The following is a 137,265-nucleotide window of genomic DNA, read 5'->3' on the forward strand; positions in this document are numbered from 1 at the left end:
AAAGTTTTAAAAAAGTTGAGATAAAATACCTTTCAAATCACGAAAGTTTAGGATAACGAGAACGGCTTGCAGTTCATCGCCAATCAGAGCGTTTGGTGTGGCCCACTTAAAATTCGAGAAGAATGGAGAATTTGGTGGATTTGGGCTTTTTTAATTGAGCCATCAGCAACTGTTTTTCTTAATGACGGTATGGGCCATTTCGGATATTACTGAGTTCTTGAATGGTGAAATTGGGTCACAATGATTTTTGCAATGGGATACATCAAAGAAATAAATTTTGGGTAAATTTTGGGTCACAATCATATTTTGCTTGCTCTGATTCAAGCCTCTTTAAAAAAAATGGTGATGATTAAATAAGGCATTCAAATGAGGAAAAATTAAATTGCATCGGTATTTGCCTTTTCTTTTTCTTGTGTTATTATGGAATTGTTATTATTATATTGTGTGAATTGTCCATAAATTTAGTTTTTCTTCTAATCATTTGTGCATGCCATAATGAAATCTTTTTACTTAAACAATAAATTTTGGAATTTTTGATTGTGTTCCTTCCTTTCCAAATTACTTAAAAAAATATTAGCCATCGTTTGAAGACAATGATTAAAAAGTTAACTTAAAATTTTACTTTAAAAAATAAAAAAAAAATTCATTTATTGTAATTTCTAATAATTGAAATAGAGTGACAGGTCATGCACGAACGTTAAAACGTACCCTCTCAAGTCTCTTATTCTAATCCAAAGTTTGTATGATCGTGCAGTAGTTGATTGCCGAGTTTCCAATTTGCATTGACGACGAGAACTTTACTCTTCTATGCATTCTTCTTCCAATCCATCTTTTCAATTCTATGGCTTCCTCTCGCTAAAAGTACGATGTTTTTATTATCTTCAGTGGTAGATATATAGAATAAAAAATAATAGATATAGTATAAGAGTTGGATACAAATAGGATAGAATAAAATTGATTGTACCAAAGTTTGGAACCAAATTGACCGACTGTGGCTAAAGTCAATTATTAGATTTCTTTTCAAAAACTAAATTGAGCGATGGTTCTAATTTCAAGACTAACATGTACAAGTTTTAATCTTTAATATGTCTATCTTAAAAATGGAAATATGGTAATGTAGAAAAAAATGCAGGTTAGTACATATTTCACAGTTTATTTACTTGATTTTCATTTTCATTCCTCATACATTCTTTATCTGTTCATTTGCTAAGAATGAATCTCAAGTAATAGAGAAAATTGTCGAAGATGAACTTAAGGTCCCCTATTGAATTAAAAGTAAAGACCGTGTTGAAATTGACAAAATCTGTTGAAGAAGATAAATTGTTGCTTTCAAAGAAGAAAAAAAATCAGCTACTGGGGTATGAGTGGGATTTGACAAGACAACCATTGTTGAAGTCTTGTTTTATCAACTCTTTTAAAAAAGACTTTGGACAAATATCTTTACGTGATAAGCTTCTATCTGCGCTACTTAAAGATGAACACCGTAGATCTGATGTCACAGAATCCACACTCATTACAAGGAAACTTAGCAATTAAAAAGTTTTGATGTACTTGATGATTTTAGATCAATTAGATGTGTTGTGTAGAGAATGTAGCTATGTAGGTCCAGATAGTAAAATCATTATAACAAATGGAGAGAGGCATTTACTACTGATTACTGCAAATGTTGATGAGATATATGATGTAAAGACGTTGGGCTTTGTTGAATCTCTAAAGCTTTTTAGTTTACATGCCTTCAAGGAGAGACATGAAGGAGAAGAGGTCCTTGAATATTGAACGTTTAGAAGAATGAATATTACTAGCTTTTTAAACAATACAAATCACAAGTATATATATATTTAACGGAACTAATAGAACTAACAACTAACACAACGTAATTAACGACTAACTAATTAAATATATTACTTTTTAACTAACTCTAATGAATACATAATGTTTAATACTTTTTTTAAGATGGATGATAGATATCAAGAATTCTCATCTTGAACATTAAATTTTAAAAACTGAGTAATAGTTACTGATTTTGTTAAGATGTCAACTAATTAGTATTGAGTTTTAACATAAATCAATCGTATCAAATTTGAATTGAACTCTTTTGAATGAAATGATAATTTATCTCTACATATTTAAATCTTTCATGAAATGTAGGATTTGTAGAGAGATGTATGATAGATTGATTATTATAAAATACTAATGTTGAGTTTATAAAAATATCAAAGTCTTTAAATAAGGTAATCATTCAAGTTATTTCACTTGCAACTACTGTCAAGGACTTGTATTCAGCTTTGTTAAGGATCTAGATACTATTGCTTGCCTTTTAGATTTTCAAGATATTAGAAAAGTGTTAAAAAAAAACACAAAAATCTATGATTGATCACCTTGTATCGATGCAGTATTAGCATATCCTTTTATATTATATTCATAATTATGTATATCAAATTTTATATATTTTAAACATTGTAAATATTTTATTCAAAATTTGATATTTACATATATTTTAAAAAAATATTACGCATTGAAATAAAATAATAGGATGAAATACCCAATTATTTTATTTTTGCATAATATTTTATAAATTTAGTCTACCTTATAAAAAAACATTCAAACCAATTATTAGATTTATTAATTTCTCATTTTATGAAATATTATTATATAAGAGATATAAGCATTTAAATTTAACATATATCAATGGATCTTCACTCAAATTTATAATAAATATATAATATTAAATTAATTTCTTTATTATCTGTTTTATTGTAAACCTAAAGTATATGTATAGTAATTTTAAATATTTGTCTTTAATAGCATTATAATTATTTTCTTTTTTTATTTTAAATAAAAAATATTATAATTTATAATATTTAACTTTAATAGTTTAACTATTATGTAGTTCTACCCGATATTTGTTGTGTTGTTAGGTAATGTTTCTATTAATCTATAAAAAAAATTATATTTTATTTAATTAAACTTAAAGTAACATGAAGTGACAAAAAATTAAAATTGTTATTCAATAAATACACAAATATATATATATATATATATATATATATATATATATATACAAGTTAGTAATATAATACCATATCCAAACTTTACGGTCACATCTCTGATCATAATTGCAAATATGAAAAACTTCATAAGTAGAATTTGAGTTACCAAAAAAAAAAGGTAGAGTTTAACACAATACAGTTTAGACAAAGATACAAATATGTATATTATTGTGTTTGAGCAACTGTATAATTAACGTTATTCTTTCCTTATAAATGAATACTGTTGTAGATGATCATAACATTAATTGTTTTTCTTGTGCAATCAATCGCATACACTGTAATATTCATGAAGATTGAGAAACGCATGCTTGCAGGTTTGCTGTGTGTATATGTGTGTGAATTAAAATTAGAATAGAAGAAAGAAAATGTTATATATATGGATTTTTTGAACTACGTAAGTTACTCAATTTGTTCATTCTGAACATAAGAGAAAGAAGTAGATAGTATGCATATCCAAGTAATATCAAGAGATATCATCTTTTCATCTTTCCATGGGCCTTTCAACAATTCTTCTACATATAGATCAACTTTCTGCAAAATGTATAGTGTGCACGGATACATTGTCAATGCTTAAAATAATAAAACACCCATTTAAACTATCCTTATTATAGCTTGTATGGTATCAAAGATTCAAAATTACTGTTTTGCCCTATATTTTTAATTTTTTACCCACTCCCTTACTGATTTGTCTTTATAATTTTTCCACAAAATTTTAGGTAACAAGACAATGAAGCCCACGTGATACCGATCTCGTTTTGATTTACTGAGTTTTATTTACCAATTTACCTTTGTCCTATATACTCCCTTTAGTTTTCCCTTTTGCCGAAAAAACAAATTCTGGTCTACGGTGCCTCCTATATAGTAAAAAGAAGTTATGAATAAGTATTTATACAATCATTGTTTTGAAGTTTATTTTTATAACAGTGAAACTCTCCAACAAAATCTCATAGCAACAAGTTTTTTTTATTTTGTACCCTCGTGGAAATTCTAGATTTAAAGAACAATAGGGATTTATAAGCATTATATATTCCCGTTATTACATATACCCAATAATTGCCTCAAACGGAATTTCTTAAAACTAATAGCAATTTAAAATGACATTTCATTTTTTCTTACCAAAAAGTTTTTTTTTCAGTGATTAATTAATCCATTACCAACTTTAAAAGCATTCTTACGTAAACAGATCATAAACTTTACCCTAAAGAAAACACATGAGTAGGGCGGATGGGACTGGTTTGGTTCAGCTAGCTAAGGTTGCTTCACCGGGGCTGATGTCTATCCTTCTCTGATCATAATATGTAAATGGGTTGAAATAATCGTTATACTTGAATTCAATTTATTTGCTTATAAATAAAAACATATACCCTGAAGAGTCTGAAACCTAAATAGAAAACTTGACACAGATGATTGGAGGGTGAGTAGGATGGATTATAATGCGTATATGGGCTATGAATGTCTGTATTCTTAGCCTTCCTTATTATATGAATTTTTAAATCGGAAAATTGAAATTCTTGAGGTACTTTAATCTACCCTGATAAATTCAACCCTAGTCAATGACAGCCGAAGCATGTACAATATGATTCTTATACTAAATTACAATGTTTGACAAGAAAGCAGCTGGGACAATATCTTATCAACGAATAAAAATCTTGAGAGAAACATTAATCAGTATGAATAAATCATGATTTCGAAGGATAATAAATGAAAAAACAAGAATGACATGCCTCATTGCAGACTTCAAAGCTAACAGCATGTATATTTGAAAGTTATCGCCTTCTATATATTGCATTTATGCGTGAAAAGAAACAAAGGAAGGCGAGACAAGTGCAAGATCATAAATTGCATATAACACTGTTAATTGTGTCTTATAATAAGAATCCAGAAACATATATATATATATACGAAATACAAGCAAAAGAAGGAAAACCTAGGTTATAATTACTGCTCCAACTATATATTCACATATTCAACTTCTAAATATGCTTGTGCATACACGAAGGTTAAGCATAAAGCTGGCATTTTCTTTACTCCGATTTCTTACACACACTCAGAGTAATTAAACTAGAATAATAAAATTTATGTACATCAGCGTTAGTTCTGATACTTCATACACCTTTATTTCTGGGCATCCAACCTGTTATGTGGACAATCTGTGGTCAGCTTTCAATTTTTATACATGTCTTAAGAAAAGAACCTTGCCCTAAATATTCATCTGAGAATTCGATATGCGCTTCAAGTAATTTTCTCAATTTTATGTATAAAGAACCATCTAAATAATCACATGAAAAGAAATGAATACATTACCTTAAAAATATGAAATACCCATTTTAATATGGATCATACCCAAGTCTGAGCTCCAAGTCCACTTCACTATCTTTCTGATTTCCTCTCCTAACTTGATGAATATCATCAACATGACTTGGACCAATTTGGAGACTCAAATTGGCACCCCGAAGCTCTTGGTTCAAACTCATAGGCCGAGACCTTGGGTTATAAAACTCATATTGAAAGGTATGCGAAGGTGGCGGGGGATGAAAATACACGTCACAGTTCCTCTGAGACTCCAAAATGGAATAAAGCCTTGTGGGTTGGTTTGGAATTTCAGAAGCAAAAGGAAAGGTCATGGATTCATCATTGTTGAATTTGTTTATTAATGGGAGTGAAGAGTTTGGAACAACTTGTTTGGCTTTGGCTCTGTCTCTCCTATGGATATTCATATGACCCCCTAAAGCCTGAGCGTTTGTGAAGCCTCGCTTGCAGAATGTGCACTCATAAGAGCGTTTGGTTCCTTCATTGTCATATTGTGCTTCTTCTTGTTGATCCGTTTCTTCACTTAAAATCTCAGAACTGAGTGGCTTTTCTGAATTCATAGCGAATTAATTAAGAGTAAGCAGTCTCTCTCAGAAACAAATAAAATCAATTAGCGATCTCTCAGTTTATACGTTGATAAAGAGATGTGCAAGATGGAAGGGCTTTATATTGAGCAAAGAATATGTAAGAAAGGTGTCAAATAGGAACAAGAAGAAAATGCTGGGTAAGTCTATGTGGCACAGTAGCGGTTTTCTATCAAGAGAGAGTGTCATTTTGGCGTTTTCTCATGGTATTTTCCATTTAGCCGGCTCTATGATGGGTCTAAACCTTGGGTATATTTTTATTACTTCCACCTCTCTCTCATCCATTTGATTTTATTACAGTTTCTGCTCATGTTGCTTTCATGACGTGGTGGTGGTTTTCTTTTGGCATCTCTTGTAATTTCTTTGCCGCGTCAATGTGACTGATTCTCGTGTACTCACAACAATTAATGGCAATATTAAGCATAATATTGTGGAGAAATGGAGCATTTTTTAGTGTTTTCACACTTTATTCTCGTGTCCTAGCTGTCAATTAACTTGCTATATTTGACTATATAATGGCAAATAGAATGCGCAAGAGATGGTACAAAATATGGTATACTTTTTCCTTGTTTAACAAATGGCACGATTTTCACATCACCCCAAGTAAAAAAATATAAAGATTTACTGTTATGCATGATCCCATACACATGCTTTACGGCGTAATTCTGCAAACAAGAGATATTCCTCAAATATAAATATTCGCCTCTTACATGTGAAATCAGATTATAGCAAATGAAAGAAGCTCCGATGATATGATACGCAATGTGAACATGTAAACAGAAAACGCGTTGCATCTCCAAATGTCTTTATCATATTCCTAATAGAAATTAATATTCTCGATATGCTGAATTTAGGTTAGCGCTAGTAATTCACTTGCTTTTAACTGGCTTCCTAGCCTTTCTTCAAAAGGAAGAGACATGTGAACTATTAGCATCATCCATCTAGTGTAGTAGGGTGTACCCTAATTTGATCCCAAGCCAATTATATTTGCATTATACGATGGTGCATATATACTCAATTTATTATGTCACTAATTTTCATTCATTCAAACTGAATAACTCCAACTAAACAGATGAGTGTAACGTATATGTATCAAATTAATGACCAAAAGGAGGGGAATGGAGCCAGTTTAAAAGGAATAATGTTGAGGATAACCTATAGGTTATTTTAAAGAGAAATAAATCTCTACATGAACAAATGTCTCCTTGTATAACAAATCCTTAGCTGGTGCGTGATGATCTTAATTACAGACGGCAAAAGCGAGTTAATAATCAATTTTGGTGGTTTCTTATAATATTTTTGGTTGATACGTCTTAATTTGAAACGATCACTGCTTTATTAGCTTCCTCGTAGAAACTAATTAACTAAATCGCTATTATACCAAGTTTTAATTAATTAGTGACGCTATCCTAGATATGATAAAGACTAACCATTAAATTCTGACGAGAATAATAATCATAATTGGGTGATGGGATGAAAAAGGGGGTTTGTCACTGACAACAACATGAGTGCTGAACTACAGCTTGCATTGCGCATTATATTTCACTCTAATATATATGTCTTGTTGAGATTGTCTTGGACCAAGTTATCCTCAATGCTTGTATGCCTGCATTTCCGAAGAAATGGTCATAAATTCAAAATAGATCGTACGTGTCTAATCCAATCGTTTCAAATTAACCCTGAACACGGGTTAAGGAATACAAAAATTAATTAATCGGCATAGGTTGGCTTTACGTTTTATACAATATCAGTTATAATGCGATCCGTAAGACATTTATAGACACAATTAACCCTACCATTATATACTGTATATGATTCCTGCAGTCAATTTTCTGCCATCAATCTCTATCTTTCATTTTATTTTTAAAATTTAAAAAAGTTAATTATATATTAAAAGAAACATAGATAAGTCATTGGATGATATGAATGTAAGAAAAATGGCTGCAGAGGAACCTAGTCCCTCTTCCTCACCTCACGCACATCATGGAACAGTTATGATTCTGTGTGATTAAAAACTTTTAGTCAGCGTCGGAGTATAATTCACTCTTATATTTTAAATTAAATTCTTACTCTTAAGAATAAGAAGTTTTATTTTAAAAGAATATATTATCCTTTTAAGTGAAACACGTGACTTTTTAATATTAAATTTTCATTTTTTTTAGAATTTAATTAAAATGCATGAACATTTAATCATGCATAAATTGTCATATGATAATTATTTTAAAATATATTTGTTTCATCTTTCACTTAATTAATATTATAAATTTTTATACTAATCATACATTAAAATAAAGTCTTATGTTTATATATTTTTGTTTACTTCAAATGATATTAGTTAACTTTAATATTGTTGTATAGTATAGTAGGTTCTCAAGTAATAGAGTGAAATACGAGTTACTTGTACCTATAAAGAATAATTTAAATATTAATTTTAATTAATTAAATAATAAGTTTAATAATTAAAAAATATAACTTTTAAAGAAATAAAGACTAAAGTGTTAAAATAATTTAAAAGTAATATAAAAATTGATTGAATTAAAGGTTAAGATGATTTACTTCAACTATGTGTTAATAAAATACAATATAAATATTAATATGCCTTGTCCAAATTTAAATAAGTGATAGTAGAGATATTATATCATTAAAGTTTTGTCCAAATTTAAATAAGTGATAGTAGAGTTATTATATCATTAAAGTTTTTATCAAAATCATCTAATGTCATATAAATAAAGTCAAGTACCTAAGGTCTTAACATACTTTATCTTAGAAATAATTTTCAAATCTTTTAAATACTACATGAATCATGTTTACCTATCTTTATATGTTATTCAACTCATAGTAAAGCATTCATAGGCATGATTCTTTCTCTTTCTCTCAAATTTGTAAAAATTCCTATAATCCTAAATTGATAATCAAGCAATTCAAGATAATTAAATTTAAATATAATGCTTACCATCAAATATGAATAAACTATTAATCCATTCACATTAACATAACATCGAACATATGGTCTTCATAATTTGCCCTAAATAAATAGTTTAGTTACAAGTCATAAAAAAATAACTTAAAATGAATAACAATGAAAGAAAAACAAAAAAAATCCATGAATAAGAAGAAGTACACAAAGAAACGAAGAATTAATCCTTAAAAGAAGTCTTGTATTTCAGCTCCAAACTTTTCTTGTCCTAATTTTTGTATTTTGCTCTCTTTTGAATACTCCTCACGTTTCCAAGAGTTTTGTACCAAATATGAGCTATCTAAATTAGTATAGAGGTTCGACCCAAACATCCTATTTAAACATTAACGCTATAGCATAACTATATGATTATGTTATAGTATACTACACTAATAACTTTTTTTTTTATACCAAAAACTACAAAACTCACATAAAACACAATTAAAATATAAAATAAAATGTACGTAAAATTAATCAAGATTGTAAACCAAAATATATAAAGAGAGCAATTAAGAAAACTAAAATTAATTGACAAACTAAAAGTTCTAAAAAAAATTAAAAATATATATAACTCCAAAAAGAGTTGTCAAATATATTATAATTTGATTTTGAATTTTAAAACAAAGATGGTATAAGAATCAAAATTTAATATCATATATTTTTAAAATTTTATAATAATTTTTTATATTGTTTCATCTAATATAATAAAAAAATTCTATTTATATTTTATTCTTCCTTTTAATATATTATTTCACCATTATCAACAATAATGCTGGTGATAAATTTTTATCTTTTACTTTTTAGTTTTATATAAATTTCAATATATTTTTATAATGTATGCCATAATAATGATCTAAGGAATTTTTAGCTTTAATGTAAAGATTTAAATATATTAAAATATCAAAATGAAGTCATATTTATTAAAAAATATTTATTAATATATAAAAATTGTGAAATATTAAGATGATTTTTGTTAGTATACTTTTTGTTTGATAAAAAAAAAAATTACTAGTATTGTCTTTAAAAAGACTTATTCTAACAAATAACACATTATTCTAACATTTAATGTATTCAAAGTGTATATTAATAATTTTATTAATAAAATTATTTGTTAGTATAATATTATTAATACAAACTCATAATTATAGGTTGACAATTTAATTTTTGTAAAAAAATTATTAATAATAGTTAATTCAGCATTAAATTATTCATAAATGATATTTTTTTAGCTTTTTTATTTTAATATTGTAAATTAAAAAATAAATCTTGCCAAAACGATTGGCAAAACATATTAATTTTTAAATTTTTTTATTTCGTGAATCACCACTAAAAGTGCGAAATAATAAAGATGAAACCACATGTCATACAACAAATTATTTTGCTATTTGACTGGCAAAATATTGACCTAATTTTACCACCAACAGAGCGAAAATAATAGGAAAGTGACACGTGGCGAAAGAATTATATAGTTTTGCAATAGGAATCGCAAAAGTCACTACGGAATAAATAAAAAATAAAAAATATTCAAAATGAATCGTTGGAGATTTTTGAGGACACGTGGCAACATCCTAGTTATTTCGCCACTGTCCTGGCGAAAAGTTGTTTTGCCACACCTTTGGCGAAACCATTGAAGTAGTGACACGTGTCCGACCACACAGTAACTGTCTCCTACCCTTCTTCTTCCTTTTCTTCTGCATTCCGATTTTCATTTCGGGTTCTTCCTCCGTCATGCTGCATTTTTTTCAAAATCACTCCAAATATTTTGTTTGTTATTTGTAATTTTTGGCCTCAAAATTTTCAAATTTTACACGTGTTAAAGTATAATTTATATATTGAAATGTTATTTTTAAATTGATTGTTATTAAAAAAAATCTGACAAATGATAAAAAATTTATTTTAATTTTTTTTCAAATTAATGCAAATGATTATGTAGTCAGTGAGTAGTAAAATATTTGGCCTGAGGTTTATTAAGGTTAATAAATTTTTTTTATAATTTTAAATATTTTTATATTAATTTGTATATAGATTAACATGTTTTTAATAAAGTTAAGTTGTAGTTTAGTAAATTAAAATATAATATAATAATTAGCTGTTAAAAAAATAGTTTAAATTTCATTTCATATAATATATGAGCATAATATTATTAATGTGATGTATTTGATACTTGTTATCTATTTGTAAAAATAAAGAAAAAAGAATAATAGGTAATTAAAATAATTCAATTATGATAATAATGATTTATATTTAGTTTCATTGTAATAAATAATTTTTACACCTATATATTAAATTAAGTATAATTTAAAAATTATAAAATTTGATAGTCACTTATAATATAAAATATTATGACATTTTTAATTAAGATATAATTATAATTTGTATGAAGCATGTGTATATATAAATTAAAAAATTATAAATTAAAAAATTATTTGTATGTAAATAATTAGAATTTTTTAATGTAAAAAACGTAATAATATTTATAAAAATTTTAGTTAGTACATTCTTATATATAGTTTAATTTTAATAATAAAATTTTACACCATGAATTAATTTGAGTATGATTTAGAAATATAAAATTTTGCAATATAGTAATAATGTAAAGATTACCGAATTGAATTAAGAGTTTTATATGTTAGTAATTTAGTATATTATTTATATAAATTTTAGTAATTTCATTATGATATAAAATAATTTAGTATATTTTTGTTATTTAGATGGCATCATCTTCTCGACAGAGTAGGGTTATTAATCTCAGACTAGAAGATCCATCACTTCTTCGTTTTTAGAGTATTCATATTTCTAAACATATTTGGGATGGACGTGATCACCCTGATATTGAGGGTCAGGAAGAGTCAAAATAATCCTGGTAAATTAGAGGGTGTTCCTAAAGAAATTATTCTGCATCTTAAGTTAGCAGATTTTATTGGAGTGACTAACTTGTCTCAGTTTCCTCTAGACGTGAGGTTGATTATTGCATTAGTAGAGAGGTGAAGGCCTGAGACGCACACCTTCCACATGCCTCCTGGAGAGTGTACTATTACTCTTCAGGATATTGCTATCTTCATAGGATTAAGCATACACTACGATGTTATGTAAGTTGCTAATGTTACTATGCTTTTACACATTTGCCAGCTTTATATGGAGAATATTGTTTGACTGTATAGTTTGGATGGTCAAAATTACTTGCAAATGGTTATCCCAGGGTTTAAGAAAGGAGAAGAAAGATGTCCAATACTACAGATATATTTTTGATCGTCTAGGACGTTATGAGGTATTATAGCATACTTTTATACTAAGTTTACTTATTTAAATTACATGTTATTAATCCTTATTTTATGTCCTAATACAGATTGTATGGGTGCCATACAATATGGAACTCATCAACATGCTTCCACCTATCTGTAGAGACGGTATGAACTTATGGACGGCAGCGGTGCCACTGATATGTTTTTAGGTATGTTAGTGACATCAATCTGATTGAGTAATGCATTAGTTTGGTATGATTCAACACATATCAAAGGCTCCTTACCAGTCTGACCAACTACATGACCTTACCCTTAGAGGAAAGATTGGAGAGGATTGGTCAAGCAAGTTTAGTGTGATGTTAGAAATTTGGGAGAGTAGACAACTTTGGGTGATGACTAATGAGCCTCAGTATGGTTTACTGAGCTCAAATTCAGAATACGTGCTATGATATGTTAGTCACACTCGTCATTGGATGACCTGGGATACAACATTATCAACTTTTTGGTACGTATGTTAATATTTGATTTTACTCTGTTCACTATTATTATTTTTTATATACAAAGTTACACTACTGGTTAAATTTTTATCATTTTAGGATGATGCGATGGAGAGATTATACTACTATTGCTTTACCTTTCATGAATTAAAGGAATTGTCTGAGACTCTTCTATCACTGAAGAGGGAGCAAGATCGCATATTAGGTCCTTTTTCATCTTCATATCCTCATGTACAAAGTGGTAATCCCGTCGATCTAGACTTACACATAGACCAGTCGCGTCAACAAAGAGAAGGAAGGGGTTTGGGACATCAACGAAGACAAGTTCAGGCAGCAGAGTGGGCTGTCTCAACTATGCCAGAGCGACCTGATGGTGCCTTTCCTGTACTGTCACAGTTTCCTTTTCAGGCATCTCATTTGCTGACTGACCCTACTTATTTTCATTCATCACAGGGTACCCACCATCCATCACAACCCCCTTCTTCACCATTTACAGGATCAGAAGAATACAACCTATGACCTGATTTCTTTATGACACCTCCTTACGAGCACCAAACCCTATTGACTCAAGGTGCCCTATACGCCCAAGTTGAATTTATACCATCATTCATGCATCCTATTGAGTTAGGTATTGATCTTAATGCCGAGTTTGGTGTGGCTGCGGCATTAGGAGAGATTCGTCGAAACCTCCATCAAGGAGCTCGAGATAGACAATGGCTGTGCATCTTGACTCCAAAGGATCATGATCATCAGGCACATAGGGGGGAGTAGCTAGGACAATGCTGAGTTTATATGTAGTAATTATTTTAGACTGCATATTAGATGTTCATGACTTGTATGGTTTTTGTAGTTAATACTTAATTCCATATTGCATTGATATTTTATTTACAGAGTCATCACATATTATTCATAACTAGGATAATGGACATTAAAATGTTTGAAACGAATACATTAAATATGCATTTAAAAAAATATTTGTTAACCAACATTGTTTTGTTGAGGACAATGGCATCGATTATGACCTACTTTGTTTCATTTGGAACACTTTTGTCTGGTTTGTGACTCAACCTAGTCCATTTCATTCCTAATATAAGTTGACTTTGGTCGGGCCTTACCTCTTGCTCTCTCGACATCAGGCACCAACTTCCATTCACTATTTGTAAGGATGTTGCATTTAGTTCCAAGAGGGAACCATTGTGGGGAGTACGCATTTACAACATATTGAATTGAATATACTGGGTCAATATATTGCCAAAAATCAATACTCATAGCTATACAAGCTGCTATGACATGCGAACAAGGAATTCGATAAGATTGAAATCTTCTACATTCGCAAAACCTCTTATTCAATATAATTGTCCATTTGTGTCCACCTTTTTGTGTTATTGGATTAAATGCTTCTTCAATCTCAAAATTTTTTCTTTATATGTCACACCGACGAACTTGGTGTGACGAAGCTTCTTGTTGATTTTTTTGAATTTGCAACATGACTTTACAATAAAACATGCTTCCATTGTGAAGGTCAGACATGATCTCTTCTCCATGTTTCACAAAATATTCAACCAATCGTCCATACGTGGCCTTAACAAGTGCAGTTATAGGCAGGTTTCTAGCACCTTTAAACACCTTATTCACTACTTCTGAAATATTTGTGGTCATGTGTCCATAACACCGTTGTTCATCATTATAAGAAAATGCCCATTTATCTTTTGATATGCAGTCAGTCCACCTTTGTATATCTTCAGATTCATTATGAAATCTAGTTAACTTTTGCTGAAATATGACCTTCAATGGTGTATAACCTACATATACAACATTCAAAATATTAAAAGAATGCGCGTAAGAATTCATAATTAGGTAAAACAATACAATACATACCCAATTTGATGAGATATTTCTTCAATGCTATATTTTTAAATAGGTGATTAAATTTGCTAGCAATATGACGAATGCAATATACATGATACACATTTGGAGGTTGCCACCCAATGTGTGGATTTGATACAGCCTCTTTTATACTTTGATGCCTATCTGATATCAAACAAATTCTGGATCTATCAGTAACATGCAAATGAATCAATGCCAAAAACCATTCCCATGTTGACAATGTTTCTCCTTCAACAATTGCAAAAGCTATTGGAAGAACATAATTATTTCTATCTTGAGTTGTTGCAATAAGCAATATATGATGATACTTACCATATAAAAACGTCCCATCCACTTGCAATATCGGTTTGCAGAATTTAAAAGCTTCATGACATTGTTTGAATGACCAAAATAATCATTCAAATACTCTAAACCTATTATCCACTTGATGACCAACCACATAATCTTTTGTTTCAATTTTATAAATAGATCCAAGAGCATGTAATTGTATGTATTCTAACTAATATGGCAAGGTAGCGTATGATTCATCCCAATAACCAAATACTTTAACAATGGTTTTTTACTTCGCCTTCCAATCTTTTTTATATGAAATTTTGTATCCAAACTGAAAACAAATTCGCTCTTGTATCAATGAAATATGTACCGATGGTTCTTCATTCACCATTCCTATATAAAATATAATTGGTTTAGTTAATAAGAATGTCATTGTAAAAAAATAAAAATGCAATTAATATATGTTTTACCAAGAATGTATGAACAAATTAAATCAGAATCTAACTTTTGATGATCTTGAGAAATTCTCAGATTGACACATGTATGTGAACTATCCTATCTAGTAATTCTTCACTTGTTTGTATTCTTCAACAATGAAGCCCTCACTCTCCATGGACAACCACTGCTATGGTTTAAGCATTTAACATACAAACATGTTGGTTTAGATTCAGGCACAAAATAACTTTGATGAATCCTCATTACGTAATGTTTTAATGCATTCTTCACATCTTTTTTACTATCAAATAACAACCCAACGAATAAAGGTTCTCCTTCAACCCATGAAGTGACTTCTTCAGAATGTTCTTCATTGATTTCTTGATCAAGATATTCCAATTTAATATACTTATACTGTGGAGTAACATTCCAAAAAGGAATTATATTTCCTGCATTATATTTTGCCAAAATCTTCACCATTAATATTTAAATAAATAACTAAAAACAACAAATTTTTAAATTTATTCCACATTACCTCCTACATTTTCTATTACTTCTATATTTAAGTTAGAATGAAACTCGACTTCAACATCAATAGAAAAAGAACTGCCTAACGAAATTTCTACTTTATCATCTCCATCAGTATAACTCTCTGCATATGAGTCTTCATTATCTTCATCAACATCATTCCTAACTCCTTTATTGCAACAAATTTATCAGTTTTAATTCTAACAATTACATATATTACTTAAAAGATATTACAATGTAATTAATTTTACCTCTACTATCATTATGACTCACAAGAGTCCCATCGTTTTGATGAAAAAGTGATAAATTTAAATTTATCATCTGCAACGGCACTGATGAACTTCTACCAACAACAATATCTACATATAACTCAATAACATTTCTACTACATTGTTGTTGAAATGCACTTATTATGCAGTCAATATCCTCATCATCACATATATTCAAAGCTGTATACTGTCTAATATTTTCATCAATAAAAAAATGAGAAATTAATCTAGAAATGGCTTGATTATGATTAAGATTAAGTTTCAAATGAATTTTTCTTTTCAATGCTTCAAAACTTATTCAACGCTTTATCTGAATCATTTTCTTACTTCCTTCAAAACTTACTCCTTCATCTCCTTCATAGATTCTACCATTCCAATATAGAATAATAACAATCCCATTCATCCTGCATTTTTACAATTAAACTTTATTTAATATTTAATTTTTACAAAAATTAACATAAAAAATTAAACAATACTCATTCATTAATTTAATAATTTATTTAATTAAAAATAACTAATTTAATAATTTAAAATTTAAATAATAAATTTATTAAATTAAACATACCTGGTTTTCTTCAAACTTGCTATTCTTCGATGAAAATGAGAGGTGCACAAAGTGGGTATATATAATGTTCAAATTTTGCCACATTATTTGCAAAAATTTTTAAAAAGGAGAACATGGCAGGTAGCATGTGTTTCGCAGAATGATTGGCAAAATAACTGATACATTTTCGCCATTGAATTTGTGAATTTAAAAGATGTTGACATATGTCATGATCTTAATTATTTCACCAGTCCTATGGCAAAATTCAAAAATATTTTTGCCACCAAATGTGCGAAACTACTCAAGACACGACACGTGTTGCTATACTTAAATTTTGCACTCTTATGGCGAAATTTAATTAAAAAAAATAAAATTATGAAATGTTTAGCCAGCTACTTTGGTGAAATCTTTTGCCATGTGGTCAAAAAATTCCAGACAAAAAAATAGTTTAAAGTTAACCCTAAATTGATAATTTATTTTTTAATTTACAATATTAAAATAAAAAAGCCATATTCTTTTAGAGTAAATTTTTCTTACACTACACAAGTGTTTCACTTTAAAATAAGCAAACACACATGTTATAAATTAATAACAATATATTAAAAGGATAAAGCTATTAAATTCAGAAAAATATCATAAAAAATCAATAAAATCAATACATATAATCTAAATTGATGTTATATTAAATTTAAATTGAGATAATAATAATTTTAAATTTTAAAGTAAATTTTCAGTTTTTTATATATTATATAGATATTAAATAATTAAAATATATTTTAAAGTAAAAAATAAATATATATTATATTATTACTTTTCAATTTAATAATTTTTAAAAAATAATTATTTAATTAATAATAGTCAATATTTTTTATATTAAATATAAATAAATTAAAGAGATAAAAATTTTAAAATTTTAAATAAATTATAAAAAAAATTTAAAATTTAAGTGCCAATATATTTCATAAGACATAATGAGAAAGATAATTAATTTTTAAAATTACATTTATTTAATATTTCTTCTCTGAAAAAAAATCTTATCTAAAATGAGGATTTTATATAGGGAAGTATGTTATATAAGTGTTTAAGAAAAATATTTAAAAATGATTCTTTGATGAAAATGAAAACAACTTAATAGATCAGTTATTAATATGTGATGTTACATAAGACTAATTTAGCACTCGTTTCGGGCAATTAACGATTAGGGAAAGGAAAAACTCCCCCTTTCTCTCGACATCAAATAGCATCTTAATTTTATGTTCTCTTTAGATTTCTGATATTTTTCCATTTTATCTTCAATTTTAATTTTCTTTAGATCGACGAGCTACACATTATTTTTTTTACTAAATTTTTTGTATTAGTTTTCCCTCTTTTCTTTTCTTTTTTTCTTAATTATGTAACAATCTTAGTCCTTTTAACTAATATAATATTTTCATTTGACGTCTAACTAATAAATAAATAAAAATTATTGTATTTAGAGAATAAAAGAATATACTTGTAATATTTAGAGATATTAAAAAGAAAGTGAAAACTAAAATTTAATAATAAAAAAAAAAGAAAACAGAAGATTAGTAAAAAAATATTTTATGAGCGATCACTTGTTTCAAAAATTAAAAAATAAATAAGAAAAATGCAAAAATTGATAGGAAAAAGCTTAATTGAAATCTTTGGTTGCACATTAATTAAACGCAAATATGAGGAAGTTGATAACTTTTCAAATTTCCCAGTTTTAATATCCTTTACGACTTTAGTTTACATCAGCTTTGCAAGTGATTTCCATATTTCCACGTGGTTTCAACCATTTTTCTCATTCCTCCAATGCCTTTAATGGTGAAGCATGAGGACGTGGCATGCACTTGCCCAGGTTCATGCCTTGAATCATTTTTTCATTCTTTTCCTATGATAATGTTCTGATTATTAACTAGCTTATTATTATTATTATTATTATTATTATTACTTTATTTATTTTTAATTAAATATTATATACAAATTTTTAAAACTCTATCAATTTAAGGTAACTCTGATTTTAAAAGTTATCAATTATGGATACCATTTATTAACTTATAATTAATTTGCATAAAAATATAAAATAATAAACTATATTTGAAATTACGACTTTAAAAGCAATCACGCTTCTGATCAAATTCATCCTAAATCAGTAAATTTTTTAAAACTTACGCTATTGTAATAATTTTAAAATTAAATTCTACTAGAATGACAGAAAGAAAAGTTTCCATGTCATGACCAACATATTTCATTTTCATAAAAGATTGTTACCATTTTTTTTCTTAATTTTTTCCTTCAATTTTAGAGCTGTTTTGTGTTTATTTTCAGACGGTGTAGTTCTCGAGAGGTAATTTTATATTATAATTTATGAATGACAATATTCAACGTATAGCAAATGGCCACTTAATCGGCTTTTTATTTTCTAGGTTTTCTAATCTAACAAATTACTTTTCAAGTTTCAGGATATGAAAGCTCTTTCTACCAAAAGAAATTGAATTATGAAGTTTATGTAGTTTTAACGAACTTGCAATTAGTCGAATTGGTGATTGAAATATTTCTTTCTAATATTATAGTGAATATTTTGGTTTATCACTTTTATGTTTTGGTCAAGTGGTTGAATGATTTTTGCAATGTAACAGATATTTACAATGGAGGTTTTCGGGGTTAATTTATCCTTATCTTTTTCGTTAAGGCTCCAATATTTTTAAAACAAAATAAAGGGAAGAGTTTGGTCCTTTGAATTAAGTTATTTGAGTTAGTAAGTTGTTTTTAACAAGCACATTAAAAAAAAGATAAATGCAATAAAAAACTAAAAAAACACAATATTTGCAATAAAGGGTAGTGTATTGTGTTCTTTTGACCTCCCTTTCACTTTATTTTGAGTGAAATAAAATGTAAATGGAACGAAACTCCTTATTTTACATTATATTAATGAGTTGGAGCATATGTAACTAAACACTTTTTATCCAATTATTGGAACTTGTTTAACAATGCCATCTTTATTTACCCAAACCCAAACCCTATCACATCGGAAGTCAAAGATGACCGATGATCCTTCTGGCACAATCATAGCATTCACCAAAGGATTCTCCCTCTCAATTGTAGCCTCCGCCACCGTTCCTTCCACTCCAACCAGCTCAGGCCATGAGCTCTTACCTGCGCACAATTTAAGCCTCTAATTATGAAACTCAGAGACAATCATCACAGTATATTTCATATAACCCATTTTTACGTCATAAGAGAGAGAAAAAAAAGGAAACAAAAGAAAAATAAAAGTATTATACAAGTATAAGAATATTATTATTTCATTTATTAATCATAACTCATGTCATGCATTAACGTGAACGATCACTCTATATGTATACCTTTGCATTCAGACATACTTTTCTCCTTTCTTATAATTTTGTGTGTGTTATATAGATGCATTGCAATATGAGGGGGTATTTATAGTTGTATTTGGGTGGCAACGTTGTGAATTGCTGAACCGTGCATGTTTTACTAGTCTTATATTTGACGCTGGAGTTTGTAGTTAATCATACCGTCAAAATTTGTACAAATAAGAAATTGTCAAACTTTACAATATCACGCTATCAGTGTTTTTGTTTGGAACCCTTTGCTGCTGAACTGTGTTCAAATCTTTGCATGAATATTTAGTTTCTAATATGAGCTAAAATATTTATGTACGGCAACGGCATAAGTTTGACAAACAATTTGTGAGTACAAAATACGAAGACACTTTTTAAACTAATCTTCAAAGCCCCATTTTTCTTCTGTGCATGTCTACGAACAATTATTGAATAAAAATTTTCTTCGTAGTTACGGGTCAACTTTAAAGTTTTCCTTATAGTAAGAATCTCAGATTCTTATCTTTCTTATACTTATTTCATTGTTTGTACATGTACAAGTATATATGTTAATTATTTTTAATGAAATTTTAATATAATCTTAATTTTACAGATAATAACTTCTAATCAAATTTGAATAAATCTTAATTAAATTTCATAATAAAATTAATAAAATCTTAATATTTATAAATAAATATGAGATCCTCTTAAAACTCAATATTTTCTTGATCTTCTTAACTTAACTCGTGCTCTTATACTCGAACCGATATTAATCATTTGTTAAAACTTTTAAAAATAAAGTGTGTTGATTATTTTCTAATCCAGTATATTTCTCCTCTTTTAAAAGTTGTTTTTTCTGAAAATACTTGGATGATTCAATCCCAAGTTCGAAATCCCTACCAACATGTACGGACCGCAGAAGTTTGATAATCAACAACAAGGGCTTTATAAGTGTAATTAATGAACAAATGGAAAATATTGATTGCGGATTTGAATATTCTTCATTGACTCTGGATTTTCTTCCCTTCGATTTTAGTGTTTCTTTTGCCGTACGTATGACCAGTACGATAAATATTTATTCTTTAAATAATTTTTTCCATTCGATTTTTTAAAAAAATTTGTAATTAACTATTATTAATTATTGTTGTAAGATAAAGTGAAGCTATGCCATTGAAAGATTAACTATTTCTATAATTGGTTAAATTGGAAATCGAACTAAAATAAAGTTTGTTGATACTTGATAGATTATAAAAATATTATGTTAATATTATATAACAATTATTTTAATTTTAATTTTTTCAATATACACATTAAAAATACGCTGAAAAACATTTGAAACAACTGGTATTGTCCCATTTTTGTTATTTAAAATGTATTTCTCATTACGATGTCTTGTATTTTAACAATTGATTGAAATACAATTATTTCACGTATAATAGACTATAGAATACCTCCTTAACTCCCATAATACCATAAAATTTACCTCGAAATACAACTACTTATTTTACAAGGAGTTTAAAATTTAAATTGTTTACGTGAATGCAAATCGTATGAGCATGTTTAAATTTACTTTTAAGACTAAAATCTCTTAAGACTAAAGTCTCTTTTACCAATTTTTTGAGAGAATTAAATTTATATATAATTATATCTATTTTCACTTTTTATTTCTTTCGATATACACGAGTCTGAAAGATACTCTCCAAAATCAAAGGGAACATTAAAACTTATCTCAGAATAGTTGTGTAAAAAACAGTTTCATTTTAATAATAAAAGGCTAAACCAAACATGTCCTGTTCTTAGTGTGGGAAGCTTAGTGAGCAGTGGCCATGCAACAGTTTTGGCTTACAACTCTGAAAAGCCCGTGTTTGTAGTTGCCACTCTACATAGAATCTGAGAAGTACATAAAAACCTGTACAAAAGAACATACAAAAGATTTCTACTGTTCTTCTATATGAATTGAGGCATGGGTATTGGATAACACGGGGGTATGATGTTCATCATAGTTAACTAATTTTTGTAAAGAAGCCAAATCCAAGACGGAAATCAACTCTTGACTGTTGCAAATTATATATCATGTGTGTCTAGTTCTCTTGCGACGAGAAGGCTTATTTGCCATAACATCCTTTGTAGAACTAGTAATATCTTTTTGAGGATCTTCATCACTTTTATCATTATCACTTTCTTCATCAAAACTCTCCGTTTTTTCTGTGTCTTCCTCTTGAGGAGATTTCTCAGCATTCTCTTGTTTTGACAGCTTATCTCGAAGCTCTCTTAGTTTGGATTTCTTAGAATTTAAGACCCCCAGAAACTAAGAAAAACAAACAAATGCAAGATCAGCCCCGATGATTGGTTGGAAAAAGGAAAGAAGAAATAAATATTGACACAAAATCATCCTTTCCACCACTAAAGTTAGGCCTCAATAACCAGATATTGATGAAAGAGGTGCCCTCCTACAATTGAGTTGTTCAATCAATTTATTTACTAATGCATGTTCCCAGTCATGACTTTTTTAACACAATAATATCAACCATTCTACAAGCTGTCTGGAACTTGGTGCACTCATCGGAGGTAACCGTTTTAGTATCTTAAGATAAAAAAAGAAAAAGAGAAACGTGTGGTCTAGGCAGAGACGCCATGCCAAAAGATAATCAACAACGTATAAGCACATTAATATTAAGTGTATTAACGTTGCTCGAGTTTTTGTTGTAGTAGAGAATAACTAAATATTTTTTGTTGGAAATTTATAGAAATTTTAATGAAGTTGTCTTCAACCAAACCTAATCAAGGAAAAGGCACCAAAATACTTGAGATACAGTATAAGAGTTTCTAAGAGAAAACTGTTTCATTTATGTCATTGATAACCAATGTTTGGTGGTCACCACATAAATATTTTGCAAATTAGAATTTTACATTTGACCTTTTCCAGACACTGCAATAATTTTGGTGCTAGGCTTGTATACTGAGCCAGTATATTTATTATTAAATGACCTAGTTTCTAATTTATTCTAATGTGGTTGCCCAAAATAGGGGAGCTGCAGGTATAGTTTTGGGAAAATTAGATCCTTGTTCAATGGAAAGCTAAGGAAATTTGAGAGAAAAGAAAAAGATCAGCATGGAAAGAGGGGAGAGAGAACCAGAAAAGTAGTAATCTTAAATAAGTTTTCAGACCTTGCATCCAAGTACTGGCACTGTCTTATTCAGATATTTTGCTTCTTATCATGATTGTATAATAAGAACACCTACAGAGTTTTTTGTCTATTAAAACTAATATAGTATGAGTCCAATAAGTAAAATTTATTCAAGCTATATAATTTTGAAAGCATAAGATGTGCTTAAAGTATTCAAAAGCTCAGAAGTTAATGGGAAAAAACTTGGCAATGAATAAAGGGGACACCCCACACTCAGTTGCTAAGCCAATTATTTTACTTTTTAAGGATATATAACTAATAAGAGGTAAATAAGTATACATGTTATTAAAAATATTTATAAAAATTATTATCATGAGAAAACAGAAAAGACTCATGCACAAAGCTATATAAAGCAGCCACTGACAGCTAGTTTACCATTACAGCAACAGAAAACCAACAAGATAACACAACTCAATTCATGCCTCTGATGGGCTATCAATCACCAAAATCTTGAACATGTCAAGTAGAAATCATGTTACCATAAACTTGTGATTTAGGAACTCCATATACAGTTAAGAATGGCTAAAATAGAGGGAAGGTATCAATTAGTTCAATCAATTCATAGCTTCACCAGTCTATCAGGACCTACCTACCTTCCTTCTGGACAGTGGACACAGCTGAGGTATGCTATGCCAGGAAACTAATTGGGATTGAAATAAAACAACCACAAAGTAAAAGTTGAAAACCTACCTTCGCATAGATTTCAGATTCAAATTCCACCCTCTCATTGGCGATTCTCTCACTCTGAGTTAAGCATTTTTCTGCTTCTGCTTTCATCTTCTCAAACAATTCAGTTTTTCTGACAACTTTGTCCTGTACATGCATAGAAACAACATGCCTAACTATGATGTCCAAAACTAAAGAAAAGGGAGGAGGGTCCCATGTACCTACCCTATTCCAATGCTATTCAATGATGAATTGCATATACACCCAACAGGATTTGAATAAGTGAGAAAGACTTTCCCTGATACTGTTGTTAAGAAAGGGTAATAAACCCCATAGATTCAAGCAGATATCGATTGCCTTGTGTATAAAACCTGTTAAGGCAGAAATTGAGTGCCTTATGTACGCAGCATTGCAGCCTTATTCCACAAACAGAGAGGAGGTTTGTAGGATTTGAATCCGTAACCTCTAGGTCACAAGGCAGCAATCCTACCATTGTGTCAGGGATTGCCTTCATAAATTCAAGAATATGCTAGAAATATTATAAAAGTAAGATTGAAGAATTTATATCTTCCCTGATTCAGTTCTAGCTAACTTTTTCTGCTTAGCATCTTCTCAAGATTAGAATCAAGAATGAGTAACAAGAATGCTCTTCAGACTTTCAATAAAACAATGATTTCTCACACAGAACAGAAAATATAGATTGAGTCAATGAATATAATCACAATGGAACAATGATATGCTCATATGCAAGATTTTACCATTTCATGCCGTTTCACATAAAATAAAGAATATCATAAATGACAAGGCAGGCTTTTAGACTCCTGTTTCACCTCATTGAACAATAGAGTCCCATAAACTATTCATTACCTGTGATCATCCCCTCCCATATATTTAGATTTTCTACTAGTTGCTAACAATTCTAATAGGGTAGTACTTGTATTAAAAAACATTGCAAAGCAGAGTAAAAGTTAATCAGAATATTACATTTAACTTTATGTTTGAATCCATGAGAAAGTCCAATATCTGTGCAGTAGTTTCCTTACAATTAGGAGACAGCAAGCATTTCCATCTCCAAAGCAGAGGCACTCCTTCTTTCTCAAACGTCCACGACAACTGCAACATTCATAATCATATCAATCACATAGACAATAGTAACAGTATAAACCCAAAACTCTCTCTCTCTATCCACCTAATTTTCCATGTTCTCCTTCGCACAATATTTAACATAACGGTGGGTTAGTTAGTTACCCTCTTATGGCCATCACCAGCATCATCAAAGGCATATACAGAACCAGGTTGGTGAAGTTCCAAATAGCGCTCAGACAAGTGCAAATACTCTGAAACTGGTTGGTCCCACTGAGAAGCACGCTGCTTCACCTCCTCCTCCGAAGCTTACAATTCAATAAATCAAAACTTTGATGATTGTTTTGGCATGAAATAAAAAACGGGTAACTGAATATAAGAAAGGAATGAAAAGGGTAGGTTTGGTTATTACCGCGGCAGTACCAAGCAGCGAGGCCATCGGTGATGGCAAGGTGGAAGTGGGTGGGAAACCAAGTACCCTTCACGAAAATGGGTTCAGCATCAACGTTGCTATGACTATTTCTCGGAATGAGGAGCTTCAAGCACGTGTGTCTCTCTCTTTCTTCCTCCATTATCATTGGTGACTCTCCGATTCAAAACCCTGCCATTGCACCGCTCCTTCAAAGCTGCTCACAACTCTCATGTGATTGCTTCCGTTAAAGTCAGGTCAGGCCCTCAATAAATCAGTTTTATTATATATTTCTTAATAAAAGTATATTTAACATTTTAAAAATATAAAAATTAAAGGAAACGGTGGTAAGTGCCAAAATACTCCTTGTCGCTTTAAAGAAAAATATAGGCTCACAAGGATATATATTGTATTAATATTGAATTATATTTTAATTAAAATTAACATTTATTTTAGTAATCATTTTTTATAAGTAGTCATTATTAAAATAAAATGTTGATTTTAATAACAAAAATATAACCAGCAATTATTTTTTTTTAAAATTCAATCAATTTGTTATTAGTAAAATTTGGAAAAACTTCTTACTTTTTCTGCGTAAAATAGAACCTCCTACTTAAATTTATCTCTATATAAATAGGTAAAGCTATTTAGAAAATGAAACACTTTCAAATTTAAAAATCAGTAATGCAAAATGTTAAAAGCCGACTATTTATTAAAAATAAATAAAAGAAGAAAGACAAATAAATAATATTAATCGATAAAATGTGTATAAAACAAAACCAACAAATTTTTTTTATCTTTGGGTATTTTCAAAATACTTTGTAATTTAAGGTAAATGTCTTTTAAATAAATAAAAATGAAAGAAAGTAAGTTGTTAAAATTATTTTTAAATGATTAAAACATTAAGTAATATGTATTTGATTTTTCTTAGCGTTTGGAGCTACTTATAGCTGATTCTTAATCTAAATTACTAACTTTTATTCAGCAATAAAGTTATATATATATATATATATATATATATATATATATATTGTTCATCAATCTATTTTCAAATTTAATTAACTTCCAAAATTCAAAGTTGATAGGTTTTGTTTGGTGGGTAATAAAATAATATTGTTTTGTCTCTTGCAAGAACTTTTTTTCATGGAATGCATTATAGTACTAGTAAAGTGATGGTTGCACGTGAAGGAACAAAACACGTGCAAAGGAATCTATAATTGCTGGTGATGAGTGGCGAGTGGCTGATGATGGGAACAACACTACCTCAAAAATGGTTCCCTCTGTAGTGCTACTCTTTTTCAGCATCTCCTTCTCTGCAGTTTCAGCTCATCAACATGAACACGATGACCCTTCTTCCATCACAGCCACCATGGAACAATTCTCTGGTTACACAATCCACGAGCCTCACTCTTTCCAAGCCGCTTCACTCTCCGTTGATGCTCAGGGTCTGCAGAACCAGGTGCTCAATTATTGTCACTGTTATTCCATCATGTCACGGAAATTCTGTGACTGGGTTATGGCGTGTTTTTTGTTTTTGGGTTGCGATGATTGTTTCCTGACACTTTTAAGTACCGTACATTCTTGCTCTTAGATTGACGAGCTCGCAGCATTTTCTGACTCACCTGCTCCGTCGGTAACCAGGGTCTTGTATACTCAGAAGGATGTTTTAGCTCGCAGGTATGTATATGTATGTGTGAATAAAGTTTATATATTTGTGAATTTTATTATGATGACAAGGATGAAAAGAAGACTGAGCAGGAAACTGTGCTCAATGCTCATGTCAAATTGTCAAGCCCACAACTTCTCACATCATATGCCATATGATGCTGTCTTTTCTGGCACTTACTATTTATATAGCAAAATATCATAAAATGGATGCATGTGCATGTACGGATCGATCAATTGGTAAATGAAAGCAAATGCTGTGTGGATAGCCCTTTAAGAAACTAAAGAGGCCATTAGTGTGTAGAGCTGTAAGACTTGTGGTTTTGTGCAAAAGACTAGTGTTCATGTAACAATGCATAGATGCAAAAGTGAACTTATGGTGCATAGCATCACCTGTAAATAAACTATTCAATCTGCTACAAATGTGTGCTTGACCTTATTACTATTTGAATGCAAGATGTCTGCCTTTATAGACTTCACTCTTGTCTTCTATCTGTAGGTATGTGAAAAACCTGATGGAACTTTCTGGTCTGTCAGTGAGAGAGGATGCCGTTGGTAACATATTTGGTCGTTGGTGAGTGTCTGTTTGTTCCTCACAAGCTTTCCCAACAAAAGATTATCCACAAATTTCTGACTCAATATTTACATTTTATAATTGCCACTCCCTGATATATAAATTCCTGTCAATTTGTCATTGACTGGGTCTTCAAGCTCATATTAACATCAGAATCTTCCTTATCTTAGTTAAAGTGTGCCTGTAATTTACTAACTACACTTACCGCATTATCTTTGCTTGCTTGATGAAGGGATGGAAAAGAACCCGGGCTTGGTGCAGTTGCAACAGGTTCGCACATTGATGCTATACCGTACTCTGGAAAGTATGATGGAGTTGTCGGTGTTTTAGGTGCCATTGAAGCCATCAATGTCCTGAAAAGGTTTTTGACTTTTCTTATTATTGCTGATGTTGGACTTAATTGAATATTCAGAAGACAAAAATTTTAATTGTTATCTATCTTCTGATAATCAGAGAGCAAGCTTGGAAGTTCAGCACCTTGTACTCTTAATGTATTTCCAATGTTTGGCATTTGTTTCTGCACAAGTTATTTCAAATAAAGAACTTGGGATATAAATATAGCAGTTTAGCCCAGTGAAAATGAAGATATTTATGTCTCTTGTTACATTACTTTTGAACATTAAGGCCTCAGAGATAGTGAATCAAGACAAAGCTAGCTTATATTTCTATTCAATAAGTTATTGTAAAATATACCTCTAGTGCAAGAATTTGTCAAGTTTGATGACTTGAAGTTTGACTAAAGCAGTATCAACAGACTGTTGTGTTGTTGATGGCTTGATGTTTAACAAACATATTATAGGTCTAAACCATTTTAGGAACAACGCAATAAGGTATGCAGTCAGAATACTCTGGAAAATAACGTGGTATCAATGTATACAATTATATAGAAATGAGAAGTTCCAAATTTCCAATGGTAATTAATTCTTGTGTGTGTAGATAGATAGGTCTAAATTCCCAAAGATGTGATTTACAGTGTCCAGTCACAGTCACTATCAACTTCTGTAAGGAGTAGTAATTTTTTGTTATTGATTAACACCTTCACAGGTCTGGTTTTAAGCCTAAAAGACCTTTGGAAGTCATCTCTTTCACATCAGAAGAACCGACACGCTTTGGGATAAGTTGCTTGGGAAGGTCAGAAACTGAAGTTATACTGTCTCAGAATAGGACTCCTACTTGTGGCTATGTTTGTCAATAAATCAATAATTCATTTTTATCCTCTAAACTTGTGGTATTATACAATTTCTGATCAACTAAGTTGGATCCTGTATTCTACTTTAAGTTTCATCATTTGTTACTTTGTGCAGCCGCTTATTGGCCGGGAGTGAGAATCTTGCAAATGCTTTAAAGACAACCACTGACAGTCAAAACGTATCCTTCTTAGATGCTGCAAAATCTGCTGGTTATGCAAAAGATGAAAATGATTTATCCAGTGTATTTTCAAAGAAAGGAACATATTCTGCTTTTGTAGAACTGCATATAGAACAAGGACCTATTCTGGAAGATGAAGGTACACATCTTTGGGGGCTAACATAATATTTGCATAGCCATAACTTCAATGATCAGATGTAATATGTTTCATGATGCAGGTATATCCATAGGCATAGTTACTGCCATTGCAGCTCCAGCAAGCCTAAGGGTTGAATTTGAAGGCAACGGTGGCCATGCGGGCGCCGTCCTTATGCCTAACAGGTGGCTGCCATCTTAAAACAGGCATTCTTTTCTTTTGTTGTATTGCATCCTTATCCTTTGCTGTTGTGGTAGTACCTTGAACTGTTAACACCTCTTTCTACAGTTTTCAGATCTTTGTTCTTTTCTTTTTTTTTTAATGTTATTCAAGATATTTCATGACTTTGAGTGAAAGAATAGTAGCATATTATTTTTTAATTCCGTTATATTTTCTAGTTTACTTGTTGAAATTGAAATTTCTTAATAAACTTTAATGCTGTAAATACAATTTATAAATGATAAATCATTTGGAGCAGAAATGATGCTGGTCTAGCAGCCTCTGAATTAGCCCTGGCTGTTGAGAAACACGTGTTGGAATCTGGATCAATTGATACTGTTGGGACTGTCGGTAAGTTATTATTGAAGTACTTCAATCAATCTATAACTTTCATTTAAACAAACCCCTTTTGTTTTACAAGGTATCCTGGAACTGCATCCTGGAGCAATCAACAGCATCCCTAGCAAATCTCACATGGAAATTGGTATGTATTTACGAGACAACTTCAGTTTCACTTGGCATCCTTCAATTACAATGTTTGATTTAAAGTGGTTTTACCATGCAGTTGTTTCTTTATGTTCATTACAGATAATTGTTTAATTTGTTCCCTCTCTACCTGTGGATAATTCCGGTTACTAGTATTATATATTTGTTTGTACTTCATATAAATATTTATATTGTAATTATTCGTGTTGTCAGATACAAGAGACATTGATGAGGAAAGAAGAAACCAAGTGGTTGAGAAAATCCACCAATCAGCAATAAAAATAACAAAAACCCGAGGTGTCAAGCTCTCTGAGTTTCATGTCATCAACCAAGATCCACCAGCCCTCTCTGATGGAGCAATCATCAGGGCGGTAGAAGCTACAACAAAAGAACTAAACTTGACGAGCAAGTTGATGATTAGTAGAGCCTATCATGATTCATTGTTTATGGCCAGGTACTGCTGGAGAGAGAGAGGTGACAGATGGTTTTACATAAACAGATATTGGTTCCTTATGAAGTGCCCCCAAAAGATCCATTCTTAAATTTTCAAATGTTTAAATGTGAGGATAGGATCTAGGCAAGAAAAGCATTAATTTAGATAAGGTTCTCTAGTTCTCATGAAGTGGGGATAATGCACTATTGAAATATATTTGACTTCTTTCTATTTATTCAAGGACTAAACCTTGACTGAAAAAAGTGAAAAAAAATAAAAATGGTGAGGAATGGGTGGAAAGTAAAATTAAGGAGGAAGAAAGCTTTTTTTTTAGCATGCTAGTGAATGGGCTGAGTATCTTTTTGCACCCACCAAATTTGGCATTTTCTCACAATTTTGACTTTCACATTAATTGTATATATTTTAATCTTTATAGAATATTGAGATTCTTATTATGTTAGGAGTCTTGTCATGTGGACTTTTTTGGCTGGTCTCTGTACTTGTAGTATTACACTGGTTCTTGACCTTATTATTACGATGAATAGGTGTTTAGTGTTTTCTTTTTTGGACACTTTGCATCATTCCACTATCCTACCTTCAGAAGAATATTCTTGACAGCCTCCTCTCTCTCGTTTCATCCTTTTCCACCATACCCTTTAATTTTAATGCTTCAAAACATTCTGACAAGCTAAAAAGACCTTCATTGTCAAAGTTTAATCTAATGATATTGTTGTTACAAGAAACCATACAGTGGTTTGCTCTCAGGTGAATTGAATATATGCTGCTCATGTACATTATATAATTGCAGGTTGTCTCCAATGGGCATGATTTTCATTCCATGTTACAAAGGTATTAATTTTTTTTTTTTTGGTGCTATGTGTTTTAACCTGATACCACTTTCAGAATCATTTGTGCAATAAAAACCCCGAAGAAAGGGAACAAAATGCAGATTTTGTGCATTTTATAATAAATTTAAACTTTAATTAAAGCATCAACAGTGATTGAAAAGTAGAGCGCTAATCTTATGTAAGTAGCCATCCAATTAATGAACTTAGAATTAAGAAACATTGCATAATTCTTTTTTGGTGTTGAAGTAGACATGGAAAAATTACTCATTCTATCCCTCCTCAATGTTGAGAGGGGGTGGGGGACTCAATTTGACTGAGTTCAGGGTTGGATTTTCCCAACATGTAAAATGAAGGGCAGGGGTGGATTTGAAGATACAGATATGAAGCTTGAACTCTAACCTGATCCTGTCCCAATAATACTTAAACTATTAAACTAAAAGTTAAATCATAAAGTTGAGTCTATAGGGGTTTGGGGACAGCAAGGACGGAAAGCCTCCATTGCATCACCTTGTTGCTATATATTCACATGCAAGTGGACGTGGCTTCCAGTTTCCAGTTTGATGAAGTTGAATAATAATAAGCAAAAATATGTATTTTTTCCTTACAGCTTTATAGAGAAATGGTTTTATCCATATTCTTGCTCTTGCTTTTGCAGGGTACAGCCACAAGCCTGAAGAGTTTGCCACCATTCAGGACATGTCAAATGGTGTAAAAGTATTGGCACTCTCGCTAGCCAAATTGTCCAGTCAGTAACATCTTCTGTAGTGAGTTTGTGTGGACTAAAGTTGTAGAACAAGGACATGTAATTTCCTTCTGTTCAGCTTAATGATTATATAAGTTTAAATTTTAGATATACCTCCTTTTGTCTGTCAAAGTGAGAGGTGGACCTTGAACCATCCGATATGAAAAATGGGTCTATAAGGAACACTTTTTAGAGGAGTAACATGATTACTGCCTATGGAAGGACTCACAGCAGTGAATTTTACTTCACCAGACTGCACAAAAGACAAAGGAACTACTGAAATTATAGAATCCAGTTGCATATACCCCAACCAAAAGAGCATTTTAATATCTTACTTGTTGGACCACTTTGCGTTCTGAGAAAAGACATCTTACTTTTCTCAATTATCCACACATTGCGTTTCAAAATCCCACCTATGATTACAATAGCTGAAATAATAAATAAAAGTGATTAGAAAATGAGAAAAAATGCAAATATTTTAGTTGGGTAGTTGGAGTAGCCTTTTTATGGATCCTTAGAGTGGGGGAATGAAGTTGAGGGTTTTGCAAGTGCTTGTCCTAGAAGAAGGAAGGAATTGAATCTAGGATGCAGATTAAAGTTAGCGTGCTTAGGGTGCAGTTTTGCTCTTGGCCATCTCTATGCTTAAGCTGTGGAGAGATTCAAGAAAATACACCAGCTGAGTTGTAACTCTCAAACCACTGACTTTTACAATGGACAAAACATAAGTATAATTTTTTAGCTATTTTTGAAGTTATTTTTCATTTTAAATTAATGTTTTCTTAACCCGTGATAACATTAAATACGGTTAGATGAAATTTTAATTTTGATTGAAAAACATCAAAAGCACTTCAAGAATAACAATCAAGTTTTGTTCTTTTTTTTTTTTTTTAATACAACTTATTTGACTTTATAAACAATTGCTTTCAATGTAGGCTATATATTATTTAAGGTTATTAAGCATATTTGTTCAGAACTTATTACTGTTTATGTATTATAATGACTTGTCAAAATAAAAATATGGTAAAGCCGTTTGAACTCTCAAATAACCTCTTAGATACTTGTGCTGAAATATATATTTACTCATTTTATTTCAATATGTTTAAATTGGTTGCAAGACAAAAATGAATTGCAATTTTTTGCGGACATCATTTTCTTTTTTAATAATGTAAATTTTTAATATTCAAAGAAATTAATGCACTCATTTCCTGGGAAAGCTTTGCTATGCCCTCAACGAAAATGCAATGCTAACCACAGAATTGACTGGCCAGAACATGATAGACACTTCTTGTCATGCCCTCTATACTTTTCAATAAGCATGCACTTCCTAGGAAAGCTTTGCTCCTTTTAATGCATTCATTTAGGGTGTGATTGGTTTTGTCTGGACTCTGTTTCACGAATGTAAAAAAATATCATTGCCACCTAACATCTTTTGTATTTCTGGTATCGTTTATTAAACTAAGAAACAGACAGGTCCTGAAGTTCGGAATGTTTGGGAAAAAAAGTCTATATGGGTGAAATTCAAAGTTCGTGTTTGTTATATACATTAGACATTAAATAAGATGTAAATGATTTATGACTGGAGACAAAATTCAAAAACTCTACTAAAAGTAAAGCTCAAATATAAAGAGTAACGCCTTTAAGTTGAAAATTCAGACCTAAGCTAGAGAGTATTGCATGGTTAATATGGACGTGGACTGGGCTTTGAATGAATTATTTATGATATAATAAATTAGAAGAGGGTGTTGGGCATTTATCGAGGGGTTAAGGAGGAACAGTCAAGGATAGGGTCTAAGCAATGGTTTAGATGGGATGTCTTTTCTCTAATTGCTTTTCTGCAAAGACATTAGCATCATGATTTGGTTATCCTCACTGGTCACCATGAATGAGTCTTAAGATATGCTAATTATTGTAAAGCTGTCAATATAAGAAAGGTTTGGGCCTTTAATTAGTATATTGAGATATGCAAGCGTACTTAGCTGGACTGAGAGAGACACTTTTGCTTACTGAGATACAATTGAAATAAGTATGTGTGAATATACAACTAAAACAGACAAAATCAATTAGTATTTTCTCCATGTTGAATGAGATTATAACAACTCCTAATTATCTAATTACATTTTAAATTTGATTTATAAATTTTTTTATACACTATCTTTCAATAATATGTAGTAGTAAATTAATGTCAAAACAATGTTAATAGTGATATTTGAGTAAGTTACTTAATTTACCTTAACATATTGAGAGATATATATATTTTTAATTTTATATAAATTCAGTAACTTTTCTCTAATAATATAATTTTAGAAAATTTTAACCTTTTGGTCTTATCTATTGTAATGAATTACCAGTGACATATAACTTAAGTATCTAAAAGAAACCTTTATAATTAAGCATTTCCTTATGTTTTGTCCTACCTGTCATATTTTATTTCATTTGTGTCTATAGAACCTCTGTTTTTCTATCATTTATTTTTTTGGTCAGTCAGTTTTTCTATAATTTGAGCTCTATTATTTAATTTGTGTGGGGCCCGTTTGTTGTAATGAGATATGGTTTCTTAAATAAGAAATAATAACGTAATAAAAGTGACTACATAAAACACACTACTTAACAAAAAATGCTAAACAAGAACTAGAAATAAAATGCTCTTAAATAAAAATAAATAAATTTAAATTTTTTACATTATTTTTAACAAGAACATGTTAGTTTTTTCACTCGTCAATGACTTGTTCAAGAGATTTTTGTTTTCATGCAGTTTATTTTATTGGATGAATACTTTAAAAAATTGAAAAAAAAGTGCCATTACTTTGTTTTGTTCTTTGACTTGGTATTTTCACAAATGTAAATAAAAGGCTAATATTCGGGTGAGGTGATAATTAAATAAAACTCTTGATAGTTAGAATGGAAGTTTTTATTACTCATGACACCACTCTTTAATAGAATATATACTCATTTAATACTTAATAGAAACTATGTGGAAAGTATTAAAAGGAATTAGATCCTTTGTCACTCCTATCCATGTTGTTTATATGGAATTTAACCAACTGAAAAAGAAAATACTTAAAGTCGATAATAACGTTTTTATTTAGGAGGAACAACAAGATATTCAAATCTGTATTGATTATTGAAGAATTTTTTATATACACCTATTAAACGTGTGTTTGGACTTTCCAAATTTACTATTGTTTGATTTATGCTCTATACTTCTCATCTTGATTCTACCAATAAGTCTTAACTCTAAACTCAATCAGTTACATTTGAAAAGGATTGATTCCTAAGTTAGATGACTAATGATTCTGAAAAAAGATTTTGCACAAGTATTTTGTTACAACCAGTAATAAAAAGAAAAGACAAGCCAAAACATGCAATCATGTATCAAGACAGTAATATCCAATTGTAAAGACAAAAACAGAAGGGCCAATTATAAAGAAAAGGAAAAGGGAAAAAGAGGGTATTTGGCAGAATAATTTAATTTTATTTAAAGGATTTGTCTTATATTTGTATCAAGTGGCTTAAGAAAAGGATTATTTGTAATTCTTTATTATAGCAAAAGAATTATTTGCAATTTAACACCGTTAAGAAACGGCGTGTGACCGACGAGGCACATATAAAACGCGCTACAACACAACAAAGTACAGAACAAAACTCCAAACACAAACTCAAAACTCAAACACAACTCACACAGTTCCATTATTTGTTTCCAGATCCAACTCAAAATGTGAGTCATTCTCCCACTCTCCCTTTCCATTTCTATGATCAAAATGCACATTCTTTCTTTCTGAGATCCCTTAAAATCGTTGCTTCTGTGTCTGTGCTTTTTTTTTTAATTGCTAAAATTACTGACGCGTTCAATTATTGCTTTTATTTTTTTTTATTTTTTTTTATTTTCTGGGTCATTGACCCTTTTGGTTGATTTTTGCAATGGGGTTTTGTTTTGGTTTATGGGAAATCTGTTTGCATGTTGAAATTTGAAATCCATTTTTGTTCTTGTTTTTCTATTGGAAAGTGTTAATGTTTCAAAGGTTTTTTCCTTTTGGGTTCCTGGGAAGCATTTTTCACTTATAGCTTTTGCGTGGTTGGATCCAGTTTTGGAACAACAGTGTATCCGTTCGGATTTGCACCTTGAAATTTTTGTTTAAACTTAAAATATAGAGTAAAGAGGTTAGAAGCTCTTCACTGTGTGCGATTTATGTTTTAGATTGAATTTGTCGGTAACCAACCATATGTATTTTCTTCATTGATTTTGAAGGTTGAGAAAATTAGATGTGTTTGTATTTGTTCAAACCACATAACATGTTTTCCTTGAGATGATCTACTTGGCTATACTTTTAAAAAATGTGAATTTCCCTGCGATGCAGAGCTCTACCCATTCTCCTTCTTAACAACCATCTTTTTTCTCTGATATATGATGTCTTGTTTTGGATATAGTTGAGTTGTTGATTTTGAATTATTAGTCTAACGATTGATTGGAGACACCTGCCAATCAATTTGAATGCTTTCCTTTTGCATCTTTTAGTTTTTCTTTCGAGTGCTTTTAGGCCTTGAATTAGGTAGACAACTGATTCTATTCCTTATGATTTATGTTCAATAATTCACACATGATTCCTTACAAAATTTGTCATTCTTATTACTTTAGTTTTTTTAATAATCTTTTGCCTCTTGGTTTCACTTTTTGTTTGAACACGATTATTATGATTTCTAGAGAATATTCTTATGTTGCCTCGAGTTTATTCAATTTGTAAGTACATTTAGGCATGCTTGTTGTAACAGTGTTTATATATGTGTGTCTCAGAATATAGCTAGGGCTTAGGAGAAGATAGCACACACAATCAGTGAAGTTTGCAAAGTTAAAATGGAAGTTTTCTGGCAGAAAACAATAGTTTCAACAATAGTAGCACCTAGATAAATCTCAAAACAGTAGGTACAAAGAAATGGATAATAATAGATTATAGATTTCATGGTAGAACTTTTAGAACATCATTTTCTTACAACTTTTTTATTCTGCATTTTTCTTCTTTTTTTTCACAACTGTAATACCTTTGATGTAAATAAAGTTCTTATTTTAGTGGTTCAATGAAGGAAGCTTTTATATATAATACAGCCAATTGTAATTTTATTCAGTACTATTTTGTTGAATCATTTTAGTAAAATTTCTAATAACAAGTAGTTATTAATCAAATTATATCTTTATATCCTTTCGGAAGCATTCTATAATATCTATTTCAACCTTAAAAATTCAACTGTAGACAATTGAGTAATTTGTTTAGAGAGATTCTTTGTATCAGGCTAAGTGCAGATTTTTTTTGGGGTTATATTTTCTTATCTTTCTATCCAAAAATATGTAAATCCAAACCTCACCCATTCAATCATTTATGTATTTATTTGTGAAAGCTTGTACAATTTTTATCTTATGTTTTTGTCAATCTGTACAGAACTGTATAACAAACTATGCTGATGATTTGTGGCATTTCAATCAAATCAATTTAGTTCTGACATTTCTTTGCTATAGTGCAATGGGAATAGAAGATACGGATATTTGTATCATCAAGGAGCCAGATCGTGTTGTAGTTTATTCCGATGGTATTTCCCATGATTTAGGTCATGAAACTGGAAGTGATCATCACAATATTACAGAGTCTTATGAGCAAATCAATGAAACTACTGAACATCATAGTTCAGAGGAGAGCACAAAGGAATATGAGGTGAAGGAATGTACAACAGAAATATCTGTTAAGGCCTCTGATATCTCTAACATTAAGAAAAGTGAGGAGAAGTTAACCTCAGATTTCGAGGGTGTCCTCAGTGAGAAAAGTTTAAAATCCCACAAAATAAGGGGTAATCACAAGCAGCGAGATACTGTGAAGCATGGATCAAGACCTGCTGTTGGAAATCTCCATAGCAGGGGCACAGGTAGTGTCCAAATCAAGCCCACAGTTCCACAGCCATTTTCCCTTGCAACTGAGAAGCGTGCTTCTGTTGGAACACGTCCTGCTTTTGAAGAAGATAGCAAGGGCAATAACGAGAGAAAATTTTTAAATAAAAAAAACGTGCTATCTCCCAATATGGTTAAACAGAATCAGGTAATATGCTGATGTTGAATTTTGTTATATTTGTGGAAGGTTGAAAGAAAACCATTTATTAGTCTTCCAAAAGTATATTGTCAGGGAAGAAAAGCTTTGAAGTTTTAGATATCCCAAGTTCCAAACAAGATAGCCCAAACTTTTGATGCCTACCCCATTAAGAGGTTATGCAGATTGCTAACATAACCATCTTATAACTGCTACAAAATTGCAATTTAATGAAATTAAATTTGACTTGTCTAATTCATTGCTAAACATTTTGTGGATAATTTTGTCTTATTACTATTTATTCGCAGTTAGTCTTGAAGCTTTTGTTTTGTCTGCTTGCACCTTGCAGTTGAAAGCTCCTTTGGTTTCAAGAAAGCCATTGCAACCTGATAACAAGAAGCATCCTGATGAGGACGATTCTTGTTCAGTTGTTTCTATGTATCCTCTTAAGTGTTTCAGTTGAAGAGTCAAATTATCAACTTATGTTTTTCTTACTTTTGGAAGTGATTCATCTACTTCCTTTTAGAATTTGAAATTGATATTATTCCTTGACCATTTAAAGAACTGAAACTTCTCTTCAGTCAATCAAGTCCAGGGCAACTGTTGCTTCTGCTCCTGTGTTCCGGTCCACTGAACGTGCAGAAAAAAGGAAGGAGGTAATGACCTGTTTATTAGTTAGTTTTGTTTGAATATGTTTTTCACTTTTTCTACCTCAAATTGATTGGCGCATGGGCCCTTCGATAGTTCTATTCAAAATTAGAGGAAAAGCACCAAGCAATGGAAGCTGAGAAGAGTCAAAGTGAAGCAAGGACCAAGGTACACACCACTTTTTCAAGTATTTTCAAAACCAGGAACACATTGCCACGGTTACTTTTTTCTTCCTTGTAAGCTCATAAATTAGTTTTCTCATTTCAATTCCATTATCAACTTCTAAACATTTAAGGAAGAGATGGAGGAAGCTATCAAGCAGCTAAGAAAGAGTTTAACGTTTAAAGCAAACCCTATGCCAAGCTTTTACCATGAGGGGCCTCCACCTAAGGTTGAATTGAAGAAGGTTTGTACTGTTCTTATACTTTTATAATATCATGTATGAGGATCAGTTATATCATCCAAAAATAATGTAGAGTTCATGTTAAGATCTCAAAGCAAATTTTATCAACGGTAACTGAAGAACAACACATTATAATTATAAAAGATCTAGTTATACATGTAACATGTAGACATATTCTTCAACTTCTGTGCATGACAAAAGTTGAGTATCGTGTTTGGGCCAGCTACCACCAACGCGTGCAAAATCTCCAAAACTGGGCCGGCGAAAGAGCAACATTGGTGGTGTTAATTTATCTGACGGGCACAAGGAGAAAGGAGCTTCTACTCAGAGAAAGCATCAGACACTGAAGACCAACAACTATGATAGGAGTGATGTGAACGATGACAATGCCTTATGTGACCTGGAAAGCAAGACCAACCAAATTGAAGAAATTAATGTGAATAAACTAACTGGACAAGAGGACATTGAGATTTCCAGCCAGTCAAGCTTTCAGTGAGACTAGTTTCTCATTTTTTCTAATTTATATGTATCTTGGGACCGGGGTCTTGTTTCTCGCAACAAGCATGTTGTTCACTTTGTTTCCTTTAACTTACAAGCACTTGCTGCTGTGTGCATTGTGTAAGTAGTGAAAATGTTTATTTGTAATTTATTTAAACTTATTTGTAAAAGGAAATCTTGTTGCTCATAAGAGCTATTTAAGCATTTGTTTGTCTGCCTGAAGTCCGGGATCAGACGGTTTGAAGTCATCATCAAATAACGCTGTTCGATTAACAGAGTAATCATGCTTCATTCTTGCAATCTTTTGGCTACTTTTTCTCTTATTAACAATGCTATGTGGGGTTTTAATAGTAGGGTAGGAAAAGAAAAGATAGTGCCATAGCTATGATTGTAACCTCCAATTTTGTGGGATTCTATAAACACTATTGGCAACATGATGGAACCTTGTTTATGTTAAAATAATAGTGTCACTGAAGAAGTTTGAGTAAGAATAGACAAGTTAACATACAAGTGAAAATTACCTATAATGTAATATATGTTTAGTCTTTTTTGTATTTTCCAAGAGTTCAAAATTAGGGTTAGATGGTCATTTCCTTTCAGTGGCAAAAGTGACATTTGCTTACCGAGCCCATAATGCAACAGGAAGAATGTATAGCTAGGCTGAAGGAACCTAATGCTTGCTGCATTTGGGTGGGGCATCAATGCTAGTCGTTCGGGTAGAAAACACAAACAATTAAATGTCTATTGTTTTGATGGTTTTGTTTTTACACGGCAAAAGAGAGACCCTTTTGAACGAAACATATCCCATTTCTAAAAGCAATACTGCTGGTCAAAAGGGATGCTGCTTCCATAATTAGGTAGTTTAGTTTGTGGAAGGCTAGAAGCGTATGGTAAATGATGCTAACCCTTGTTTCATTCGGAATTTCTGTTCAAGAAAATAGCCTTAGAGCTGAAGAACTCACGAACTAAAAGTAAGTTATGCTTTTATAGTTGTATATTTAGTACTAGGAAAATCTAGTGACTATTATCGAAATGGACTACAAGTTACAACTTCATAGTTTAGTGGCATGAAATAATGATTCTATAAGGAATAGGATCATTCCATCGTTTGGGAGGTCCATCATTTGGGAGGTCATTTCAATTACTATATTTTATTTTTAAAAACAGAAAACTGTTCAGTGTTTTTTTCATATACTACTAGCATCTAATTTTATAATTTATTATTATTATTATTATTATTATTATTATTATTATTTAATCTTATCCTTTAATATTTTAATAGAAATCCTCCTTTAAATTCACATAATTAAAAAAAATCAATCTAAATTCCCATTACTATCCCTTTCCAAGTTACTACTGTATCCACCTGCACAGTACCAACTCGTTCCGTTAAGATCTTAATTTTTATAAAAATATGATACTATTTTTGAGTTATTTTTTCTTTTTTTTTTTTATCATTATGCTTTATTTTAATTATTACACTATTTATATAATTTATTTTATCTTTTTAATAAAAACAGGTGATCTTTAAAGAATAAATTATAAGAGTTAAATATTAACAAAAAAAAAACAAACATAAAACTACATATAAGTATTGGGGGGTTCCTTTTAATCTAAATTCCATATATGTATTAAGATAGTGTTGCATTGTATCCGGAGTGGATAGAGAATTAGATCCTTCTGACTTGGTCTCCACTCTAGAGCGATGAGTCCACATGATCTCATGATCTCGGGTATCTACAAGAAAGGGATGGGTGAGAGTGAAAGGAGTAAAAGAATGAGCCTTCTTTCACAATATAAGAGGATTTAGCATTGTATTTAATGGAGGGTAGCTGAAAAACACAAGGTTTATTTCCTATGTTATGAGTTGTGAAAGAGAATAACCAATTTCTTGGTGTTGAAATTTGAGGGGCCTTTGTCCTTCTCAACTTCCATCGACATGTTACTATCGTCCTTTCATTATTACTTTTTGCATGTGAAGTAATTTCCTTCTAGTATCTTCCCCCGCATCATCTGTTATTCTACTTGTTTCCTTGTGCCTGGCTTTATCGTTTGTTATTCTCCACTTAAGTGTTATATTTCCCACATAGTCCCACACTTTGAAGAGGACAAATCATCATCAAGTCTTCAATAATATGAATGTGCATGTTGCAATGATTTTAGTGTTTATTTTATTTTATTGTCATGCTAGTGATTGGTTGTATCATTACATTCCCTTAGTTCATAACTTACACCCCCCCCCCCCCCCAACTGTTTCGTTCCTTTTTCATTCCTTGGACCAGTTTTTGGGTAGTGCAAGTGTGACATATTATAATTCAATTCTAGGTGCTGGTTTGAACGTTAATAGTCAACGTAGGGAGCACTCCTACAGTGCTACTTAACTACTAGGTCAACTCTGTTGAGTTACAAGCTCTTCTTCACTCTGAATCATTTTTGGGCTTATGTGAATGCGATACTTTGCGTAGGTGCATGTTGTTACCTTTTTCGCCACATTAGTGCCCCCAGAACACTTACACTTGTTTAGTGCTTGATGGAATTAGATGCTGAAATTATCTCAAGCAATTATAACACCCCCATCTATTATGGCAAGTTATTTGTGTCTATCAAATACAATGCTCATGGTTCAACACTCTGCCCATAACTACCTTAACTTTTTTGCCCCCACTTTTCCGTAATTTTTCAAAAAAATGTTCTATTTTAGTGTCCACTATCAGTTACCACTACCTCCGCTTGAGCTATAAATAGGACGAGCAGGATTTATTTCTATTTAAAGCTTGGATTGACGTCATTTGGAAGAAGCATTCATCAATGAAAGTAACTATTCATCCCTTCATTTACCCTTTTTTCTAAGTGGAAAGCAAAAGAGAACTCCTTTAAACACCCATCTCAATACACAATAATTTCAATTTGTGTTGTATCACTTTTACTACTCACTGCTTAAGTCACTCTGACAGCATCAACTCTATAGTAAGAAACTCCATCCTGTTTCTCTGGATAAATAAATAAATAATAACGCACGAAAAGAAAAAGGTGTAACAATGTACAAAACCACAGTCACCATTAAATACACACTTACATAACTGGCTCCATCAGCACAATTTGTGGAGCACGGTCCCTGCTGTCATAATTTTGCAAAAATGTGCATGTAATTCTACCTAAGTTTGACCAGGAATAGTTTGAGATAATCTAAACTTAGACGGACCTACTGATGTCAAATGTAACAGCTAGAGTTGTGTATATGGTATTAAGTATTAACTATTAAGTCTTCTAGCCAATTAAGAATAAGCTAGCAACGTATGTGATAGGACTTGGCGGTGTTGTTTGGTAAGAGATTGGCAAGGCAGGTAAGACTTAAAGAGAACTTTGCTAGCCCTTTAACAGATGCTAAAAGATTTGTTTACTTTTGCATCACTAATCCACCAAACTTTTATTGATTTGAAACCATTTACCATCAATAAGGAAAATAGACCATATTAACCTATTCTTTCATTTTCCAAGACATAATTAGTACGATTTAGTTTTCAAAAATAACAGTTAAGATCTATGTAACTTCGGCACTAATGTAAACACGGAATGACTAATAACAATGAAAGTGAACAATCATTTAAGGATGTCGAAGACTCCACTTATTTCCCTCTCCCTCACAAAAAGTGGAAAAACAAAAGTAAACAGAAAACAAAAGAAAACAAAAACAGAAACAAAAGGAAAGGAGGAAAAATCTCTTCCCCAAGGGAGGATAAAATTTTTACATGGATCATCGGAACCAAAAAACAAGGTGAAATATTCTTAAATACATACTTAAAATCTGTGTGAAAAGCTTGACAAGATGGGGGAGCCATAGCAAGTGGGACACACCGTTTTCTGACCCACACATTCCTCATCTTCACGTATATAAGGGCCCATGAAAAACAATGCATGGCCAAATCAAAATCAAACAGTCCTCTCTGCCTCTCTCTCAAATCAACTCTTTCTCTCCCACTTTTTTTTTTTTTCCACACAGACATATGAAGGAGTTGAGGGGAATGGTGTCTGGTTCGAGACCATTCTTCTGAAGCAAAGAGCATCACCCTTGAAAATGAGAATGATCTCGGACCAGGCTTCATTCCCCCTAACTCAAAGTATCTTCCATGATCTTTCTCTTCCTACTAACAAGTTAATTCGTTCTTTTTGTCATGATCTTGCTTCTAACAATTTACTTCATTCTTTTAGTCTCCGAGAGAATTCAATGGCCAAGTAACGTGTAAGTTCCAAGTTCTTGTCTCTCAATCTTTTCTTGAAAGTTTGTGTTACTTTCTTGAAATTTTCAGCCAAAAAACACAGAAACTCTGATGAAAATGTTGAATCTTAGTTTTGGACAATATTATTACATAATCTGCTGGAAAACTCAAAGATGACTCGGTTGAGTTGGTTTTTCATTTTCTCTTTAAAATATATTTGTCCAGCACATTACATACTTGCTTTGGTCAAGCATGAGAATTCTATGTCTCAAATAGTCATCTTAGTCCTTCTGTTTATGTGTTAGTTCCTATATGGTTAACAATATCCAATGTGTTTATTGTTAGGAGCAAAAATGAATATATTCAAAAAGGGTAGAGAATCTGTGTTTTGGTTTTGTTTGGATATATATATACACACAGAAAAAAAAAAAAAAAAACACTGATCATTAAATTTTCTGTGGAATTGGTTTGTGAAACCATGTCCCTCTTTTCTTCTTTTCACCAAATTCGTTGAAAAACAGAGTTGTTGGTGTGAAATTATGACTGAAAAGGGAAAATCGAATTGATATGCAAAAAAGTTGTGGCTTATCTTTTTAAAGTTGAATTTTTGTCGATTGGCTTTGCTTGTGGAGAGTGGCAAAGAATATAAGATTTAGACCTTTCACTTTATTTGTTGGAAGAGTAGGGTAGAACTTCTTTTAGAGTACCAAACACATCAAAGTGAAGCTTTGAATTTTACTCTTCTTTCAAGCTTAAGACTGCCATCATAGCCAATCCATCTTACTCTTAGCCCATTCCTCACTTTTAATGCCATGTGGGTCACAGATTGTGCATGAAAACCCCATAATACCATATGGGTCAGGCTACTATGCATGATTCATGAAAACCCTATAATACCATATGGGTCCGTTCTGAATTGGATCTTATTCTCAGCCCTAATTTCCTATGCTACAATCCTCACCCCATATGTGGTTTACTAATTCTACTCTTTGCTGATACACTCATACTACACAACAATTCAGTTAAAGACATAGCATTAAATTTGCTGAGGTAGTGAAATAAAAATATAAGGTAACATTATTTCTACGCTAAAAAATATTACAACATAGCAACATCTTCACACTTTTCTAGTTTTAGAAAAGAAAAAAAGAAGAAGAAGAAATAAAGATGAATGTGTTAGAGTACGTTTTCTACTTTTATCATTTAAGATACAATGTCTTTAGTTTTTATAAATATGATTAAATTTTGTTTTAATCTTTCAATTTTTAATGAATTTTAATTCCTATAAAATTTTTAAAAATATATCACTGCTTAATGATAACATAACTTGCATTTAAACTTGTCATTTCATATATTGTTAGACTAGTCACAAGCGTACGAGTTAAATGTATTATGTATGCATCACTGATAAATTTTAAACAAGAAGTTTTTTTTAACTAAATTATCCAGTTATTTTTATTTTTATAAAAATAATTAGAGATAGAGATGTAAGTCATAATGGTTTACTATAATTAGTATTTTCTGTCAAAAAATACTTCGTATAACCCTAATGAGTTTTGCACTATAAACGTTTCATTGACTTTGGGCAAGAAACTATCAAAGACATCACGTTACATGGAACCCAGTGGAGCCAAAGCACATAGCAGTTCTTGATCAAATTTTGAAAAGGAGAAAATTAATAAAAATATTTTATATGATGTCGTTAATGATGTTTTAAACACTAGGAATCTTAAATATTTTATAGATGAAAATAAGTAGTATATACGTAGAAGAAAAATAAACTCTAGCTTAGACTTTTCATGGATCATTGGCACTACCCTCTTGCAATGATGAGAGAAATAACAACATTGTGGGATTTTAGATACTACATTGGCACACAAATATAGTGTACTTTGGAACGGGATTCCAGCAGATAGAGGAGTCAAAAGAGAACAGAGACATATTGAGTATGTTATCACAAACGCAAAGATAAAGTTAATCCCTATGCTCGATAAAGCCCATTATATTAGAATCCATTCTCAACTTAGTAATATAAAGCATTCAACAGAACATCTGAAAGAACTTTGAAAAGGTTACTTAAAAAGAGTGAAAGAGATTTTGTTGGTAATCGCTGTCACACAACTTTTGCCTCAGAAGCATACACAACACAGTACCACTAAAATAATACCCTATTTTATAACACTAATATTATTATTGCTTATAAATAGAGTATTTTCAGGGAGAGAGAATTCCATTGAAAAAAAAAAGACTTCATTATTATGAGAAATCGTAACGATGAATACACTGTAAAAAATATTATTCATTTATAGACAAAAGGTGTTAACTATGAGAATTGTCTCCTTTGGCGTAATATTTAGCTGACAAAATTAACCTATTATATGAATATAATATATTTATTCTAAGTATTATACTAATAAGTTAATTTATTAATATATTAATTTAAATTCTATCTCAATAAAATTGTATATTAGTAATTATACGACACTAATAATAAAAAAATTATAATATACTGACAGTATAGTGGTCGATGAAATATTTCATGAATTATGTCATCATTTAAAATAATTGCAATATATATATATATATAAAAGACTAATTTTAATGATTTAAATAAGGAAAATACATTACTCGGGCAATTAGAGAAGTTTAAAATTGTGCCACATTGTAAGTCAGGACCGGTTATGGGGGCTTAGCAAAACTTGCACAAGGAATCTTTTGATAATGTAAAGTATACACTTTAAAATTTAATTTTCTTGCTTTTAGTTGTGATGCAAAATCAGCTGTTGAATTAGTGTAATATAATATTTTCAATTGCTTTTTTTTAATCAAATCTTCATTTGATTTTTTGGTATATTTTTTATTAATAATAAATCTATAAAGTGTCAAATAAGTATTTAATTAAGGTGTTTATTTAAATATATTGTCTGCATTACTGTATTTATTTATTTTAAATAATTACTTTTTTATTGCAATTTTTTAAGAGTTTTCTGTTTTTTTAATAAACGGGGTAAACCCAACAAAACAAAACCCAGGTACACCATCTAGACCAAAGATATTTTTAAAAAAATTACTATTACTTCTTGATAATATATGTTTTCAAATAAGCAGTAATTGCGCCATGAAAGTGCAGAATTGCTCCAGAATTACATTGCACTAGTTACATTTTTAGTATATTAATTTGCGTCTTGCTAGCAGCCGGTTAAGAAATTGATGATAAAGAATTTTTCTTAAAAATACATTTAAGTGCATTAAAATTTATGAAAATAAATTTTATTTTATATTTTGACAAAAACTTTCAACTCTTTATTTCTTAAGCAGTACTCTAAGTATTTTCCTATCAATTTATATATTTTTGGGATTTTTTGCACAAAAGAAAATATTTAGTTTTTTTTTTCTTGAACTAAAAGTAAAAAAAAAATAACTATAAAAACTTAGTCATTATGTATAATAAAAAAAAGTATATTAACATCAGTATTTAAATTTAATTTTCATTTCTTAAAAATAGAAATTTTTATTTTAAATATTTATTATAAAGAAATTCATTTTGTATATTTTTATTTTTAGATATTTAAAATTATTATTATTTTAAATTGACTTTAAGAAAATCATATAATATTTGAAGCCAATCTATGACTCGTGTGTAAAACATTGTCATTTGTCTGCAAATTGAAATAAATTAATGAGCAAATGTCAGTTCAGCATCAGCAGCAAGAATGTCTACAATCTACGGTACGATGTTTGATCCCAACACTATTCTGATTGTCTCTCTGTACCTAAACGTTCTTACTGTCCAAACGTGCAGAGCCAAAGTAACACATTGCCGTTGGATATAATGGATCTTCAATGCAGGGCTTAGATTCGTTACGGGCAACTTGTAGAACTGGTAACGCATGCGAATATGCTGAAATTGCAAAGTGGTTCTTGGACTGAGACCACCACCAGCTCCACTCCCATGACGAAGTTTGAATTAATGTGTAATGGGGTTTTATTGGCTTTGATATGATTATTCGGATTTGTCATCATTGTTGACTTTGAATCAAATCAGATATTTTCATCATGGGAATCAAGACGATCCAATTTACCCTGTGAATGTAAACTTCTGGAGGCGTTCCAAAATCAAGTACCCTTTTTACATGTATCTTTAAAATGGAAGGCAAGTATGAAAAATAATAAGTAACCCATTTTTTTAACGTATTTTTAATTATTAATTAAAATTTATTAAATAAATAAACTCTTAAATTAATCCATGAAATTGTAAGTGTCAAGTAAATTGGTACAAAATTTTTAAATAAATTTGTTGAAGTTAGAAAAAACTAATAACACATTATTAATTACTGACTAAAATTTATTAAAAGAATAAACCATCAAATTATTTAATGAGATGGTGAATATTGGATAAATGAATCTATGAAATTAATTTTTAAATATACTTGTTCGTTCTCCGACTTTAATTAAATACTTTAATTTAGTTTCTATCATGACTGTGTTAACTTTTATCCATTATCTTTTCTCATCTTGTTCCACTATTTTCTACTGATAGCCTCTGTCACTATCGTTTCTAGCTCCTCTTCCCCAACTTGCTACCGTCAACTTAAAAAATGAATCCACTTAAATATTTTCAATAAAACTTGAAATCTCAACACTTCCTAAGTTCCTCTTACGTTAGTCTTCTGACTCCTTATCAACACATTCCTTTTGTTTCAAAATCTCATGTTTCTTTACGTATTATGAAGAACCGCGAAACAACCTTCTTCTATCACTTAGTCAATTTCCACAAAGAATAGAGCAATTTTTAAGCCTCTAATGCTAGTGCCAAGTGGTAGTAGATGATGAAAAGAGAACGATGAAACGATATCGTTAAACGAAAAAATGTTAATACCATTATAATATAAATCATTAACTGAATCAAAGTGTTCAACATTTGATAAAGTCGAGAACATATCAAAAATTAATTTACTAGACTCTTAGTGAATTTTGTAAACTAATTTGGAGAATTTACTCTTTATTAAAAGTGAAATATTAAATTAAAATTTTTTTTACTCTTAAAATAAATTTTATTCAACATTAGATGAATGTTTTAAAAAAAATATATATTAAAGAGTGAGTTATCTCATTTCTCTAATGGTTTTTGTGAGTTTTCGGGTTTGGTACCAAAAAAATTTAATATTAACCATGGGTTCTCTTATTCCTTAGTCTATACTTTTAAATCTTCATAAGCAGAATAAAACCCAATCTTCACCCTCCCAACCCTTTTAGGAGAATAAAACAAGTTGTTCTGATTTACAATTTCACCTTAAAAGAGTATGTTTACCTAAAATGTTCACAAAGGACTAAAAGCAAATAATTGGAACGGGATCAACCTACTACATCCGGTAAAATAATGCACGGACGTTAGTGGAATGGCATGTGTCTACGTGGCAAATTCTAGACCTCGCATGAACAGCTTTATGTGACAGCTAATGCCATTCCAAGGCATTTTGTTTTGGCAAGTGCAAGTGACTCACTCTTCTTTGTCCCACGACCAGAGACAGAAGCAAACCAAATATCCTTTGTGCGGTTTCATAATCAAAGGGTATGTTTCTTTTCATTTTTAATTTTGCCTAATGCGTTGTTCCGTTTCGGACTTGTATTGTAGAATCGCATACAAAAAACTCTTTTCATAATCAACTTTATATGATTATAAAAATATAATGCTCCCTTTGTGATAGTTTATCTTTTATATTCTATTTTTCTTTTCGATTGCTTCTTTGCACGTGATAAAGGAGTGTGCATCATGTTCATGTTCATTTGATCCTATACTCTTATCATAGTAATTAAGTTTCTGATTTTTTATCTTGTATGTATTAAAAATGGACTTTGAGTCAGCTTGAGGTCTTGATCAGGTCTAATTATCTATTTCCCTAGGCTTGTTGATTTCCATATATCCAAATATAAAGAAGAGAACACAACAGCATATAGATGCAAGTTTGAACCGGTCTTGCTGTGCCTGGATTTAAAGCAATATAAATAGAAAGTTAAGTCAAATCAATGTCTTAAAGTTCATAGAATCGTACCGATAATACATTGTTTTGATCTCTACATTTTACATAGATGATGTGCCGAGAAAGCAAAACGGAATATGTGGGCCTTTTTTAATAGTCTAAAGCGTCATGAGTTGATCCTTGACACTGTACATGACAAGAATCAAGAAATATATTGCAACTTAATGCATCCGGAAAATTGTCCTATGCATTTGATACTATGAGGAATGCTTTAGTTGTGTTTCTTTCTAGTCTCCTTCTAATTTGTTTCATTGGAATCTCTTCATCTTCTAAATGTAATAAGATGCATCTAGCAAAACATGATTTGAGTAACCTATAATTTAATCAAGTAATTTGACGATAAACTTAGTACTAAGGAGCTAGTTGTGTTGTCATTCATACCCTTGCAAATTTTTCATTTTATTACTACATAAAAGACTATTTTGACTGTTATTGCAGGACCTTCCCCTGAATTTCGATTACTGAATAGTGAAGATGAGTTCAGAAAACAAGCCAATAAAACCAAAAACTGATTTTGAGCTCGTACTAAATTATTCTAATCAGTGTATTTGGGATAATTTGAAAAATGACCCAGGTGCAGGTGCAAATGCAGCTTCTAGAGTAGACAAGACATTTTCTGGCAGTGATCCCCTATCAGAAATAGTTTGGTCTCCAGATAAAGGTTTCAGTCTTAAATGTGTTGATTCAAGTTTTACTAATAAAAATACCTCTCTTTTTGGGGATGTTGGACCAAGCAGCATGGTTCTCGCTCTGCTACAAAGCGTTACTGGTGGAAATTCTACCACAGATAAACCAATAGAAGACGTTTTTGATGAACCTATTACTGTCATATGCACAAAGAGTGATGTTCCTTCCACATATTCTCCTGCTCGGCATCCAACAAGTGATTCAGTTGTCATCATTCCAGACTATAAAACATGTGAAGAGAATCATATCCATGATACAGGTAAAAATAACATTTCCTGTGGTTCCAGTAGATGTAGGGAAAGGTGGATTTGCAGCAGATATTTGAGTTCAAATTAGCCTAACTGAATGAGACAGAAAAAACCTGTTATCCCAAATAGTGAAATGGTGAATTGAGACTTATCAGTTTGCTTGGTTTCCTTCTTGTCACTTTTTTTTTTCTGTAGACTAGTTTTGCTCAATCCTACAGAACTATGGTCTGACAGGATTTGATGATATGGAGAAAATGAACAATGGGGAGACTCAAGCCAATATTGGAACATCTATAATATCTGAGATAAAGGGATCTTCCACTATTTCTGGTATGTGCTGTCATCATTGCTTCTTTGGCTCTGACAGTACAATAATTTAGTCATTTTTTAGGAAACTTTTGTTACTCTAGTTTGGAACATGTTCTGTATATTTGTTGAGATTTGTAAACAATTTATATCAATATTCCTGGATCATAGAGAATTATTCTTATCATTCTGGCAGGTTGTTTTTCTAACTCATCGTGAGTTCTAAATTTAAAATATTTCCTTTATATTTAAGTAACACGGATTTTATTTTATTATTTGTTAAACAGATATGTCAATTCATTCTTTTGTGCATGCCTGAAATATTACCTGCATCATGATTTTCCTTCAGGTCAGGTTGATCAAAGGCTGGTTACTAATTTATTACTTCAAGCTGATGAACCTAAATCTCGCATGAAAGAAAATCCTTCACCAATGAATCATTGCAATGGGGGCATAGATACTGGTGTTGTCAACGAGGTGGTTGAAATAGAAGATGGTTTATATACTAAGGTTGAGCATATAATTGAATATAAAGATTCTAGTGCTCTAGGTGCAAATTTAAAATCTGCTGGCATCAGTCCTTCACAAAAACTGGAATTACGAACTTTAAACTGTGTGGCTACTCGTGCAGCAACAAGCAGAGTTCTTGTCTCAAAATCCAACGGGAATGAAAACAAATCCCAAGTCAATGAAATGATGCTACTATGCAATAAGAATATTTCAGTTATGCATTCTCCATGTAATAGCAGAATTCATATGACAAGAAATGCAGGAAATGACAAGTCCTTATCAAATGGGCATTCAAATGTTTGTTTATCGAAGGAGGAGAATGATTGTCACTTGAGCGTTGAAAGCTGCCACAATACTTGCTTTTTGTCAATAGGAAAGAAGAGATGCAACTTTCAACAAGTGATAATTGGGAGTAAAAAGGTCAAAACGCAAATTCAAGAAACTCCATGTTCTAAATCAGATGTTAAACCGGATAGCTCATTCATGAATTTGATTTCAAACATCATGAAAGGATGCTCACAATCAACTCAAGATGAGGATAAGTCTTTGGCTCTTGCACCTGAAAATCCTGATCATTGTCTTCAATGGCCTGATCAGAAACTTCTCACACGCAATAATAATAAAGAACCAGAGCTAACAAATGCAGGATTCAGATCCAATTCTCTGGCTATGTGTTGTCCAAGACTTAACAATGTTAGAACGAGAATGTGTCATCAAGTAGGAGAGGCTTTTAAAGATTTTGAGCTAGGTAACAAGGGACATGGAATAGATGCCACTCCAATATATTTTTTAGCAGAGAACAATAGCCTTTACAGACAATACTTGCATTCAAATAAACTTGAAGTATCTAAAGGGAGAAATGGTGCCTGTCCACCCTTGCATCCTCAGACCACACCTATACATTTTATCAACAGTCATGAACACTGGAAAAATAACTCAGTGGAGAATGAAAATTGTTACAAGTTGGGGCATAGTAAGGGGAAGGAAAGAATGACATCGCTTTCATTACATTCACCTTCAACTAGACAAAATAAAAATGAGAATGTTGAGTCTTATGCACTATGTGAGGGAAAGGAAATCTGTCATAAAAGTGATACCCTGGGAGGTCTCTGGATAAATCGATTTTCACCAAAGTCAACGTCCCCCTTGCTATTATTTGATCATCCTAATGAGAGAGGTGGTTCTGAAGTCCATTCTACGTCTTACTCAATGCTTCCACATTACCATAAACACATTGCTCTGAACAACTGCAAGACTGAAGATGCCAAAGAACAATCTGCTGATGAACAATTGCTCAGTGAGGCCATAAAATTAAGTAATTATTGTATCAGTAAAGAGGCCTCCACAAGTCTTAAGGATAATAAGGGAGATCATAATCATACATCAAAGCATAACTTCAATTCCATTACACCTTTACCAGTACTGGGAGATTCGGGGCCAATGGTATGCATGTTTGCAAGGAGAGTAGGTGCCATCAAACAATGCCAACTTACAGAATAGGCTCCAACACAGGTAATCATGGCTATCTTGTTTTATAGGACAAGAGTCACTAACTTGTGATTTCACAAAGATTACAGAAAATATTATAGGACCTCAAAAAGAATATAAATACATGTATGGGAGAATTGGAAGCATCTCCATGTCTATGCATTGTTGTTGGAATACTTATAATTTCATCTATCCTTTTTCCTTTGGGGCAAGTATGATGAATACATTATTTCATCATGATTGACCTTAGTTTCATGATACCATAATACCATTAATTTATTAAATAATAAAATGGCCATCGACTGAAGAGTGAGTCTGAAACGTTTTTGTTAAAACCCATAGTTAGCAGTTCCAAGTGAGATCTGTTTTAATACTATCATAATTTATTATGTGAAAGGGAATATATTGTTTGTCTGTGTATTCTAGAGATGCCAAAGGCAGTAGCAGATTTTAAGCAGATCCTTTCACTATAATCTCTTATTAAGAGAAGATATATCCTACTATTTTAGTCATGATCGAGATTGTAACATTGATAGAACATGGTAAATACACTGAAAGGTTGATGGAATGGTTGTGGGTAGTTCTGGCATAGGGTGCAAATCCTAGGAAATTTTCAATGATTCAAAATTTGGAACATTTTGTGTCATGTGAACGGAATAGTCAAAGTAAAAAATGTCTAGCTAAGCAACTCCTTAGTCAAGTTTTTTTTTTTATGGTCCAGAGTCAAGTCTATCGCTTTATAATATGTAATCTTGTCAGGTTGGGCCTGATCAAGTCTAAATTATAAAAGTCAATAATTACTTTATTAAGTCTGTTTCTGGATATGAGTGCACCACAACAGTAAAGTTAGCTTTTGCTTTTTCTCAGCACCATCTGTCAATGATCGTCTCTTTTAAACTTTACTTAGCAGGTGGTGCGGTCCTTTAATTGTGAACCAGTTAGTATAAGCCATTTGTTTCCTACTGTTTCCACTATTTGGTTATAAAAATTAGTTGATCGTATAGTGATTTATATGAACACCATTAAGTTATATGAAATGGAAATCTAATTTTTGTCTGCTTTGTTCCATCTTTATCTAATCCTATAGGAAGACATCATTGAGTGGTGGTACACCACCCCAGAAGCTGGTGCTGAGATTTCAACTGAAGATATAATAGAAAAAAATTCAAAATAACAAAATGATAGATTTCCGATTTCAAGGCAAAGTGTCTATCATTAATAGCATGAGTTTATAGTGTGTTTTGTAGACAAAATTTTTGTTTTTCTTTGTAATCTGATATAATTATTGTACATGAAAGGATGCTTGAAACTGATGATGTTGTCCACCCACCCAACATGCACCATCAAAGGCTAACTATTCTAATATTTTGCTTTATCTTTGAAATGAAAGTAATGTCAGTACATTACAATCAATACTTCTACCTTACTTTCAGCAGAATTTGTATTTGTGTACATTGCTCGTGAATAAGAGTGCACCTTCATGGGGTTTAAATTTGATTATCAAGCTTGTTTCTAGATTTGGAGAAAAGGTTTCTCTTTCGCTTGCTCTTTCTCTCTAGTATGGTCCTTCTAAATTAGTGGCGATGTCAAATTATTTTTTGGTAGCATCTTTTCTGTGGGCTTTCTTTTTATTTTAATTCCCTTGAATTAGTTTAACTTACCTAAGCATTAAATTCTTTTTGCTTGAAGTAATTTGCGTTGAATAGTTTATTTTGTTGTGCGTCAACATTTGGTGCAAGTAACTTTCATAAAAGTATGGTTGTTATACTAACTATATTGATAAAATAATACACGAAAAAGTGCTATTGTCGTAAATTCGAGAAGCAGAACATTGCTGCATGTGGAATAAGTCTGGCCACAACTTTAAGGAGCACTTGGGAGTTCAAAATTTGAACACAAAATTCTCTTTCCAGCCTACCATTCTATTAATCTTCACTATATAATTCTTGGCAATTGGATCTATTTACATCAAAAGGAAGATTATCTCCTGAGAAAAAAAATAAAAAATAAAAAAAGAAAGGATTACCCATTCATTAGCTAGGGCAGTTTTATGCCTCTCGGCAATGCCACACTGAAAAAATCTTTATATACAAACAAATTCTTCAGTTGGCCACCAGCATCATCTTATAGTTTCACCAGTGAGAGGGTCATCTTATCTTGTACTTCTGCAATGCCGAAATAGCCAATTTTGATTACCTTAAAGCACGCTTGCGTGATTCAAATAGGCTACTTACATTGACCTGGGAGCCAAATTGAAGTGTACAAGTTTATTGGATGACTTGGAAATTTTGCAATTTTACCTTGGACAGTGTGGTAACTCCATTGCACTAAGAAAACAAATTGAGCCTCTGATTCGTTTGAGAAACAAAATAGAAAAAGTTAAAGAATTTAAGTTGAAAATATTTTTAAAAAATCAAAAGATTATTTTGGTTGTTTGGTATAAAAAATATAAAAGAAAATAAAAAGGAAGAAAGTGACTTTATCTTTGAATGGGCAACTGTGTCCTTAAAAGAAATGTGCATACTATTATTTTAATATATTTGATTAAATAATAAATGTATTATATTAAGAATATAAAATATAATATTATTTGAGAAAATAAAATAATTTTAAATTATTTTATTATATATTTTTTCAACATATTTACTTTTTTTGTTTTATCATCTCAACATTTACTCATTTAATTAAAAATGCAAAATAAACTATTAGCACAACTACTAAATACAAGAAAAGAAAAAAATATGAAGGCAAGCATACGAGAATAAAAATACTCTTAGAAAATAAAATAAGTTTAGTTTATGACAACTCAACATTACTTATCAAATAATTACAAGGTTAAGAAATTCAAGTTGAATACAAAAGCTTGACATGTGAAGGTTCATGAAGTTTTTAGAAGATAAAAGATGGTCAAATATTGTGGTTCTAATTAACAAGTTTTTAATTCTAAATTAAATTTTGAATAACCAAGTTCCTTGTCAAATTTAACTTTTACCATGTATGCTTAGCAATTAAGTTATATAATTTTATTTATTATTTTAATTATTTAGTTGAGCTATATAAAGAGCATGGCATATGTATTGTGGTGTAGTGAAAAAATTGAATGAATAAAACCTTGAGTATTTGAGAATTTGTGATATCAAATTGATATTAGAGCTTGAGAGTGTTGAGAGTTTGAATGCCAAATATTTTTAAAAGAAAAGTGAGTGTTTGAGGAACAAAAGGGTTTTCATTTTTTCTTACAAATTCTATAAGAGTCAGTTTGTGAGAGAGAGATATGTCAAATTACAATATTATTTGGTCTAGTCTTAAATTAGATGGGAAGATTGATTATAGTTATTGGGCACTTTTGATGTCCACTCATTTAAAAGCTCACAATATTTGGAGCTTTGTTGATCCAAGATTAGAAACAGGAGCTGATGCAACCGCTCAAAGAAGGGTGATAAATGTTTTCTATACTTGATCCTACATTGTAATTCATGAATGATAATTGAGAGTTTTAAGCTATTCATTGAGAAAATTTACTATTATTAATTTCATTTTATTCATATTTCAGGAAAAAGGATCAAGAAGTGAAAGCTTTAAAGATGTCGAGAATTGAAGAAAAAAAGAAACCAGAGATATACACGGGCAAGTACATGCCCGTGTTGCCCGTGTATATGAGCGTGTATATCACTGGTCATGTCAATTGAAGTGTATCATCAAGACCAGAGATGTACACGACCAGATACATGGTCGTATACATGAGCGTGTACTTTTATGGAAAGCTTTGAAAGGCATCTATTAGAAAACAGAGATGTACACGGCCAAGTACATGACCGTGTACTTGGCCGTGTACTTTTACGCGCGTCAGAAATTTAACTTTTGCCAGAAAATTAACCCTAGGATAATTTCTATAAAAGGAGAACTGAACTCAAACCTAAGGGAGACGGTTTTTGGAGACGAAAGACTCAGAAACGGCAAGAGGATGGGATTAAGCATTTTATTTCATCTCTTTTGTAATTTTAATTTCAAGATGTTTAGGTTCTAACTTTCTTTTGAGTATCTAGACGTAATGAATCCTAATTGACTAAATTTTCTGGAATTCTTCTAATGCTATTTCATGTTCTTCTCTCTTGGGTTTAATTGAGTAGTATCAATTTTTTCTATCTTGTTTTCTTGTTTGAATTTGAGTAAAATTCCTGCATGAAATTAACATTGCTCAATTAAAAAGACTTGAATGTATTTCTAGAGATAGAAAGACGTGAGTTTTCTGTATTAGGATTAACCCTAATTATGGAATTCATAATGAACTTAATGCAACCTAGGAGTATTAATTAAGGAAGAGATTCCGATTAATCAACTGAGGGTTAGGAATCATTATCCTTGAGAAAGGTAATGATTTAATTTAGAATTTCCTGCAGCGATAAGGGTTTGGAACTAAATAGTTGAAGAAGAATTTCAGTTATTTGGACACTTAGGGGGATTTACAGTCTAGATACTTGCCTTTTTACATTGAATACCTTTAGTCATAATTTTCTATAATTTATTTTCACTAGAATATCTGTTCCTTTTAATTTATTATTCTTTTACTTTTAGCAATTTTATCAACAAGGTTTTTTTCTCATATTTATTAACAATTACGCAATTAAGGAAAAGTTTCTTAATAACAGTCTCTGTGGATACGACACTTGGTACTTTAATTTTAATTTTAATAATATTACTTCGACAACGGGTACACTTGCCCAGTGATCAGTTTTTACACACCAAAGGGACCAGTTGGCGTTATTACAAATTCATGAAGGAGTTGATTATTCAATTTTTGACAAAATAGCAAATGCCAAAACTGCTAAAGAAGCATGAGACATTTTGAAACTGTCATATAAAGGATTTGAGAAGGCTTAAAAATTCAAATTGCAATCTCTAGGTAGATAATATGAAATATATGAGATATCTAGTTTAGAAACTGTTGAACAATATTTTTCACATGTCACAAATCTCGTGAACAAAATGAGGATGTATGGAGATGACATCTAAGATAGCAAGGTAATAGAGAAAATTCTCCATACCATGCTAATAAAGTTTAATCATGTGATGACTACAATAATAGAGTCTCATGATACAGACACGATGACTGTAGCAGAGTTGTAGGGAAGCATAGAAAACCATGTGAGCATAAATTAGAGAACTCAGAAAAAGTAAACGAAGAAGCCTTGAAGAGTTAGGTGAATCTCAACAATGATATTGAGTCTAATCAAAATGCTAAAAGTAGAGGTCATGGTTTCAATAGCAGAGGCCATGGTTTTAATAGTAGAGGTCGTGGCAATTTTAACCAAGAAAAAGACAACAATTTCATGCCACCAAGTCAAGGACGGGAAATAATTTTGGGACTATTAGTTGAGGAAGAGGAAGAAAGGGCTATTATCAAGAAAGAACAAATTTTAATTGTTATCATTGTAGAAAGTTTGGCCATAAAGCTGCAGATTGTAGATTTCGACAACAAGTAAATATGGCAAAAAATTAGTATCAAAATACTGGTGAGTTCTGATAACCCACAAAGTTTATTTTTGGTAACTAATAATTTTGTAGAGGATGAGAACATCTGGTATTTAGATACTGGATGCAGTAATCATATGTGTGGGAAGAAGGAGTTATTTTACTCTCTGGATGAAATGGTCAAATCTACCGTGAAATTTAGAAATAATTGAAATATTCCAATATTAGGGAAATGCCAAGTTGCTATCAGACTAAAAGATGATTCTTAGAACTTTATCTCAGATGTATTCTATACTCTTGGTCTTCATCATAATATATTGAGCATGAGACAACTGTTAGATAAAGGGTACAATATGCAGATCTACCGAGGCTATTGTAAGTTGATAAACAAAAATGGAAGATTTGTTACTAAGGTACAAATGACACCGAATCGTCTATTCTCTTTGAAAATTTAGCATGAAAAAATTTCTTGTTTGAATTTTGTGATTCCAAATGATGATTAGTTGTGGACATGCGTTTTGGTCATTTCTATTTTTCTGGATGAAATTATTTGTCAAAGAAAGAATATGTTTTTGGTTTACCTATTGTAAATGTTCCCAATAATGTATGTGAGACTTGTCAATTAGGAAAGAAACACAAAATCATTTCTTACAGGAAAGTCTTGGAGAGCGAGAAAGTTGCTAGAAATTATCCACTCGGATTTGTGTACAGTCGAGATACTAACATATGGCAGTAGTAAATACTTTATTACTTTCATTGAAGATTTTAGCAAAAAAATCTAGATATATTTTTTAAAGCAGAAATCAGAAGCTTGTGATGCGTTTAAGTCTTTTAAGGCATTTGTGGAAAAACAAAGTGGTTGTAGAATTAAAGCATTGAGAACAGATAGAGGCCAAGAATACATTGTCTGTATAAATTTCTTTCAACAGTAGGGAATACAATACCAACTAACAACTATATACACATCTCAAAAAATTGGTATTGTAAAAAGAAAAAATAGAACAATCATGACTATGGTCAGATGTATGCTGAAGGACAAATAATTACCTAAAGAATTTTGGGCAGAAACATATGTCACTGCTATTTATATTTTGAACAGGTGTCCAACAAAGAGTGTTCATGATAAGACTCCTGAAGAAGCTTGGAAGGAAGCCCTCAATCAATTCGCCACTTCAAAGTTTTTGGGTGTATTGCATATGCTCATGTACTAGATCAACTCAGGAAGAAATTAAATGACAAACACTACAAGAAAACAATGGTTTATCTATGGTTAATTATGACATTAATTGGGGTTTTAACCGTCATAAATGATGTTACCCGCGATTGACAAAACCGTAGTTAATTTAAGCGTGGCAAACAGATTACCAGCGATTTTGAACAACTACAGGTAATTTTGGTATTTTCTATAGTTAACAAAATCTCAGTTAATTAACAACAGTTTCTGATAAACGTTGTTAATTGTCTGCGATTTATTAACCATCGTTAATTACCCGCGATTTATTAACCATCGTTAACTACCCGCAGCTTACTTACTGTCGTTAAATACCTGCAATTTTTAAACTGCCATTAAATTTCGTGTGGATTACCCGCGGTTTGAAACCACCGTTAAATGCATGTGAATATATAAAATTTGGATATTTAAAATATAGCTTATTTTTAATTCACCTGTATATCATATAATATTACATAAAAATCAAATAATTTCCTTTAATTGATAAACATAACAAATTTTAAAAACCACAAACACTTATATAAAATCAAAAGTGATACTTAAAGATCTCATAATACACACTTATAATAATATTCTAATTAAAAAAAACATGTCATGTCTTTCATTTTATAGGTTAATATTGTGACATGCTCCCTAGGCCTAACCATCTCAGCTTCTTCAAGTGACAATACATACTCTTCATCTAGAATTCTCTCTTTGAGGTTATAAAGTAAAACATGCTCAAATAAAATCACAGGGTTCTCACTTCGGATTGCAGCTTTCATCAAGCCCTTAGCATTGTAAGGGGTTGAGCAAGCCACCATCTGAATTCTAGGGTTTGACTGAAAATATGACTCCAATCTCTGTGAATGCTCTGCTCCAAGTTGCCGACCAACTCCACTAGGTCCACAAATGACAATTGGTATCTTAAACTGGCCTCTAGAGGTGTAATGGAGCATACCACAATTGTTAGAGATCTGGTTAAATGCCAGAAGTAGAAACCCCATGTTCATGCCTTCAACAACTGGCCTTAGACCAGTCATGGCAGCTCCAATGCCTCATGCCTGTGAATGAGTTCTCAGCAATAGGGGTATCCAAAACTCTAAGGTCACCAAACTTTTCGGCCAGTCCTTTAGTCACCTTGTAAGATCCTCCGTAATGACCTACATCTTCACCCATGACACATACACAAGGATCCCTCTCCATTTCTTATTCCAAGCCATCATGTAGGGCTTCAAAAAGGAGAAGTTCATGCCTAAAAATAAAATTTATATCTAGTGAATTCCATCGTAATTGGTCATAACTCTATAATAAGTGCAGCCAATAAAAGATAAAAAAAAAAAAAACTACAGCATTATCTAGCAACTTCATGTGTTAACCATTTTGAATTAAGTGTTACAAGAATGTCCCAAAGGTTTTCAATTCTCAACCCAAAACAATTACTTCTTGGGGCTTCTAGCATCCTTCTAAGTGCCCCAAAATCTAGTACTAAATATCATTACCTAACTCATGGTGCTTGATCATAATTTGTGATGTATAAAAAAGTTGACAACTTTGTGGAGCTTGTACATACTCAGAGACTACAGGAGAATAAAACATCCTAGAAGTCTGGACACCAGTGGGCAGTCAAAAGGTTTCCCTTTAGACTTTTAAGTCTCCTACTACTGATACTCCCCAGCACAAGGGAGGAGTCAAGAGGTCCAAAAGCGTCATCTTGATAGCACCAGCAATGACCTTCAGTACATAGCTCTAAGGCCATTGTGGCACAAAAGGAGCCAAGTTAACGGCCCCAAAGCCTTAAATCCCTCATTTCTGAAAGGCCATAGAACAGTGAAAATCCCATCCAGTAAAGTAATTTACTTTGATAGTAACAAGGGTACTCTGATCATTGGCCTATAAAAAGCAAAATTTTAACTCCTGACCTAAGGATTTTTATGCAAAATATGTTGCTACTTCCACTCGCCATCCAACCATAGCCTGAGGCTTGATAGACAATACCATGTTAGATTACTTTTACACGTTGTTTTAGGAAACTGAAACATAGACATTAATTTATAGCTTTTCACTTAAACAAAGAAGTTGATCTATTAGCAAAAGAGTAAACACATCATCTCACATTAAAGAAATTAAAAAATGATTAAATTTTGTATAAGATGGAAAAATAACAGCAAGTGATAACAGAAATAGACATATTCAGGTTTTGATGTAGAAGCCATAGAACTGCCTCCCTTTGTCTACAAAAAAGTAACAAACACAATTTATAAACTTGATAACACCCTATCCCATTGATCCCAAACCAAACTGCAAAAAAAGGGAATTGAAAGAAATTGATGAGATAACATACTGCAACTGCATTAGTAACCAACAATTCATGTTTTCGAGCTCCTGTCTTCAGGACTTGGCTTACCCTTGCATCAGATCTGACAACAAAAATCCCAGTCTTCCTCTCTGAATCAATCAAATATTGCACACAAATTGAAAGAAACAACATTTAAAGTCAATAATACCAGCCCTTCAAAAGGAAACTACCTAATCAAAAGAAAAGGAAAAAAAATTTGAAATCAAAACCCTAAACATAAAACAAAAATCATACCTTCGTATGACAACAAGAACAAAAACAACAGCACCAAATTGATTCAAAGAGAGAGGATTTGTGAGCGCAGGAAAGGGTAGGCAACAGTCGGAGTTGAGAAAGACGGCTTATGTTTCACATTTTTGGGGGGTTTCTGAGGCTTTTTAGAGAGGGCTTTGGCAACATTGGATGTTCAAATTGATTTCAAAATATGATATTGGGAGAGACAGATTTTGAGCACAGGGAAGGTTAGGCAACAGGAATTGAGAAAGAGGGCTTTCTTTTCACGTTTTTGGGAGACAGGGGTTTCTGAGCATGAAGGTTAATTACGTACCTGGGTTGATAATTTTTTTTTTAATATTTACCTGGAGTTTTCCTAACCGTCGTTAATTAACTACATTTATAATAGCAAATTGTGGAGAATATTTAAATTTAACTACGATTATTTAAACTGCGAGTAAAATTCAAACTTAACCATGGTTATATAAATCATGGGAAAAAAATCGTCGAAAAAATTAATAATTCTAGTAGTGAAAGGAGAAAAGTACATTTTCATTAGCTATAGCACAAACACCAAGGCATATAAATTTTTTAATCGAGAGACAAAGAAGGTGATAATTAGCAGAGATGTGACATTCGATGAAGAAGAAATATGGGATTGGTCCTCAAAGTCCCATAAAGAGTTAGTGATAATTCCCGATGATCATGGAGAAGATGAAGGACAACTAGATCCAGCTTCAAATATGCCAGAATCATCTAGCAGACCATAAAGACAAAGAAGATTACCAGCCAAATTGGAAGATTACTTTGTTGGTGGAGACAATGATTCATTTGATAAAGAGGTTATAAATTTGCTTTGTTAGCGGATTGTGAATCATTGACATTTGAAGAAGCTGCAGAAGATCCAAATTGGATAAAGGCCATAGATGAGGAGATTCATGCTATTAAGAAGAATAAAACATGGGAGCTGACAGATTTACCTATAAATAAAAGGTCAATTGGAGTAAAGTGGGTTTATAAAATAAATTACAAGCCCAATGAAAAGATAGATCGATTTAAAGCAATATTGATTTATAAAATATAATGTTCTTTTGAGCACACGTTATATGTCAAATTTATTGATCTCGGAGAAGTACTCATTGTGTGTCTTTATGTTGATGATATAATTTTTACTGTCAACAATTCAAAGATAATTGCAAAATTCAGGGAGGCTATGATAAGATGTTTTGAGATGATAGATTTGGGCTTAATGTCCTATTTTCTCGGCATTTAAGTCATTTAGAAAAATAAATTTTCAAAAGAAATATGTTGTTGATATTTTGAAGAAATTCAGAATGGAGAACTCAAAACCAGTTTTTACACCAGTAGAAGAAAAGTTGAAGCTAACAAATAAAATTGGAGGCAAGAAATTGATTCAACCTACTATAAGAGTTTGATTGGAAGTCTAAGATATTCGACTGCAACCAGATTATATATAATTTTTGGAGTTGGATTACTTAGTAGATTTATGGAAGAGCCACGTGATTTTCATTTGCAAGGAGCAAAGAAAATTTTACGATATGTTAAAGGTACTATAACTGATAGAATATTTTATGCCAATAATAGTAACGTGCAACTTGTTGACCATACAGACAGTAATTAGATAGGAGATATGGAGACAAGAAAAAGTACATCAAGAAACGTGTTTCATCTTGGTAGTAGCGTAATATCATGGTCTTCAAAGAAACAACTAGTGGTTGCACTCTCAATAGTTGAAGCAGAATACATAACAACAACTAGTTGTGCTACATAGATAGTATGGTTAAGAAGAATTCTTGAAGTGATGCATGAAAAGCATAATAATCCTATAGAAATTTTTTGTGATAACAAGTTTGCAATTGTATTATGTAAAAATTCAGTTTTTCTTGACGATCCAAGTATATTGATATTCGATTTCACAAGATTCGAGAGTTAGTAGTTGAAAAAGAAATGATGATTAAGTATTGTCCCACTAAAGATCAAATTATAGATATTTTTACGAAACATTTGAAGGCTGAGCTATTTTACAAGTTGAAAAAATTGCTTAGAATGATCAATTCTACAAACTTGGTTTAAGGGGAAATATGTTAGAAAATAAACCAAGTTTAGTTTATAACAACTCAACATTACTTATCAAATAATTACAAGGTTAAGAAATTCAAGTTGAACACAAAAGCTTGACATGTAAATATTCATAAAGTTTTTAGAAGATAAAAGATGGTCAAATATTGTGGCTCTAATTAGCAAGTGTTTAATTTCAAATTGAATTTTGTATAACCAAGTTCCTTGTCTAACTTAACTTTTACCATGTATACTTGGTAATTAAGTTATGTAATTTTATGTATTATTTTAATCATTTAGTTTGGCTATATAAAGAGCATAGTATATGGATTGTGATGTAGTGAAAAAATTAAATGAATGAAATCTTGAGTATTTGTGAATTTGTGATATCAAACACTTGAAAAAGTAAGGATATTTATGTAACTAAAAAATGTTGTTTTCTTACTTTATTGACATTCATGCCAAGATTAAAAATTTGGTGGGACTTATACTCTTCTTTTCTTTCATTCAAGTTTCTTGTCAAAACAAAATATTAGAGAGTTGTTTTCTTGTTAATCTTTTGCTCATCATTTTCATTCTCAACAATTTCACATAAACAAAACAAAATATTATACAAACAGCCGCTTACACACATCATACAAGTTACCATTAAGAAATTTCGAGACTCTTCAATGGAACATTCATTCCCACTCTCCTTCCCGTTTCCCCTCCGTGAAGATTACTTGATTATCATTTTATTAGTGAGACCTCTAAGCAATTGCACTACAGAAGAGCCAAGTAAAAGAAATGCTAACACATTTGCATAAACCAAGCTGATTTACTATATTGCACCATTAAAGATTCATTCAATAATACTCATTAGCTTAATTTGCCCATGTCCAGAATTGATTGGCATAGCCCATATACTAGGCCTTTCCACCAATAGATATATTTCTTTCGATAAATGTTTTAGTAAAGGAATTGTGTTTCTGCTATATAAAGGGGTATGATAAATTGATAAGATATTCGTGCCCCACTCTATTATTTCCAACTTTTTGTTTAATGAATGAGAATGCTTGCTTCTTTGACCTGTTCACTACATACAGGAGCTCCAAACTATTATCTTCTTCACTACCAACATGAAAATCTATTCACTACTTTTTTTTTCTCAGCAATTTAAGATTTCCTTGTAAACATCAAGGGCGGGACCAAAGATTTAAACGTAGATAATTGTATGAAATAAAAGTCAAAATAATAGACATAAAGGTAAGAGATTAAGTATATAATTTTTTTTTATGAAAATTGGAGTGCTTATTTCCTTATATCTATCCGTGTGCCTTCCTCTTTATTAGAAAAGAAAAACATATAATCAACAAGTTAATGGATAAGAGGGTTTAAGAAAGACGTATGTGTGTGTGTGAATTTTTTTTTTCAGGAAAAAAACTAAGCCACTGTCAAATACAATAAATTTCATTAAATAAATAGGGTGTGGACACAACTTAATGACAAAACACAATTGATCAAATTATATGTATAATCATACGAAACAAAAATGTAATCACTAACGTATAAACACTACTTGTACAAAAATTTTGGTTATACTGTGAAGATTATGAATAAAATGTTTGGTCAGTGAGTGCCTATCCCGGGCATAACATGCGAGATGAAACAAACGAAAATTATGGAGTAGTTGTGAAGTCAATTCTTTCCACAATAAAAAAATGTTATCCAACTCGCATAGGATAAAGAATTGGAGCATGTTAATTTAATTGAAGTGCCTTTTTGTTTTTATTGTCACTTAAATTTGAACTTTTTATATAAATAATTTTATAATTGATGTGATTATAAAAGAGAAATAATGGTATTTCAGATAAAATATTTCATAATTATAGGTGGATAAATAGTACTTGAATGATTCATTTCACAATCATTGATGGATGAATGAACATTAATTTGGTACTATCTGAACCCTAACTAGTAATGAATAATTAAAATGTCAATTCAAGTCTAATATGCATTAATACACGATTCAGTGGATTGACCTGTCAGTCTGTTTGTAAATTTGTATGTTTCTCAATGAATTACTTAAAATGTTAGGTTTTATTTAAATGTTTATGTTATCAAAATTATTTAGGACTGTTTAAGAAGAGCAATTAAAAAAAGAAAGAATTTAAAATAAAAAATTGGAAAAAATATACCAGTCAAGTGATAGAATAAATAATAGAGCTACTTGTAGTTGCATTCCATAATTAAACATACTTACAAAATAATTAAACTAACACGCGTGTTTACGAGTTAAGTATGTACGCTCTCTCAGGCTAAACGCGTCAAAGAACTCCATTCACGTTTTCCAGCGCGAAAACACCGTTTAATTTTCACGGCTTCGAACACTATTGATCATACTTTTCAATTCACTGTATTTTCTTCATATCGTCCTTCGGGATGATCATGGATCGAATTGATTTAAATACAATTTTAAATTCAACATGATTAAAAGAAATTTTGAATTAAACTGAATGTTTAATCTTTATAATTTTATTTTTAAATTAATTAAAAGATAATAAATAAATTATTTTATTATTTTTATGCACTATTTGAATTAAAGTTTCTTTACACACACACACACACACACACACACACACACATATATATATATATATATATATATATATATATATATATATATTATAAGTTAATCCAAAACAAAAAAAATCATAAACATTTTGAAATAATAAAATGTAAATTTAAAAATAAGATTATTAAAAAACAAGTGTTATAATTTTATGAATACATAATATAGTATCAGTGAAAAATTAATTCTATAAATGAATAACATACACACACAAATTCGATTAGAGTGAGATTAAATTAGTTTTTAAAAGTGAATCCAAAAAATTCAATCCAAAAATTTTGTTTTTTTTATTTATTTATAGTTAATTCAATTTTTTATTTTCAATTTGATGTATGCGATTTATATATTAGGTTAGATTGGTTTGTCAACACTGTCAACCCATTCTCATAAACAAACATGTTGAATTTATTATGCATGATTATATTTAAATTTAAACAAAATATAAAAGGTTTCCTTAATAAATAAATAATATATATTATTTTTAATTTATCATAATAATTTTATAATTAAATTTATAAAAAAAATTATTATATAAATTTTTAACTAAAATATATATCAAAACACAATAAAAAACATATAATAATAATAAGTTGGCTTTATTTCATTTACTTTTATCTATGTATATATATTATCCTTTTGCAGATGATTCCCTTATTCATTGAGTCTAATGGCCCCTCCTCAAATAAAGAGTAGTTGATAAGAAAGTGTCTGGCTCGCCCATTGGCCATTTCAGTTGAATTCGATTCACAGTTCAATCATCTGCGATTCTAAAGTCTTCAACAAGATGCAGCTCCAAGGTACTTAAGCCTATGTTTATATAAATAAATAAATATTATTTATATAAAGACACAAACACTCTTTCTTTCTTTTTTCAGATGGTTCTGTTAGTAATAAAGTTATCAGCTTCACACACGTCTTGGCATCCTTCGCCGGAATATTTGCGGAGAAGTCAAGGGTTGTTACTGTTAGAGACCAGAAAATCGTTCCCATCATAGATACCACTGGTTCTGGTCGTGTTGTAAGGCTTGAGAAGTTCTCTCACTATGTTGGTAAGTTTGTCTAACTCTTAATTTCTCAGCTAAACCAATACACAAACCAAGATTAGTGGATGCACTCTCTCACACACACAGACCCATGCCTATGCTGGTAAAAGCTAAGAGCAAGAAGTGATCAAAATTATTTGTTTGAAAGCGGAATGAACCACTGTTTCCCACTGTCCCCAAAATTATTGCATGATCTTTCCACGGACACAGTTCAATAATAACCAAAGACGAACGAAGAAGTAAAAAATAAATAAATTAATTAATGAAAAAGTGCGTGTAATATATAAGTATTTAAATGACTGAATACTCTCAGTATATGCATTGAATTTAACTACTAAACAAATACCTAGGATGGGTGACTTAAGTAGGAAACAATTGTAGAGCACATACAGCAGTTTCACTTCAAAAAGTAAATGTAGAAAAGATAATAATAATAATAATAAGACGAAAAAATATTTAACTAAACAGTGTTATATAATTGTTTAATTTTTTAAAATACATACATAACCAGTCAAATTAGTGTTCATTTTACAACCACTCTTTCATTATCGGCTTTACAGGAAAAAGAAGAGTGGCCCATATGTTTTGTAAGGTGGTCATGGACGGATTTATCTATGGAAGAATATATTATTATATCTCCCGTCTCTTGACTCTCTTCAATGGGACATTAATGTTCCATGTGATTACAAAACTAGAAAAATGAATTGCAGTTAAAACTTTGTCAGTATTTTTACACCCACTTGAAATTCTGAATTTTACTTTGACTTTTCTTCCTATGGATAATGTTTTTTTGTTGAAAGGAGTTGTTAATGTGATAGTGAACAGTTCAACCTGAATCAAGATTTGGTATGGTCAAAATTTGCTGCAGTCATCAAATTAGAATGGTCGAGATTATGAGTAGATGTTTTAAATGATATATAGAGGAATTCGGATGAATCTGAAGCATTTGATTAATTTGAATAATCCAATTTTGATCCAGTATTTTTGATTTGATTTGATTTGATTGACCATTGTTTGAGCCATTCAATCTTTGGATTGTGAAGTTATTTAATAAGAGATTTATGTTTTTTTATTTATTTATAATAATATAAAAGAAAACATAGATACAGTGTACCCCTTTGTTGAATGGTGAATGGGTGTGTGTCATTGTAGGTAGGCAAATGGGATTCGAAGATTGCAGCGAGGTTCCAGAGCTGTGTAGATTGGCACACGACTATTTAAGAAAACCCAAAGAGTGTGAGGAGAGCATCTTTGAATATCTTGCCAATGAAACGGACCCTAATTTGTACGGGAAATTGATTGATGAGTTTGACCGATGCATCCTCAGTTATTTCGCATTTCATTGGAACCAAGCCTCTTGTATGATTAGCCAGGTATCTTAATTTACTCTCTCTCTCTCTCTCTCTCTCTCTCTCTCTCTCTCTCTCTCTTTTTTAATTCAATTCAATTATTGTTCTCATTACTAGTGATATTTACTTTTAGGGATTCTCACACCTAATGGATATTTATATACTCACATCTAAAATTATTATTCGAATTTTAGTTAAACTTATATTATGTTCTTTTTTTTTTTTTTCCAAAAACAAGAAAAATAAATATCTTATTTTAATACTTAAAAATGACAAATGAATAAAAAATGTATTAATTCAAAACACAATTTTTAACCTAAATTAAGAATGTTAATTCTTATATATATATATATATATATATATATATATATATATATATATATATATAACACCCACTACCGCCCACACAACGATTAAGTGTAATTTTATAATAATATAAATATTAAATACAACATAATTGAAAAGGTTTGACTTTGTGAATTTGCAAAGTTTTGATAAATGTAATGTGCTTGTAATATTTGTATAAAAAAGGTAAATATATTTAATACTTTTTTCATTTAGTTATAAGATAATTAGTAAAATGATATAGTATAAAGATTTAAAATTATTCAAATATAAATATGTAAGAATATTATTTTTATTAATTATAGTTACTATCTATTTGTTTTAAAATATCATTTATTTTTAAAATAAATCTCATTTTAATTATAAAATAAAAATGTTTAATATTTTAATTTTATTCTTTTACTTTCTATATTTTCACTAAATAAAATATTAAAATCATGATAGAATAATTTAGTTCAATATAAGTATATTTAAAATTTTAAAATATTAAATAAATTTTATTAACGCTTATATAAACACGTCAAAAGACTACATTTTAAAGTGGATTTAGTAAATTTATATATATTTAATTATTAACCCATCTTAACCTACACTCAACAAAAATATTTTGAATAAAATATGACTTTAATATTTTTAAAATTTAAATTTATAATGATTAAAATTAATAATTAAAAAAAAAGACTGAAGTTAATATAATAAGTAAAAATGTATTCAAGTAAGACATTTTTCATTGAATTATAGTGCATTCTTGAGTACAATTGGGAAGGGAATATATTAAGATGATAATAAATATTACTACATTAATTGGATTTATCTACGTACTCTATGTTTTCCTTTCTTCTAGTCATACTTTTGTTTGTTTAATTCAAATAGATTATTACGTCTTTTTATGAAAGATATATATTTAGGCTTTGCTTGTCTAAATTATAGGTATTGAGTGTCGAGTCACCGCAGAAAATAGAGCTCAGAAAGATTTTATTGGCAGCTACAAGGTCGACTCCTCTATTAATCCCCATTTTCTTTAAAATAACTTTTCTCATTATATAAGATAAGTATTTTTTTTTTTAATTAACATTTCTAACCTACATTGTTGTATAAGGAAATGCAACATCATTATATAGTAAAATTTCACAGAGAAAGTTATTGTTATTATAAGTTTATGTAAATTGATATTTTGACGATTTAGACCAAATCAGTCGGAAGTAAAGATAGTGCTATGTGTATAGGGAACAGAGGTTTAAGAAAGTAACCGAGAATCTGAAGGTGGCAAGAGTGTTTTCTACATTGGTGGAAGAGATGAAAGCAATAAAGGGTGACTCGCAACGTATGGATGACACTGTCCCCGTTGCCCATAGTGAGAGGAGTCCAGTGCTGCTGCTTATGGGTGGTGGCATGGGAGCTGGAAAAAGCACAATTCTTAAAGACATTCTTAAAGAGTAATCATCATCTTAACTCTACTCTTGCATTATTATCAATGTTCAAATCTAATAGTCGTGCAAAAAGTCTTATGCAAATGATATTGAAATAAATTATGTACCTAAAGTGAAAAAAAAGATGTTAATTATACGGATGTTTGGTTCTCGTTCTGATCATCGATATGGTTCCACATGACAAGACTAATTTTAATTAAATTCACAATTCTATATGTAGTTGTACAAATACTTTATTTTGTAGATTTGAGTAGATTGTTTATATGTATCAAATGGGTTTGGCAGATCATTTTGGTCAGGAGCACCTTCAAATCCTGTGCTGGTAGAGGCAGATGCTTTTAAGGAGAGTGACGTCATATATAGAGCCCTTAACTCTAGGGGTCACCATCACGACATGCTTCAAACTGCTGAACTGGTATGCTTCTGTGGGAACACCTCCATGTTATTGTTGTCAATTTTCCTCTAAACTTTTTACTATTTGTATGTGCAGCATGTGCCAAATTATAAAGAAATCCGAAATAAATTTAATCATTACACATGAACTTCCTTTTGTAAATAAGCAATGACCAAAAGGATACATCCTTATAAGCTATTTAATGATTGCATTAAATTTATCAAAATCTGAACAGGTGCATCAATCTTCCACTGATGCTGCATCATCTCTGCTAGTGACAGCTCTAAATGAGGGTCGAGATGTGATCATGGATGGTACCTTATCATGGGAACCTTTTGTGGAGCAGACAATTGCTATGGCAAGAAATGTTCACAAGCATAGGTACCGAATGGGGGTAGGGTATAAAGTAACCGACGATGGGACAGTTATTGAAGATTACTGGGAGCAAGTAATAGAGCCAGAAAAGGAACATCAATCAGAGGAAAATGGTAATGAAGAACCACAAACTCGAAAGCCTTACAGAATTGAGCTAGTTGGTGTGGTTTGTGATGGCTATCTTGCAGTTGTTAGAGGCATTAGGTATATATTCTTGTGAATTAAGCTACTCTGGTAATGGGTTTTGTGTAAATGATAGTTAATATTTCCATTTGGAATTTTGACAGGAGAGCTATTATGACAGGGAGGGCAGTGAGGGTGAATTCACAATTGAAATCTCACAAAAGATTTGCTGATGCATTTCCAAGATATTGCAAACTTGTTGATAATGCCAGGCTCTATTGCACAAATGCTGTTGGTGGTCCACCAAAGGTAATACAAACATTTTTGTGCTCACTTGTGATGACAAAGATTGATTTTACACTTTATTATTAGTATTAATTTAATCTGTCAAAAGGGTAACTAGCTTGCAATAAACTACAGCTTATATGGTGGAAAGATGATGATCACAATCTACCAATGGATCCCGAAGGTATCAAAAGCTTGGAAATGATAGGTAGTGTGAATGCTGAAGCTGATTCCATCTACGAACTTTACAAGGAACCCAGCCCTATGGGACCTGGTTCTGTTTGGAATGACATTGTTCTTTCACCTCTAAGGTCTAATAATCAAAAGGAATTAAGGGAATCCATCAAGAAAATAGAAAAATCCATCAGAAAACGGTAATATTGTTGCATGATATGTTCCTCCCGAAGCCAAGTTTTGGAGTTTCTAACAACATATTCGAGTTATCTCGTTTTGTTGTTTATCTTCTATTCCTATGGTTTACCGACGGAAGAATATGAGGAGGGAGAATGATGAGTACTGCAATGAAGTCGTTTTCTTGGCATCAACATGCAAGCCAACTGTGTCATTCACGGTTATCAAGCTTGCCCATGTACAAATGTATATGTAAATTATTGAAACGTGCTTAATTGGAGCATTTTTTAATCAAATGTGTATAATTTCTGATTGAATCAAGGATTGCCTTGTAGCCAAAACAAGAACAAAAATCCTGGCAGTAAACTCCGACATTGATGTGTGTAACTATGTTTCTGTCGTTGAAGAGGTTAAAAGTTCAATTAAGACCGTCCATGTTAGTGTCCTGAAGAAAAGATCAGAAAGGGTCCCTCAACTGTAGAGATTCATGATTTATGATGTTTTCATTACAGAATTAATCCAAATTATGAAAAAAACTCCTATTTGATCGTGTATTTAAAATATTTTTATAAGTTACAGGGATTTAAATGAGAAAAAATTTAAAATTTTCTGCAATTATGGTGATTTAAGACTGATACAACTGTGTAGCAAGTGATGCTAAAATTTCTTATCATACACACTGAATGAAACAGTGAAGATCAGAAACTGTTATAAAAAAAAAAGAGTAGATAACTAGCTCACAAGGAAAAAAAAGAGAGGAAAAATTCCGTTAAATTATTAAAAAAAGAGTTTCATCGTACTGTTTTTAAAAACAAATGTCTTAAATACTTTTCTAGAAAATATTGTATCATTTGTAAATATTGAAGTTAAGGTCGTAAAAAGCAAAACATCTTGAAATTATTCAATATTTTGCGTATAATTGATGAACACAGAGAAAAACTAGATATAAATATTAAATGTGATAGCAGTCTGTAGGAAAAGCAAGCCTGGTAGCTATTTCATCGTTACAAATTACTCGGATAAGATGCAACCATTGGCAAGCTTACCTTCAGAAGGTTTTGGAAGGGTCGAAAGTTTCATTTTAAAGAGACTCAATTTAGATGAAAAGTGAAATAGGATTAAAAAAATCAAATATTTTTAAAATTTTTAAATGAATAAAAATAATTAAATAAATTCAAAAATATAATTTTTTTTATTTTCATATATTTTCTTAAAATGTTTTTCTTTTTTTATATCATATAAATATCTTTTAATAATTTAATTAATAAAACGAATTTAAAATTCCCTGCTCCCCTCCTCATATCCCTCGTTGCCACCTCCCATACTTCTTTTAAAATAAGTTTTTTGTTTTTACAAAACTCACAAAAAATTTTTTTTTTTCTCTTCTCTCTCCCAGCCAAATAAAGGAATTAACTTTTCTTTTCCTTATTTCCCTTTTTTTTTTCCCTTCATTTTCACTGCATTTAAACACAGTGGAATAGATTGACTTATGTGATTCAGTCATAGAAAAAAGTTGATAGAATATCATTTAAGATCCTAGTTATTGTCACCATTTTTAAAAAAAATCATAAGCCCTTTTATTTAGATAATATTATTCAAATTAATAAAATTAATAATCGAAAATAAAAATTTTCCTCTAGAATATTAAACAAAATTAGATACTAAGACTAAGATAAAATTATTAAATAAAATTTTTCTTTTTTCAAAATATTTAATATATTATATACTTATGATTCGAACATAAAATTATTAAATAAATTATAATAATCTCATGACAATTAATATATGTACTGGACGATAAGATTACTGTGAATAGGAAAGATAAGTTTTTAAGACTTTTTTATTTGTTTCTTTTCTGATATACTATCTTATCATATATTTTTATTATATAAAATTTTTATAAATACACATTAAATACAATTTTTTTAAGCAATTTAAGATGTTGTACACTTTTTTTCTCCTCTTTTGTACTTCAAAGTTGTGACTTAAGCACAGAGGATGTAATTATCTACATGGTTTAATAAAGTACTTTTTTAATAAGTTAATTGTTATTGCATGAAAGTTTATAATATAAATTTAATTATAAAATTAATTTTAAAAATTTAATGATTTATTTTAATAAATTATATTATAACATTTATTAAGATAAAATAATTTTTTTCATAAAAATTATAAGATATTTTCGTAAAGTCTTCATAAATTAAATGTAATAAAATCTCCTTATGGATTCTCAACTTAAGATTCAATATGTCTTTATGGAGCATTCTATTTGCTACAAAAATGGGTGACAAACAATTGAACCAAAATATTCATATGTACACTCTTTATTTATTTATTTTCTATATTTTTTAATCACCTTACTTGTTACATTTTTTTAAATTTTTTTCTTACTTCTTTCTATTTCTCAAGGTGCGAGTGAGTGTATGATAGAATATGAACGCATTCACTGTTAGAAAACCTGTAAATATAGACAGATTTATAGACAGATTTTTCAATTATTACAAAAAAATTTTAGTATTATAGATGAATTTACAGACGGTTCTAGTTCATTTGTAATATACGCATCAGTAAATAATTACATATGAATTTTTGAATTCATCTCTATGTTACAGATAGAAAAATTTATCTGTAAATTACAGATTAAAAAATCTATCTGTAATTATAGACGAAAAAATCCATCTATAATTACAGACAAAAAATTTATTTGTAAATTAGAGACAAAAAAATTCGTCTGTAATCCATTTGTGAAATTTAAAAAAAAAATTATTATTTTTATATATATAATTATTCTTCGCTGTTCCTAATTATCACAAATTATAAACATAATAAAAACTACAAAATTATATTTTTAAAATTAGAACTTATTTATAAAATATAAAATTAAAATGTCATTACAAATGAAGAAGTAAACATCTCAATAAATAATGTCAAAAATAGAATAACATTGTATATCACTAATAATTGATGTAATCATTTTCTAAAAAAGTATTGTAGAGGAGAAGTCTGAGGAAGAATGACGCATGAAGCTAAAGATTGGTAGTGTTGGAGTTGGTGGAGGAAGAGGTGTGAAACTGCTTGCTCTCATAAATTCAAAGTATACATGCATTTGCTACATCTGCATATGTTGCTGCTGCACCTCCCTCTGCATCCTCGAGCCCACCTTCTTCTCTATCTTCTTCTCCATTTTCTTCGCCTACTTCTGCTTTCATGCACTTTCCTTGGTTTTTTACATCTCCTCATTTTGCTTCTACAATTTTACAATTTTTTATTGAGGGCATGGACCTAAGTGCAGACCATGTCCTCCACTTTCCTAGATGCAAGAGAAGAAGCATCTTTGGTGACAGATGCAGGAGACATGGAATCTGCAAAGCGGCTCCTCATGCCATAAATGCGGCCTTTATAAAGACTATCCACCGTCTTTGACCATATAATATCATCATCAACATATAGTGTCAATAAGGATGACTTACATATGTGGCCTATGTGACACCCTTACTACTTATTATGCCATCAATATAAATATAATATTAAAATAATCCAAGCAGTAAGAAAGTCATATGTATGAGTTTACATTTGTTCACATTAATAGAAACTAAATACACCATCTGCATCAGTTATCCAAATACGTATATAGCAATCATCTGTCAAAATATACAGTCATCCAGTCATATAAACATATACACATAGCTGATTTACATACAAAATAAAGTGGGGTCACGATATCAGAGACAACAACAACAAAAATGACCTCACAAGCTTTTCCCCTAGACCCATGATTATCAAAAATACCATTTCCTCCAAAAGTTAACAGTACTCTAGGAGTAAATGGAAAAGTGAGTCTCATGGGTACCTTGATGGGGATGGGGTATGCCCGTGGGCCTGTTCCATTTCTATCTAACAAAAAGGTAATAGTGCCAGTATGGGTGGACTGTTGTCGTTCCCAATCGTGCGCCCATCTTCTTTCAGGATCATATCTGACTGTGACGCTGAACTGGTATGGTAGTCAGGCCATTTGTGTCCTAACCTACTAAACATATTCACATACAACACACATATATGCTAAAAGGGTGAGACAAACCCATTTCAACCAAAGTACAGTAGAAAACACGTCAAGATATTTGCAATCATTATAGCAATTAGCAACAACTCAACACACAATGTACATGCCATGTATGATTCTGTGCATCACCTAGTTAATTGCTATACTGACACATGCATGTGGGCCCAAACCATTTTCTTTTTCTTTTTTTCTCTTTCTTTCCTTCTGGGAAGGATCAGGAGTTCACTGTCACCAATCATTCTTGGTCATAACCATCTCATTAGATAGTTTCAAAGATATAGCTCAACTGATTCTGATAATCCATCGGGTTCTGTCAGGATAGTCCAGTTTTGCAGTGAGAACCAACAGCACATGGTTGCGAGCCCTGGCCTTTGCCCGGCTCAATCACACCCAACTATCCCCAAGACTAACCTGGAGTCTCTCCTAGATTTCGTATACTTCCCATCCAACACCATCATCATTACATGCTTATGATGCATGAACCTAATTTCAGTCTTTTAATTAGGTATTAAACATTTCTTTTTAATCAACAACATATATTTCAAAATTTTACCGACAATCCGGCAGAGTTTCCTCTATAATTCAGATATTTCTAAATTTTCTTCTCTCTGCAAAACAGCCAGAAAATTCCAATACACTTCGAATTTTAAACAGAGCCTCACTACCACCACATTTTACAACTTTTCTTTCATTTCAATGGCTCTCAAATACCTTTTTCCAATTATCACCACATTTCAAAATACCCATTTAAAACAATTCTTTAAAATGAATTAAAATCCTTTAAATTATTTAAATATGTATATAGGTATATTTTAAATATATAAAAACTATTAAATAAATTTTGATCAAACCACTTGAAATTAAAGAAGATTTTTTTTTAATATCTTTATTTTGTAATTCTCCAATTCTTTTCAACTTTCAACAGACCTTCTATATGCTCACTCCACATGAATGATAGTTCATTCCTCAAGTATTTTAGGTAATCAATTATTTATACTGAATTCAACAAACAATTATCATAGGAACATCATCACACATAAAATCAATTTCAAAAAGGAATATCAAACAATTGTACACTAAGTATGAAAATAATTATAAATTCCTTCAAATAATTCATATATACATAGCAAAGAATAAAACACTCATTTCTCAACATTTTTCTACTATACCCGTGAAAATAGATATGTCCCCCCTTACCTTGAAGTGTATATCGATTTTTTTCTCACCAACGACTTCTTTCCACCACTTCTCAAACCACGATCCTTTGCGATGACTGGGGAGGAGGCATCTCAGTCTGACACCATGATACAGGGTAAATGTTTCATAAATGGGAACACTTTGAATGTATTGTATGATTCAGGAGCTTCTCACTCTTTTATTTCTGAAGTTTGTGTGAGACAGTTGAATTTACCTGTTACTATTTTGCCATATGATTTGATTATTTCTACTCCTGGTAGTAATTCTATTATTACTGCTAGGGTTTGTTTGAATTGTCCCATAATAGTAGAAAACAAAGACCTCTTTGTAAACTTGTTTTGTTTACCCCTTACTGACTTAGAAGTCATTCTAGGACTAGATTGGTTGTCTTCCAATCATGTTCTATTAGACTGCCATAACAAAACCATAGTCTTTGCTAATCCTGTTAAATCATCTCCTGAGAATTTGAGATTTCTATCTGCCAACCAAGTCAATGCTTCTTTGAAAGAAGGAGCTCAGATATGTATAATGTTACTTTCCTTAAAAGGGGAAAAGGAATTTACGATAGAGAACTTGCCGATTGTTTGTGAATTTCCTGAAGTTTTTCCAGAGGATATTCCTGGGTTACCTCCAGAAAGGGAAGTAGAGTTTACTATAGATTTAACCCCTGGAACTGGACCAATCTCTATAGCACCTTATCGGATGTCACCTTTGGAACTAGTTGAATTGAAAAAGCAACTGGAAGAGTTATTAGAGAAACAGTTTGTGCGTCCAAGTGTATCCCCTTGGGGTGCTCCGGTGTTATTAGTTAAGAAGAAAGATGGAACGACGAGGTTATGTGTGGACTATCGTCAATTGAATAAAGTGACTATTAAGAACAAGTATCCACTACCAAGAATAGATGATTTGATGGATCAATTACGAGGAGCAACAGTTTTCTCTAAAGTTGATTTGAAGTCTGGTTACCATCAGATCAGAGTGAAAAAAGAAGATATTCCAAAAACTGCTTTTAGAACACGCTATGGCCATTATGAATACCTAGTGATGCCATTTGGTGTAACTAACGCACCTGCAGTGTTTATGGATTACATGAACCGAATTTTTCATCCGTATTTGGATAAGTTTGTAGTTGTTTTTATTGATGATATTCTAATATATTCCAAGAATCATGAGGAGCATGCGGACCATCTTCATGTGGTATTGGAAATCTTAAGAAAGAAACAGTTATATGCCAAGCTTTCCAAGTGTGAATTTTGGTTAACAGAAGTGAGTTATTTGGGGCATGTAATCAGTAAAGATGGAATTTCTGTAGATCCTTCTAAGGTTGAAACTGTTTTACAGTGGGCTAGACCAAAAACAATTACTGAGATCCGGAGTTTCTTAGGATTGGCAGGTTATTATCGAAGATTTATTGAAGGATTTTCAAAGTTGGCATTGCCTTTGACTACATTGACTCGCAAAGGACAACCGTTTGTGTGGACAAGTCAGTGCGAAGATAATTTCCAAGAATTGAAGAATAGATTGACTTTTGCTCCTATATTAATACTTCCAAACCCTTATGAGAATTTCGAAGTTTATTGTGATGCGTCAAGGCAAGGATTAGGATGTGTGTTGATGCAGAATAGGAATGTAGTAGCTTATGCTTCAAGGCAATTGAGACCACATGAGGTGAATTATCCTACGCATGCTATTTCTTTGATATATAACTGGGCCAACTTTTCTAATGAATAACCAACATTAATGGGTAGAAAATGGGCAGACTTGGTCAGTCTGTCAATAATTACCCATATCGCATTATGACTTGCAGATGTTCTCGGCAATCCACTCACAAAATCCATTGCAATACTGTCCCATTTCCATTCGGGAATATCCAAAGATTGCAACATCCCAGAGGGTCTCTGATGTTCAACTTTCGCCTTTTGACATACCAAGCAGGATGCCACATATTCTGCTATGGCTTTTTTCATTCCAGGCCACCAAAATAATTCCTTCAAATCTTGGTACATCTTAGTGGTACTTGGGTGAATGCTTAATTTACTTTTATGGACTTCTTCCAAAATCATCTTCTGAAGTTCTTCATTTTGTGGAATACAGATTCTTCTTCGAAATCTCAAAATTCCATCAGTACCTTCCTGAAAATCTTTTTCTTTGCCTTGAATCATTAATGCTTTCTTCTCTTGTATGATTGCATTTTCTTGCTGAGCTATGCGAATCTGTTCTAAAAATTCACTAGTGACCTTCAATATTCCAAATTTAAGACTTTTTGAAGTAAGTTCCATGGCCATATTTAAATTTCTAATCTGCTCCACCAATTCCAATTCCCGAATCATCATAGTTGACACTTGTAAAGATTTTCTGCTTAATGCATTTGCTACAACATTTGCTTTTCCAGGATGGTATTGAAGTTCAAAGTCATAATCTTTTAAGAATTCAATCCATCGACGCTGCCTCATATTCAATTCCTTCTGGTCAAACAAATACTTGAGACTCTTATGGTCACTAAAAACCTCAAATTTAGCACCATACAAATAATGTCTCCAAATCTTCAATGCAAAAACTACAGCAGCAAGCTCTAGATCATGCGTAGGATAATTCACCTCATGTGGTCTCAATTGCCTTGAAGCATAAGCTACTACATTCCTATTCTGCATCAACGCCTCCTCCCCAGTCATCGCAAAAACTCTCCCTTGAGTTTGTGGCCTTCCAACTTGATGGTTGTTCTTATTTTTGCTACCACCAGCTTGACTGTTCTGGTTGTTGTTCTCTCGCTTCATCTCAAGACAATCACGAATGAAATGACCTTGCTTTCCACATCTAAAGCAAACATAGTTCTTTTGTGTACACTCTTGAGCAAAATGTGGTCCTCCACAAATAAAGCACCGAGTACCACTATTACCAACTCTATTGGAACTCCCGACAAAGTCTTGAAACCTTCTACCCCCTGACTAAGATCCTTGATACCTCTGTGATACTTGATAGGGTTTCCCTCTCCCTTGAGCATCTCTTCTTCTATTAGGATAATTCTGCTGTAGACCAGAACTCTTCCACTGAGCCTGTTTTGCCTTCGCATCATCTTCATAAATCCGACATCTATTCACCAGAGTAGGAAAATGAATAATTTCTTGATAGCCAATTGCAAGCTTAATGTCTGGACGTAACCCGTTCTCAAACTTAGTGCATCTAGAACGATCATCTCCATTATTATTAAAGTAAGGGCAGAACTTCGACAGCTCATCGAACTTTGCAGCATACTCTCCTATAGTCATACTTCCCTGCTTCAAGTTCAGAAATTCAACCTCTTTCCTCCTTCTTAAATCTTCTGGAAAATATTTCTCCAGGAAACAACGCTTAAACGATTCCCAATTAATCTCCCTGCCTTCAGCTTCTATTTGCTGACGAGCATATCTCCACCAGTGTTCTGCCTCACCAACCAACATATATGTTGCAAAAGTAACCTTGCTTGCCTCAGGGCATTCCATAACAGCAAAAATCTTCTCAAGCTCCTCAATCCACAGTTGAGCACCATCTGGATCAAAACCTCCTGTGAACTGCGAGGGGTTATTCTTACGAAAGGCCTCCAATCCATGATACCCAACTGGTTCAGTCTGCCTTTCTAGAACTCCCACCATTCGTTCTAATAATTGGTTCAAGATAGCATTACCTCTTCCTCGTCCAGCCATAGTTTTCTGTACACGCATATAATCAATTAATATCTTATACGTGAAGTAAAACTGAACAAACTAGGAATTACTCCACGCCCTAAATCTCATATCACCACTTTCTTTCGAAAATAGTAACATAAGAGCACACAGCAAGCATGACAAGCCTTTCCCCAGGCCTATAGGAACAAACTGCTCTGATACCACTAAATGTGACACACTTACTACTTATTATGCCATCAATATAAATATAATATTAAAATAATTCAAGCAATAAGAAAGCCACATGTATGAGTTTACATTTGTTCACATTAATAGAAACTAAATACACCATCTGCATCAGTTATCCAAATACGTATATAGCAATCATCTGTCAAAATATACAGTCATCCAGTCATATAAACATATACACATAGCTGATTTACATACAAAATAAAGTGGGGTCACGATATCAGAGACAACAACAACAAAAATGACCTCACAAGCTTTTCCCCTAGACCCATGATTATCAAAAATACCATTTCCTCCAAAAGTTAACAGTACTCTAGGAGTAAATGGAAAAGTGAGTCTCATGGGTACCCTGATGGGGATGGGGTATGCCCGTGGGCCTATTCCATTTTTATCTAACAAAAAGGTAATAGTGCCAGTATGGGTGGACTGTTGTCGTTCCCAATCGTGCGCCCATCTTCTTTCAGGATCATATCTGACTGTGACGCTGAACTGGTATGGTGGTCAGGCCATTTGTGTCCTCACCTACTAAACATATTCACATACAACACACATATATGCTAAAAGGGTGAGACAAACCCGTGAAAATACTGAATGATAGTTCATTCCTCAAGTATTTTAGGTAATCAATTATTTATACTGAATTCAACAAACAATTATCATAGGAACATCATCACACATAAAATCAATTTCAAAAAGGAATATCAAAAAATTGTACACTAAGTATGGAAATAATTATAAATTCCTTCAAATAATTCATATATACATAGCAAAGAATAAAACACTCATTTCTCAACATTTTTCTACTATACCCGTGAAAATAGATATGTCCCCCCCTTACCTTGAAGTGTATATCGATTTTTTTCTCACCAATGACTTCTTTCCATCACTTCTCAAACCACGATCCTAACCAAATAATCACACATAATCATGATTAATGTTAAGAGGCATTAATCACCCAACCCACTACTAGTGAGTTGAAACTATCATTTTCTAATCTTCGCAAAAATGGCTTACGGGTCTTACAATTGTTTTCTATGATGTAAATGGAATACTATAAGCCTAAAGGTGATTAAAAATAATTATTTTCCCTTCATAACACTCTTGGGACAGCACCTCTAGACCAAGGGTTTTAAACCCCCAAATGTATTTTTAACAAAACAAAAAGCACCAAAATTATTTATTATAAAATATAGAAAGATTAAGCTAATTAAAACATAATTTAGAAACAAAATTTTTGGACAAAATCTCACCCTCATGCACTGTTCCAGCACCCAAAAGAGGAAGAAAATAAAAAAATTAATCGGTTAAAAGTGTTCAAAATGATGAAAATAGATGGAATATTAAAAAAATTTAATGAACTTACTTGGAAAATCAAAAGATTAAAGCCAAAGAAGTTTCAAAGCTTTTGGAAGGAGAAGAAGAGCACTTACAGCAGCCAAGAGTGAATTGGATGAATTGGATGAATTGATGAATTGATCTTATCTTAAATAGTAAAAATAATAATATAATATTAGAATTTTCACTAATTTTTTAATAATTAATTGAAATAATTAGATAAAAATCTCAAAATTTAAAAATAATCATGAAATATATTAAACATAATTATAAAATAATTTTTGACATTATTGATCCTTTAGTTGGTGTCCAAAATTTTTACACGCAATTTCTGCTTGAGCATATAACTAATTTACATAAAATTAACCAGAAAATCCAAAAATGCTCATTAATTACAAAAAAAAATTATTTTTATATTCCAAATAATATTTATAAATAAAATATAAATTTTTATAATTTTTATTATTATTATTGTTATTTTTTTAAAATAAAATGTTATTTTTAGCATTATACAACAATTTTAACCAATACAAATTGACACTTTTTGAAACTTAAAAATTTTTAAATTAAAAATTACCAAAAATTTTTTAAAAATATACCTAACAATTTTGTCTAAAGCATCTCATGCTAATTCTATCCCAATTTTTTCTAAAAAATCAAGTACTATATATTAACTTAGAACTATATTAATAAATTAATCGTTTAGCAAAAACGAGGATGTTACAGCCTAAGATCGTGTGTCAATCCACAAGGTTTTGTCTCCCTTGTGAGTATGTGTCTCCTTGAACAGTTTTTTATGTGTAGGTAGTCTCTTCAATGACTTTTCCTACTATTTCAATTAAATCACCATATCAAATATCAATTATAGATTAAATAAAATAAACTTCAAAAGAATGGGTAAAGGAGTGTTGCAACGATCAGGATGCTGAGCAACACTTTTCTTACCTCCATATCTGAATTAAATATAATATATGTTTAGAGACCAAATACACAATGTTATATCAACCTTTTATTTTACATTACACAAATTTCTAATGTAAATTTTGACAAAATCTCTCCCTATATATGAATATTTTCTTATATTTATTTACACTTAATACAACAAATTTCTAATGTAAATTTTGATAAAATCTCTTCTAATATATGAATATTTTCTTATATTTATTTAAACTTAATACAATAAATTTTTAATGTAAATTTTGGCAGAATCTCCCTTAATATATGAATATTTTATTATATTTGTTTATATTTAATATAACAAATTTTTAATGTAAATTTTGACAGAATTTTTCTTAATATATGTAAAAAAAAATTTGTTTGTATTATAGATAGATTTACAAATAAATTTTTCTACAAAATAAGAAATTAAATATTCATCTATAAAGCATGTTTCTAATAGTGATTAATTTTATAAAAAAAAATATCAGCAAACAGAGAACAGCTCCGATTGTAGAACTTTGTTCGATCACCACAAGACACTTGCTACCTGGACTGCTCCAGCTAATCAGCGTCGTCGAGGAAGAGGTCAACTTTGGACAAAGAAATCGATACTTGAAATTGATTTTTTTTTTACCAAATTTATATAATTTTAAAATTAATTATTAAAATATTATTATTTAAAATTTAATTATCATAATAAAGTAGCTTGTTGTGTTAGAAAAACGTGAAATAAAAGCAATAGATGTCATATATCATAAAAGAGTCATCGTATTATATATCACACTATAAGTGTGGAACCCCTTCGTAATACTTAAACAATCAGTAGGGTAGAATGTATCATGTGCCAAGTGGTGACTCGTAATATAATATAGTCAAGTGGTCATAATATATTATAATGGATCACCCACTATAATATTTTATAGTGTGTCATCTCTTTATAATGTTTACACATATCACTTCTTAAAAATCAAATTCGATAGATAAATAACAATCTTAACTAATTTCTATTGAGTGAAAATGTGAGATTTAATGAAGGAAATAGGAGGCTTGTATAGCCCATAAAACTAAGTAACTAGTAACAATCCTAACTAATCTCTAACAAAATGCTCAAATCACAATGTTGCGTCATGCGAATATATTATTGTATCACATGGACTTGGATAAATAACATGGCGTACTCGTGACAAAAAAAAGAATAAAAAACTATTTTAAAACACTATTATTTTCCAGGAAAAGTTGAAAGCATGCAGTCTCTATCATTCAAATAGCGTCACAGTATGGTTTGTTTTATTCTACGGCTTTTGTACGTCATTATTACTATCACTTGTTCAGATCAGAAAGGGTTCATTTCCCGCAGAAACACATCACTCCAGCTATATCACAGAGACCACAACTATTTAATAATAGCGAGGCGAGTAAGAAATAGCAAATTTGCGAGTCTAAAAATTCAACGTTATGGATCAAGGTGATTGAGCAAAGCCACACCTGACACCCCTTTCTCTTCATTTGCATTTCTTCATTTTGGTTCATATGTATACATAAGCATATAGTATATAGATATTACAACTCTATCACTTGTTTTCAGATAGTTTCGTTGGCAAACTTGTCAAGTTCGCTCCACATCTCGCCGTCCCCTTCGCGGGTTTCATTGGCTTAGTTACCGCCTCACGTTACCGGCGGCCAGCGTCCACGGTGGTGCGAGACCAGAGGGTCAATATTCCTTACATTAGGACAGAATCTGCCCGTGGTAGAAGGATCGAAATCTTCTCACACTATGTTGGTATGCTTTTTGGGCTTTTGACTTGCTATTTCAATCCCTTTTAAGCCTCTAATATAGCCCAAAGGTTATATCTAATAAGTTGATTAAAAACTTATATCTTATTTGAAAGTTTATATTCCAAATTTTTTATTGAATTAGAGTTTTTAATAAATTTAATTTTATAATTAATTGTTGAAATATATTACATCGCTAAAAAAGAGTCAAGATTATGTTATATAAATTGTTTGAAAAAATAAAAAATAAAATAAAACTTTTAATAAGTTAGATATTAATATCAACACAGTGCATGATGTTGGGTGATGTTTTAATCTGGAGGGTGTGTTTGCAGCAAGGCAGATAGGATTTGACGATGCTAGCGAGGTTCCATATCTCTGCAAATTGGCCCAAGACTATTTGAGAAAATCCGAAGGGTGCGATGAAAGCATCTATGAGTATCTCTCCAACGCCAATGAGGATACTGATTCTCTATATGTGAAATTGGTTGATGAGTTTGAGAGATGCATTCTCAATTATTTTGCATTTCACTGGAACCAAGCTTCATCTGTCATTAGTCAGGTAGATCATTATAACCACTCATCTGTTTTTTTTATTCCCCCCAGCCACCTTTTCTTCCTAACCAATTCATCTATTTGCTTACGTTTCATTTTAATTAGTTTTCTTAGTCATTTTTATTTTTCTATCAGTATAAAAGTTTAATATATAATATTAATAATTATGTTTTAATTATACTCTTTTTTACTTAAATTTTGATTATTTTACACACTTGTTATAAGAACGTTTGATAAATTGTTAAGAGAGGATGCGTGTTGACTTTCTCAAAATTATTATCTAGTTTTTCTTTTTAACCTTTATGCCCCGTTTATAATAAAAATAAGTAATTTATTAAAAAATTGAAATTAAAGATAAACCCAATATAGTTCCTGTCTTTACGTATTTTATAATCTCAAATGCTTGGAAGTTTGGATATTTCAACTAAATATTATGGATATATTAAAGAACTTATTAATTAATCGAAAATGACGTAGAAACTAAAATATAATTTTATTACTTCCTTCTTTTCTATCGTATGTTGTTTTGAATATTTTTAAGGTAGTAGTAATAGCTACAATTGATAAATGGCTTATTAATTGAAAGAGTATATTAGAAAATTAAGAAATAGATTTAATGTTCCTTTGTTTATTTAATAATCATTTAATGCAATGACTTGCAAATTAAAAAATATAAATAATATGTTTACTTGTATTAAAATTAATTTGTTATATTCCTAATTAATATGTCATCAATTTAAAGGAAGCTTATATAGTATTGATTCAAATAATGCATTGGAAGAAGGATTCTTATGTTTTTTTTTTTTTACATCTACTTTTTATCTTCTTCTTTTTTTTCCTTTCTTTCATATCATCACATTATGTAATTTTCTTTTTTTCTTATTAGATAATCTAAACATTTTTTACTATTTTCCTTTTCTTTGTATTATTCTTTTCTTTTGAGCTATTACATATAACAATGAGGTGTGAATGATAATTATTCTTTAAAAGTGGACAGGGTACCATGCAGGAGTGGACCTGTTCCCTATATTACTATATATAATGTGCCAAAAGAAAAAAAAAAAAACTCATAATGTGAGAAGTTGAAAAAAGCTCAACCAAAGTAAAACATATAAAATGTGTATTACAGTATTGTCAAAAAATAGTATTGTATAGCTTTGAGTTAATATCGGTATAAAAATTAACTTTCATAAAAGTTGTGTATTGAGATTAACATTGACGATGACTTTAAAAATTTGATTACAGAATTCCTACATTATAAGATTAGTAGTTTCTTATTAAAGTATCTTGAGTTATAGTTAGGTATTAATCCGAGTAAGCCTAGTGTATGGAGGGTGTGTTAGAAGCTCTTAAAAAGAGGTTGGCGTTATAGAAGCATAGGTATTTATCGATTAGAAGCAAGGTGACTTTGATTAATATTGTTCTTAATTCTATGTCATTATACTCGTTATTCTTTTTTAAGGCGCCGAAGTCGATGATAAAAGAGATTGTCACTATTCAATGAAATTTTTTATGGAAAGGTGTTAAGGATAGATCTAAAATCTCTTGGTGAAATGGGAAACGATTTGTAGACTACGAAAGAATAGTGGCTTGAGCATTATGAATGTGCAGTGGTTTAATTGGGCATTTTTTGGTAAATAGTTGTGGTGATATGTTAATTGTTCTAGTTCATTGTAGGTGCAAGTATTGAAAGTTAGGTAAAATTAGCTTCTTATATTTAGCGTCCATCAGTCAACAACAGATATTCTTTGTGGTGACGTGATTTGCTAGAGGTTATTCATCAAGAAAATTCATGGCTGGATGAGAAGTTGGATAGAAGTGTGGGTGCAGGTTTACACACTCTTTTTTGGAGAAATAAATGGATAGGCAGGGTACGATTGTGTGAGGCATTTTTACGATTGTTTGCGATGACGAGAAATGTTGAACCTTATGTATTGGAGAATGGTTTTCATAATGACACTAGGTGGGTTTGGGATGTTAGTAGGCGAAGAAGACTCTTTCAACATAAGACCTCAAGCATTAATCTTATGTTGGAACTTGTGGATGAAGTTTCTATTAAGGTACAATAACAAGATAAATGGGTATAGAGGGCAGATTCTTTAGGTTGTTATTCAGTACAATTTGCATATTCATAGCTATTTGAACTTTTTGGTGGTCCTAATATTGTAGATCAGTGTACAGCGGATGGCTTGCAAAGGCTATGGAGAGGGAATGTCTTGCTTAAGTTTCTAGTATTTTCTTGACAATTGTTGTTGAATGCACTTTTTTATAAATGATTGTTGATTGATCGTGGTGTTCAAATTGATGATATAACTTGTTGTTTTTGTCATAGTCTAGAGGAACTTCTAACTCATTTATTTTTAACGTGTCTAGTTTCATCTCAAATCTGGTACTTTACTGCGCGTGAGCTTGGATTTTCACTGGTTTTACTTTCAAATTTATCGACTCACTTGCTTTCTTAGGTTGGTTTTGGTTGTAGTAAAAGAGAAGAAATATGTTTATTAATTATTTAGATAAGTATAGTATAGTTTTTGTAATTACATAGAAATCGAATTGTATTTTGAATAAAAGAGAAATAATAGATTTTATTATTCTGAAGTCTTAGAAATAATTATCAATTATTAGTTAAAGGAAAAATTATTTTGTTAGCTGATTAGTATTTAAACCTATAAAATTATATCTATTACTTTTTATTTTATCGAAGAAGTATTACGGTAATATCGATTTTGAGTTTTTCACGAAAAATTTATATATGGGCCCGCCACAATCAATGTGTGTCAAATTTTCATACGAGGCAAGGTTGAAAATTTCCATACTACAATTACTCCTACAAGGCTATGCTGTGAAAACTGAAATATCGACTCGTCCGAAAATTTATGTTAGTGTCACTTTTTTTTATGACAAAAAAATAAAATAAATACTGTAATTTGAAAAAAAATATATAATTTTTGATAATTTATAATTTTTCATTGTTTTTTTTAATCTTAAATTCTAAATCTTAAATCTCCGTGCTTACACTAAAAATTTTTATTAGTAATTTTTCAACTTTATATTTTTATTTTTTTCAAAAATACCGTATTTTAGTATATATTATTTCTAAATATCATATATATATATATAACTATACTTAAAATGTTACAATTTTTGTTATTGGCTGAATTATAGGTTTTGAATATTGAGTCTCAGCAGAGAACAAGGCTGAAAGAAATTATGTTGGCAGCTACAAGGTAAGCTTGTATTTTTCTTTCCAATTTTTTTTATCATTTAATCAAATAATTTAAAGAGTTTAATTTAAATAAATTTTTTTCCTTAAAATTTAAATGACACACCATTATTATAGAGTTAAGACTTTTCATAGTTATAACATTTATTTCTTGTAAGTAGGTGAGAATGGCACTTTTGTAATTGTACATGTGTTTTAAATATTGACTATTAAAACCAAATTCGTTGAAGCCAATATGGTGCTGTGTGTATAGGAAAGAGAGATTTGGGACAGTAACCAAGAATCTAAAGATGACAAGGATGTTTTCTACATTGGTGGAAGAGATTAAAGCAATAAAAGGTGACTCACAATCTAAAGACGTCATGGTCCCCATGGCCCACTGTGAGAGGAACCCAGTGCTGCTGCTTATGGGGGGTGGCATGGGAGCTGGAAAGAGCACTGTTCTTAAAGACATTCTTAACGAGTAATAACCGACACAATTCTACTCTTGCACTATTATCATTCTTCAATTCTAATACTCTTACAAAACTTGCCCTGGTGCAAATAATATGTGTACCCATTACCCAAAGTTAGAATAGTGACTAAATAATATGGGTACACAAATTTCAAAAAATATTACTAATTATTATACAATGAATGTGTAATTTAGTCTCCACAAGTGAACTCGTGTTGCTGTAGTGTTTGTAAGTTTTTGTTTGTATAAATTAATCTTTTCATAGATGAAAATGTTTATAAGTTAACACTTGGTTGGATAACCTTTTTAACAGGTTGATATTCTCAAGGAACAATGAAGCTACACAAGTTACCTGCTTTTTACTAAATAATATATTAACTCAATTATTATTACATTCACAATTCTATGTAATTATACAAATAAATTATTTCATCTAAACCAATGCTATAGTTGCCTTAAATATTACCGGTCCATGCCTTGGATAAATAAGTGTGATAATGATATTGAGGATCGATCCTCCACCAGTTCACCGACACCATGTAGATTAAGCAGTTTTTTTGTTAAATATTTTTACACATATAGTGCTGATGTGTTTATAGAATAGGGTCCGCTAGCCATATGGGATATGTGACAATGACAGTAACGTAAATAGGATCCATTGCAAAGGTACGAATCTCTTAAATCGGATTAAGTGCAAGGCTTATTTATGTATGAAAGGAACTCTACATTCTTTGTTTCTAACATAGTTTGCAGATTTAAGTAGATTATTTATATCTAGCGAATTTCTTTGGCAGACCATTTTGGTTAGAAGCAGTTACAAACGCTGTGGTTGTTGAAGCAGATGCTTTTAAGGAGAGTGACGTCATATATAGAGCCCTTAGCTCCAGGGGTCACCACGATGACATGCTCCAAACTGCTGAATTGGTATGCTTTTATATGAAACAACTCCTAATGTGTTTGTTTTCACATTTAAATGCATATGAATCTAGGTACACTTCAATGCTACCAGTTGTAATTTCTGTCTATAAGATTTATGTTTACATATTGTCTAACATGTTTCCAACACACACTTCATGTTATTAACATCACTTTTACTCTAAACTTGCCACTGTAGTATGTACAGCATGTGCCAAATAAATTGCACTTCACGTGAAGTTCCATATTAAATGAATGACATATTAGACCCTTAAGCCATTTTCAACTAATGGTTGCATTAAATTCATCAAAATCTGAACAGGTGCATCAATCTTCCACTGATGCTGCATCATCTCTGCTAGTGACAGCTCTAAATGAAGGTCGAGACGTGATCATGGACGGTACCTTATCATGGGAACCTTTTGTGGAGCAGACAATTGCTATGGCAAGAAATGTTCACAAGCATAGGTACCGAATGGGGGTAGGGTATAAAGTAACCGACGATGGGACAGTTATTGAAGATTACTGGGAGCAAGTAATAGAGCCAGAAAAAGGACATCAATCAGAGAAAAATGGTAAGGGAGAACCACAAACTCGAAAGCCTTACAGAATTGAGCTAGTTGGTGTGGTTTGTGATGGCTATCTTGCAGTCGTTAGGGGCATTAGGTATATATTCTTGTGAATTAAGCTACTTTGATAATGGGTTTTGTGTAAATGACAGTTAATATTTCCATTTGGAATTTTGACAGGAGAGCTATTATGACAGGGAGGGCAGTGAGGGTGAGTTCACAATTGAAATCTCACAAAAGATTTGCTGATGCATTTCCAAGATATTGCAAACTTGTTGATAATGCCAGGCTCTATTGCACAAATGCTGTTGGTCATCCAAAGAAGGTAAATATGAACAATTTTGCATATCTTGTGATAAAATGTTTGATTTTACACTTTACAATGTCAACAAGGTAACTTGCATGTTATGCAATACAGCTCATAGGGAGGAAGGATTGTTATCACGATCTACTGGTGGATCCGGAAGATATCGAATGCTTGGAAACGATAGGCAGTTTGAATGCTGAAGCTGATTCCATATTCGAACTTCACAAGGAACCTAGCCCTATAATGCAACCTGGTTCTGTTTGGACTGAAATTGTTCAATCACCTTCAAGATCAAGGGATCAGGAAGAATTGAGGGAATCCATTAAGAAAATAGAGAAAATCCATTAGAAAAATGTAACCAATATTGTTGCGCAATTATTGCAGCCAAACCTAAAAGTTTGCATATCTTGTGAACCATTACAAAAATGTAACCAACATTAGAAAATGTGAAATATTCCTTGCAATTTATAAGCTCCACAGAACAAGTTCTTTAAATCAGTATATATTTCCTCTATAAGATAATATTGCTCTTATCCATCCACAATATATTAACAAAACCATTTGAATTTCAGAGAATTGAATTATTCAGTTCCAGAGAATTTCAAACGAACAAATGGATATACATGCATCTTACAGAAACTGTAACACTAAGCTAGTTAGATTCAGGATAGCGTCTAATGGCATGACCCATGACAATAGCATTGAATTGAACATGCTTCTCGGTGGTTTAATCGGAAGGAGCTGTTATATAGTCTTCCTCAATCAGCCGGTGGTCCAATTGGTTGAGTGCCATCATTGATTCACATAGGCATTAGGAATCCTAATCAAATGAACCTTGACCTTCAACTTCGAGAGCGAAATTCCTCAGACTGGAGAATACATATTATCACTTTCAACTTCGCTTTCAATTTCACTTTCATTTTCGCTATTATAGGTCTCAAGATATGCCTCGTCTCCTTCCTCATCCTCCACCTACATATAAATAAGGTATTAACACAAATATGAAATGAAAGATACTGTCGCACAGAGAGAGAACGAGAGAGCAACCTCAGAGTTCTCATCATCAGAGGGATAGGCAGAATCTAATTTGTCATACAACGCTTCATCGCCCTGGTTCTGTACGTTCTCCATTTGTTCCTATGAAAAATGATCCAAGCCAGGAAATGAGGTTTCTGTAAAAGATACGACTTGGCTTGCAAGAAGAGATACCAAAAATGCAAAGCTAAGTAAGGACATACTATTTCGAATCTCAACTTCTCCACTTTATTTTGCAAAGCAGAAATATGATTCAAGAGGGCCTGTTAGGTAACAAGAGAGTTTGCGCATTAATTATAAACATGAAATAAACCACAAGCATGTATATACAGGTCTGCATAGGAGAGAAGGAAAAATAGAAGAATTAGAGTTAAACCTTATTTTATTTTGGTCCTTAATTTGTACTACAATTTATTTTTAAAAACTAAACTGTTTTTAAAAAGTAAATCAAACATGCTCTAAGTTTTTATCCCTCAGATAAGATATATTTATCACCACAATCCTTAAAACTTGAAATCTCCCAATTTTTCATCCCTCCATCTATTTAAATTAAATGCTGTTATCTCAGCTTTTTTATTATGTTAAAGATAAACAAGGCATGTCCAGTACAGTCAACTAAGTTAAAGATAAATGAAGTAATGTGGTTAACAAAATCAATGGTTAGAAATACATGTAGCACAAGATATGAAGCAAGCTGAATGGCTATTGACTATTTTTGCTTCCTCCAAAATCAATTTTCAACTCTGGACAAACAGCTTGGTGTTGTTTGTCAAATTTAATATCACAACAAGTGAACATAATTGTCTATTTTAGAGTATTCATATAGCTTTTCAAGACTCGTTTTGGCCAAATGACATCATTTTGACCTAATTGGTTAAGGTAGACATGCCATGTCATTTTTTAATGTGGCAATTAAGGGGTGAAAAAAATTGGGGATTTTAAGCTCAAGGAACTAAATTGATAAAATATATTTCTAAGATACTAAATTTACAGAAAATGTATCCTTCAGGGACCACAAAAAATTATAAGCTGCTTTTATTTGAAGGGAAAGGAAAAATTCTTTCAGGGGTTTTCAGATGAAGAAAGTAGTACAAACTATGTACTTAAATCGATAAATGGGCCATAATCCAGTGGTTCTGTGGGCTGACATTAAGTCCAAACATTGTGACTTCAGAGGTACAGTAAATACAGAACCATTGCAAATGTTTATCTCCAGATCTATATTCTAAAAATAAGAGTTTGTATACATACCTCATGTCGTTGGAGCTCAATTGAACGTGCCAAAGCCTTTCTCTTTGACAAAAGATTTTTTGGTCTCAACATTGAAGGACGGTGGTAATCCTTACCTCGATAAACAATTATAGAATATCCTTTTGAAACTTTGTCAACTGAAACCAAAACACCACCACTCTCAGCTTCAAGTGCAAGAGCAATTTTTTTCACATGTTCAAAGGTTTTAGCCTTCACAATAATCTTGACCAGTTCCCGGTACTTCCAGTGCAAGTGCATGTTCTCAATAGTACCATCAAAAACTCCACGTCTACCTGAATTCACAAATTATTAGATTTGTATAAGCAACAAACAATGAAGGTCTGAGCATCAGAGAGAAATTATTCAGAAAGACAGGGCAGTGGTGATAAAGCTGATTTAAAAGTTGCTTTAGATTTGCAGAATGGATTTTCAACTTTTACAGATGCAATATTCAGCTATATCATTACCATGAATTAGATCTATAAGATAAACTATCTATCTGATCTCTTCCATGCAACTCTTAGTGATGAAGTAACGAAAGTAGTCCTAAAATAGAGAAAGAACAAATTTGTCTAGATAGAGCTCTACCAAGAAGTAAGAAAGCTTTCATCCGCAATCCTAATTTGCGAAACATAAATCTCTCTTCATCAGTTATACTTTCAGGATCTGCTTTGTGTTCTGATGGCTTCAAAGACTCCTCCACCTTCATTAGGGCCTTTTCAGCTCTCATTAACTTTCTTTCAGCCTGGTAAGTAAAAATTCAGGCATTACAATCATGCAAATTTTAAGTTGGAAAATAATCCTAGAGCGAAGCAGAAAGAGAGAATAGAGACTATCAAAACCTCCAGGTAAACTGACATGGTGTACATGATATTTAAAAGTACTGATTGTCTAGGGTTTTTATGAGAGTCTAATTAAACACATTTAATCCTTGTAAGCTAAAGCTTCATTCATTGCCTTGATCCTTACTTCATTCTCCTTCACCTCATTATATATGGCACAGTCCATTTATCATATTACTAGCTGAAATCATGTAAGCAGAAAGGGAAGGCTAACTTGAAGGTATGTAAAGTTGTTCCTTTGGCTAGTAATTTTGGGAAGGGGAGAATTAATCATTATCCATTGAAGTTACATATGTTAATCAACAGAATTGACTTAAATGACATACACCAATACAGGGGAAAGTGTGGCCTGCCTGATGAAATTAGGTTTCGAAATAACAGGCATAAGTAACATAGCATTGCATACTTCTGCAACCTCCTACACTAATATTATCCCTATTACTACTGCTACCATCATTTCCAACAACATTGATAATTATTTTATAAAATAACAAGACTTCACTAACAATTTTCTATTTCCTTTTTGACTAAAAATCAGCAAATAGAAAAATCAGCAGCATTGTCATCATGACAGATGATGAGAGAACAAACACAAGCCATTGGCAAGACAATAAGAGACTTCCTTGATTTGAGCAACTTAAAGAACTTACAAGGGAAAGCTTTCGTTCTAACTTTTTAACAAGGTTGGCATGCCGTAGTTGTTCTACTTCTCTCATTACTCTTTGCTTGTGACGCTCATCCAATGTTTTTCCCCATTTTGCATCTGCATCCAAAGTTTCACCAAGAGTCCCAGCCTCTGCTGACAACCCTGATGTATTACTAGTCGGTATGAGCAATGATGCTGCTCTCAATCTTGCTTGCTCCTCCTCATCTTGCATTGCTTTTGCCACTCTTTCCCTCTCCAGCAAGGCTTGAGTAACATCTGCAGATAAAAAATTCTTTCCTCGAAAAAACACCAAGAAGTCTTTATTTCTGGAGAGTAGTATACCACCTGTCAATTTCTGCAGCCAGCAATAAAAATATTTATTTATCAACAAATCACCATCTATAAGTGTACTACAAATGCACATGATAAACTACCTGTTTTTCAATTTTAGTAACTGCTTATAACTTGATACTGATATTTGACGAACATCAAATTAATAACAAAACCATCTTGGTGACAGACTTTTATGCATAGTAGGAACATTATTTTCTCATAATAGTTTACAGCCATATTAAACCACTATGAATCTAATTTCCTATTACTTTATATATCACAGATATTGGTGGATCATTCAAGACATTTGAAAGTAGCAAAACATGTGATAATAAAGGAATTAAGGCTTCCTAAACAGAATTTTAATAAAATATAAACAGAAAAAAGAGACAGCAAGACCATTGGTGGGTCAGTGGTAACATTGTCATGAAAGAAGTTAGAAGAGATGAAGTTTAGTGGGTTCATGTGAATTAAGTCAATATGAAATGCCAATCTTAACAGATGCCAACATATTCAAACATAAAGGAAAGGTTAAGCATTAGGAACTGTCATAATGACTTTGGAAGAATGAAAAAGTGCTTAAGAAAACAAGGCTACAAAAACAAAGTCAACAAATTCAATTAGTGGAACTGGATAAAGCGTGATTAATCACCTTGATCTCTTCTGCCATTCTCTCACTGGTAGTTAGCTGCACACCACGTTTGAGAGCAACCTTTGCAATAGAACTTTTTTCCCACAATTTAATCATGGCTACGGCTAGACCTTGAAGCTGTCTGTTTCTACCTGTATATCATGATTAATATACAATCAAAATAAAATTTAAAACTTCACACGCATAAGGGAAACAATGACAAACCTAGCGCAAAATGTGGAGGAAGGGTCCTTGCAATCCTTCGTAGAGCAGTTGCCTCCCTTAAACCAAGGGTTGATCTCACGCCAAATGGAAGAACTCTGAAGGGAGGTTGGTAACCAGGAACAGTTGCAGGAAGCATATCTGCATCGACAGGCAATGGATCACATCCAGGCCAATCCGTGTATCTAGGGCCTAGACCATCCAATAACTGGTCTACTTCATGTTCATAATTGACTTTGGGCAGATAATCTCTTTCTTTCTGGTCATTTGTAGATTCCAATCTTTCCAACTGTGCATTTGTCCCAGCATTAGAAGCAGCGTCAGAAGGATTCCCCACAGACTTATAAGAAGGTGTTGGTAAAAGCTTAGAGGAATTCTCGCTCTTCCTATATGTCTTTTTATTCTGTTGTATGGACAGATCCTCGTAACTCACACCCCTGTATAAGGAAACAGAGTTGCCAGACCTCCAAATCACCAAACCGCCAGTTTTTCTCTGAATGTGGTTTAAGAATAAACACGAATAAAGCAAAGGTTATTCATAATCAAAGGAGGGATATAAAGAAAAATTGGAAAACTCGAAATGGAATCTACGCACAGTAATACATGGCAGGCAGCATTGGCAATACACAAATTCTAATCTAGAGCATTCAAATCAATCCCCACAAATTATCTGGACTCTTTGACAAATGTTGTGGTTAACAGAGTAAGAAAAATATTTTCAAATCCACAAGCAAATTCAAGAGAGTGCTCCAGATGATAAGTCAATTACTTATCACTACTAAATTATAAATACAGGCATATGAACATCAGAGCAGGTCCTGGGGAAAGCGTAAAGAAAACCTGTTTGATATTAACATAACATTCATAGTCAAGTTGCCCGGCTCGAATCCCAGGAAAGGGAGAGTGTTGGACAAGTCTAAACTGACATAGAAATCCAGGATCAAATCCAATAGAAATTTGTATATAGTGATCTTATCAACAATTCACTGCCTATTCTGTCAAGCCTATTTCCCCACATTGATTTGACACGTCTTAAAAAGTCCCCTTGGAGCTGTATATGACAATACTGAAAACAGAAAAAAAATAAAGGAAAGCTGGTAAGGGGAAGTTCTTTGAAATGCAATTCAGGGTGCTATTCTGTTGTCCAATGATGCAACAGTTTTTTTCCACATATGTAAGACACTCGTTGGTCTATCTACTTTCAAAAAGTTCACGAAGCTCTTAGGTTGCATAAAGCATTAAATTTACGAGTCCTCTTTCATTTATGCAAGACATGTTCATACATATATACTTCACAAAGATTTTATCATCCTAGAATAAGCATTTGCATTTGCTTCTCGATCCCATCATGCATCCCCTAATATTTGTAATAAAAACAAGACATTTTAAACACACGAGAATCAAAAGGTAAATTATCAAACCTCCAGAATCTCGTGCATCCTCTTCATGTTAAGGGCAGCTTCACCCTCGAACTTTAACCTCACAATCTCTTGTGTCTTCCACCTCTCATGAATCTTGTCCACAACAGATTGAGAAACACCACTGCTCCCAATTCTTGTCTTATGCTTCTTCTGAAAAGTCAACTTGAGCAACCTCTTCAACTCTGACTCAGGAAGAGTGAGTTCTGCCAGAGAGGTCTTGCTTTTTCTCCTTGCAGATTTCCTCTCTTCTAACTCTTCAACCACTGGCTTTTCCCATGGAAACCTCACCTCTCCATCACTTCCAAAGCTTCCAACTCCCAATGGAGATTTTGGAGAAAACCCACCTCGTGTATTAGGCAACATTCCTTCCTCCACATAGAATATATCCTCCACTGACCCTTTTTCTATTACTCTCCCCTTTGTTCCACCCTGCTTCTCCTCAACCCCATCATCAACATACCCAAATTTCTTCAATTTTTCCACAATCCTATCCATGGTACTAACCCTACTGTTACCATCATCACCGTCACTATCCTCATCAGAGCCCACAAAACCAAATTTTGATGCACGCTCATTTCCAGAACCTTGATAATTCAAAACAGCACGAGGCGGTTTTGGACGGCTGTGTTTGTTTGATGGGTCATTCCAGCGTTTCAACCAGCTCTCACTGCAGAAACTGTTGGCGGAAAAGAAGGGTTTTTTTACGGCAAAAAAAGTGGAATTGGTAAAGAGGGCTTTGGGAGGGAGCGAATGGCAGAAGAGCAAGTTGCGTGTGGAACAGAATGTGGGGTAATCGCCAGAGGTTAAGAAGCGGACAGAGTGGAAGTTGGGAGAAGTGTGAAATGAATCGAAGAATGGGTGAAGCTGACGAGTGGGTACAAGAGCCATCACATTGACATGAATGAATGAATGAAGAGATGAACTTTGTTGATGGTGTTGTTGTTGCTGTTGATGATGATGATGATGATGTTGGGTGTAGCGGATGGAGCTTCTGGTTCAGCTTCTTACCCTGCGCTGGAGAAACAAATATCAATGCTGATTTTTCCTACCGCCAAAAAAGTTGTGGATAGGGAAACTCACAGGTGCCTCTGCTGCTGCCACTCTACATCTCACTTTTCTCCTTTTTTTTTTTTTTCTTATATTTGAATCTTTAAATATTAATATTATAAATAATGTTTTTATATTTATGTATAAATATTTTAAATGTAAAAAATAATTTTTAATATTTTAACATTACAAAATTATGTAAAAAAATAATTATTTACATTTGGAGAAAATATAGAATATTTATTCTCTATTGTATTAAATTTTTTACTATTACATTTATCTCATTTTACTTTAACTTAAATATGTCTTTAATTTTTATAATTTAAAAAAATTGTTTTATTTTCTTTAATTTAATTTTTTATTTTTTATTTTTTTACAAATTATTATTTTTAATCTATTGATATAGTTCAACTGAAAATTTATATTTAGCAATATTTGAGTAGATCAAATAACAATAGGAATTAAAAATAAAAAATCGTGAAAAAATAAAAGTAAAAAAATTGTTTTTTGAAAAACTAAAACTAAGAGTGATTTTTCACAAAAGTACGGTAACTAAAAGCATATTAAAATTTTTCTTTCTTTTTTCTCTTACAAGAAAATCATATGAAGCATGCAAAACTACGAGAGAGAACAACAAAAAAGAATTACGCAACTCCAGCATATGCAAAGCTAAGTTTATTCAATTTTATATAATTAACATACAGATGAAGTGAGGCCATTATTTATTTTCTGCCCATTCATTTATAAGGGGCAAATCAAGTGGCGACATGGCACAAGGCTTTCATCTTGACATAAAGAAATGCACATAAAGTAAAGGTAGACAATGATTGGAATCCAAATAACAAAAGTTTTGCGAAAGCAAACTCATCATGGAGGAACCTCTCTTCCCTCATATTCATATATTGCCGGTGTTTGGAGCATCACGGTGGCAGCACTTGTAACTAACAGATGTCACTTCCATCACACGCCCACACGTGGGATTTGGGCATGTTATGGTTGCTACGACATTTGCAGTGTTGTTATCAACATTCATATATGCACAGGGTTGACGATCATATATTTCCTTAAGCTTAGCCTCATAGTATTCTTTGAAGGCTATGTCAAAGCCTTCCTTTTGAAGCACTTTGTCTTTCCATATCTCAAACTCTGCCAAAGTTTGATACATAGGCTCACCATGACCTAGAAGCTTCACGTTGGAGCCTTTGGTGAGAATAGCCCATCCTTGTGGATCTTGTTTAAGGCATAGCAAGCTCTTCACAATTTCTTGAATCTCACAGTCCAAGGCATCCTTGTGCTTCTTCAGTTTCTTGCTTTCTATTTCAATCCAGAAACGAGGAACAACCTTGGGGTCATTCCTTCCCAATTGATAGTGGTCTATTATAGCATCTGCCCTCGAGATAGTTGCATGCCTTTTGGTTTTCTCCACTGCCAGTGTGAAGTCTTGGATCCACTTTTTGTCAGAACCTCCGTATATGAAAATGTACCTGTCCCCTTTTACCTAACTCACATGGAAAACATACGTATATATACGTAGATAAACTCATCAATATAAAAAAATGTCATGAATATAACTTATATCTAATTAAAAATAATCTGTAATATGAATATTGTGAGCCTATATTAATAATTATGATATTCTTATATTGATAAACAATATCATAATATATAAAATATGTAATACTTTATATAAGTAAAATAACTATATTCTGACAATTAAGTTTTTGTTAAAAGTAAGCTATCTTAATAACAATTTTTTTAGTGTATATATTATGCAGTAAAAAAATTGATTAGAAAATTAACTAGTACTGAGCTTACCTGTACTCCAAGATTTACTTTCTTTGTTACATCCCAGAACCACTTCCATTTTAGAGTAAGATCAATACCATCAATTTTCCTAAAGGGGAAAGCGTCGATCCCCCATTGAAAAATCAAGTCCATTGCATCTTCATTCATTACGTCACCAAGAGGGGTGAGAACTGGGATAATAGGATTACCCCAGTAATTAAATTTCTCTTTTATTAGCCCAGTGCCTGGTAACTCATAGAAGTACTCCACTGCGTACCATTTGATGGTATCCTTCAAAGTATGGAATTTGTGTACCTGGTTGTCGTCCCACACAGTCACAATGGGGATCCACAAAATCTTGAAATCCTCTTTCTTGTAATCTTTTATTATTTCTTTTGGATTTTCTTGCAATCTTTCATGGAGAGAATTCAAAAGTAAAATCTCATCTTCAATCTTGTCGAGGCTTGAAATGAACAACAAGACATGTTTCTGCCGTAAGACTTCAATATCCTGTTTGAAACATAAAACAAAAAAACAAAAAAAAGGACCAAATCATTCCTTATGTTTTATAAAATGACACCCCAATATAATAGCAAAAATAAAAAAAAATACACCAATAACTAAATAAAAAGGTTAGATAACTTCTTTACAATATATTGGCATAGTCATGAAAGAAATAAATTGATGACTATATTAGATAAAAGATTACAAGAAAGAGGATTTCAAGATTTTGGATGGATTGGTCTTTAATGAATATTAGATAAACAATTAATAGACAATATAGTTTAGGAGGACTAAATGTTTTAGTACTAACTATATTGTTTTTGGTGCTGCCATCATATACTTGGACCTTCGATCCCTTGTGTTGGATCAGAAGCTTCAAGAATTCAACAATATCTTTAGGATTGGAAAATGCCTTCTTGCGCCTCGAGTATTCTTCTACATAATCTGTAACAAATGGACATAATCGCTTGTTAGCATTTGATCAGTTTCATCATACTTTTCGCTAATCCAAAACTGAAAATAGCCGTGCTTCCTTATATACAAAATAGGAAGCACTGTGCTAAGCGCATAACCTATTTGCTCCTTGCTATATTTCAGATGTTCCTGCAATCTAGAGACAGCCAAAGAAAGCCTGTCCGTGAAATCTGATAAGCTATACTCCCTGAAACAAAATTAATAAACAATTGCCGTTATGTAATAATTAATGTCACAGTTACAATTAGCTAGCTAGAAAAATACTATATAAATATGTATTTTCTCCGGTTTTACAGTTGGAACAATTCATATTAAACTCCACTCTCTTAAAAAAAAATTAATATCAAGATAAATTTTGTTACAATAAAAAAACTATGTTGAAAAAACTATTTTACGAGACGTACAAAATAGACACTAAATTACAAACTTAAATATATTTGAAGTCATTTAAAAAATGTCATTTTTAAGTTTTCATTTTTATATAAATTTCATTTTAATCTTATATTTAATCAATAACAAGTTTTTAATCAGAAACTAAAAATACATATAATAATTTAAAAAATTAAATATAAATATGAATCAATTTTTAAAAGATCACAGTTTTGGAGATTGAAAATGATATTTTTTTTATACATTTCAAATTTCAATGGAATATCTTTAGGTGTATATAGATAAATAAGTATAGAGTATACAATCATTAAATATATTTATACTTAAATTGTGTAGGATATATATTTACAATCCAATGAATCTTTTCACATGATGTGTACAGAGTATGAACTAGCATGTTGGGAAGGTAACTTACGATACACCAACGAGGTTGCCAGTGGCAGCAATAATGGAGGCAAGTATCCAGTAAACAACAACAGGAACCTCATGAAGGGCATCTGACAAGGAAGGCACTTCCAATGTGTTATAACCAACAGCAGACCATGTTGCCCACTCTTGAATGTTCTGAAGCGCTTCCATCACCAACTCCACCAAATTGTTCACAGGCATCTTTCTAGTTTGAACTTGGTTCAGTTGTTTCAATGAGTTTGCAAGTTGATCTGATGGTGGAACTTCAGTGAGGTGCAAAAGATTCCCATATTCCAAAGCGAAAGCAGCTAGTGCTACCAGTGCTTTTGCATCCCATGAATAGGTTTTGAGGTGCTGAAGAATCCACATTGTTGTTTGGTGCACATAACGTTCGCCACAAGGTGTGGTTATCATCTGTTATAAAGGTTTAAATTGTTTTGAATTCAATTTTTATTTAACGTGTATGATAATTAATTTCACTTTTCAATTCTTGAAGTACGAAGCAAAATAAAACATGAGACATTTCATCTAATTAATATTATGCAAATAAAGTAAGGAATAATGATTGTGCCGGCCATAAAATAACCTGACAAGAAATCAGCTTCATTGTACGATAATCTGGTTGGAAACCGGTAATACTAGCTTTGCCTTCAGCGAACCTTGTCTGCGACTCACACGGTGACAAATTAAAACGTTAATCAATGTTACATGTGTTTCTTATATTTTCTTTTTCTATCATTTTTATGGAATAGCTAGATAATAAAAATAATACATGCTTAGGTAACATGTCGTAGCATTGAAAAGGTGATGTTATAGACTCATATAGAAAGAGAAACAAATTTAGTAGCAACAATTAATTTAAGGAGAATTAGTATATGTACCTTAAGTACATTGGACACAATGTTCCAAAGGATATCTACATCGCACTTGTCTTCATCGTGGAGATGGGTGAGATAAACTCTCTCCAGGATCTGAGAATCTTTAAGATCAAAGGGGTTGGGCAACAGAACTTTCTGTTGCGGAGTGGCATTTTCATCAGCTGCATTAGACTGTGACATGGTGATTAGGCTTTAGGGTAGCTAGTATTTTTTAAGTGCTTCGCTTTGTAAGCAAAGGATGGCTTGTGAGGTTGGTGCTCCCAAGTATGTATATATAGGCTGAAGAGTGGATAAGAGTTTACACTTGGTATAATTACTTTGTAAGTAATTAAGTGTTTAAAAAAGAGAAGATATACCAAGTAACTTCTGCTGGGGCCTTTCAAGGCGTGAAATGTGCCGCTCTCATGTGATTTTCACAACATACCCCTTATGGGCTTCATGAGAGATGAGAGATCACTAAGGATATCATTGGCAATTTGTTGGAAGTTCACTAACTTTAGAAAAAGATGATGTATCACTTGCCAACCATGGAAAAGAAAATTTAATAGCAAAAGGAAAAATGTTTCGCGCCCAAGGAAAGAACAAAAGTACTGCGCCATTTATTTATTTATTGGTGATTAGTGCTATGCAATTTTACTGCTCAACAAAGATGCTTCCAGACAGAAATCTAAGAACAACTTGAAAAAATCGTTGTGACGCATACATAGGTGTATATGGCATATCAAGCAGATATGCCATGGGAAAGGATTGAATATATTATTTTTACTTCAGATTTTACATAAAACACTATCCATATAAGATAAGTGAATTTACTTTATCTAAAATATGCACATTAGAACATTTTTTTCCTTTAAAGTTCATATTTTAAAATTTATACAAATTATAATTATTGATTTAAAAAATTATTATTTATTTTACACGTACATGCATTTTATCATAATTTTAAGACAAAATCAGCCACTAATTCTTTTAGGTATTCAAATCCAAAAATAAAATGTAAAAATAAAAAAGTATACAAAAAAAAGTAGTTAAATATTTGGTAATATTGTAAGTAGAATGATAGCACAGATTTTATTTGAAAATTAAGATATATATATATATATATATATATATATATATATAATTTTGTACTATTAACACTATATCACAAGTATGTTATTTCTACTATCAACAATTATAATTCTGTATTTTTTTTAATTAAATTATTTACTTTAAAAGAGATAGATCTATAAGAAATATATATTATAAAATTATTCATATGTCTTTACTTCATGTAAAATTTTAGGAGAGGTAATTTGTAATATAATATCAAAATCTTTACGACCATTTAGAATTTAATTCTTACAATCCACTTGGTCTAAAATATTTTAACTGAGAAAATTTGGATAAACACTTCAAGAAGTATTTTTTGAAAGAATGACTTTTTGCCCATTCATTAAGATTACTCTGGTCATAAATTATTATAAAAGCAGATATCACATCAGATTTTTCTAGCTTTAACAAAAGGCATATTATTGACTATAGAAAGGGCGTATATTATTTTCTAGCCTGAAGACTTATTAAGAAGTTGACCAAAATTACCCAGCCAAATTTATTTTTCTCTTAACTTAGTTAGGATACATGGAATAAAGTGAGTTGGGAAGATTTGTCGAAAATAATATGTAATAAAGAACAAAGCGGCCATAATCTACGTAAAAATGCTATTGATCTAATTGGAGCATTCGTTTTGCAATTAAGAATTTTTTGTTCTGAACTTTTAAGTTTATATATCTTCTGCCAATACTATACAATTTAGCAAATAACGTTTATTAGTTGTACATTGCATACCAGTAATAAAAGCGCTAAAACCATGATGGCTGAAATACCATCTTCGTGTCAACAGAGCACAACGATTCCTTTTAAATGTGCATTTATTAGTTGACCACAGGATTTTGTTAAAATAGATTGTATATGAATGCCTTTAATTTCCCATGAGATCCTTAATTAATCGTAAGATTAATAGTTTAATATACATTCATTCCGACTTTTAAAGGTGTGGCACTACCAAGTGAATATATACATACATACACACACAGATTTAAAAATTATTAAAAGCAAACATAGGCAGATCACATATGCTTCTCCTCCGCACTACAAATAAATTTGCAATTGTTTGGAGCATGACCATCAGAGTGGCAACTGTTGTAATTAACGGAGACCCACATTGATGTGCGCAGGCGATTGACGAGCAGATATATCTTCAAGCTTACTATGTTATGTCATAGTATTCTTTGACGATATGCCAAAGCCTTCTTTTTTGGTTCCTTTCTCTTTCCCTATCTCAAAAAAACAGCCACTGTTGATACATGGGTTCGCCTTGGCCCAGATGCTTTATGTTAAACGCTTTGCTGGCAAGAACAAATCTTTAAAGATCTTGTTTAATACAAAGCAAATCCTTGAATCTCAGCCCACAGTCCCCCTGTCGTTTCTTGCTTTCTATGTCATTCCTAAAAAATGAGCAATGATGTTGGGGTCATGATCATTTCTCACGTCAAAGTGCTCTACATATAGTGTCACCCTTTTGATAGTCGCATGCATTTAAATTTTCTCCACTGTTCAGTGTGTCCATTTATTGCCAATACCCACATATATACTAACTTGTATTTATCTCCACTGAGTCATAAGATAAACATTTGTAATTTTGTTTTGATTGTCAACACTCTATTTTTATCTTGTTACTGTAAGTTTAATATTATAACTAATTTAAAATAAAAGAAAATAATCAAATATTGAAGGCTCAAATTCAAATTCACTTGCGCAAACTTTCTTATATTTGTTTGGCTAATATTCTTCTCCATCTACTCAATTTCCCAATGGCTAACCTTAATTAGCATTTTTTTAAAATTACATGCCTCTTACTTGAAAACAAAATAAAATTGTACCCTGTAGAACATTCTCTTAACACGGTAAAAAATGCTCTAGCAATGAATGTTTTTTCTTTTTTTAAGTTAACAAAATATTTTCTTTAATTAAGAGTAATAAAATAATTTCATCTATTCATGTTATACTTGTATCTATGAATGATCAATCATCATTAAATTTAAATCAACTATAATCTAGCATACAAGAATGTGAGAATGTAGTTATCAAGAGGTAGAGACAAAAAAACATCAACTATTCAAAATTAAAATTTAAACATTATATTTGATCAGGAGAGCTCAAATTAACCAAATTAGACAAACTTATTTTGTCAATTTATGAGGAGTATCGTGGGAAAGTATCATCATGTGATAAGATGTTTATTAACGGTGGAAAGAATAGCAAACATGGTTTGTGTTTGGTCGATGGTAAACATGGTTCAAGGTTGGAACAGCGGGTGCGATGGGAGTTCAAGAAGATTTGCAACATGGAGGCACAATGAGTCGTGGGAAAGTGAAAACTCTAGAATAAATTTTAATTATTTTGTTTAAATATTCTAAAATTTTAATGTGCTATCTTAATATTACTGGCGTGCCCAACACCTCGTATTTACAAGTTGGGTACTTACTATTAATAACTTGGAATGGTAACACAAAACAAAGTACATAAGTCACATTCTATCAGCAAAATAAAAAGAGGAAACGGGAATCACATCAGTCAAATGTTACATTGCATCAAAATTTAAGCAAATATCAAGTGCATGCTTATAAAACTAATTTTATTCAATCAAGAAACTCAGTAAAAGAGAGACAACTAGAAGCCATTATTTAGTTTCAACCCATCAAGGTCGAACGAAGTGGCTACCCATGCATAAGAACTAAACAAACAAAAGTTGAGGTGAAACTTCATGTTTAAGCATTGCAAACTTCGGAAGAGACTTGCGGGTCCTCAGATATCAAATACTGCAACTGTTTGGATCATCACGATGGCAGCACTTGTAATTAACTGATGTCACCTCCATCACGCGCCCACATGTGGGATTGGGGCAAGTTATGGTGGCTAGGACACTCGAAGTGTTATCAACATTGACAAAAGCACATGGGTGACGAACAGATATGTCTTTAAGCTTAACATCATAGTATTCTTTGAAGGCCACGTCAAAGCTTTCTTTCTCAAGCACTTTGTCTTTCCATGTCTCAAAATCAGCCGCAGTTTGATACATAGGTTCACCATGACCCAGAAGCTTTATGTTAGACCCTTTACTAAGAAGAACCCAACCTTGTGGATCTTGTTTAAGGCATAGCAAGCTCTTCACAACTTCTTGAATTTCACAGTCCACTCTGTCCCTGCACTCTTTGTTCTGTTTCTTGCCATCTATGCCAATCCAAAAATAAGGAACCCTGTCGGGGTTATCCTTCCCTAACTGAAACTGCTCTATGCTAACATCCAAATTCTTTATATTCTCATGCTTTTTTATTTTTCCAATTGCGATCGTGAAGTCCCGTAGCCACTTACTGTCGTTACCTCCATAGATGAAGATGTAACTGTCCCTTCTCATCTCCTGATATTTATATGGTAAACATATTAAGAACACTAACAAATTAATTAGAAAATACATTCCTATGTTCGGAGAGAACCAAAAATAATTTTATTTTTATTTATGTAAAAGTTTAAGATAAAATTAATAAATATTATTCTACTAATACCTATTTTGTTTCTATTTATTTCACAAAATAAAAGCTCAAGACAATGTTAATAATTATTATTTTATTAATATTCTTTTGTTTATATTATTATTTGAGTAGTTTAAGAATTACAAAAAAAAATCCACTAATAAATATTGAAATAAGAAGTTTGGTAATTAGTTTTAACAAAAACTAATTACATTTTTTAGTATGAATATATTTTTTTATTTGGACACATAAATAATAACAAATTAACACATGAATAATGAAAATTAATTTCACAATAGTAATCATTCTCTTATATATATAAGTTCAAATTTGTTTGTTTGGGTAAGAATAATTCTCATATACGTTTCTTAGATATAGGGAGATGCGAATATTTGATTATTTGTGCTTACCTCTATATTGAAATCTACTCTCTTCATTAAATTCCAAAACCATGTCCATATTTTACTGAGATCATCACCGTCACTTTGTCTGAAAGGAAATGCTTCGATGCCCCATTGAAAAATAATGTCCATTGCATTCTCATTCATTATCTCACCTTGAGGGTTGATCACAGCCAAACTAGGCTTACTGTTGTAATATTTAAATTTCTCCCTTATTATCCCAATTCCTGGTAATTCCCAGAAGTACTCCAACACATGCCATTTGATGCCTTCCCTCAAAGTCTTGAACCGTTCCTTAAGAACGGCGTTCCAAACATCCACAATGGGAATCCACAAAATCTTGAAATCCCCCTTCCTAAAACCTTTTATTTCATCGCCTGGGTTTTCCTGTAACCTGTTATAGATGGAATTTAAAAGTAAAATCTCATCTTGAATGCTGTCCAGGCCCGAAAAGAACAACATCACATATTTCTGCTTAAACACTTCAATACCCTGTTTCATAAATTACAAAAAAAAGGACAAGATTATTTATTTTAAACCAAAATTCTATTTCATTGATATATATTGGAAGTATAAAATATTTTACATACAATGATATTTAATAATTTTTTTAATCAATGAAATAATAATAATAATATATCAAAATATAGATAAATATCAGTAACACGGTTCCTGGCAACGAGAGAAAAGTTATATTAATGATTAAAAGATAAGACAGAAAACAAGTTAACGCGCGACTAACCATTTTAATTTGCATGCCGCCTTCATAGAATAGGGGTATCTCAGATCCATTACCATAGATCAGAATCTTCAAAAGATCCACAACGTCTTTAATATTTTTAGAGGCTTTCATTCGCCTTCGATAATCGTCTATCCTCCCTTTTAACAAATTGAGACAATATCTTGTTAGCATTCGAGTTCAGGCTCCAAAAGATTAATTGAAGCAACACACAGCACTACTAATATTAACCAACCTATTTGCACTCTGCACATTTCCAGATGCGACTTCAACTTCATCACAATGTTAGAAAGCCTGTTTTGAAAATCTGATAATTTATGGTCCCTGAAACCAAAAAATAAAATAGAAAACCAATTACATCTATGTCATTTCACATTTGCATTCTGTTTTTTTTTAAATGCAGAGTTATTTCGTTACAGGTGCACATCATTTCCTTTTATTTCACCACAGAACTAAATAAAAAAATTCCATATACTAAGGAAAAAAAATATTAACGCATTAGACTTGCTCTTGTTTATATAATTTTGATTTAACAAGAAAAAAATTATAGTACAGACTTTATAAATTTACGTAAATAATACAAATGTAGGATACACCAATAATATACATCAACTTTTTATATCATCAGATAAATATATACTTACTAATAAATAATTATGTTAATATAAAAATCAAAGTATACTAACATAATTATCTAAAAGTAATTATATAGTTATTTGTTGGCATTTAAAATTGAAATATATCATAATATTATAAGTGTAGATATTTACTATTTGTATAAATAGATCGATTTTTATTATGGAAAGAGTTTTTAATATTGTTTTTCGTGTGCATAGATTTTTTTATAGTGCCGCGAAAATTTTCTTTTAGATGTTTGCTTTAGATATTAAATTATCCATTTAACTTGGAGAAATCCTTCACCTTTTCAGTTTTTATGACTTTTCTTATAATCAGGAGATAGATAAAAATGAAAGAGAGAAATAACGTGACAAAAAAAAAGAAAAGATAAATTATATAAAAAAATGATGTAAAAAATAAGCATAAGATAACATAACGTAACATGATAAGTTAGTATATAGGATGAAGCAAGTTGGAAAGAGCAGGACTTACGAAATACCAACGAGGTTGCCAATACACGCAACGATGGTAGCAACAGTCCAATACACAACAAGAGGGATCTCTTGCATTGCATCTGACAAGGAATGAACTTCCTCTGTTTCATACCCTATTGCAGACCATGTTGCCCATTCTTTGATGAGACGAAACGCTTCAATTAAGGATGTCACCAGATCCGTAATTTCAGCAGGAACCTTTCTGTTTTGAACTTGGTTCAGCTGCTTCAATGAGCTTCCTAGTTGATCTGATGTTGGAATCCGATAAAGCCGCCAAAATTCTCCATATTCCAAAGAGAAAGCAGCTAGAGTTATTAGCGCTTTCGCATCCCATGAGTGGCATCTCAGGTTCTGAAGAATCCAAATTGTTGTCTGGTGGGCACATTGTACACTTCCACGTGTGGTTATCATCTGTTACCAAAATCAATTCATCATTAGCAACACATTATTTTGCTTAATTTATGTAACATGTACACATATATAACCTGACAAGAAATCCGCTTCAGTGAAGGGTAGTCTGGTTTGAAACTTGTTGCAGAAATCTGTGACTGACCCTGTAAGTGGAAATTTTGTATTATCTATATATAAACAAAAGGGTATAAATAATTGTCTAAGGAAGAATGAAAAGCGAATCACCGTAACTACAGCAGCAGAACCAGAAATTTGAGCTGTGCCCATGATAGTGGACACAAGGTTGAAAAGGATATCCTTATCGCAGGTTTCATCATCGTTGACGTGGGTGAGATAAACTTTGTGAAGGATTTGATAGTCATCAAGTTCAAATGGGTTGGGAAGCTGAGCTTTCTGCGGTGGCTCAGTGGCAGTTGAAGCTGCAATGGACAGTGACATGATGATTCAATATGTGATTTTGTATGTTCTAAGGTTCTTATCAAATGGGGCCTTGCCTTGTGCAGTAGATACTCCCCATATTTATAGGCTTTAGTACACCATAATTTGTACTTGGCATGATAACTGTTGTGTACTATTTAGAGATCCCAAATAGATAAAGAGTTAAGTAGGGGATAAAAATAATATAAAGTAACAAGCTTGTGATGTGAAGCGGTCTCTGAGCGAGAAACATGTTGCAATGATGAGGTTTTCGCACTATACCCTTGAGTGATTAGGATTCCCTAGGAATGTGAGATTAGTATATCAGGGGGTATAATTGGCATTTGAGTTTAATTATTTTACCAAACCCAGCTTTTTGTTTGTTTCATTTTTTCTACTAGAAGCTATTCTTTTTCTGGGGGTGTGTGGATTTGAATAGCATCGAACTTCTGCTTTTGAGGAAGTAGTCGCAAGCCACTGCGAAAAGAAAAAGAACAAAACATGATATCGGTATGTAAAGAAACCTTAATCGATTATATTGTCAAGTCTTTATATATAACTAGAAAATTTTATTAGTATTACCATACTTTATCATATTATGTAATTTATGATTTAAATATGACGATTATTTGATAATAGTGCATGTACGAGTATAATTATTTGTAATTCTTCTCTTTATGATAAATGGTTTTTTTAATCGATTTGCAAATTGAGAATTCAAATCAATATTAGGTGCAAAAGAACATCCAATGAGGACCACTCTCACGGCCAAAAACTGAAGACGTATACTTCATAAGAAATAAAAACAATCGCAAACTATGGTAAAAAATTTAGTCAATTTAGACGAATGGATCTTGAAATAGACAAAGGATCAGTAAAAAATGGAAAGGCTCCTCTAAAATAATACTGTTTTCGAAGTAAGTTAAGATAATATTTTCTTCTAGTTTAATTTAAGATTATGATAATTTTAAATTAAACTAAAGAGGAATATCTTTATATATTCACTTTTGTGTAACTTCTAGGGGATACTTGAGCAACAGTATTATCATTGGACCATTGGACGTCTGACATGGTATTCAATCTTTTCCTTTTTTTTTCAGTGGTTCATAATTGATATTCTAATTTAGTTACCGTATTTTGTAAAAGGAAAAAGGTTTCATATAAGAAAATAGACACATCTGGAGAATTTATGGTACTCAATGTTAATGAAATATAGAGATAGAGGATAATTTTTAGAAATTATTTGGAGAATTTTTTAGAATTACGTTCTTGTATGTAGTAAAAGGAAAATAAAAACTATGGCAAAACCTATTTCATTTTTAAATATTTTCTTTATAAGAGTCTTATGATGCTTCGAGATATATTTGAAAACAAATAAATATCGGGAAGAATATGTTATTATATATATAATAAAAATATACCCATATTTCAAATTTTTGTACATTAACGCAAGGAGAGATACTAATAATTTGTATAATTTAGCAATACTGATTTTCTTTTTCCCTTTCTAAGTGTAAACATTTAATTTTCTACTAAGAAGTCTAGAAGAGTATCCGAAAAGCAAAACATCCAACCGTTTCAAAATATTGTCAAGAACAAAAATATTTAATATCATAAATATTTAAAAATAAATAAATAAATGTATAGAATATATTTTTGAAGGACCCAAAAAAATTAAACTATTGAAATCTAGTTTATAAACTTATTTGTGTATCTCTTGCCCTGTTTTCATTTATATTATAGCAATTACAATATTATATATATATATATATATATATATATAATATGCAATAAATTCACATTAATGGAAAATTACAAAATTTTATAATTGTAAATTTTAATTAAACATTTTTTATCATATTTTTATTCACTAATTACTATTATTAAAATAAATAAATTTCTTATTAAATTAAAGTATCTAATATTTTTCAACTTACAATATTTCATTTTATTTTTGATATATTTAAAATTAAATTAAATTAATTTTATTTTATTATTATTTTTTACATACTTATAAAGATAAATCTATATTAAAGTAAAAAATTCAATAAATATTATATTAATGTATATTTTTATTTTAGTAAAAGATTGATTGATTTTTATACTCTTCTCAATATTAATTTTGTAATTTTATTTTAATATAATTAAATATAACTGTGGCAGTAAGAAAACTGTTCTGTGTGAGAAAGAAAAAAGTAATATTTAAAAGTCAGTATGGAATTAAAAGTCAATATCAATTGATCAGTGTAATTTTAGCTTCTTACACTAATTAATAATTTTTTGAAAATATTAAATTAATCAATTCAATACTAATTTAAAAATTTTTCACATAATTAACTTATAAAATTTCAAATAAAAAATTAATTAATATTTCATTAAATTACTTTATTTTAAAATATAATATTTTAAATTATAAATAAATATTAAAATTTAAATAATATATTTACAAATATTTAAAATATGTAAATCTTAATATCTATATATATAATCATAAAAATAATTTAATAATTAAATTAATTAATCTTACGTTTTAAGAAAATTTATTGAATAATATAAAAATTCAAGTTTGACATCATGCGCAAACAAATTTTAACTCTAAAATTTAAGCTAACAAGTATTCCTATTATTTGTAAAAATTTAAATGTTAAAATATATGTTTAAAATGTATTTAAAAGAAACTTTATTTACTTTTAAAAACTAAATTTTTAATATGATATAAAATAAAAACTGTTTCTACTTGATAATTTCAGTTTCAGTGAAGAGGATAAATCAAGTTTTAGTATTTTAATACAATTCGCATTTTAAAATTTATCAGCCACAAATTCGCTAAACTTATTTCAACATTTAACACATCTAAAAATTATTTCTTTCTATTTTTTTGTTCTATCGTACTTTAAACTTAATATGATATAAAGTGGTATACACTTAATTATTCTTAATTATTAAGTTTGAGAGATTATATTTAAGAGTAATTTAAGTTTTTTTATTTTTTAAAATGACATATTTTTATTTAAATATCATTTTAATTTAATTATATATATTTTTAGTTTTACTTCTATATTTACTGTCATATAATAATTAATTACATTCAATCTTAACGTAATATTTAGCAAAAAAAAGGTAAATTTAATAAATTATAATAATCTATTCCTAACAAAAATTGTGAATAAGCAAATGAAAACATCAATCGACTTACTTATTAGTACACTTAATCAAAATGAAAATGTCAATAAATTCACTAATCAAGATAATAACAAAAAGATAAAATTTAACAGTAATATTATAGATATTTTAAATGATTTTTTTAATTAAAGTTTTACTTGAATAAACTTAGATGTATTTTTAATATTTATACTTTGGCTAATGAGAATTTTAATTTTTTTAACATTAATTATATACATTTAATTTTTATAATTTTTTAAATATTAAAATCAATTTATTTATTCTAAAATTTAATCTAGTAATTAATAAACATACAACCAATATATAATATATTATTGAATTATATAAATTTATAAAAATTTATTGTATAAAATAATAAAATAAAAATAAAAAAGGATTTTTTTGTATTTTATCAATTATTTTTAATATTTATAAAAATGAATAATGTGTCACACATTAATTACATGTTAATTATTGAATAAAATATTAAAATAATGAATTGGAATAGTTGAGAAAGTAAAAAAAAAAAAAAAAAAGGGTACGTAAATATAAAGAGATCAAAATTATCCATAAATTAAAATATTTAAACTAAAAATACAATTAAGTCTTATATTTATAATAAAAAATACACAAAATTAAAATGACATGGGTTATTTAAATAAATTTTTAGTGAGAAGTATAATAGGTATATTCTAGTTTATAATAAAAATACACAAAAACACGTATTAGCTCCACCCGTTAACTACTTTGGCAATTTTTGTAGAGCTTGGGTTTGCTTGAGCAGTATATAAATGTATTGATTCTCTGTCGTCTCAAAGTATAAAGCAAGAGTTTTGTAATTGGAATTGTTGGATAAATTTTATGGGTTGAAAAGAAAAGAGTAGGAGAAAGGTTAAAAGATAAATTAACTCGTTATTATGAAGCTTCGTTCATTTTTCTTTTTTAAGAACTTTCTCTTTATGTGTCCAGCAATCATTCGAAATTTATATAACAAGTATGTTTCTCTTTTATATTATATTTTTCAGTGCTCTTCAAGTTTGTTTGCACTCTTTTCTAATTATAAAAATGTTTGTATGCAATTGTGTGTACATGTTACTCTTGTATGAAAAATTAAAAGGAAGTAGTTTGAAACTGCTGCCGTTTAAATCTTCGATTAAAGGATTACAGAGGAGAAAGTGCTTCAATGTGCTTCTTCGTGATCGAATCATGAAGGGTTGGGGATTATGAAGATGAAAAATTTTAATTAAAAATTTGAGTGTTATATAAACTGTAATCTTAAAATAAAAACTTGTAAAAAGGTTAAATTAAGCAAACATACGGGAAAGAAAGATATTAGTTATGATAAATCGTAAGTTTATTCACCACTTGTATGATTGAAATTTTACCCAAAAAAGCAAACAGATGTTTACTCGAAGGATCATTACCATCATTATTATTCTTTTCAGGAAAAGTGATAAATCAACTAGCATCTTACCACAAAGAAACATTTGTAAAGTAAATATAGGGACCACCATCAAGGTAACGAAAATCTATTAATCATTAGTTTGATGATTTCTGCATCGATCCTTGGCTAATTTCTCTAGAAAATACTTATTGTAAATTTATTTTCTCATGTTGATGATGATCATTATTGATGTTTACAAGGACGGTTTCAGAAATATGTTTGACAAAAGGGTTTAAAAGTAAACAAATTTTGATCTAGAAAATATAGATACAATATGGGACATTGTTATAGGACACGAGTACAGAAATATGATAAATTTATAAAATTATAGGACACAATATAATTATAATATATAAAATTAATTTTAAATTGTAAGCAAAAAAAAAAAAACAATTTTAAATTAAACACGAGTTATTATAGGCATAATAAAAGGCTACCACTTTATCTAATTATTATGGTATTTTAATTTGTATTGACATAAGAGTTTAAGAATAGATGTAAAAATAATAAAATGCATGTAGTTAAAAATATTCTAAGTGTTCATGTAATATCTAACATAATTGCATGTCTAACACGAACTACTATTTTAAAGTATTAGACTTTCTTAAACTTTACATATATTATTATATTCTGAATTACAAAAATACATTTTTTTTAATAAAAAAAATTCACACACATACATATATAAGTCAAGATCAGAAGTTAAGCGTTAAGTTAATAAAATAATATTTAATATTTTTATTAAGTGTAAGTTTCATAAATATAATCATTTAATTTAAAATTTTTATAAAGTTTATATAAATTCACACAATTTAAATATTGAAGGATAATTTATTATTTTTTAATATTTTAACAGTTGATATAGTACTTAAAGTGTAAGTAAATAATAATTATTAAATTATATGTCTATAAAAATTTAAATCATGTAAAATTTATATACGTAATTTTTATATTAATATTATAAAAATTGATAATAATTTAACGACATTTACTTTTAACGAAAATAAAAATATCATTTAATTTTAAAAATGTCATTTAATTCTGATTATTTATGTGTGTTAAAAAAATTGAAGAGGGAAGGGTTGAGGCCCAGCTTTGCCTTTCTCTAAATTTGTCCCCAATGTTTGCACCGAGGGTTGACCGTAGTGCCATCGGAGGATTTTGTTTGATTGTGGTACAAGTGTTCTTTTTATTGGAGTGGAAATGTGGTTATAACTGTAGGAATAATATAGTATTAAAGTGAGGACACTTGGGTTTAGTCATACATAACGCTATCTCTTAGAAAATATGAGGACACTTTAAGCATTAAATATTCTTGCATGCTTCCTTCTATTGATTTAGACAAAGCATCCACTGTTATTTTCACCTTCTTAGTGTTGCGATTTATCAAATTCATTTCCTTTTTGAATTTTTTTCACTTTCAGTACGTTCCATTTGTCTAGACTTCTCGAACCAAGATTGTTAATAGGAAATCTTCCTTTTCAGGGAGCGGTTGTCAGATCCAACGTCGCTCAAGCACGATTTGACTTTGGAAACTAGGGCGACAACCCTAACGGCATTTTTTCTTTTCTTGAAAAAACAAAAGCTAATCTTAGAAAAACTTAAAAAACTAAATTTAAAAGTTCATTTATTTTAAAGTTAAATAAAATTAATTTTAAGCTATTAAATATAATAAGACGTATTAAAATAATTTAATCAGGAATTTTTATTTGAAGATGTATTTTTTAATTAAAAAAACGTGAAAAATATTTAAAACTAGAACATGTATAAAAGATGTGAAGGCCCTTTCACTTAAATCAACAGGCTTCTTAGTTGGCAAGTCTTCAATCCAGATTGAATAATTAATCGCACAAGCTTTGCTTGCCCAACGTCTTATAAGCTTTTTTGTGTTTAAATCTTGTCATGTTACCAATCGAATAATCCTTTTTTTGTATGCCTTTCGCCGATAAATGGAACATATTAGTGCGCATTATTCATAAACAAAAAACAATGTAAACCCAACATTCATTTACCTATATCTAAGAACATGTCATAAAGGTTAAAAAAAAAACTAGTTCAATAATTGGATCTAATCCACTACCAAATAGAAAGGTGAAGTGAATGCTGAAAAAGTGACGAGCAAAATAGAGGTAGAGTTGTTTACTATTTCACATACATACATAATTTTATTCTACGAAGAACTTGGATGTAACAGAGACAGGTTGAAACCATTATTCTATTTCTACCCATTCAAAAGCATCACACGATGCATTTGATTGGCCAGACATATATATATATATATAGCAAACAAACAAAAACTCAGCAGAACTACGAAGATGAACATGAGCAAACTGGGGCAGGTACTTGTTCCTCAACTTGAATCAGACACTGAAACCGTTTGGAGCATCACGATGGCAGCACTTGTAATTAACAGATGTGACCTCCATCACACGGCCACACGTGGGATTTGGGCACGTTATGGTAGCTATGACATTTGAAGTATAGTTATCAACATTGATAATTTCACATGGTTGACGAGCAGATATCTCTTTCACCTTAGCCTCATAGTATTCTTTGAAGGCTATGTCAAATCCCTCTTTCTCCAACACTTTGTCTTTCCAATTTTGAAACTCTGCCACAGTCTGATAAACAGGCTCGCCATGACCAAGAAGCTTAATGTTAAACCCTTTGCTGAGAATAACCCACCCTTGTGGGTCCCTTTTGAGGCAAAACAAGCTCTTCACAATTTCTTGAATCTCACAGTCCACTGTTTCTTGATGCCTCTTGTTCTGTTTCTTCCTCTCTACGCCAATCCAGAAACTAGGAACACGGTTCGATTCATCCTTCCCCAACTGATAATGATCTATTATCACATCTGCACGCTTTATAGTCTCGTTCCTTTTTATTTTTTCCATTTCGAGTGTGAAATCTTGGATCCACTTAGTATTAGCACCTCCATAGATAAAGATGTACCTGTCCTCTCTCACCTGATTCACATGGTTAAAATAAACAATGTAAGAACATTTCATTTAGGGTAGGGTAAATCGGATTTTATCAAGATGTTAGTGTAGACTTATTTCTTATGCATAGAAATTACATTTAGTGTTCTACAATTATACATGATATAGCTTGCTTTGTTTGCAAATAATTGATATATAGTGATGGATCATAGTAATTTGATATTGACAAATGAATTAGATGATGTGAACTGACCTGTAGTCCAGGAGTTGCTTTTTTGAGTAAATCCCAAAGCCACTTCCATTTTAGATTAAGCTCAATACCATCACTTTTCCTGAAAGGGAAAGCGTCTATACCCCACTGAAAGATAACGTCCATGGCGTTTTCATTCAATATGGTACCTTGGGGGCTGAACAGTGGGATAATGGGCTTGCCAACGTAATTCAATCTTTCTGGATCTGTTATTATCTTGTGGCCCGGTAAGTCAAGGAAATACTCCACAACGTAAAACTTGATGCCCCTTTTCAAAGTCTTGAATTGTTCCTTTCGGACATCGTCCCACCCGGCCACAATGGGGACCCACAAAATCTTGAAATCTTCTTTCCTGAAACCTTTTGCTTCTTTTGGATTTTCTTGCAACCTGTCATAGATTGAATTCAAAAGCAATATCTCATCTCCCACGCTGTCCAGGCCCGAAATGAACAGTAACACGTGTTTCTGCCTCAACACTTCAATACCCTGTTTCAATTTGGAACATAAATTTCAAAAGCATCCATAATCATGATTAAACACACTTTAGTTTCAACATATTCAATACGGGACAACAATAGTTACTTAATGCACGCAGCAAAACTAACCAATTTAATTAGGAAGCTCCCTTCAAATATCAGGGCATTCTGAGTTCCATTTCGGTAGATCAGAGCCTTCAAACAGTCCACAATATCTTTAGGTTTATCAAAGATTTTCCTGCGGTTCCAGTAATCGTCTACATAGCCTGCAACAAACGAAGATAAGCTCTTACTATAGCCTTAATTCGGTTCCTAACTCCGAAGTCCAAACCATTGAAGGAACATGAAGCAATTAATTTCTTTACCTATTTGCTCTTTGCAATATGCTAGATGCCTTGTGAAATTCTTTACAACAGCAAAAAGCCTGTCTTTGTACTCTGACAATTTATATGTCCTGAAGGAAAAGGCCACAATTTCAGTTATACATGGGATGGTTACATTTTAAAAAAAAATACTAACAATACACTTTCTTACTCTTAAATTATTTATAAACTTCACAATTTCACTATGATAAACTATACCTTAAAAAAAAGGGATGTTAAAAAGCATTTCAATGCCATTTCATACCACATAATTCAAACTTAGTGACATTCTTTTGGAAATTTGTTCAATAAACAATTTCACTCAAGATGTGGATTACACTGTATATGAAATAATGAGAAAAACAGAGTAAAAAAACTTACGATACACCAACGAGGTTGCCGGTAGAAGCAACAATGGCAGCAATCGTCCAGTATACAACAACAGGGATCTCTTGGAAAGCTTCTGTCAATGCAGGCACATCCTCTGGATCATAACCTTCAGCAGACCACGTTGCCCACTCTTTAATGTGCTGAAACACTTGCACTATGTATGTGACCAATTCGGTAAGATCAGCAGATATTTTTCTGGTTTGAACTTGATTCAGCTGTTTCAATGAGTTTCCAAGTACATCCGTTGTTGTAAACCGATAAAGGTGAATAAAGTTCCCATACTCCAAAGAAAAGGCAGCTATGGTTATTAGTGCTTTTGCATCCCATGAGTAGCATCTGAGGTGTTGAAGAATCCAGAGTGTTGTTTGGTGGACGCAATGCGCAGCACTAGGTGTGGATATCATCTGTGCCACCGCATTTATTAGTTAGTTACGCATAAATTTTTAAAACTTTCATTTACCAATCTGAACTAATAGATTTTCCCATAACATGTACATGAAAAATTTACCTGACAAGAAATCAGTTTCAATGTAGTGAATTCTGGTTTGTAACTGATTACGGGAATCTGGGATTGACTCTGGAAAACAAAAAGTTATCTTCTTCTGTTAGATACGTAGCCTTTTTATATTGCATGTTTAGATAACTTCATAAAGTAATTAATTAATGAACAGTAAATACTTATTTTGCTCTTTGAAAAACTACAAGGGACATCAAATTAAGATATTTCGATAATAATTAATCATATTATTTTATTAATCGAGGACGAATATAATGGCATAAAGAACTAAATGTGATATTGATAATTGTTAGACAAGGTAGAAAATATAAATAATTGACATGGGGGGAGAATGAATGGATGTGAATTACCGGAAGGACAATGTTGGACACAAGATCGAAAAGGATCTTGGTGTCGCAAATTTCATCATCACTGAGGTGGGTAAGATAAACTTTGTCAAGGATCTGAGAGTCATTAAGATCAAATGGGTTCGGCAGGTGAGCTTTCTGTTGAGGCAAAGAGGCATTTGAAGGTGCATTGGACAATGCCATGGTGATTGCAATGTGAGAATAGTATCCTCTTAGGTTTGTGTTTGAAAGCAAATGATCAATACTGCTTTGCCTTGAGCTGTTGGTGGTGCTCAACTTAATTATATATAGGCTCGAATGCGTGAGAGCTTAGACTTGGCATAGGCATAGTAAGTACTTTAGCAAAGAAAATAACTCTGAAAGAAACAGAAATAGTGACAGAATAATATGTAAAGTAGGTTCTGATATGGTGGTCTCTAAACGTGAAACATGCTGCTCCGATGTGGTGTTTACAACATGCCCCTGTGGATTGCTTCTGCTATGTGAACTAATTGTGAGATCATAACACTAAGGATATAATTGGGCTTTTGTTGGAATTGCACCCAAATTTATTTCTTTTTCTGTGTGTGAAGTGAATATGGCCAAGCTTTTGCTTTTGGGAAAGATGATGATATGTCATGGCAAAAAGAAGAAGAAGAAATGATTAAACGCTCAAGGAAACAATTATTATACTAACCTCAAACATTTAAATGCCACTGTATATTGTTACCTATTTACGATATATAAGATAGTCAAGTATTTGATATCTCAACGTTGGTAACATCCTTGTTTGATTTAAACTCAAGTAACTTCTATTAGTTTCTACTTTTTTATAATAAATTATTAATTAAAAATAACCATTTCTATATTGTTATTGTGATTATTATCATATTAATTGACATTACGTGTTTATGTGTAGCATTTGTGAAATTTATAAACTGATATTTTTATGATATAATTGGGTTTAATGTTTTTTAAAATTAATGATTTTATTTTTCTTTTTTATGTTTGCGTACGTTAGTTAGAAAGTTGTGTACTCATGCGCTTTAGGTCAATTCATTGCTAATATGAGAGAATAAGCTTAGACACATGAGAGCTGGAAAAAGAAAAGCTTGAAAGAGAAATCAATTCGTTACATGGAAGATTCATTTTTGTTTTCTTTGTCAAGAACATTTCTTTATTATAAGTAGTCGGTCAAACGTTAAAATGTCTATAACAAGTTTTTTCTTTTACGTTATCCAGTGTTCTTCAAGTTTGTTTGCTTGCTTTTCTGCTTTGTTTCTCGCACAATTGGTAAATTTTGATGGGTAAATTGTCATAAATACCAAAAATTATATATATATATATATATAAGTACATACAAGACAGAAAAGGTCATAAGGCACTATGGTTGTTAATTAGAAGATTTGGTCACTGTTTTCCAGTTGCAAACATTAAAATAATAAAAAGGAGAAATGAAAATGAACATGGGGAAAAAGAGTTCTATATACAAATATATATAATTTTGTAACGTGTCAATCATTAAGTAATTATACTATTCTTGCTTTTTTCATATTTATATTTTATTATTCTTTATCCTTCATTTCTGTCTATCTCTTTCTTTTCTCCACCCTTTTATATCCCAAAAATCTTTTTCCTTGACAGTTAGTGATGTCACTACTTCTGCTCCTAATATCCTATCCCTGTTATATTGTCAATAAAAAATTAAAAATTAATAAGAAAATTAAAATCTCAGATTAGAAACACATATTTCAGCGATATAAAAGTCTTCTCCTATCAATTTATTTATATGAAAAATTAAATCATTTGAAGAGATATAAATTGTTGACAGACTCCATCATAATTTGTGGGACATGTATTATAAGTTGCCTTAGTTTTTCAAACCAACTCCACTTTAACATTGTATACAAGTAAGTTTACACCTTTAAATTAATCTACAAACATTTGAGATATGATACTCTTTCACATTGAAATTTTATTTCCTTAGAAAAGCAGCTAGTAGAGCATGGCTCCTTCCTGTACACATTTAAAATAAATTGTAAGGATATAATTCGTTAGTTTCTTCATTGTATTACCTTGTTACAATTTGATATGTTAAAAAGCTTTAATATAGCTTTGTAATCATAGCAAAAAGATTAAATTCCCTTAAAAAAATATTATTAATAGCTAACAAAAAAAAAAAAAACTAGTCGCAAGGCTTGTTCTAAAATGATAATATTTGTCTAATATAATTAAAAAAAATAAAATTATTAGTTTAACGTATCTATTAATGCAATTTATCATGCTAACAATATGATATTTTGATAGGGTACTGAAGAATAAAAGAAAATATGATGTATCAATGTTATATTTTAAATTAATAAAGTTATCGATAGAGTATGATATGAATGGGTTTTTTTAATTTATGATTTTACTATATCTATGAAAACAAACTTAAACAATTAACATTCATATTCCATTAATATATGATTTTGTTTTAATATTTGTTCTAATTTCCCTTTATCTTTTGGTGAAAAACAAATGAATTTTTTACTCTATCAAAACACCTACTTTACTCAGCCAACAGCTCTTTTCTCTTTATTCTTTGCATTTTTTTTATATATTTATCTTTTATTCCGTTTCTGGTGTGAAGGAAAGTGATCTTGCGTAGTCTGTTGACACATTTGCCTTATTCAAAAAGAAAATATATGCTTAGTGTGCAGAATTTGAACATGCAATGAAATGTTTACATCTAAATGGCATTTCTTTATAAGATAGAAGATTACTACATTATACAGTGTATATTAATATGTTCTGTGAAACACTTGAATGACTAGAATTGTGCGAGATTCGCACCCAATATGAGATCAAAACCAGTTATTAAAGCATGTTGTAATCATTTGGTATGGTGCACCTCAGTTGCTTCTTGGAGAAAAAACACTAAATCGAAGCTGTCGGCATCCTTTAATGTTATGTACTTTATTTATGCTTTGTGTAGTTAACGTGACAAGTCCAGGAAGTCAACATAGTAAGCTCGAGTTATAAAATTTTTGTTCATATTATTATGTTTTGTTTGAGAGAAGCAGAAGCTTGTAGAACTCTCTACATTTTGAGTTGGCTCGTGTTAACCTCAATTAGTTTTATGCAGAAAATTTTAAATCACTTCATTTAACAAAATTAAAATAAATACTAAGTAATTTTAAATATTTAAATCAATATTTTAAGTAATCTTTTAATATTTTTTAAAAAATATTTGTATTTGTTAGTGCAATGACCTTACTCTCATCTTCATTGTCATAGTTTAAAATCAAATAAATTTAAATATAAAGGAAACTAATAATTTAATTTTATAAATGACAATTTAAACTTAAAATAAATATTATCTTAAAAAACATATTCACTTAAAAAAATAATATAAATTTTTCGCAACAGCTCATACTGAGTCCATATAAGTTCAAGCTTTTAATTTCAATGCTAAAATTTTCTTCTTCTTCTTTTTTTGTCAAGTATTTTAAGTTAATCTACTGAGTAGATTGATTTAATCAGCTCTAGAAGATTGGCCTCCCACCCATCTCATATTTTTTTCAAGATTATATGTATATAAAATTATAGACAGTGATTTAAGATAAAATCAGGCATAATCTATATGTTTATGTAACATTAGCGGTATATATTTAATAATTTATAATAATTATTAAAATTCATAAATAATTATTAAAATTAACATGATAAATTTAAAAAATTATTTATATTAAATTTGTAACTACTAATATTCGTAAAAATTATTTGAAAAATAAAATCATGACAATTAATTAAACTTAATTTAAAAAATTATCAAAATATTTAAAAAATATAAACTAATATGATAAAAATAAATAAGACAATATGAAAAGATAAACTTCAAAAAATTAACTACATCCTAACCTTGATAGAGCATTAAGTCATGTGTTAACTACACTATAAATTAAAATACTAAATAACATATTACATATCAATTCAAAAATAAAATAACATTTTAATTTTAATTATCTATAAATTATCTACTTTTACATATTACATAATGTATACAAAAATTCATTTTTTTTATTTTGAGCAAGTTAATTTGATTGACTTCAATTTATATGTACATATTAATTAGATATGAGTAAGTAAAAATACTGATTACTTTTATTAAATCTATTTTTTTATATTTTTTTTTAATGAAAAGGCATCTTTTAATAAAAGTAAATAAACTTTTGTCAACCATTTCAGTTCTAAAACAAAAGTGTAAATATTGTTATGGTAAGACATTTTATAATAAATATATATATAGTATTAATTGATGAAATTATATTAATTTTTATATTTTTTTAAATTTTATTATTTCAAAAAATTTATTTCTTGTTTTTCTTGTATTGTTATATATTAACTCACCTTTTATTAATTTATTTTTTATTTATTGAGTTGACTAATTTTTTTCCTAAAAAATAGATAAATCCTTTTATAGAAGAGTGTGTTAGTCATAAATTCAAGGATATGATAATATATATATATATATATATATATATATATATATATAATATAATTCATATTATGAAAAGGTTTAATGTAAAAAAAATATAATTTTACTTTAAAATAGAAATTTAATATTTTAAAATATATTTATATTTTTTAATTTATTTTAAATGAAATAATTTAATTAAAAATAAACTCTTAAATACACCAGCATAATCTATTTATCTATATCTATATGTAAAATTGACTACACCTACTTATTACCTTATGCATTAAATTTTGAAATGTATAAAGTCATTTTTATGTATGTGATTTCATTTACTTATTACTTTATGCATTAAAATTCGAAACTTATAAGTCACTCTTATGTGCACTCACTTATTACTCAATGCATTAAAATTCAAAACGTATAATTTATGAATTAAAATTATATTTATTCATACTTATTTATCTTTGAATTGTATTTAAAGAATTTTTATTAGAATTGATGAATTGTATTTAAAGAATTAATTCATAACCTATAAAGTCACACATATTAACTGCATCTAATTATTACTTTCTACATTAAAATTCAAAACGTAAAACTTACTGATTAAAATTATATTTTATTCATACTTATTATCTTTGAATTGTATTTAAAGAATCTTTATTAAATTTGATGAATTGTATTTAAATTTTTTTTATTAGAATTGATGATTATATTATGTTATAAATAATAACGTAAATATTTATACTATAAATTACCTTAAATTATAATTTATTAAAATTAACTACAACATTTTTTAAAGTTTATGAATTAAAATTATATCTAATTTATACTTATTATGAAATACATTTAAGAAGAATTTATTAGAATTTATAGTTATATTATATACATTGAATTAAAAAATTACACTTATAATATTATTACTTTATATTATATATTATTAAGTTAAATTTTTCATAAATTCTTTTTACATATTTAAATTATTTTATTAATTAGTTTAATTTAATTTATATTTCAATATTTAATTGAAATACTAAAATATAATATAAATAAATAAAATTTATAAAATTATTACTTTATATTATTTATTATTAAATTAAAATTTTAATGAAAAGGCAAGTTTACATATTCAAATTATTTTAGTAATTAGTTTAATATAATATATAATTCAATATATATTTTAAAAATTAAAATATTTATAAAATTATTATTTTATACTATATATTGTTAAATTACATTTCTAATTAAAAAGTAAGTTTACATATTTAAATAATCTTATTAATTAGTTTAATATAATATATAGTTTCATATATATTTTAAAAATTAAAATATACGTTGAATGTGAATTATTATTTTATATTATATATTATATTATTAGAGTAAATTTTGAAAGAAAAAATAACTTTTATTACATTAATTTTTTATTTTTTGACTTTTCATATATTTTAAAAAAAGACTTTTTCTCTACTTATATAAGTTATATTTACATAACTTTTAAAAATTTAATCACCGTTCTTTTTATATAAGTCATATTTTTATTTTTAAATATTAATATATAGTTTTGTGTATATTAATATTTAAAGACAATTTTTAAAATTTCATACATTAGATGAATAAATACTTTATTTTTTATATATTAGTCTAATATGTTATTTTTAAAAAAATATGATATCATGTTTTAATAATTATATAGTAAAATTTTATTAATAATTTTAAATTATAATTATAAATAGATAGTTTATCTTATAAATTTAATTCAATAAATATAAACAAATATATAAATAAAAAATTATAAAACCTTTTATTTAAATTGAATAACATATATTAACAAATTTATTATATTTAATAATTTATTGTTATAATTATTTATTTAAAATTTTATAATAATAAATGATTTATGATATCATGAAATAATATAATTTTTTTTATATTTTAAAAATAAAATATTTGTATGTTATTTTATTTTATGCTAAAAAAATACTAAATTATACATATTTTAAATAATAATTTATTTTGATAAATAAATTTTTTATTATATTTATATATTTTTTATATTTAAATTATATATTTTATATTTTAAAATAAATTAATTTAATAAAAAAAATAAACTGCGGAACGCACGGAATATTTTCTAATTATTAGTATATATCACAATTGACTGCGAGTATTTAATACTTTATATAATTATAACAAAATTGATAATTATTAAGATTTTAAAAAATAACAATAAAATAAACCATGAAAGTTTAATATATTATGTAATTATAGATATTTCTAAAAATTATCTAATTTGTTTAAAAATATTAGAGTTATCATTATAAAATGAAACAATTATTGGTAATGAATTCACAAATATTGATTTTCATAAAAATATCAATATTTATAAAGTGTGGAATTCAAACTATTAATATACAATGATTTATTTCAACACAAATTTTATATCAAATTTTAAGTATATATATATATATATATATATATATTGTATGTAATCCATATATAAAGTTATAATAATATTTATATGAATTTGATTAAAAAATAAAAAATAAATTTATTTAAGATAAATCTTATTTTTAATATATTTTATATTTGTATTTATTATAATATTTTTTATATTTGATTGATAAATATTATTTATGATATTTATATCTTTTAGCATATAATTTTGTTTATATATTTATATTAGAATCATATTTATTTGTTTTAAATTTACGATACTAATAAAAATAATATGTTTGTATGATTTATATTTAAAATGTAATTATGTTTTTAGTTTTATTTATATTACTTGCATTGATTTTTTGTAAAATTTTATTTTACTGTTTAATTGTTGTATAGTTAAATCTTTTATTGTTAATTCTTAATTAAAATCATAATTAATGTACCGTATTAAATTTAATTAAAATTGAAATAAATTTAAGTTAAATTAATTGCTGATAAAATATTTTATAATTTATTTAATGTATTATATTTAAAAATATTTTTATGATTAAATTTTATTTTAATAAATGATAAATTTATAATTTATTTTTATATTTAGAATACATTTATTGTTTTTTAATTGTAAATAAAATATTTTAATAAAAAATATAAATTGCACGAGATAATTATTAGTATTATTGGTATTTTTATGTATTTTTAAATAAAGTTAAAGTTTTAATTTTATTTAAGTATTTATTATTATAATGACACGTTCACAAAAATTTTTAACGTTGAATTATATGCATTCGTTATATATTAATTTTTTTTCTAGCCTTTCGTAAATAGACAATTTATTTTTGTCTTGTCTAGTTTAAATTTTAAACTCTTCATTTGAATTAATTAACTTTATATGATTTAATATTTAATTCAATATATATTTTTTGGTGATATCTTAATAAATATTTAAAGATTATATAAAATTAAACATACGTATATCTTTTCTAAATTTAAATAATTATTTTCTTTAATTGTATTTTTAAATTTTACATGGGCTTAAGACAATTGTGGAATATGGAAATGTATTTTTCACTATCAGATTGATTTAAGTATTATGTGACACACGTGTCAGACATCAATGGGGGAAGCACAGAGAACTGCAATGTAACTATTTAGTGTGATGCCCATTCTCGCCGTTCTTATCGTCGCTCTTCACTCTCGTTTCGCTACCCACTGTCGTTTCATCCCATTCTAGGGTAATTCCTCTCTCAACTCTGTTATTTTGTTCCCCTCAATATTTTCTATGCATTCTTGTTTTCTGTTTTCCCAATGAATGAAACGAAACTCTTTGCTACTAGTTTAGCTATTTAAATCAGTTTGGCTCAAGTCTCAGATGAAGAACCTATTGGACTTGTTCTATCTTTCTGTTCTAAGCACTTGTTATTCTGTAAGAAGGGCTTTCATTCTGGATGTTGTTAAATGCGCGAAAGTTGAAAAACAAAGTTTTTAGTCTGTAAAATCCTAAGTTTTTATTAAAAATGACAGAATATCGCCAAGATTCAATGTATTGACTTTCAGTAAAAATTTATGGAGGAAACAAAGATAAACAGTTAAACACTCAAATATGTAGGTTTTCTTAACTTTGGATATGTAAGGCTTGGTTGTTGTTGTTTTAGATGATTGTTGCTGGTTTTTATACCCTTTTGTTTTGGTGGCTTTATGTCAAAACTGAATTTGTGATACTTTGAGTCAGGCCTCTGTGCATCTGTCAATATAGGCAGCGGCCGGCAAGTAAACAAGGCTTCCATCATTGTGTGGTTTGCATTTTTATCTCTGAAAAAATGACATCATAATTGATGACCATTGTTACCAAATTCGCTCAGTTCACCCCCCCTCCCCCACACAAACTACGAATTGGGGCATGCACACTAGTTTGCGATGCTTTTTCGTACCAATTCATTGCCCTTTTGGGACATAACAATTGATGTTTGGGAAGCAAAAACAGTGAAGCATCACATTACCTCAAGAGCCTCACTATTTCAGCTCATTGTTGCCTTGAGAAATGCTACAAGAAAGGGGTGCAAGGCTACAAGCGATAATCATTTGCATTTGCAGGTTATGCCACCTAGCCTCTGAGACTTCCCTACACCAGTTTGATGGCCTCCCCTGAACCTCCTAGGTCAACTCTACTTAATTTTTTTGGATTAGCCCTATTAGGTTTGGGGTTAAATTTGTGCGTTGGTTCGAATTGGGTATTGCATACCCAACAAGGTATACTCCCTGCATACCATATACTTTATATCGTAGCGTACCACATTCCCGTATTCATACCAAAGAGAACTACAAATTAGGTAACTATGTTGATGACCATGATTTGGTTACAGCAAATGCACATGGTCATTATTTGGATTTGTGTCAGACAAATTTTGGGCTTTTTGCAGCAGTTGCTTCACCATTATTGCAACTGGAGAGTTGTAAGCTAATAGCTTTGGGGACTTATATCTGGTGGAGTAGATGGTTTTGAAATCTTGTGGATAAAATTGATATGCCAGTTTTTTAGTTTTATATCTGCTAGGAACAAAATTTTGATATTCATTAGTTTAATTATTATCATTAACTGCAAACTTTGATGTGCTGAATACTTCTTGTGCCTTTGGATTAGATATGTTACTGGCGTTCTAATATGATTTTATGCTATGGCAGAAGAACCAGTCAGAAGTAACAAATATCACAATGTTTCTCAAAGTCCAGCTGCCCTGGAATGTCATCATTGCAGCAGAAAATTTGCAACCAGAAAGTCTGATGCTTCAACGGGCAATCATCATTCGCCTTCTGAGTGACTTTGCTGTGAAGAAGGCAACCAAAGATCTGGGATACTATCTTGCGGTGACCACATTGGAGAGAATAGGAGAAGGAAAAGTCAGACAACATACCGGGGATGTGCTCTTCCCTGTTGTTTTTAATGCGGTTACCTTCAAGATTTTCAAGGGTGAGATACTAGAGGGTGTTGTCCACAAGGTTTTAAAGCATGGAGTTTTCATGAGATGTGGTCCAATTGAGAATGTGTATCTCTCGAATGTGAAGATGCCTGATTACCGTTATGTTCCTGGTGAAAATGCATGCTTCATGAATGACAAAATGTCCAAGATTGGAAAAGATGTCACAGTTCGCTTTGTAGTGATAGGTACAAAGTGGATGGAAGCAGATAGGGAATTTCAGGCATTGGTCAGTTTGGAAGGAGATTATCTGGGACCAACTTCATCGCTTGATATCTAGCTGCATTTTCTGGTATCATGTTTTCTTACATTGTTATTTTCTTGGTGAGAGCAAACTCATTTTGTTGTGGGCCTGTCTTTTCTTCTTTCTGGTACAAAGGATGGAACCTATTAACCAAATTAATGTAGTGGGATTGATGGGATGTAGTCTGTGAATAGCGGATTTGTGCTCTATAATTTTGTATATTCCTACAGTTCCTTCCAACCATTGGTCTTTTCTAATCAGCTGAACACTGTCTACTTGATTTTCTTGCTTTCTTTACTTCATGACTTCTAACATTTATCTGTCAGAGTATTCGTTTGATAAAGCTTACAATTCGTGTAGCTTTGGCCTGCAGTGGAACAAAATTTATTGCCTTGGCTTCTGTAGTACATGGAAACGAGTTAAGGTGGCAAAGTTGCAATTATTTATTTGCATTAGCATATTGGTCAATATCTGCAGAAAGAGCTATAAATGAAGTTAGTTTCATGGATTAATGATAACTTTATATCCTATGAGAACTGTGATTTTCGGTTTTTGGGGATAACTAGGGAAATCAGCGTGTATACATGTGCATTTTGTGATTGGTTTGCAGAAAGCTCGGTCCTTTTATAATAAAGGGATTCGTTGATGGCTTTCGAGGGTTGTTGAATGTAATGTGCGATTGTAGACTTGTTTAAGGCTGTGTTATATGAAAATAATGTGGCTGTGACCATTTGTTGTAATTTTATGATGTACTTGTTTTGAAGTAGACAGCGGAAGCCATCTTTTATACTTTTGAATGGCTGACAAAGGAAGCTAAGGTTTTAATGCAAGAAATGTATACTAAGTAAAAATATAGACAACACAACACCTTCCTTAAAATAACAAATTTGAATAAAAAACATTTTATCTAGAATCGTCAGAATAAAAGGGAGTTCCCTTTATCTGGTATTAAAATACTATTACGTAATGATACACTTATAATAAATTGAATACACTTTTTATAATTTATTCTTTTTCATCATATTGTTCATTTTATTTAATATTTATTTTCGGTCAATTTATTTCGCTCTTAAATTATAAAATTTGCATTAGGTCTGAGCGGCATTCTTTTGAATAGTGATACACTTATAACAACTCTTTATAATACATTTCATATTCTCTTCTATATCCCTATCGTGTCAGTTGTCTTGGTTAATATTTTTCTTCTCTTATCGCTCTTCTAAAGTTAAGATGTATTTAGACAACATATGTCTAAATAACGTTATTCAAAAATATTATCATAATTACAAAGAAATATATTTCTCTAAACTTCAACTGTTCAATAACTACTTTATTCATATTTCTTTAATTTTGGTGCTCTCTACTTTTTACTAAAAAGTCAGCATATAGCGTGGGTAGGGTGGAATGTTTGTGGCATCAAATTTAAAATTTTAACAGTTAAATAACTCGACTTTTATTCTTATTTTTAATCATTTATTTATTTAATTTTAGTAACCTTTGCTTTTTACTAATAGTGTTTATGTACCGTATCTAGGGTAGAATACATGTATATCAAATTTACAATCATAGTTTTAAAAAAATAAATCTCAATTCTTAAGGTTAAATTTAAACAACTAAGAATAATTATTTTTTATTATATTTTAAACAATTTTTATTTATCATTTTTATATATTAAAATTGAAATTAACAAAATAGAAAAACGAAAGGGGCTCATTTAATTTTTTTGATTGCAGGGAATGTTCTTAAAATTCATTCAAACATTTACGAATCAATATAAGTTTTTTAAAAAATTTAAAGTAATTTTCATCATAACTTAAAAATTAAGAGGATATTTTATACCATTTTACAGGTGAAATAATAATATATATTAAATATATATATATATATATAATAAATAATAGATATTAATAATTTATTATAAAAATATATAAACATTTTTTAATTTTTAAGATATTAAAATAATTACAGCTGTTAATTTAAAACAAATATAAAATATGATCACCTTAATAAATATCGTGATTTAAACTATGTTAACGGATTTTCTTAACATCACTCTTCAAATATTTAGAAGATTTTGATGTTATTGTAAATTTTAATAATTAATCTGACATAGCAAATATTACGAAAATAAATCAATATTAAACTGTGTTGCGTAAATAGTTAAATAATGCAGACACACAGTATTTGTACACACAAAATCAAAATTCATTTCACCAAGTTCTTCCTTGTAGTTGTAGATAGGTGTGACCTGATGCTGGGAAGGAAATGGGTTTGAATAATAATCGTAAGCAGAGCGCGTTTTGTCTGAAATGGCCATGGGATGAAGCAAACCCTAATCCTAACCCTAAACTCAGCCCCTGCAAGTTTGAGGGTCCATGGGTATTCAAGTCTCTCCAAAGTATTGGAACAATTGCTCTGCATTTGGTGATTTCAGTTTCAAAGTCTTCAAGTCCTCAAAGCAACCTGACATGGAATAAGAAGAAGAAACTAAGTGGGGCGGAGCAAGCGGAGGCAGAGCAGAGAGCGTTTGCATCGGCTCTGGCGAGCGGGAAGGAGGCGACGGTGGTGGAGTTTTACTCGCCCAAGTGCAGGCTCTGCAATTCCTTGGTTAAGTTTGTTTCGGAGGTGGAGGCCAGAAACTCTCAATGGCTTAACATTGTCATGGCTGATGCTGAGAATCAGAATTGGCTACCTGAGGTACCTTCTGTTTATTTTATTCCATCAATTGGTATTTTCTTCGCCATTTGATTGATGTAATTTTGCTTTGCCATGTCCTTAGGCTTAAAGTAAAGCTATATCAGCTTCAGAATTTAGAGTTGCTACCAACAAAACCCCAATTAAAAAGTAGTATGTGTTCGTTAGTTGTGACAGTTAGTTAGAGAGGATGAGAGATGATTGGGTATACATAGTAGGAATTGAGATTACTATTAGTCTTGCATTTTGGAGCGGAAATTGGGAGGGAGAGTCAAGGTGTCCTGGGATACAGGGAAGATAGGGAGAGGATCGCACTTTTGTATCTTTCTGGATCTCAGTTCTGTCTCTGCTTGATATTCATCCATGGCTATATTACAATTAAGATTGTTTGTTCTTTTTTCTGCTCCAGTTCTATTAGTTTCTTTTTACTCACTCATTTCAGACTTGCCTATCTTCTTGAATTATTTATCCTTGAGAGACCTCATTGATTGATCCAGAATTATAATCTGATATTACCCTCAAGAAGTTTGTTTGTTACTCTGATTTCTGCGGTCAATACATTATTTGTAATAAGAAAAACATGCTCCTTACCTACTTAGTGGATCCACATCTTCACCTTTTAAATTCAGTGTCTATCTAGCCTTCCAGAATGTTTGTTTGGTCTGTGATCAAATTCTTGCATGTGGGTTACCACTCTGGAAAACAACCTGGACGTGATTAGTATACAACCAATTTATTATATAGACACTTGTCTTCCCTGATTGGGTCAGGTTGGACAAAAATGACAAACAGCAATGAAAATGGATAACTTCATATAAGCAGGATTGCTGTTCATTTTATCATTTTTTGTAATGTTCTTTGTTTTGTTAGTTCAGGTCTGGCTTCATATACACGGCTTAAATATATTAGTATATTGCTAGTGCCATTTGTCTGTGCTGGGGAAATTGGGTTTGCATGCCATTGGATTATGAAGGTTTTTGGTTGGGTATGTGTTGGGTCTAAGCCAATTGGACCCCCATTAAAGACATCAAAGAAAGAGGGGTAAAATGGGGAAGGGTGAATCAGGAGGGGGGGGGGGGAGGTAATATAGGAGGAGGAGGAGCAGAGGACAGTGGGCAGGAAATATCTGGGAGGTCATTGGGGTGTGGCTGCTGCCATAGGAAAGGTTCCATTTCGTTATTGTTATTTTTTCTGTTATTTCATCCTTCTTTTGTACTACCAGGGCATTCCTGTGTTAATTCCATAAATACACTCAGTTCCTATCAGTATGCTTCCTTGTTAACATTATTTTGTAAAAAGTTTTTCAATGTTTTGTTTTTTCAACTCAATTGTATAAAATAAATATCTAAATTTGTTTGCGAGCGAGAAACAGTTAAATGGGACCAGGAGGGCTTAGCAAAGCTAATATGATCATCATTCATGTTATCCTCAAGAGTAAGTATGCTGAACCACATTTGGACAGACATAAGCCAATAGGTTCAGGGTCTGTGTCTCCACTCTCCTGCACCAAGCCTTGTTTTTTCTTCTCTTTATGATGCAGACCTGTTTCTGAAATGTGATTGTTAAATATCTCTTTCAAGAAGTATTGCAATCTTGACTCTCCATTTGAATACTTTTTGGCTTTTTTTATTTTTTTGTTTATTCTTTCAGAATTACCTTTGCTAGCAAAGTCTGCAAATTTTCTTTATATTCCAGCTGCTGCTTAAATCTGCCTTAACCCTGTATCTTTCCTTGGATTATGTACAGCATCTATTATAACATATGCTACCTCCATATTTAACCTTTTCAACTGTCAGATTTATTATACCTTGGCCATTTCAATATTAATAAATTGACCAATGGGTAGTGCCCTCACTTTACCCAGACAGAGAGACCCACCTTAGGATCACACGTTTTAGCATAAGAGTGTGTTTGGATGAGATATTTCAAGTGAGTAATTCATTTTTTAAAAGAATTTACAATTTTATGGGTTAAAATGGATAATGAATTTTAAAAAAATTAAAATTCTAGGAATTTTAATAGGATTTTTAACAGACTAAAATAAAAAAAATTTGAAATCCTAACAAAAGAATGAGAATTTGGAATTGCTTTTCTTATTTATTGTGTTCCATTCATATTTTTATTTAGTTATGGTTAATTTATTAATTTAAATTTCGTATTTTAATTTAAGTTGTGTCAAATATAATGATAGATTTTTTTTAAATGTCAGTAATTTAATTACCCTATCCAAACAAAAATAAGAAAATTCAATTATTCTATCTAAACAAAATATTTTAAAATAATAAAAATTTAATTGATGTAATTTAAATTTCTTAAAATTTTTAATTCCCTCGTCATAACACAACCTAAAAGATCAAAACCTTACATTCTAGGGCCATCGCCATACATATGTCCTTTAATGCATTTGATAGGAACGTTACTCCATTTATTGTATCAATGTTAAACTGGAGATGTTGATTCTGGTAAGGAACATCAATTTTTTGGAGGGGTATCGGAAGAGCATCTTTTTTTAATTTGAGAATAAAATACATTGTCAATTAACAGTTTTGAAGCCTTTATCCTTTACTTGATGGAAACTGTGGAGTCGCTAATTTAGGATCCAATTAGAAGTAATTTCGCTTGCTATTTCTAGCAATGATTTTGAACTTGAAAGTAATTCAAGATATTACTTGACATTATTCTTGCATCCTTTGTCGAAATTGTGGTGCTGCTATCGGATAATACCTGAAGGATTATGTTGTATACGGATAATTAAATATATGTTATATATTTGTTTAATCTCCTCGGCAGAGTACCATTTATTCCTTATTACTTGATACTTATTTTAAAGTCTTCCTATTGCAGCTCCTTAATTATGATGTTAGCTATGTTCCCTGCTTCGTGCTTCTTGACAACAATGGAAGGGCCTTGGCAAAGACGGGTGTCCCAAATAGTCGTTTACATGTTATTGCGGGGCTCTCCCATCTTCTCAAAATGAAGCGGCCTCAACAAAATAATGGATGATGGTGTTGTGTATTGCATCAAAACCAATATTTATATTTCAAATTACATTTAAACAAACTTTTACTCGTCCTTCTTCTTTTTCTCATTTCTTTTATTCAGTAAAATATAACATTCGTATCTAAAAGTAAGCTTAGATTGAAAAAACTCATTGAGTGTAAGAAATTGTTAATGCTCCTGCTCCTAACATATCAGACCTAAATTGTAAAAAATAATAATATTAATATTTTTAAAATAAAAAAGTCAAAAGAAATTTTTGAAAAAATAGGTATATTTAACTTTAAAATAAAAATGAAAGAAGAAATATGGAGGTTAGTAATAATTAAATTTCCAAATAAAAATAAATGAAAAGGAAGCACAAAGAGTA

General features: G+C 30.6%; 14 protein-coding genes and 1 pseudogene across 26 annotated transcripts; 7 read left to right on the plus strand and 8 right to left on the minus strand.

Annotated features, from left to right (window-relative positions):
• Positions 1 to 5,377: 5,377 nt before the first annotated feature.
• On the minus strand, positions 5,378 to 5,920 carry LOC113871699 (zinc finger protein 11-like). Its single transcript, XM_027508799.1, has one exon. The coding sequence runs from the start codon at positions 5,918 to 5,920 to the stop codon at positions 5,378 to 5,380; it is 543 nt and encodes a 180-aa protein (XP_027364600.1).
• Positions 5,921 to 19,540: 13,620 nt separating this feature from the next.
• Positions 19,541 to 19,804, minus strand: LOC113871700 (inhibitor of trypsin and hageman factor-like). Its single transcript, XM_027508800.1, has 2 exons — positions 19,801 to 19,804; positions 19,541 to 19,734 (listed from the first exon to the last, which is right to left on the minus strand). The coding sequence occupies exons 1-2, from the start codon at positions 19,802 to 19,804 to the stop codon at positions 19,541 to 19,543; spliced, it is 198 nt and encodes a 65-aa protein (XP_027364601.1).
• Positions 19,805 to 21,664: 1,860 nt separating this feature from the next.
• Positions 21,665 to 25,522, minus strand: LOC113873211 (DNA repair protein XRCC4-like). Of its 2 annotated transcripts, XM_027511248.1 has the most exons (5): positions 25,272 to 25,516; positions 25,025 to 25,167; positions 24,761 to 24,889; positions 23,801 to 23,923; positions 21,910 to 22,230 (listed from the first exon to the last, which is right to left on the minus strand). In XM_027511248.1, exons 1-5 carry the CDS (start codon positions 25,435 to 25,437, stop codon positions 21,994 to 21,996), a joined length of 798 nt encoding a protein of 265 aa, XP_027367049.1. In that variant the 5' UTR covers positions 25,438 to 25,516; the 3' UTR covers positions 21,910 to 21,993. The 2 variants fall into 2 exon arrangements, with proteins under 2 accessions (XP_027367050.1, XP_027367049.1); XM_027511249.1 differs by lacking the exon at positions 23,801 to 23,923 and having other exon boundaries at positions 21,665 to 22,230; positions 25,272 to 25,522.
• Positions 25,523 to 26,517: 995 nt separating this feature from the next.
• LOC113871156 (ureidoglycolate hydrolase) lies at positions 26,518 to 32,046 on the plus strand. Its single transcript, XM_027508012.1, has 12 exons — positions 26,518 to 26,727; positions 26,860 to 26,945; positions 27,433 to 27,507; positions 27,740 to 27,868; positions 28,552 to 28,638; positions 28,812 to 29,014; positions 29,094 to 29,196; positions 29,490 to 29,581; positions 29,652 to 29,714; positions 29,930 to 30,170; positions 30,958 to 30,998; positions 31,653 to 32,046. Exons 1-12 carry the CDS (start codon positions 26,539 to 26,541, stop codon positions 31,748 to 31,750), a joined length of 1,407 nt encoding a protein of 468 aa, XP_027363813.1. The 5' UTR covers positions 26,518 to 26,538; the 3' UTR covers positions 31,751 to 32,046.
• Positions 32,047 to 35,379: 3,333 nt separating this feature from the next.
• LOC113872159 (protein WVD2-like 3) lies at positions 35,380 to 39,614 on the plus strand. 5 transcript variants are annotated; one of them, XM_027509476.1, is made up of 8 exons: positions 35,388 to 35,454; positions 36,507 to 36,653; positions 37,246 to 37,816; positions 38,154 to 38,242; positions 38,367 to 38,460; positions 38,549 to 38,620; positions 38,748 to 38,858; positions 39,079 to 39,614. In XM_027509476.1, the coding sequence occupies exons 3-8, from the start codon at positions 37,250 to 37,252 to the stop codon at positions 39,349 to 39,351; spliced, it is 1,206 nt and encodes a 401-aa protein (XP_027365277.1). In that variant the 5' UTR covers positions 35,388 to 35,454; positions 36,507 to 36,653; positions 37,246 to 37,249; the 3' UTR covers positions 39,352 to 39,614. The 5 variants fall into 5 exon arrangements, with proteins under 5 accessions (XP_027365276.1, XP_027365278.1, XP_027365279.1 ...); XM_027509475.1 differs by lacking the exon at positions 36,507 to 36,653 and having other exon boundaries at positions 35,380 to 35,454; XM_027509477.1 differs by lacking the exon at positions 36,507 to 36,653 and having other exon boundaries at positions 35,380 to 35,454; positions 38,748 to 38,843; positions 39,079 to 39,609.
• Positions 39,615 to 49,044: 9,430 nt separating this feature from the next.
• On the plus strand, positions 49,045 to 54,371 carry LOC113872813. 3 transcript variants are annotated; one of them, XM_027510643.1, is made up of 5 exons: positions 49,045 to 49,142; positions 50,050 to 50,557; positions 50,781 to 50,876; positions 51,202 to 52,874; positions 53,938 to 54,371. In XM_027510643.1, exons 2-4 carry the CDS (start codon positions 50,086 to 50,088, stop codon positions 52,860 to 52,862), a joined length of 2,229 nt encoding a protein of 742 aa, XP_027366444.1. In that variant the 5' UTR covers positions 49,045 to 49,142; positions 50,050 to 50,085; the 3' UTR covers positions 52,863 to 52,874; positions 53,938 to 54,371. The 3 variants fall into 3 exon arrangements, with proteins under 3 accessions (XP_027366444.1, XP_027366445.1, XP_027366446.1); XM_027510644.1 differs by having other exon boundaries at positions 49,083 to 49,142; positions 49,475 to 50,557; XM_027510645.1 differs by having other exon boundaries at positions 49,088 to 49,142; positions 50,186 to 50,557; positions 53,938 to 54,346.
• A 5,760-nt stretch (positions 54,372 to 60,131) lies between these two features.
• On the minus strand, positions 60,132 to 62,023 carry LOC113871701 (annotated as a pseudogene).
• Positions 62,024 to 67,445: 5,422 nt separating this feature from the next.
• On the plus strand, positions 67,446 to 72,909 carry LOC113871974. Its single transcript, XM_027509083.1, has 9 exons — positions 67,446 to 67,591; positions 67,670 to 67,843; positions 68,990 to 69,210; positions 70,462 to 70,523; positions 70,758 to 70,967; positions 71,247 to 71,376; positions 71,591 to 71,934; positions 72,018 to 72,162; positions 72,274 to 72,909. The coding sequence occupies exons 1-9, from the start codon at positions 67,579 to 67,581 to the stop codon at positions 72,514 to 72,516; spliced, it is 1,542 nt and encodes a 513-aa protein (XP_027364884.1). The 5' UTR covers positions 67,446 to 67,578; the 3' UTR covers positions 72,517 to 72,909.
• Positions 72,910 to 82,053: 9,144 nt separating this feature from the next.
• LOC113871702 lies at positions 82,054 to 92,089 on the plus strand. Its single transcript, XM_027508801.1, has 9 exons — positions 82,054 to 82,128; positions 85,468 to 85,690; positions 86,019 to 86,245; positions 89,404 to 89,465; positions 89,715 to 89,924; positions 90,710 to 90,839; positions 91,153 to 91,496; positions 91,580 to 91,724; positions 91,818 to 92,089. Exons 1-9 carry the CDS (start codon positions 82,054 to 82,056, stop codon positions 92,052 to 92,054), a joined length of 1,653 nt encoding a protein of 550 aa, XP_027364602.1. The 3' UTR covers positions 92,055 to 92,089.
• Positions 91,724 to 99,198, minus strand: LOC113871973 (CRM-domain containing factor CFM3A, chloroplastic/mitochondrial-like). 4 transcript variants are annotated; one of them, XM_027509081.1, is made up of 10 exons: positions 98,088 to 99,130; positions 96,670 to 97,159; positions 96,466 to 96,596; positions 95,826 to 95,835; positions 95,485 to 95,744; positions 94,581 to 94,737; positions 93,993 to 94,285; positions 92,945 to 93,004; positions 92,754 to 92,843; positions 92,221 to 92,678 (listed from the first exon to the last, which is right to left on the minus strand). In XM_027509081.1, the coding sequence occupies exons 1-10, from the start codon at positions 98,973 to 98,975 to the stop codon at positions 92,571 to 92,573; spliced, it is 2,487 nt and encodes an 828-aa protein (XP_027364882.1). In that variant the 5' UTR covers positions 98,976 to 99,130; the 3' UTR covers positions 92,221 to 92,570. The 4 variants fall into 4 exon arrangements, with proteins under 4 accessions (XP_027364880.1, XP_027364881.1, XP_027364882.1 ...); XM_027509079.1 differs by having other exon boundaries at positions 91,724 to 92,678; positions 95,485 to 95,835; positions 98,088 to 99,198; XM_027509080.1 differs by lacking the exon at positions 92,945 to 93,004 and having other exon boundaries at positions 92,150 to 92,678; positions 95,485 to 95,835; positions 98,088 to 99,150.
• Positions 99,199 to 100,029: 831 nt separating this feature from the next.
• Positions 100,030 to 103,753, minus strand: LOC113872439 (protein SIEVE ELEMENT OCCLUSION B-like). The gene is made up of 7 exons (XM_027509986.1): positions 103,577 to 103,753; positions 103,282 to 103,359; positions 102,703 to 103,109; positions 101,996 to 102,084; positions 101,734 to 101,867; positions 100,950 to 101,429; positions 100,030 to 100,632 (listed from the first exon to the last, which is right to left on the minus strand). Exons 1-7 carry the CDS (start codon positions 103,751 to 103,753, stop codon positions 100,030 to 100,032), a joined length of 1,968 nt encoding a protein of 655 aa, XP_027365787.1.
• Positions 103,754 to 107,426: 3,673 nt separating this feature from the next.
• On the minus strand, positions 107,427 to 111,254 carry LOC113872989 (protein SIEVE ELEMENT OCCLUSION B-like). The gene is made up of 7 exons (XM_027510915.1): positions 111,033 to 111,254; positions 110,882 to 110,944; positions 110,395 to 110,807; positions 109,520 to 109,608; positions 109,288 to 109,424; positions 108,555 to 109,037; positions 107,427 to 108,032 (listed from the first exon to the last, which is right to left on the minus strand). Exons 1-7 carry the CDS (start codon positions 111,243 to 111,245, stop codon positions 107,427 to 107,429), a joined length of 2,004 nt encoding a protein of 667 aa, XP_027366716.1. The 5' UTR covers positions 111,246 to 111,254.
• A 6,916-nt stretch (positions 111,255 to 118,170) lies between these two features.
• On the minus strand, positions 118,171 to 121,340 carry LOC113872384 (protein SIEVE ELEMENT OCCLUSION B-like). Its single transcript, XM_027509902.1, has 7 exons — positions 121,115 to 121,340; positions 120,756 to 120,824; positions 120,239 to 120,651; positions 119,861 to 119,949; positions 119,625 to 119,761; positions 119,023 to 119,505; positions 118,171 to 118,796 (listed from the first exon to the last, which is right to left on the minus strand). Exons 1-7 carry the CDS (start codon positions 121,292 to 121,294, stop codon positions 118,191 to 118,193), a joined length of 1,977 nt encoding a protein of 658 aa, XP_027365703.1. The 5' UTR covers positions 121,295 to 121,340; the 3' UTR covers positions 118,171 to 118,190.
• Positions 121,341 to 129,105: 7,765 nt separating this feature from the next.
• LOC113873049 (DNA-directed RNA polymerase V subunit 7-like) lies at positions 129,106 to 131,940 on the plus strand. Of its 3 annotated transcripts, XM_027511011.1 has the most exons (3): positions 129,117 to 129,220; positions 130,668 to 131,252; positions 131,565 to 131,940. In XM_027511011.1, exon 2 carries the CDS (start codon positions 130,698 to 130,700, stop codon positions 131,238 to 131,240), a length of 543 nt encoding a protein of 180 aa, XP_027366812.1. In that variant the 5' UTR covers positions 129,117 to 129,220; positions 130,668 to 130,697; the 3' UTR covers positions 131,241 to 131,252; positions 131,565 to 131,940. The 3 variants fall into 3 exon arrangements, with proteins under 3 accessions (XP_027366810.1, XP_027366812.1, XP_027366811.1); XM_027511009.1 differs by having other exon boundaries at positions 129,106 to 129,220; positions 130,668 to 131,665; XM_027511010.1 differs by lacking the exon at positions 129,117 to 129,220 and adding an exon at positions 130,062 to 130,143 and having other exon boundaries at positions 130,668 to 131,665.
• A 1,463-nt stretch (positions 131,941 to 133,403) lies between these two features.
• On the plus strand, positions 133,404 to 136,901 carry LOC113873249 (thiol:disulfide interchange protein TxlA). The gene is made up of 2 exons (XM_027511297.1): positions 133,404 to 133,901; positions 136,743 to 136,901. The coding sequence occupies exons 1-2, from the start codon at positions 133,470 to 133,472 to the stop codon at positions 136,899 to 136,901; spliced, it is 591 nt and encodes a 196-aa protein (XP_027367098.1). The 5' UTR covers positions 133,404 to 133,469.
• Positions 136,902 to 137,265: the final 364 nt, after the last annotated feature.

The sequence above is a fragment of the Abrus precatorius genome, unplaced genomic scaffold (assembly GCF_003935025.1).
Source record: "Abrus precatorius isolate BTA unplaced genomic scaffold, Abrus_2018 Scaffold7, whole genome shotgun sequence".
NCBI classification, from domain to species: domain Eukaryota; kingdom Viridiplantae; phylum Streptophyta; class Magnoliopsida; order Fabales; family Fabaceae; genus Abrus; species Abrus precatorius.

Excerpts from the sequence above, each read along its gene's own strand:
- LOC113871699 (XM_027508799.1), bottom strand. The coding sequence starts at position 5,920 with ATGAATTCAGAAAAGCCACTCAGTTCTGAGATTTTAAGTGAAGAAACG.
- LOC113872989 (XM_027510915.1), bottom strand. The coding sequence starts at position 111,245 with ATGTCACTGTCCATTGCAGCTTCAACTGCCACTGAGCCACCGCAGAAA. Across the intron at positions 109,609-110,394 it reads GGCAACCTCGTTGGTATTTC|GGACCATAAATTATCAGATT; the intron begins GTAAGTCCTGCT and ends TTTTGGTTTCAG. Across the intron at positions 108,033-108,554 it reads GAGTAGATTTCAATATAGAG|GAGATGAGAAGGGACAGTTA; the intron begins GTAAGCACAAAT and ends TATAAATATCAG.
- LOC113871702 (XM_027508801.1), top strand. The coding sequence starts at position 82,054 with ATGGGTGGACTGTTGTCGTTCCCAATCGTGCGCCCATCTTCTTTCAGG. Across the intron at positions 85,691-86,018 it reads AATCTTCTCACACTATGTTG|CAAGGCAGATAGGATTTGAC; the intron begins GTATGCTTTTTG and ends GTGTGTTTGCAG. Across the intron at positions 90,840-91,152 it reads TGCTCCAAACTGCTGAATTG|GTGCATCAATCTTCCACTGA; the intron begins GTATGCTTTTAT and ends AAATCTGAACAG.
- LOC113871973 (XM_027509079.1), bottom strand. The coding sequence starts at position 98,975 with ATGGCTCTTGTACCCACTCGTCAGCTTCACCCATTCTTCGATTCATTT. Across the intron at positions 97,160-98,087 it reads GGATGCACGAGATTCTGGAG|AGAAAAACTGGCGGTTTGGT; the intron begins GTTTGATAATTT and ends AACCACATTCAG. Across the intron at positions 96,597-96,669 it reads TCCTCCACATTTTGCGCTAG|GTAGAAACAGACAGCTTCAA; the intron begins GTTTGTCATTGT and ends CATGATATACAG.
- LOC113871156 (XM_027508012.1), top strand. The coding sequence starts at position 26,539 with ATGGTTCCCTCTGTAGTGCTACTCTTTTTCAGCATCTCCTTCTCTGCA. Across the intron at positions 29,582-29,651 it reads TGATACTGTTGGGACTGTCG|GTATCCTGGAACTGCATCCT; the intron begins GTAAGTTATTAT and ends TTGTTTTACAAG. Across the intron at positions 30,999-31,652 it reads TTTCATTCCATGTTACAAAG|GGTACAGCCACAAGCCTGAA; the intron begins GTATTAATTTTT and ends TTGCTTTTGCAG.
- LOC113872384 (XM_027509902.1), bottom strand. The coding sequence starts at position 121,294 with ATGGCATTGTCCAATGCACCTTCAAATGCCTCTTTGCCTCAACAGAAA. Across the intron at positions 119,762-119,860 it reads ATATTGCAAAGAGCAAATAG|GCTATGTAGACGATTACTGG; the intron begins GTAAAGAAATTA and ends CGTTTGTTGCAG. Across the intron at positions 118,797-119,022 it reads AAGCAACTCCTGGACTACAG|GTGAGAGAGGACAGGTACAT; the intron begins GTCAGTTCACAT and ends CATGTGAATCAG.
- LOC113873049 (XM_027511009.1), top strand. The coding sequence starts at position 130,698 with ATGTTTCTCAAAGTCCAGCTGCCCTGGAATGTCATCATTGCAGCAGAA.
- LOC113872159 (XM_027509475.1), top strand. The coding sequence starts at position 37,250 with ATGGGAATAGAAGATACGGATATTTGTATCATCAAGGAGCCAGATCGT. Across the intron at positions 38,243-38,366 it reads TCTTGTTCAGTTGTTTCTAT|AACTGAAACTTCTCTTCAGT; the intron begins GTATCCTCTTAA and ends GACCATTTAAAG. Across the intron at positions 38,621-38,747 it reads AAAGTGAAGCAAGGACCAAG|GAAGAGATGGAGGAAGCTAT; the intron begins GTACACACCACT and ends TAAACATTTAAG.
- LOC113871974 (XM_027509083.1), top strand. Across the intron at positions 69,211-70,461 it reads CCTCTTGTATGATTAGCCAG|GTATTGAGTGTCGAGTCACC; the intron begins GTATCTTAATTT and ends TCTAAATTATAG. Across the intron at positions 71,377-71,590 it reads TGCTTCAAACTGCTGAACTG|GTGCATCAATCTTCCACTGA; the intron begins GTATGCTTCTGT and ends AAATCTGAACAG.
- LOC113872439 (XM_027509986.1), bottom strand. The coding sequence starts at position 103,753 with ATGTCACAGTCTAATGCAGCTGATGAAAATGCCACTCCGCAACAGAAA. Across the intron at positions 103,360-103,576 it reads TTGTGTCCAATGTACTTAAG|ACAAGGTTCGCTGAAGGCAA; the intron begins GTACATATACTA and ends TGTGAGTCGCAG. Across the intron at positions 102,085-102,702 it reads GGCAACCTCGTTGGTGTATC|GGAGTATAGCTTATCAGATT; the intron begins GTAAGTTACCTT and ends ATTTTGTTTCAG.
- LOC113873211 (XM_027511248.1), bottom strand. The coding sequence starts at position 25,437 with ATGATAATGGAGGAAGAAAGAGAGAGACACACGTGCTTGAAGCTCCTC. Across the intron at positions 25,168-25,271 it reads CGCTGCTTGGTACTGCCGCG|CTTCGGAGGAGGAGGTGAAG; the intron begins GTAATAACCAAA and ends TTGAATTGTAAG. Across the intron at positions 23,924-24,760 it reads ATTCAAACATAAAGTTAAAT|GACAAAGTTGTCAGAAAAAC; the intron begins GTAATATTCTGA and ends ATGCATGTACAG.
- LOC113873249 (XM_027511297.1), top strand. The coding sequence starts at position 133,470 with ATGGGTTTGAATAATAATCGTAAGCAGAGCGCGTTTTGTCTGAAATGG. Across the intron at positions 133,902-136,742 it reads ATCAGAATTGGCTACCTGAG|CTCCTTAATTATGATGTTAG; the intron begins GTACCTTCTGTT and ends TTCCTATTGCAG.
- LOC113872813 (XM_027510643.1), top strand. The coding sequence starts at position 50,086 with ATGAGTTCAGAAAACAAGCCAATAAAACCAAAAACTGATTTTGAGCTC. Across the intron at positions 50,558-50,780 it reads GAATCATATCCATGATACAG|GATTTGATGATATGGAGAAA; the intron begins GTAAAAATAACA and ends ATGGTCTGACAG. Across the intron at positions 50,877-51,201 it reads GGGATCTTCCACTATTTCTG|GTCAGGTTGATCAAAGGCTG; the intron begins GTATGTGCTGTC and ends ATTTTCCTTCAG.